The 140839-nt window shown below is 42.7% G+C and overlaps 2 protein-coding genes across 2 annotated transcripts; both read right to left on the reverse strand.

Annotated features, from left to right (window-relative positions):
- Positions 1-14692: 14692 nt before the first annotated feature.
- Positions 14693-27992, reverse strand: gabrg1 (gamma-aminobutyric acid type A receptor subunit gamma1). The gene is made up of 9 exons (XM_036516487.1): positions 27513-27992; positions 22573-22733; positions 21966-22033; positions 19908-20128; positions 19469-19551; positions 18766-18903; positions 18430-18582; positions 17218-17417; positions 14693-16814 (listed from the first exon to the last, which is right to left on the reverse strand). The coding sequence occupies exons 1-9, from the start codon at positions 27611-27613 to the stop codon at positions 16539-16541; spliced, it is 1401 nt and encodes a 466-aa protein (XP_036372380.1). The 5' UTR covers positions 27614-27992; the 3' UTR covers positions 14693-16538.
- An 18509-nt stretch (positions 27993-46501) lies between these two features.
- On the reverse strand, positions 46502-121380 carry gabra2a (gamma-aminobutyric acid type A receptor subunit alpha2a). Its single transcript, XM_036516485.1, has 10 exons — positions 121122-121380; positions 120475-120560; positions 117895-118010; positions 93937-94004; positions 85192-85412; positions 81774-81856; positions 75345-75488; positions 67670-67822; positions 53507-53709; positions 46502-46917 (listed from the first exon to the last, which is right to left on the reverse strand). Exons 2-10 carry the CDS (start codon positions 120543-120545, stop codon positions 46612-46614), a joined length of 1365 nt encoding a protein of 454 aa, XP_036372378.1. The 5' UTR covers positions 120546-120560; positions 121122-121380; the 3' UTR covers positions 46502-46611.
- Positions 121381-140839: the final 19459 nt, after the last annotated feature.

Genomic DNA, 140839 nt, shown 5'->3' on the forward strand with positions numbered 1-140839 from the left:
TGTCACTCCACTACTCACTGCACTTCGCTGGCTTCCGGTAGCAGCCCGCATCCAGTTTAAGACACTGGCTTACCAGGCTACAAGAGGGTCTGCCCCATCCTACCTTCAGTCTCTGATCACTCCATACACTCCAATCAGTTCCAACCACTCCAACTCCTCTCAACCACCTCTGGGCAGCTGGCAGTCCCCTCACTTCGGGAACCTGGCAGCTGTTCCACTCGGCCACGTCTTTTTTCTGCCCTTGTTCTGCGGTGGTGGAATGACCTTCCTCACCCAATCAGAACTGCGGAATCACTCACCATCTTCCGCAGGAGCCTGAAAACCCACCTTTTCAGAATCCACCTGTCCCCTATTGTGTAACCTTCCTGTTATGTTATGTTTTTATATTTTATTGTATAAAATGTAAAAAAAAAAGTCTTCTGTTCTAACCTTGTATCTGTGTTGCAGGTTTTGTTTGCAGATTTCTTTTTATTGTTGCAGGAAATACATGAGCATGGAGCATGATACTGTAAATAATTAATTTGAATTCCTACTGCGATCTTTTGCCTATGAGGTAGTAAGCTAACCTGATTGATGCACTAATTGTAAGTCGCTTTGGTTTAAAAGCGTCTGCAAAATACCAAATTGTAAATTGTAAATTGAGTCTTCCATAGTCTTTGATACACTGAAGCATGTATTATTGCAACCTGCTCTTACTAACTAATGGGCCGTGTAAAAAAACACTATTATGATATTAAGTATTGATTATCTATACTTTTAATAAGAGCTGGGTGTTGCTGATGCAACACTGGGCAATAAAACTGGATTCTTTTTAAAATTGTGGCTGCACTCCACGGTAATAGATTTTTGGAAAATGCTGAAACGTTTACATTGTTGGTCATCTGCTAACACTGCACTCATCGTCGGTTCCCACCTCTTAAGCCAGGATGGGCAAACACCGAGCACAGAGCAAAGCTGTGGCCATGTTCCCAGAACCTCCAAAAGGCAATAAAAGGCCAGGCAATCAAAATGCCATCTGGACATTATGGCTAATAAAATAAAATAAACAGTGTCACTTGAATATCATCTGCAATATCTCGCTCTTCAAAAAAATCACTCTCTTCAAAAAACCAAAAAAAAATCTAACACGACAGAGGTCCTGCATTGTACGTGAGCTCTTCAAAATGCTGGTAATATATTCTGAAGTGACAAAAAATGATAATGTATGGGATGAACAAATACTATTTTGAGTTTTCTCTCGCATGTATTGCATGTAGGGAGTGCCAATTCTGAGAGACAGCTCAAAGTCAAACTATTAATGTACTGGCCTGGATTCTGTGGGGCTTCATGGGGAGACTGCCAATTTGGAGAGGAGCTGTTTTCTATCATCAGTAGCTTTTCACAAACTCGGGGAGGACAGTTTCAGACTGATTTTCTGTCTGATGAGCTGCTCCTGGAGCGTCCTCATACCCGCAGGGTGACAAGGCACCCCCAGCCGAGGGTAGAAATGAAAGGCGGTGTTACACGATCTCAGAGTATAAATCTGCAGTGGGAGGGCCCTCCGGAGCACCTCTGGGTGCACCTACGCTTCCTGATTGTCTTTGCTTTCTTATCGCCCCACAGGGACATTTCCCAGCCCCAGTGTTCGGAGGTGCGCAAGAGCGGAGTCATCACCCCTGAGGCATGGAGTCATTAAGCTCCAGAGAAAAATGGGAGGGACACAACAAGAGCCAGCAAGCGTGTTCAGGAGCTGCAAGACCGCGGAGCAGGGGCGACCCTGTCGGATTAATGCGGCATGCCAGGTGGAGAATCTCATGTGGTGCTGTCTCTCTCTCTCTCTCTCTCTCTCTATTTCTATCTCTCTCTCTCTTTCTCCCTCTTTCTCTCTGTCTCTATCTCTCTCTGTCTCTTTGCCTTTGCCAAGACCTTTTTTTAACCACGCAGCATGTTTGAATCTCTCTGCCACATTTCCTAATGAGAGAGGCGAGTGCTTGGACAAGAACACAAAGTGGTGATTGTTTACAGGGTCACCCGTGCTGATGGAGCAAAGCCACTGGGTCATATTCACAGAAGAGATCTTGGCTCAAGATATATCTGTCAAAAACTGTAGGTGTGCTGTTTAACTACCTGCTCCAAACTGGGACACAAGAAGCCATTTCGATGGCAGTTGAAATATATTTAGGGGACACTTGAAATAAAGTATATAAATGTGGATGTAGTCAGTATTTTCTTTTTTAGAGTATACACTTCTGGAATTATGCACATCCTTATGAGACATATCAACTACAGACAGTTTATGTACAAACAATGCACCCCAATATGCTCCAAGAGCACACAGTAATTTAAACCTTTTGTGCGCAATCACTAATACAACATAACACTGAACGCTCACTCCGAGGGTCTGATTGCATTCACACTATAATTGTGTCTGCTGGTGGGGGGGATTGCAAAAAGCCACATGATCCAGTGAACTTATCTCTCAAGCTGAATCTGCTCTTTTCTCATGTGTGCATGACAATTACATGGGAAATTGAGAAGTGAATGTTCTTGGAAGAAGGTAATAGTTCAACATGATAGTGTATTGGGGCTATTAACCTTTTCATTGAGCCATATGTCATCTTTACATTGCTAATGTAATCATGGGAAATTTTCTTTTTTATTTTATTTTATTTTATTTTATTTTTTATTAACTTTATTTTTTCTATTTCCTCAATCATCCTGGGCCAGAACCGGTGCATGTGCAGGAGAGTGACAGGAATATAGGCTGTCTTAAAAGTAAGGGACAAAAAAATAAATGGTGGGGTTTTGGCAGAGAGGCTCCTTAATTACTGCTCGCACACTAGACCGGCCGGGACTGTCTGAGATTTAATGTTCCCAGTCTCCCAGTCAGCGGAGTCGTGCGCCAGACTCTGTTTGTGCCAGCTGGCCAGAAAGGCAATCCAGGGAAGTCCAGCTTCTTCACTGAGCTCCTGGATTCCCACATGGGCTCACCCCCTCGAAATGAAACGAGTAAGAGGGTTGCATTATGGGTAAAAGGGACAGATCCATAAGGTGCTCCTGTTCTTAATTAATCTGTTGCTATTGGTTTACTGCATATCTTTATCAAGGCATAATTCTTCACCAAAGTGCATGCAAGCGCTGTAATTAGTTACATTTTCATAGAGTTACCCCAACGGCCTCTGCAATACTGCCAACGTCACTTATTATCGTTGCCTTGCCTGTGTTGCACGTTGCTTGGCTGCGCTCTTAATTAACCTTCCACCATTTTTGGGTGCTGACAAATTTGTCACAGCGAGGTCCACTGTAACAAGAACATGTCTTTTATTGACTTGATTGATGTGCCAATGTTATTGATTGATTTTGTCATCATTTTCATGGAGGGTCATACATTATTCAAGGTTTGCATTGTCATTGACTTAATTTGTGACGAAATGTGAGACTTATTTTGTCTCTTTGAGATCCATCTTTCTGAAAGTGATTATCATCAGGTGAGCTCTGGTGTACATGTACTGCTTCAGTCTGTAAAGGCAGAGTTTACATATCTAGTATCTGACACCCTGAAATTACAAGCCAAACTTAATTTGCTTATTTACATATGCTTACCTCACTGATCCTGCAGATGTCACATTAGATGGCTCCCCTTGGCCTAAATGTTATTTTAGCAACTGCATCTGTTCAGAATGAAACCCGCAGAGGAGTCTCAGAGTCTTCACAGAGTGTTTACTCACCAGATAAAGCCCAAGCTCCAGTTATCCCAACAAAGACAGATGCAGACAGATTGCCTCAGTGATGCGGTCTTGCTTTGGTTGGGGTTTGGGACTGGATTTCAGATCAAAAAGAATATAAGAATATGTATTCATATTACACAGACAGGGCATGTTGCATCCAGTTGTGCTTTAGCGTAGTGCTAACATTACTGTGGTTTAATGCTGTGCTAACCTTACAGTACTTTTGCATTGTGCTAAAACCATTATGCTTCAGCCTTGTGCTAACTTCATTATGCTTTAGCATTGTGCTACTATTGTTCTGTATCATTTTGCTAACATCATTGTGCTTTAGTGCTGCCCTAACTCCACTGTGTTTTAGCATTATGCTAATACCTTGCATCTCCGGTGTTGATTGCTCCTCTGTGGGGTCAGTTTGTGTTTCCTGTGCAGTTCTAACATCAGACTCATGCACAAATCATGCGGGGCCTTGGTGGCACACTCCTTTAATGCCACTCAGGTGCACCGAGCCTCTAATCTCCTGCTGTCCTGCTGCGTGTGTTGCTTTTAAGGCCCCTGCTGTCACAGCAGGTGGGGCGTAAATGATCACCTGCTGGACTTGCTAAACATCGACCAGGCCACTGAGAACACCTGCTTTAACATTACTGACCATTAGATCAGCCTGAAAGCTACACCTGTGCTTAAGGGTAATGAGACTGTCCAGATTTCCACAAGGGACTCTTTCTGAATTGACTTGCAATTTGTTTGAATGGACTGAGCAGCCCTTCCTGCAAACAGAGTGGCTGGAATTTGGATTTGAACTGAATTCAAAAGCAAACGAGTCACATCATACATAACGGCAAACATGCATTTATTTTTTGTTGGACTTTTATGACACAATTGAATGTTGAAATGTTATAGCTACCCACATAAGATGCCGTCTCTGCGTTCACCTCTGTGACCTAAAATCCAGTCTGAACAGTGGACTCCACATGCACTACTTTTTGTTTTTTTTTTCCTGTATTGATCCAGTGTCCACAGCCAATCCTACAACATCCTACAGAGCATCACCGCCATGAATATTTCATTCTGGGTGCAGATAAAAAACACTCTTAGGGGCTCTTTCAAGAAAGCCAGCTTCTGCTTCAAACAAAGTGCCACTTCATTTCCACAGCAATACTCTTTAAAAGGGATTCATAGTACATTGTGTCTGGGTCACATACTTGACCCCTTTTTATAAATAAATATTTCAGAGGTATTGCATGAACAGAAAGTGGAAGGACTATGGTGTTGCTCCTGTGCGTGTTCCGCTTCAAGTGACCATCTCTACAGAAGAGTGGTGGCTGTCCTTTTTTAACCAGCTATTGGCTATAAATGAGCTCGCAGGGAAGTGCTCTCACGGTAGCAGTGAAATTCCTGTGCTCGACCATGTCCACAAGCATGCAATTCCAATCGAATCAAACTGGCTCCGAGTCAGTCGTATTACCAGACAGCACTGACTACTCTTTTGTTGCATGTGCCATATATTGTTAGTTTAGGTTTTTGAATGAGGTCTAGACTGCCTGCATTTGACCTGAGCAGGCTTAACCATCGTCCAATTTACTGTGATTGACAAGTTCAGTGATCCTCTATGGTCACTGAATGTTCGACCGCAGACTGCCTTTGTGTGGCTTAATCCACAAATATTGCATGGCTTACTGGGTCCGCAGTTGCCTTACTTGCATTGGAACCTAATGTATACAGGTATGTCACTTTGCTAACTGTTTGTGCAAAGACACATAACAGTAAAAAACTACAATGGAAAGACCACAATGGAAGTGAGAAAAAGGAGTGTAAAAATGAATAATGAACAAAATCATGTCAAAAATAATTATAAATTTGTGGATTTTAAATTTGCACGTTGTTTATAATGATGATTCATACTGATCTTTGTGTATATACAAATTACTTAATTCATGAGAAAATTGTATAATTAAGAATCTCCTAACCATAGATATTGTCCTGCAATAAAAAATGGTTTATGCAGACTGTTCAAAAGTGTGTAAGGTGGGGCAAGCAAAATGTAACTCTTCACATTCCTGGCAGCAGTGAAATGGGAAGGAATTAAATTTTCAGGAGGTTTTCCAGGTGAATACATTTCTCTAGTCTCATGTACACATATAATGTCAAAATTAAGGTAAGACAATCATGATTTCACTGAACAATTATCTTCTGTCAGTAAAAAGAAAACTTCTTTCTACCATATACAATAGTTTTTTCTGTTTTAGTGAGCAAACTTGCAGTCTGGTGCAGTTTTTAAATCCACCCTCTTGTTTCCTCCTGAACATCTCTGGGGTAATGTTCAGAATATAGATGTAGACTAGAGGCCCTAGTGGCCTTAAGCCACTCTGAACAGGAAAAAAATCATGTCACATCTCTGATGGGCTGTTCCTGCTGTACCACCAGCTTTCCTGTCCTGTACCTCTCAGGAATAAGACAGCACAATTACTCATTCTTGAAAATTATGACATTGGTCATTTTAGGATTTTTCTATTCCTTGACAAATTAATTAATCAAACTTGTGTTGATCATTTCAAACAAAAAAAAAGCTTTGTGCTGTCTTTTACTGAAACATGGTTTAAATATTTAGTCTATTAGTTTTGATTAGCCAATTTAATGCCGGTTCTTCGGAGCTCAGAGGAGATTGTGGTTTTTGAAAATACTGGTGTAAATCTAGGCATGGCAGTCATTGTGAACATGGGTATAAGTGTCTTGGACATGTGTGTGATTCTTACTGTTTGGGTATATCTACAGGACACAGCTGTGATTGTGAATGTTGGGGGAAGTCTACAGGACATACATGTAGTTGTGATTGTGATTGTGGGGATGAATCTACAGGACACTGCTGTGATTGGAAATGCAGTGGTAAAAACAGTGTATCTCGCAGCTGGGGCTACAGAACAGAACCAGCAAGGCAGAGGGGAGACAGCTTTCAGTTCAGAGTATGGCAAACTGAGCAGGTAGACAGCTCCTCTTCAGCTAGAAGACAACAAAAAGACCCTGTGAGCCTCTGGCAGTTCAGGGAATCCCCCAGGACACAGTCTGATTGGCTAATTGGCACTGTAGTGAGATAGAGGGCCACCTTCCGCCACGTCTCACAGGGGAAACTAGCAATCACACCTTACAGATATGGCAGTTTGATGGCAGCACAAGGAAAATAAAAGCAGCATAAAATAGATCCATTAGTAGACATTTAGGTTTTGAAATACTTTTTGTAGGAAAACTGGTATGACCATGAACAAACAGGCAGGTGTGGTACACTGCATGACACACTGCTCATCAAAGATAGTTTCACCCCATACCCAAGCGGCGTTGAAAGAAACCATCATGTTGTACACAGTGCTCTGCAAAAAGGGAAGAATGATTAGCTGCATGCTTTCATCTTGATTTGTAAACAGCAGTCCACAGCCAGTCTCACTGAACACGTGCCCAGCGTTCCAGCCACAGACGAGCTCTGATTGATGTTCAGAATCCCGCTGCATCGGGTATCTCAGTGCTTGGCTGCCTCATCGTGAAACTTCCATGGCCTCATTCTGAACCGAGGCGGGCTTGTGGTGCTGAACCAGGATCCTGCCACAAACAGCAACGGTGGGGGGTTGGACTCCGTCGAGATTGGCCTCGCTGACCTCAGACCAGCGTGGCTGCTCTGGTCCGTGTTACGGGCAACATCTACATCAAGCGTCCCCTTCCCCTTGTCAGATGTTTTTTCCGTGTTTATCCATGTGAAAACAGGCATGTGTGCGGTCAGCCGTGCGCCCTCAGGGGTCCTGTGGCTACCAATTTGTTTTCCATTCTGAAAAGACATAATAATAACCCCTTTTTTGCCTCAATAACTGTATGTATCAAAATTGTGAACCGAATAACATTGATCATCTCCAAACAAGTGCACATGTCAAGGTCTGGGTAGATTAGATGGTAAGCGAGCAATCAGTTCTCGTAGTCGACGTGTTGGATGCAGGAGAAATGGGCAGGAGTAAAGACCTGAGCGACTTTGACAAGGGCCAAATTGTTATGGTCAGAGGACTGGGTCAGAGCATCTCTGAAACGGCAAGGCTTGTGGGGTGCTCCCGGTCAACAGTAGTGAGTACCCGACAGTGGTCCAAGGAGGGACAAACCACAAAGCAGTGACAGGGTGTTGGGCGCCCAAGGCTCATCGATGAGCGATGCTTTCCCGTCTGGTCCAAACTGACAGAAGGTCTACTGTGGCACAAAATTTTAATGATGGTTACAGGAGGAATGTTTCACAGTGCATTGCACCCCGCTGCGTATGGGGCTGCGTAGCCACAGACCGGTCAGAATTCCCATGATGACCCCTGTCCACCGTCAAAAGCACCTACAATGGGTAAGTGAGCATCGGAACTGGAACTTGGAGCAGTGGAAGAAGGCCACCTGGTCCGATGAGTCCCATTTTCTTTTAGATCATGTGGATGGCTGTGTACGTGTGCGCCATTTACCTAGGGAATTGATGGCACCAGGATGCACTGTAGGAAGACGTCAAGCCAGTGGAGGGAGTGTGATGCTCTGGGCAAGGTTCTGCTGGGAAACCCTGGGTCCGGCCATTCATGTGGACGTCAATTTGACACGTGCCAGCGACCTAAACATCGTTGCAGACTAGGTACACCCCTTCATGGCAATGGCATTCCCTGATGGCAATGGCTTCTTTCAGCAGGATAATGCACCCTGCCACACTGCACACATTGTTTGGGAATGGTTTGAGGAACATGATGAAGTGTTCAAGGTGTTGCCCTGGCTTCCAAATTCTCCAAATCTCAATCCGATTGAGCATCTGTGGGATGTGTTGGACCAACAAGTCCGATCCATGGCGGCTCTACCTCGCAACTTACAGGACTTGAAGGATCTGCTGTTAATGTTTTGGTGCCAGATACCACAGGACACCTTCAGGGGTCTTGTAGAGTCCATGCCTCGGCAGGTCGGTACTGTTTTGGCAGCACACGGAGGACCAACAGCACATTAGGCAGGTGGTCATAATGTTTTGGCTCATCAGTGTATATAATACATAATGAATCAGTATCATAAAATCCTTCCAACAATGTGAACCATAACACACTATGCCACATCCCTGGACTTTGAGTACTTGTAACTGAAGTGAAATCAACGAGGCAGAGGTGTGCTAACATCCTGAGACAGCTTCTTCTGTCCACCACAGGGAACCCACGGTTGCGGGGCAACAGCGGGACGACACATCTCTGCCCCCACCGGGGGGCGCGGCTTTGTCTCCGGAAGCACCGAGCACATTCAGGGAAACAGGGCTCCTTCTACTAATGCTGGAAAAGTGCCTGGAACCCCGGCTCTTGAAGACAAAGTGCACTGAGGCTAACATGCAATTAAGGGGTGCAGTCTGCTGAAGACAGGGCGGTTTCAGTCGGGACCCCACACACTGCAGCCGAACAGAGGCGAGCCTGGCCTGCATTTCCTCCATCACAGCAGAATGACAGCTGCTGTCTGTCTGGGGGCTTTGCACAGATCACTTCCTCAGCATGGATAAATGTCCATGTCTTATTGAGACTTACCTTAACAACTACAGACCAAAAACCCAGTCACTGCAGATCTCATTGCACTAAATCAGAGTTGGGATCAATTCCAGTGCAATTAAAAAAACAGAAAAAATTACCACACTCTCAGAATGAAATTCCAATTCTGTTACTGAAAGCAGTAAATTCAAATGAATTGATCCTAACTCTGACTGTGCCATTGTCATTGTGCTTGTGGCTGTTTAAAGGAAAACATCATGCTACAAGTTGCTCTCCTGTTGTATTATGAGGTCATGCTCTTGGTCATTTGCCAACTGCTTTCTTGAGTGTGAACCACAAATATTTACTTGTATTGAGGTCTGGTGGTTCAGGTGATTAATTGAGAACATTCATTTTGGGCTCAGTTAATGTCATTTTCAGACACATTTGAATTTCTTGCAGAGGAAACTGGATTTTTGGCCAAAATGTCTTGATATCACCGTATATGACAGAGGGCGTGGGTTCATTACCAATATATGCTTAACCTGTATATCCCAAACACAGCTGATGAACATGTCCATATACAACAATTTTCATTCCGTCTGACCATGAGACAATTTCGATTGTTATTCAGATATAGTTTGTTGAATTGAACTTGCCCCTTTTTGTAGCTTGCCTTCTCTCTAGAGAAAGAGCCCATGTCCACTGTAAAATATGGTGGGGAGTTTAAAATACTTGAGAATTGTTGTCCATTTATCAGTCCTGGGACCCCTAAAAAGGCAAACAAGATGCTTATATGTGTGTGTGTGTGTGTGTGTGTGTGTGTGTGTATGTGTTGGTTTGGCAGAAGCAACAATGAATCAGAAGAATGAATGAAGCAGAAGACTGAATCTGTTTTGCTTTTGACAGAAAAAGAAGATAACAGCCTGGTGGCACCTGACTGACACTTACAATTCATGATGTATTGGTGTGGCTACTTGCCTCTGAACACACTTTTTATACCATGCTCTGGATAAGAGCATCAGCGAATGAATAAATGTAAATGTAGATGCAACCGCTGCTGAGTTGTGTCATCTAATCTGTCTTCATCAATTTAGCGATTGATGCAGGCAAATTAGCAATCAGGCATTGGTTGTCAGGTTCCACATGCTTTCCTTTGCCAAGGCCAGGTGTGCTTTGTTATTTTTGGGCATATGCGTGTCTTGGTGGAGGAAAAGGGAGCTTGTTCTTAAAGCTTGACTGGCTCGTTCGCCCATTCTTCTAGTTATCCAGCCCCCGATAATAAACAAAATTTCCTCACAATTTATTCCACCCCACAATTTCAGCCCACTTGCAACCTTGTCTTCACTTTCTGTTCTGTGGAATCAACAGACCCTCTGACCTGAATGATTCCAGGAGACACAGTGCAGGGCAAAAAGTGATGCTGCTTCGGAACAGCAGCGAATTCCACCACCTGGGTCTATTGCTGACAGTTCCGTTACCCATTTTGTGATGAGGAGGGAAATGGCTGCCAAAGCAGATGGTAATGGAAGTGATGGGATCTCATCACTGATGCTTCTCAAGTAAGCGTCCTTTCCCAGGCTCAATCTAAAAAGCTCGAAAGGCTTGAGTCACCCCGTGACCAGAGACCATTTTCCACCAGCCTATTTCCTTTTCCATTACAGAATCCCCTGGATGCTGTTAAATAATTCTGTGTTCGCTTTGGTTGAGACAACAATTCTGTGACATTCAGCAAGTGTTTCCATGCCTCTTTTTTATGGAGACTCTTATACTAGCTCTGCCTGGTTGTGGCGTATAAACAGGCTGCCATTATAATGACAATTACAACTTGGTATATATTTGCAGGTGGAAAGAGGAACGGCCGGCCAAGAAGAAAAGGCTCATGAGAAGTGATTGCATTTTCAGGCACTGTTTTATTTGTTCACAGTGTATTGAGTTACTTTGCACAAAAACAACACAGATATAGAAACGCTTTGAGCAGAAAGACACAGAAAGCACTAACAGAAAGTGGGACATGATAACATGGAGTGAATTTGGATATGGCTCAGATCTGTGATTATAACTAATCACTCCATTGTGGATACATTTGGACAAAGAAAACACTGAACCATTAGCAAAGGCCAAAGTCTGAACTCAGAAATTGTCTGTCATCTGGAGATGTGAGCTGCACACAGTGAACCAACCACAGTATGAATTTTTGTAATAACAGTTTTGAGCATAAATAAGGACACAGGGAAGGAAAAATATATCATCACTAAGATATATTTGGTGTGACACATCTGTATTCTAGATCTTGTTTACAAAAAAAGCAATCACTATCAAGCAGGAGTAGGTCACACAATACATCATTTCAACTGTACATATTAGTGCATTTAAATAAAATGTAAATTACACACAATTAAAATGAAATAAAAAATGAAACATGGGACAAAAGCTTAGAACAGCAAATGCAATTAGGCAAAGGAATGGCCAGATAAGGGACGACAGTATGTAGACTCGTAGCATAGCAAGAGAGCACGTTACATTAAAAGTACCATTAGTACAATACTCTTATCATATATGCAAATATGGAGTACATGCACCTTTGATGCAGAAAATGCACACAGTTCCCATGTTATTAATATCATGGTTTGTTTGCTGGTTGAGTTTAATAGTCTTACCAGAATATTAATGACACTGGATGTACATACATACATACACAGACATAATAAAATCCAAGAAGAAACATGTTTTGTCTGACAAAATCAGACCGATTAGCCTGATGTACCAATTCCTGACTCCAACCAAAAGCTTTACATTCCTCAGCACACTTAAACATGGAAACAGACATGACAGACAAAGATATTGCATCTCAGTCCGAGAGACGTCAGCACATCCTTTTGTATGTGCAATCCCGTTTTTTTGAAGATAACCGTGAACCAGCTGCCTGTTAAAAAGTGATTACACTGCACAGCAGAAGGCGTTTGTAGGTTTTAGTCCCATGTGACTTTGGGCAGAACTGAAATGTGTCATGAAAGTGGCTGTCCAAGCACTGGAGGCCCAGTTCGTCCCTGCATGTCATAGGTTCCCTTGGGCCACACATTTGATGGCGTAAGAATTGCTTTACTCTTGCTGTACTGCCACACAGAGTGTTATGCCCCTAAGTCTTTAGAGCAGGGATAGGCAACTACATTCCTAGATATCTAGAGATGTTCCAGGTGTTTGTTCCAAATGAGCTTCTAATCACACCATTGGATTCACTGTTCTGCAAATTCACACCAGTGACTATGTCTTCTGTTGACCATGTTGACTGAATTGCCCGCATTGACTTAGCATTATAACTAGTCCAGTTATGTCATTAAGAGTCCATATAAAACAAAAGCCAGAAACGTCTCTGAATCCAGGGTTACCTACCCCTGCTTTAGACTGTGTTCTTTGTATTAGATTGAACAGCATGTCATACTGTGGTCCATATCCATATTTTAAAGCAAGAAAAATCAATCCACTTGATGGTATAAGCACTGATCTCATTGTAGCCTTTGATCTACTCCAATTAATTGGAACAAACAGTGTACCCTTCTGAAAGAAGATACCATTCCGATATTGAAGGTAGCACTATCCTGGAAATGCTGTTAGAAAGCAATGCAGTGGTGCTCAGTGTAGCAGTTTCAATGGAACACATCGAAACACAATCAGCAAATTGGTACAAAAAGACCTAGGCCTGGTTTCCCCATGCTTACATTACAGCCCTCCTTCTAATCAGACATTGTATCTAAAATCAGACACAACGAGGAGTGTGCTAACAGACGGCAACTGGAGCCACCTCCGTACTGGCAATAGTGCTGGACTGTAGTTAATAATTAGCAGAAATATTACTGGATTGTATTATTGAATAACATGAATAGTACTGGGTTGTAATTACTGAATTGTGGCAATAGTACTACATTGTAATTACTTGTGAATGGGAATAGTACTAGATTGTAATAACATATTACAATATTAGGACATTGTTGTATTAACAGGGCAGTGGAATTAGATCGTAACTACTGAACTGTTAGCTTTACCACTGGATTGTAAATACAGATAAATGGGTAGGATTATTTTTTTAAACATTTTTAACTTTTGCAACCTGTCCCTTTGTCATATGGCTTTGAAAGTTCCTTTGTTTGTCATTGCACCAATGAGAGCAGCAACAGCACTAGTCATGTAACATGAAACTCATCTGCCTCTCCGACAGCGGTCGAAATAAACCCGCCTATAACCCAATGACTGCACGCTTCTGTGGAAAGGCTTCTCTGTAGCAGCCTGCAGTTTAAAGCACAATGAGGCAGAAAGTTTGAAGCACAATGTTAACTTGACTACCCCTATTTCTACTCTATTCTAAAATGCAATATATGCTGTCTTTATTCTGTTTTATTTTATTTACTTCTAACACATTTACATATATTTATACATACATATTTTTATTGTGTATTTTAAAATATGAATACATTGCTTTGCGTGCTGCATTTAAATTATTTTTAAAAGCCTGAGGGTTCCTCATCAAATTCTGTTATCTGAGCTTACTTTATTTATTATTATTTTTTTTTTCAATCTTATTTCTTGATAATCCAGAACAGCAGTCATTAATACAGAAAATACAAACATTTTGGGACAGTATCAAAGTTCTGTTTACCAAATTTCTAAGCCATAATACAAAAACATAAGGACAATGCTGACAGTTGTCTTGCTTCCCTCACAGATGATAAAAACACTTGGGACGGTATGTTTGTACTTCTGAATCCTGTCAAAGTGGGAGTGACAGGGACTGATCATTAAGGCAACCACTGAGTATAACCTGTGTTTTTGAGTCCTAAAACCTGTCTGTACAGCATACAGTATGAAACCTTAATGACTCTGTGTCCTGCTCTTTGGTTTAAAGTGACTTCCTTTCACGTCAGTCTGATTGATCTACTGATTAACTTTGTTTCAAAATTTGAAGAGTCGAACATTCTTTCTCTGTTGCAAGTAATCGACATCATTATAACAGAGTTCAGTTGAATAATCATGTACCAATTCTATTTTCTATATTGCCTCATGGATCTAGCTGTCCCTTTATTTTTTAAAAATATTCCACAGTGCTAAATTGTACCAGCACATACCAAAAATAAAATGAAAATTAAAATTAATTCCTCCATAATTTATGGTTGTGAATAAAGATTTATACTCATTCGAATTATTGCTGTACTCAACAACAAACAGATTCTCTTCAACAATTGTACACGTTTAATTTTTTTTCCCGCAATGAGTAAATATTTTCATAACAGGAAAAAATGATTTTGAGCAAAATTAGGGCATGCTCACCCAACCATTTTTGGATATTTAACGTCAATTTCTACATACCAAATGTTTCACAGCCAAAGGATCAAGAAATAACTACTGAATCACACACAGTGTTTGTGGTATTCATCACTGTAATGTTCTATGTGAACTTTTCTGTTGCAAGACCAATAATGGTCACAGTTTAACAACAAACCCCTCTCAGCATGTAAGTCCGGACTACAGAGTATAGCTGGAAAACTAAACAGATCTAGCATTTTATCTACCAGTATCATATCAGAGAGGTGCATTATCATTTTTTCTCACCTCTCACAAGACTACAGACCCAACAACAGCAAATATAGAATATGATATGCTAATATGCAGGCAAAATATTTTTTCCTTTCCCTTCCCAAAAATGTTATAGGTTAGAAATGTGGCATGTATTTCTCCATTCTTTACCTCAAAGCCATATGGGCCTTGATAGCTTTTTAATAGGTCCCCTGACAGCACAATTACTCTCAGAGCATATCTGTGAATTAATGAATATAAAAACTCTCTTCCTGTAAGCAAATGAAACTCTTTGTCAATTGCGTAGCTGCTTTCATGTTGTATTTAATGATTTGTCATGGATATGTGTAGGTAATCATACTTCCCATTTACATCAGTCTATTTCAGTAAGAATAATAGCAGAATAGCAGAAGTCCATTGCATTAACAGCAATTTAATGTGTTGAGATATGCATACCAAATATTAAAAGTGTGTGTGTGAGAGAGTCTGTGTTTGTGCATGTGTTGTAAATTCTGAAGTCTGACTGGGAATGCATGTCTGTTGGCCACACAGAATGACACCATGGAAATTACAACTTGTGTGAAATTACGGGCCAAAACAAAGCGTGAGGGGTCTAATTAATTGAGCTTATCACATGAGTTATCTCATCCCGCCGCAGGACTGTTCACTCCTGAAAAAAAAAAACAACTTCGAAGGAATTATTACCATCTCTCCAGGGATCACTTCAGAAATGAAGAAAGGAGCTTGTCCACGTTGACAAAATGTAGCAAAGCATTAACTCCATTATTGATTCAGTAGAAGTGCAATAACCTTGATTGAATAGACCTCCTGTGGGTGACTGCCACTACTCAAAGATGTTCTGCATATTCTAGATATTCTACTCAAAGTTATCCTCCTACGAGTATTGCATTTTACCCACGCAGTGACTATATATGTTCATCTAGCCAGTCTAACAGAGATATTTCCAAACTTTCTGGGTTCAGGACTGGCTTAACAAGTGAGTAGCTTTTCTGTGAATCACCCCATACGAAAACATTCCCTATATAAGATATACGTATATAACACCATACCGTATACAAGATATAGAACAAACATGGAACAAAAACATTTTTGAATATGCATGTCAGTATATTGTCATGTAAGCTAATTAAGTGCAGTATTTAGTCTGGTTAGTGAAAATGTCTTTGAAAGGGCTGTGTTTTTCCATATGTCTCTGTCAACCTTTTCAATCTCTCTCCTGACCCTGAAGTGTGTCCTGAGTCACAGCCTGAGAACCACTGGTCTAGACTGTTAAACTTAAAACCATGGCCAAACTCCAATCAATGACAAATTGTGGATCTTGTAACCCACAGTCTACATGTTATAGGTAGTTCAAAAACACAGTTTCAGCTTGGAGCAGAATCTTGACCTTTTATCTAAAATAGTAATTTTGCTGTCTGGCCTGTTACACATTTGTATACCCAATCCTGCATGGTATCGTTTACAAAAATGTAAAAAGTCTGCAGATACTCTCTTCCTAATACACATGCAGTTTTGTTTTCTACGTGTTTGAATATATTAGTCTAAAAAGCTATTCTACTCACTGCCTGCTAGCTACAGCGGCGAACGCTGGGCTCCCAAACGCAAATCCTCCTCCCCATTTACCTAAGATTAGCGGTGGAGGGGGAGAACATACGAGCGATTTTCAAAACTAAATATTAAATATCTTTATTAACTATATTTTTAAATATGTCTTTCTTAAACGCTACATTGTTTGTTTGTTTTGTTTGTTTTGCTTTTACAAGTACAGATAGCCCACCCAGTAGACAAGGTTGAAGAGGCCGAACGCCGTGGGGAAGAATATTCTGGAGTATGAGTCGATCTTGGACACGCGGACGTGCATGCGGTTCTCGCGCCACGCCCCCGAGCGGCAGTCATCGAAGCAGCAGAAGAAGCTGGCGCAGTCCTTCCCGTCCAGGCACTCGTAGGCGTAGTCGTCATCCTCGTGGTAGGGGGCGATGTTGTTCATCTGCAGCAGTGACGTTCCCGGCCGGATGTTCACCACGGCGGACTTCTGTCGGGGCAAAGGGAGGGAGGAGGACAAACATTACAGACCCGGGAAGGAAAGGAAAGCATGCATAACAGTTCCTCTACACCGACAAACCTCTCTATGGAAACACACATATGTTTATACGGGCACACACACACCGATGCCACTTATTCCACCATAAAAGATGACTATGACGTACACTGTACTACATTTATGATCCATAAGACACTTCACGGCAAGGATGCTAGATTCTTGCCAGAATGATAATGAACTCCTGTCTCCTTGTTCCTTCACCTAGAAGCATAAAGCAGTATTGGCAAATGAGCCATCGGCCATTTTGCCCCTGAGACTGCGAGTGAGAAAATGAAGGCTGATTTCAGCCCCTGTGCTTCAGGGCAGAGACACGACGGTATCGGGAGCTGCTCACCTGTGCGTTGTTGGGTTTTGTTTTCTTTGCTTGACGGTTGCTGGTGAAGTAGTGTAGCGTCCCGTACTCCATGAGCGCGGCGAAAGTGAAGATGAAACAGACAGAGACGAACAGGTCCATGGCTGTCACGTACGACACCTTTGGCAGGGACTTCCTGGATATGGTGCTGAGCGTCGTCATAGTGAGAACTGTGGTAATCCCTGTGTGCGAGATCCCATGGTCAAAGGTGGGTGTTTGGCCTCAGAATGCACTCTGATAGCAGCACCACACATCATGACCGCAGCATACACTTTGACCGCAGCACCGCACATCACGACCACAGCACAAACTTTGACCGCAGCACCACAAATCTTGACCTCAGAACACACTATGACCGCAGCACCACACATCCTGACGCAGCAAACACTGACCACCACACATCATGACCACAGCAAACACTTTGACCGCAGCACCACACATCCTGACCACAGCAAACACTTTGACCGCAGCACCACACATCATGACCACAGCAAACACTTTGACCGCAGCACCACACATCCTGACCACAGCAAACACTTTGACCACACACAACCATGTTAAGTGTATCATTGTGTGATTAATAGCATTATGTCATCTATACTGCAGTTGAAAAAGTGAATAGGAGAGAGACCTTTGTAAATTCCCAAAGGTAAGAATAGTATTTGTTTACATTTTTAATAGTATTTTCCTTTTTTCTCTTTCATTAGCCTTTTTTCAGTTTCAGCTCCTCTGTTGTCATTACCACTTTCATCCATTAACATCAAATTGTGTCTAATAAAGAACACAGCAACTGTTTAACACTTCCACAGAGACACTCTTTCAGAGTTAAATGCAGAAATTAAACAATTAAACTCTAATTATAAAGTTGTTAATGAACTTTTAATTGCCTTCTGGTGGGAAACTTAGTGAGCTTTCTGAAGACAGAGCTGGACTCTTATGATAGTTCAGCCACTTATTTTCAATGTGATCAAGCTATGTCTGATCAGCCAATCAGAAAATGAAAGCAGAGTGCATTTTCCGTTCCATTTTCCACCGCCCCATTCCATTTTGAAAACTCCAATTCCATTCCAGAACGGAAACGTTCCCTTTCCTAATGTCAACTCAGCGATTCAATGAAACAATAGGGGCCCTACATTTCGGTTAGAAGCTGTTTCTCAGCAGAGTGAAGAAGTGCTTCAAAAGGCTTGACAGTACCTAAGGATGTCCTTGCCGGCACGGCGTCTTTGTTGATCCAAAAGGAGACCCAGGAGAGGACCACTATCATGCTGCATGGAATGTAGGTCTGGATGGTGAAGTAGCCCATTCGCCGGCTCAGGTCAAAAAATATGGTCATGATGACATACTCGCCTGTGACGCAAACCAAAACAAGACACTGCTTAAAATGCTGATGGCCAAATAATCACTATGGGAAGCTCCAATATCATGTAGTTGTGTTTCACAAACACGGAAGCTATGCTGGCCACTGTTTAAAATTGAGCCCCATTGGGGCCACTGAGATCTCAGTGGCAATTGAGGCTGGATTATGGTTACCTGACTGGGTGTGCGCCACGTCCGACGTGTTCCGTAGCCCGACAAAAGCGAACTGGTACAGCCTCCAGTACCGCTGGTCCGCCACCTCCACGGACCGCCGCTGCCAGCGGTAGAGGATTTCATTTTTAGGGTAGCCGTCTGGGGGGGGGGGAAGAGTCAGACGACATGAACGTTAAAGACCCATGCCCAGCTGTTCCGCGGCACACGGTGGTCAGCATTTCACCACATGGACACGGTCTGCATTCAAACAGCTCATGACAGCAAATCACGGAAAGCAACACAAAGCAACAATGGAAGAGGAGATGCATCCATTCCCTAAGCGTGAAGACGCCCTGGCGCGCTGGTTCCGGACACTCGGCCGGGGCCGATGACATGGAGACGCACGGGGAACAGACACGAAATGCGGACTGCAACGTACGAGACCGGTGGAGCATGACACACACACAAAGGGCATGAATCATGTAGAAATGTATAATTCATGGTTTTCTGACATCAACGGAATCTTTTGCGACAAATGTGTCCCCACCCCCCCTCCACCCTCCCACCCACCCCATCTCTGCAGGCTCATTGGATGACAGATATGTTGTGCCTGGAGACACGCCCCCAAAGCAGATGGGAATCGCTCCTTTTGTAGCTCTCTAGGTTTCTACTGAACCTTGAGGTGGAGGTGTCAGAGGGGTGCGGGCGAGAATTTAACACCTACAGCTCGAAAACTCCAGCGGACACGAGTGCTCATCCATAGGAAAGTTATGCAGCTTAAGGTAGCATTCCGCATTAATTGTCAACCTGACGAAAACAAGAATTATAAAAAGAAAAAAAAAAATGTTAAGTCGCACATGTGTATTTGCAGAATTCTGAGACGTTGATTTGGCTTTGAACTGATTGCAATTCAACACAAAGATGTGAAGAGCTATACAAGGGTTGTTTTGTCACTGTTTTTGTTTTCTTTCCCATGTTTTAAACAAATCAGAAAAAACAATTTCATTTTCAAGTGAATAAATAAATAAATGTGACTGCCTTTACGAAAGAAAAGAAGAGGGCTACAAGACAAGGTACAAGATGTACGAGTTACAGCTGCACAGACAACAGGTACTAAAACAAAGCCAGTAGAATCGCCAGGTGGCTTAAGGAGCGACCCCCACCTCAGCGTGTACATCACTCGGCCGTTGCTCCACAGCCTCAGCAGCCGATTGGGCGTGGTGATCCAGTGGGCGTCGGACTTCCTGGAGTTGCGGAAGAAGGTGTCCGGGATCCAGATCTTCCCCACCATATTGCTGTTGAGCATCAGGAGCTTCATGGAGCTGTTGAACTTCAATCTGCTGTCGTACCATGTCTGGGCGAAGAATATGTCGATGGTGTACTCCTGGAATAAGAGTTTACTTGAATAAATGCATTAACCCTGGAGGTGTGAAATTTTTTGCTTAAAAATACAGCCTTCAACATGCTATATGGGATGGTCACTATCAATCGAGCAGGACTTGATATGCTTCCATACAAATTCACAGAATTGAGCACCAGAATGCAGTGAAAGCCATAATGTCATAAATAACTGTATAATTAACAGAGAATAATTAGGCAAAACTTTTATCAACAATAAGCTAGATATGCATTATTGTAGATGACAAAGTCAAACCAGAATGATCCACTTCTGTGTCATTGAGTTAAAACTAACTTAATAAATACATGAATACAAACAGTGGCACATTGTACATTTGAATAGATAGTATCATTTGTATTGATACATGCATTTTCATGCCAATTGAGATAGTATAATATAAAAATTCTAACCAAACATTTATATCGATACATTTTTGCTCCCTAAATATATTTTAAATCTATTTTTTTCTGTCTTTTGTTCTACAGCTTGAAGATATAAATAAAATTCTAGAGCTCTTCTGCAGTCTCCAAGCTGATGAATCCAAGCCCGAATGATGTTAATCTATCTTATTAAAACGCATGATGTGTAAACACCATAGGCTGTATTTAAATGTGAGGGGGCAGCTGGTTTACTTTGAGTGACAGGTTTATTAATATCAGTGAGTAAACCAGACCAATCAGTCTGCTTTCAGCAGCCATGTACAGGCACGTGTGGAAAGCGCTCAAGCGCCCCACGCTCTGACAGCCAATCAGAGCGCTGAAGACCATGACTGCATGTCTCAATGAAACGCACTTTACTCCGTCTCACTCCACTGCAGCTGAACTATCAAATCTGACCGTTTGACTGTCAGCATGTTTCTGCACCACGGTCCTCCCTGCCTCAGCTGATATGGATGTCTGCTGTCACTGGTGCAGTCCACTGGTTCCTCAAACAACCACTGTATGTAAGCTTGAGTGAAATAAGACAATACAGTGCAATGATTTTTTGCAGACCGAGCTAATGGTAGTACATGCACACCCTTACAATAATAATAATAATAATAATAATAATAATAATAATAATAATAATAAATTTAAAAAATTGTATTTGAAGTGGTGATAACAATTACTATTAGTATGAAGTGTTGCAGTAATAATAATGCACATATGAGAAGATGATGATGATTATGATTATTATTATTTTTTTTAAGTAAAATTCACATTATTATTACTTATTCATACTATTATCTATTATTATGCCACAAAGGAGCTCACAAAATAAAAGCTTCTTGAAAGATACTTGATATTTCATGAAGGTAACATGCCATCAATGTCAGTGTGAAATCATGTTCAATTTGCAAATCAAGGCATCTTCCAGTGGAAAAAGAAGGTGCACTCACTCATGAATCATCAACGGCCTGAGATCCATTCCCACAGCATAGCACAAATATTTACAAATTACTTAGCAAGTCGACTGCACCAGAGTGATCTGGATGCTGGGCTGATGATGATGCTCTTTGGGGACATGGGCACCCTTGTCATCTAACTGGATTTCTCACCAGAAGGTGTGATCCATTGGTTTAACATGGCCAAATGCCATCTCCTCTGGAGCTACAAGCTGACAACTAAGAACACCCCCCCAAAAGGAGTAATCTCATCACAGATTTCATTTGTTTTGTTTTGTTCTGGTGTTCTTTTGTAGCGCTTCCAGATGGGACCCCCTGTGTCTTGAGGGTTGTGTACACGTAGTAAAATTGGCTCCCTCTCTCAAGTTGGATCCCGCCATCTGTTTGCATGCATTAACCATAACCCAAAAAAAAGGGCTAAAGAGGCGATGTACTCACCATGTTAATGGGGTCAACTGGTCCGATGCTGTTGACATACACAGCGGTCTCGATCACGGTCGGCCTCACTGCAAGGGATTTCACAGCACAGTCAGAATGCCGTCCTGACAATTCCAACTCCGCCCCCCTCCCACAGAGTTATCTACCCAGGCCTCGCATCTAAAACTGCTTTAACCCAAACCTTAAAGAGAACGGTCGCGTGATGGAGGCGGCTCTCTTTGCCGCCGTTCATTTTCCCCACACCCTGTACTGTATGTAAGGAGCTAATGAACTTGAGTCCTCGCACGGCTCCGCTGCCGGTCGATCAATAATGATTTGGCTCTATTACAGTCTGGCGACTCGGCGTTCAATCTCTGTGAGAAACTCAGGACTGGACAAATCTCGGAGAGCTCCATGCTTCAAACTGAAACAGACCCACAGCATGCTGTAGACCCTTAAGTGTGGGCCTAGGGCGTGACATAACACACAAAAATGAAGACTGAAATCTGGCTATTCTGCTACAAATTCTCCATGTACTTTAAATGTATAAACCTGCTGTTTGACATTTCTTTAAGACATCCATTAATAGCGATAAATTCATGCATGAAAAGAAGCTGAATCTACTTGCCTCCGATGTCGGGTCGCAGCTTGTTGTCGTAACCCTGCAGTAATTTATTTAGGATCAAGGTGACATCGCTCTCGTAGACCTTGGGTGACAAAACCCACGTTTTATTTATGGGCACATCTTCATAATCTTCCTCTTCCAATTTGTTTGGGCCAAACGCCATGCTTCAAGGAGAAAAGAAGAGAGGCTTTCAGCGGAAGCGCCTGTTGGAACAATCGAGTCAGCCTGACCCCAGTGGAGTCAGCAGTAATCGGTCTGCATGCTGTTTTGGCAGTGCTCTGGAGGAGTATTTGGGAAGTAGGCGACATGGGTTCCAGTTACATTACATTACATTTCGTTGCTTAGCAGATGCTTTTATCCAGAGCAACTCACATAGGTTACCATTCCTACATGCTATTCATTTATACTGCTCGACATTTTCAGAGGTAATGTGGGCTAAGTAACTTGCCTAAGGGTAACAACAGCAGTGCCACAGCAGACAATTGAACCAGCAACCTTTAGGTCAGGAGTTCTGCTCCTTACCGCTACACCACACTGCTGCCATGCACATTAGCATTAGCATTTCCATTTGCACTTTGCTGAACATGCTCTGCCTGAACTACACCTTACACAGGACAAGGGTCCTCAAAGGTATGACAGCAGCAGCCGACCTCTGAATCGACCTGCCAACCTTTGGGATGTGAGCCCTGTTTCTTACCACTACCGATCATGCTGACATTAAACTGAAGCGTGACCAAGATGCAGGCGTAATGAGATTTTTTTTTTTTTGCAGGATGAAAGATGTGCTGGAACACAGTTGTGATGAGCCAGCCTTTGCTTGGAGAAGCTACAGCCAGGGACACGTGAGCAGGAATCCTGCAGAGGACGGGGGTTAAACGTCTGACGTTAGCCTCCCTTTCTGCAGGCTCAGCTTAACACACTGTGAGCCCACAGACCCGGGAGGGCGGCCGATTCGTGTGGGGGTGGCAACAGCGTTGCTTCTTGTTAATTACGCCGTGTAAAATACTGCCAAGGACCACCAAGGCTTGGGATCCTGCCAGTTTGTTCGGCGAATTCTCCTGGATTTGGCGGTGGTTTGTAACACTGTGTCCCCACAAATGACACAAATGGCACGTTTATGCCTGACCCTCCCAATGGTGAAGCGCAGGACACGTTTATGTATGACCGTCCCCACAGTGAAACGCTCGGCACATTTATGTATGACCATCCCCACAGAGACCCACATGACATATTCATGTCTTACTGTCCTACTAGATTGGTAGAATACTGTACTACACTATCATTTAAAGCAGACATTGCATAAAATTACACTAGTAAAACAGATTTAAACATATCACCCACTTTTAATACATACATTATAGATGTGGCATTATTACGAGATCTTCCTGTGGTACAGAGACTGTGACACATTATAATAACACATGACCTTGAGGTCAGGAATCTTGACATCTAGCTAGTAAAACCAGTGCCACAAATGTCATACATCGTGGTGGTCCTTAAAGAAGCCTTGGGTACATTCTGGAGGGCAGTGGCATGCTGGGAACTGCCATGGGACCAGCTGCCAGGGGACAATCACCCCACAGAATGAGTGACCCTGTGGTGGAGGCAGAGGGAACAGATGTGCCACTCAGGCACCATGTGAAAGAACCACTCCAAACACCCTAAAGAACTCCCTAAAAACACCCTGAAGACATCCGTTGAATTCACAGGGGTCAACCACCAGTGTGCAGTCACATGACCAGGCTGAGAGACCGTAGGGATGGATGGAATGTGAGGTCTTGCTCTGACATCACTCCAAGGGACAGCTCAGAGCATCCGTAGGGAAATGTCCTAAGGGTCTCACGAAGAACGCTCTGTGCCTGGCCCAGAGGGTGGAGAGACTGAACAATCGCATCCTCCATCGGCCATGCAGGGTGGTGCCCTTTCTGGACCGGAATACAGACAATTGGCCCATGCATTGCCCTACACGTGCATAAATTCACTATGCCATGTTGCGGACATGAGTTTGTGCTGAGGGGAGGGGGGGGGGGTGCAGCCCTGCCCCATTGACTGAAGGGGTGACACTAACCTGCCATTGGCAGTGAGGGGCCATCGCGATGTGTTCTCAGACTGCTGTAAAACAATTTTAAATTTTCAGCATCTGCACATTTGAGTCTCGTAATCCAGTGACTCAACAGAACTTGTCACCAACTGTGAAAACCTGTCATCTCTACAGACTGTCCTCAAAGATCAAGGTAACTTTTACCTTGATTAAGGGCATAGCCTTATAAATTGTCAAACTGAAAACTACTGTGTCTTCTAGACTATTGAGCATATTCTGGAGATATACAGGATTTTACATTGCCTTTCTCCTGCCTCCATTGTATTCAGTAATGTACACACTAATGTGCACAGCACAAGTACCATGTGACATGTGTATGTGTATGTGGTTAAGAACGCACAGATTGCCTGTAACTCTGCACATGCCATATTATGTTACTCTGCATGTGACAGGATAACCTCATCATTACAATTCTGCCTGACTTGACAGACATTACATCTTTTGTTGTTTATATGCACATGCGAGACAGATATTGACAGATATACTGTCATTTTAGGACAGAGGTCCTGATATTGGATATGGTCCACTTTCAAAAATGAACAGTCAGACAAAAAATTGGTTAAGACCAACATTTTGGAATTGAACCCTACAGTTTGAATGCAGCATTAGACACCTTAACCAGGTCCAGAGTAAGGGCTGGAGTTTGGTACTTTAACTCAGGATTAGAGCACATCAACGAACAAGCAAACAGCGCTCTCCCAAAACAACATCAAAAATGGATGTTGTGACAAAACAGCTGTGGTAGCTTGGCTGAATCCAAGAGGCCTGGTTAAACCATCACAGGAAGTGGTGTACAAAAATGACATACACAATGCCCAAAGGACAAAACACTCCTGAAGCTCACCTTTAAACCGCCCTTTCAGACTAGTTCCCTGGATAGCAGTTCCTCATGCATGAACAAGGGGACCTTGAGTGTGTGGAAGCTATTGTGTTTATGAAGAACTTTTGACCCATAACCCAGCCACCATGATTGGATGCATGACTCTCTTAGGCCCTGACTGAAATGTGAACACTTCCCAATGAGCACTCCCAAGTTGCTCCCTGGTTCCTTGGTTGAGCGGGGTTTGACTGTGGAGAGCCTTGTTGAACCCACTGTAGAGATCAGCAGCACAGGAGAGCAGTGCAGTGTGGTGATTAAGGAGCAGGGCTTGGAACCCAAACGTTGCTGGTTTTACTCCTGGTTAGGGCAATGCTGTTGCACCCTGCAACACATTCATCTCAGATTTTCTCAATAAATATCCAGCTGTAAAGATGGACAACATGTAAAAACTGTAAGGTATGTAAGTCACTCTGGATAAGAGTGGCTCCTTAAGCTTATGTGATGTAGAGATCAGAGTTAAACATTACTATTAACAGCATAACATACATGATTAAATATTAGCTATAAACTGGAAGGGGGGAAATTTTTGCATGTCAGGCTCAGCATGTGACAAAGGGACAACATTAATAGCCACATATATCCTCAGGGTCAAAGGTCACTTCATTGCCTGTAGCCTTGCCAACTACTTCCGATGTAATTGTTATCAAACTAGTTACATGCAACGAGATCTCAGGCACTTATTGCCCAGTTATGACTGGCAAAATACAGCCGTTTTTAATACACTCATGACCAGGAGGAGGTAGCCTAATGTTTTCATTTTGCGAGACATTACTGTGATCTTTCATTAAATTCGTTCAGGGTGGTATTTAAAAAATCAACTCAGGCATCTGTTCATACTGTTTGAGATCACTAGGTATTTCTGCTTTTTTACCCGAATTTATGGCACAGTAAAGGATTACTGAATAAAGTCTGAGTCGCTGGCGCGGGGACGTGACAGTTTACAGTAGCAAATTAAATAAATTAAACGTCTCACCCACAGCCATAAATCATTTGACTTATTTTTTTAAGGGGGGGGGGGGGCTGGGGGTGGTCGGCAGCTGGACATTGCCATGGAGACACATCCAGACTCTAACCCCCTTTGCCGCATTTCTAAAGCAACCAAGGATAACTCGTACACAGCCGGAGCATGCTGAAATGTTTCACGCGTGCTGAATACTCCCGACACACAGACACCATATCAATAATTACGACTCCTCAAAACCTACATTATCATGTGCACTATATAGATAACAGACACTCTTTTAAGTATATGTAAATAACGGATGCAAATTATGTACAGGAGTTCACAAATGCGAACGCGATGTTCGACTCGACCGCATAATTCGTATTCTAATCGCGCTGTACGTTCATCTTAAAGAACAGGGTAGCTTTGGCATCCCAAGGTTGTCTCTCTTCTTGAAGTGACATTGCCCGGTAACACAGAAACCGACTGAAACAGATTATATCCGCAATGAAGCAAGCACACACAGACACACAAACATACGGGCAACCAGTTTCTCAAAACGTGAACAGTAGGTTTCGATCATGATCATAAAGGCGACAGAAGCCAAGATTTGTTTCGAACAGTCAATTTACTTAATTGCTTGATGTAAGCTATGACAGGCGCAAGTGTCAGTAAGGATTTCACAATCGTTTCACAGACGTTAGAGTCTTTTTATGTTACGATGGGTGATGCCATTATTATTATTATTATTATTATTATTATTATTATTATTATTATTATTATTATTATTATTATTATTATAGAAGAGATGTGCTGTAAAACATAGGGTTAACCAGGAATCGTCCTACCCATCCAGAGGGTCTGCGTTCGTTTAAAGATGCACATGAATAATAAATATTTACTTAAAATCGTCCCTCTGTGCTGTCCGACAACGCATCCGTACTTAACCTGCACCACGAACAGCGCCCATTGTCGTATCCACATTCCGCTTTTCTCTTTTTTCTCCATCGCAAACTTACCAGACTCGCAGGCAAGCCAGAAACAGCCAAACAAGCAGCACTTTTCCTCCGACGCGATGCAGCCAAACCTCCGAAGCAAGCGCGAAATCCCCACAGTTCATGTTCTGTGTGATTATCGGAATTGCAGGTCTGGAAAAGAAAAAAAAAAACACAAATATTTCCTTTCTACTTCTTCAGAACTGTTTTAGTGAAATTCAGCAGGGAGCGGGCAAGCTCCGGTTCTGTGGATTGACGGTTGGTTCTACCAATCGGTGTATTTGAGTGTTGCATACATTATTTTTTATAGTATCGTGCTCCAGAAAGGTGGGGTGAAAGAGACAGGCTTCCTATATGATTTGACAGAGGCGGCTTGCTGTATCCCCGTATAACGAGCTTCAGCGCGTGAGCATCAGCGCCGTGCTGCACCATAGGTTCTTGATAATCCTCGCGCATCACTCGCATTCACGACGGGACGGCACGTTCCGACTGTAACTGATAAAGTTACTGGCTTGCGTTCTTCTTGATAAAGAGAGAAGTGCCCATCAATTCATACGCATGTGGTGATGAGGGGGAGGATTACTAATACTACAGCTATTTTGTTATTACTATTATTGTTATTACGATAAGCAATAGTTAACATTGGTATCATTGTTTTCATCATTATCTGTTGACTAGGAGACGAACACACGACATATTATTATTATTATTATTATTATTATTATTATTATAGCATTATTTGAACCTGTAGCTGTATGAATACCATGTTCATTTTCAGTACTGAGTCATGTAGAATATCCCACTCACAAAATGTATTAAAACGTATTTTATTTTATGTTAAAACAAAGAAACCCATTCAATAAAAGGAATTTCCACTTCATGGTTAATATCATTACCCAAGTGGTGTGAAAATGTGTGTCAAAAACTGAACAGATCCCAGCATTAGTCAGGTCAATATTAGCAGATTAAGTGAAGGTGTATAGGGGATAGTTGGTATGCAGAGACATATTGAGATGTGTTCTGGAGGAAATAATGTGAACAGTGGCAATGAGATGTTACCATGGCGATCTCTTCCATTTGCATTCCAAACTGGTGCAGTCTGTCAGCAGTAGTTCGAAGCAGATTCTTCTTTTAAACATAAGAAAAAAAGACATCTGCCATTTTCACACTGGACTTTTATCTGTCAGCACAAGAAATATACTCATTCATATAACATTTTGCATTTGCATTTGCATTTGCTTTTGGACAAGGCAGATTGTGGTAAAAATGAAAGTGCTGTGTGTCAGTTGAAGTTATGGCTGAAATTCAGCACTAATGTTAATCATTAAGTGGTCCTTTTGATACATCAGTCCAAAACAACAAGGCAAAGGATTCTCAGGATTTAGACCGAAAATCTTTACTTCTGACTGATGGAGACCAAGACCACCCTATGAGAAGAAGCACAGAAAATTTCCACCTTCTCACATTTCACATGGAGGGAATTGCTAGGCAAGGCTAAATTGTTGCAGTTATGGATCCTGTGACCAAATGATTAACTGAAATGCATTGGCCGATTCCACGCTGAGGTAGATTTGTCTGATGGGGCGAGAGATCAGATCAGGAGCTGACCTAAACTGAGGTGTACTGGCACCTATTAGACCCCTGATTCTGAGACCTGCTGGGAGTATTATTGTTTACTGTGTAAGGTCCTTGTCCATTGTCTGTCCAAAGCTATGTACATATAGACACACAGGTGCATTGGACTGCCTTCTCTTACCCTTGTGTGCCATGGCTGGTATGAGCTGGAACATGGCCTGGCTTCCTCAGGAATCTCAGATCACCTGCCATTCAAGGCTGGGAATCACTATCGCCTTGGTGGATTGGGTAATTGTGATAATGAATAGTTCTAATTTGTAGTCCCTGGCTGTGAAGGAATAAAAAAATAATTTATTATTCAAATTCACAAAATGCAAAAATATGAATAGAGGTTTTACTGAAACTCTAATGCTGCAGTGCCATGCAAACGTCCAGGTGAGTGTTTTCATTAAGGTAATGGAATACAAACATGAAGGTCAAAGGAGCAGTGTCAACTGTTTGAATGTTGTTAGAAGTGATTCATTAAACAGTTCTGAAATAGATTTCACAACTCGCAGACAACAGCAAGATAGTCTGGAGCATTCTTTGCATATCAATTTACTCCTAGGGGTTGTTACTTTATTGTTATGCCACAAAACAGCCAGAGGTTACTAAACCCATGTATACAAATAAGTCAGCTAAACTTGCACAGTGATTGTATTAAGGGGCAGTGCCCTCCATATTTATCAATACTCCTGACTAAATAGGAGCAAAAAAACATAAAAGAGAAAATATGCAGATGTGAAATGTCCAAATCTATTAAAGTGGACATGAAACATTAGATGTAGTTAGCATAATTTACAAGATGGATTCCCATTCTAAAAATCCTTATAGGTTTAACACTGTCAGTGAAACTGGATTAAAAATAATAAGTAATCTAAGCGACATTTTTGAAACAAGTGTAGCACCATCTTGTCTTAGCGTAGAATGTGACGTCATGAGGTTGGTTGTCTTGGAAATCCTGCATTAGTTCACATTAGCTAACTAGTGACAGCACTGACAATCAATGACTCAGTGGAAAATAAGAAAAGCTAAACTAAAAAGCAATGCAAGGGGGTCACTTTTGCATTGCCCCTGGATGCAGGAATGAATTTTATTGATTGTCCACTTTCATACTTTGCCTCTTAAGCGGCAAGCGGTTCTTTATCGTTCGCTAAGTGCACTGAAACAAAAGAATCCTCCAGTTAGCCGTGATGCTAGGGTTTGTAGCGAGCACCTTGTAAATGAGGACTATGTGGATGAGAAGGTTTTTGAGTCAGGCTCCCTCTGTGTTTGACTTTTCCTTGGGTTTCCTTGGGTTTACAGACCGTCCAACCCAGTCTAATAGCAAAGAAGTAGCTGTGCACCGTGAGGAAAGGGCCTAACGGCACACCCATCTGGCAGAGCAGAGAGAGGTACAACCAGGGTTATGTTACGCCTTTTCCCGTCAAAGCACAGCCATCTAGTTCACAAGATAATGACTTGATAATATGTAAGGGATAATGTACAGCGAGCGGGTCTTTATTGCAAAATAAACCCCGACAGGGTGATGCAGGACCCCAATGCGAAGTGGAGGCTCGCTGTACATTATCCCGCTTATTACACGGCTACTTACTAAAGAAATCAATAATTTGACACAAAATATTGATTTAGAAATGATTTTATTGATTTAAAAATGATTTTATTGATTTAAAAATGATTTTATTGATTTAAAAATGATTTTCTTGCTCTCAAAATTCTACGTACCAACCCATCTACCTGGGTTGACTTTCCAACTAACCAACTTCATGACGTAGTCAACGGCAATATGGCTGCGAGCCAGAGCGAAAGCATAGGTTAGTACCAAACATAAATTTATTATAATTTAACGTATAATCGTGTTATATCAAAATAAATATCAACGCACTTAATTCTGTAAAAAACTGTCAAAATTGGGCTGTTTCATGTCCACTTTAATTTTACATTAAGTAGAAAACAGGAGCTGCTAAATTTTCCTGCTTTTATAGCATGTTTCTTGTTCTTATTCAGTTAGGAGTATGAATAAATATGAGGGTTGCTATATTTCCCAGAACACTGTCTTGAGGTGCACGTATTTAGCTGTTGAAAGGGTCCAGTCGGACAGGACCAATTGGCCTAACCAGAGTGATTGTTGAGCAGATGTGATAACGAATGGGGAGAAATTCGTTTTGTTTTTTTTTTTCGGCCATGCTCTCCCCTGACCTCTTGTCAAGACAAGCAGTCCTCACTCTGCAAGCTGCTGAGTGAGCTCAGACACGGAGTCCTGCCACAGCAAGGGTACATCAAGCAGCAGGGGCGCGATGTCTCCCTCTAAACGCACCCATTACAGCTCTGGGAGCCCAGACCTGGAGGATAGCCTGAGGCGTTTTAAAAGCGCTGTCTGCTGCTGACTGCCTCTTCATAACCGTAGTGCTGAGGCCGTCTCTCTCAGTGAAGAGTCAAAGCTGAGAGCAGATGTCATCTGTTCATAAATCTGACGAAAATGCTATCTTATCAGGAGTGCTACTATTATTGCTAGTCTCTGGATTTATGTAGTAGCTCAATTTGTTCTTTTTTCTTTTTTTTTGGTTCTTTATGCCTCTCACTCCCGGGGCCATCAGGATCATTTTCCTCCTTTTCGCCCATGGCTCTGCACTTTCTGGCTTCTTCATTCCCTCTTGAAGGTGTGCTCTCTGCAGTGTTTTGACACTGTGATTGCAGAAACACACTTAAACAGAGACATTTTACACAATCAAATAAATGGCTTTTTAGTTGTGGGAGCTGCCCGGTGCACAGACTGCTACTATTGATCTAAAGGTTTATAAGCAAAGGGGTGAAAAATACCCCCAAAGGACCTCCAGCAGCAGTGAGGGCCATCTCAGGTGTGGGTGAAGATGACTAATTGTCACTTCACAGGGCTGGAAAAGTCTCCCTCAGGCAGAGGGCCTGGAGATCCAGGATGAAAAGGCCCCCAATGCGCCACATGGCATTTCGCACTCAATTACATGGCAGCAATTTCATCAAAATAATCACCATTCTAATGAAAAAAAGGAGCATAATGGAATTTCTATTTGAGCAGGAACTGCTAGGCTCTGAGGCTCTCAGCTCCTTTTATGTCAGAGCCTTCATCGCGCGTTCCCGGTTGCTAGGCAACTGTATCAACACCTCCGTCATGCTCGACTGGCGAAAGTCTTTGCGTGTCACACTGTTACTCTTCTTTCAACTCTTTGTTCTTAACAGAGGCCTCGCCTGTGCCTCTTTTCAAACCCTGCATTGCTGCTGGGGGCCATTGTGTATCTGATAGACCTTACCTGCTATGTATTCAGCTGCCATGTCATTCAATGAATGTTTAAGATGTTTCAAGCCGTCTCATGTGTTTCACAGCAATAACTGCATCTGTGGAATCAGCTGACGCTAGCACACTGCATCATAGTGCCATGGCATATGCATTACAAATATGTATTATGAAAAAGCTAAAATGAAAATGCTGTAATTTTCATATACAACACTAAACATGCTATAATTTAATCTAAACAGGTCTTGTTGCACAAGTCATATAGACAAACAAATGAAACATTTGAATGTCACACAAGCATGAGATTTATTAAATCACAAGTAAATTGTATTTTTTTACATTGCCAAGATGCTTCCTGTTGTGTTTTATTTGGATCTGATACTAAAAAGGCGGTGGGGGGGGGGGGGGGGGGGTTCTGACAATTCAAGATCCTTTAGATATTTTAGCTTTTGGTTGTGAACTGTTTTATGTGAACTGATGTTTGGTAATTTTACAGACCACCCCAGGGTTGGATTACAGATTGCTACAGGGTAGAATTACTGATCACTCCAGGGTAGCATTACAGATCACTACAGGATAAGACTACTGACCGCTCCAGGGTAGCATTACCAACATTCCCATGGTAACATTACAGACCACCCCAGGGTAGGATTACAGATTAGTACAGGGTTGGATTACAAACCACTACAGGGTAAGATTACTAGCTGCACCAGGGTAGCATTACAGACCACTACAGGGTAGGACTACAGACGACTACAGGCACATAACTACTGTCTGTGATCTGCCCAAGCTGTGGTAAAGGTATTTGTTCCATTAGATAAATCCATAGTTTAGAACCATGATCTATGAACCATAGAGGCATACTCGCAGACAAGGGCATTGCTCCACGATGGCACTTGAACTCCTGTGAGATTTGGGCCACAAGCTCAGATTTATCATTTCAAACATGTTGTAATGCCACATAAACAGCACAAACAAGTAAGGTATCTTAATTCATTTGGGTGTCATGGATGTGGCTCCAAAGCTTGATTCTTAAAGAGACATATAAATTCATGTAATTGAAACAACAACAACAATCCATAGCTGCGATAAAGACAATACATGGACCCCACAAATACCCATTCATTAAGGAGTGTGAAATTGAAATCCATTGAAATCTATTTGTAATACGGGTCTGCTCAATTCCCACCAACACACCCTGTTTATTCACTCATTAAGTTTCATTATCAGCAGGCAGACCTAGCTGTTAAGAGTCTGGTGACTCCCAGGAGTGATTGAACAGTTTAAAAGTCAGACAGAATATTGCTTTATGTAAATGCTGTTCTTTGATTGAGAAGGAAATAATTCCAATATATATTCATAAATTTAAGAAAACAATAACACAGTGCATTCAGAAACATATGAAAGAAATACCAATTGCGCGAATAAACACTACCACTGTGCATTCATAAAGATATGAAAGTGATTATGATAGTTATGTCTACTCATAAAAAAGTAGTGTCATTGTGAATTCAGAAATGGCTAAAAATTATGCAACATATGAACATGATAAAACTCAGTATTCATAAATATGTGAAAAAGAAGGGTGGGTATTCATAAACCTATGTAAATAATACATCTGTGTTCATACCCATGTGATCGTGAAAAGACAGGCTATTCATAATAATGTCACTGTATTCATAAACCAATGGAAATACTAATACTGTGTTCACACCTCACACGGCATTGGTTTCCAATGAGAGCAGAGTGATGAAATGGCTCAATGATATACTATCATTTCCATTAGTCTCCCCATATTTTTAAGCAGTAGGGATGAAAAAATAGCCACATGATTTTTAGTAATGTAATAGTTCAAGACTCCACTCTAATCGATGGATAGTGACTCCCATGATGCCAATAAAGTGACATACTGTTGTTCTTAGTGAACTTTAACTGGTCTTTTAATCAGAGACTTATATGGGTGGCACATAAGTGATGGACCTTGGAGCTTGAGGCATTGAACCTGCATTACCTCCATTAACATCCAGCTGTAACTCACTCCAGATCAGGGCATCCCCAAAAAATGAAAAAAAAAAAACCTATAGCTTATAAGACTGGAGGTAGACTAGTTTCCCTGTTGCAGTATGTTATAGATACCATTCTCAGAAGACATTGCATATTACATCATGCATTACTATAATAATATGCTGCAGTACCTTAAGTTTCTTCTGCATATCCTTCTGGGTTGTTTTCCAGCCTGCGGTTCCTCTGGCTTTTCACAACCAATCAGCATCTCCAGGGAGAGATGGCAAGTGCCCTTGACATTTCCATAGGCCACAGGGCCAGGTCACCTGGCATTGGTGGGGGGGGGGGTTGTGGGTGGGTGTGGAAGCGGGGACACAGGGACGGAGATGAGAACTGCAGTGACACCTGGCGTGAGCCGGCCTGCTGCCACTGCCTGCCCTGCAGCATAAACAAGGGCCCCCCTCCGCGGAACGAAACTGCGCTCTGTGGTCCCCCCCCCCAACACACACACACACACAGCCTCGCAGTCAGGAATTTGGCTTCTTCAGGTGCGGCAACGGAAAACCTGTTCCTCAAAACAAAGGGGACTTTGTGAGCCTCTGCATCAGTGTAGATAGATGGATGGAAATAGTAAGGGCTGCTGCTTAATGACATACCTAAGGTGGTGGGCGTGTGGAAATATGTCCAAATAATTAATTGTGATATACGTTATATTTGATATACTGATGTGCTTGCGGATGTCGAAAAATCTCTAAATACAGCAAAACAAGCAGATGACACTGAACTCCAATCAGACCCCAGCTTTTTCTGTTCTTCTTATTTAATACAAGCTGATCCTACTGAGGTCATTCTTCCATACCTGTAAATGACCATTAATGACTTCAAACCATGGGTCTGATCTGTTTTAAAATCCATCATTTTATTCAGCAAAGGATGCTCTTGGTAGAAGCATCTGTCTGCATTGGCTTAGAATGCAAGATGGAAAGAAATCTCATTCTATCCAGAGTGTTGTCATTTATAATCATTACATGCCTACCCAGTCTCATGCATTAACGTAAAAATGTCTCATGTACCTTTGCACTTTTATTATGGTATGCAACTGTACTATAGTGACCATGCATGCAAAATGCATCTTTCACATCAAGTAGTTACAGAAAAATTTGTGTGGGGATCTCACAGGGCCATATCTCTTCAATAGACTGAGCAAGGAACACTCTAACACTCCTGAATGCAGTTATATGAGTTCCATTATAGAAATTCAAGGTTCAGTCACGTGATTGCCGATCCATTAGGCCCGTTCAGATCTCTGTCCTTAGAGACCCAGACTTTACCGTCTGCTCTAAAAGGAGGTGTAAGACTTTCTGCATTCTGGATGAATATGCGGAGCAGGAGGAGAAGCAGGAGCAGCAGGAGCAGCAGGAGCAGCAGGGTGCACTAAATGGAGAGTGGTGCATGGAACAGTATGTACTTGGTTGGGAAGAGCGTGTGGCTCCCCCCCTCTCTCCGCAGACCTCGCTCAGCGCTATCAATTGTGGTTTTTCCACTGTGTTGTGCAAAAGGCAGGCTTTGAGTTTTACACACACACACACACACACACACACACACACACACAGCTGGCTGTGTCATTTGCTGCTTCAGGAGAGTGCTGAAGCTGTGCTTTGATTTGTGCTTACATAGGCTGTGTGCCTGTGCAGTCTGTCAGCGCACATTATATTGTGCTTTTAACCTATCCAGTATCATTCATGAGACTATCAAGACTATGCCTTTGTATTTTTGGTTGTGCAAATATGTTACACAGGAACAGTTTGACCATCCAATAGTAATAAAAATGAACATTAAGCACTAATTCACTCCCAAAATTGAGTTTGTTTCATTCCTCACCCTTGTATTTGGGTGATCTGTGGGCTCTGTTAATGTGAAGTTCTTTCCATACCTTTCTATAGCATCAACTTCAGCACAACTATATTACAGCAAATCCCATTAAGATCTAAATTAACTTCATCTGCTTTCACAGACTATGCTGACAAAAAAGAGCTAAGATCAGGAACCTTTATCCGAAAAGGGGTCGAAGCAGGTAAGCCCTCGAGACAGACCCAAAGGCATTTTTTTTGCTGGAGTCAGGCAGCTATATTTATACCTGTCTCAACTGTGCTCCAGGGAAGATTTCACTTCACAGGTGATTTGAATGTGCATTTTTTCCCCATCTGTTATGCGCCCATCTCGGCCCCCCTGTGGGTTCCAGCGTGGGTGGGTGCTTTGTGAGCGGGGCTCGGTGTGTTCATTACTGCACCTTATCTCAGAAAGCCATTGTTGTGTAGGGAGAAGTAGTGGGTGAGCTGGATTCATCCTTTCTTTCTTTTTTCCTTTATTCCCGTCAATCTTGTTTCCTGTCTCGGTTGCTTGCTTGGGATAGAATGTTGGGTTCTTAACTGTGCAAGTGATCCCAGATTAACAAGCACGGCCTGCTTCCTGCTCTCATTTCTTTCCAATCAAAATCCTGCTGCTCTTGAAATCAGACAATGTGCTGGTGTTTGAGGATTCTGGCTACTTCGTCACAACTGCACGTTAGTACAAAGACATCAAAAAGGAGGCGCATGTCTGAGGGACGGATGAGAGCCAACAATCGTCTGGACGGACGCCCGCGCCTCATCCCATGGACGAGTCTCCACCTGACATTTATGTCCTTGCGTCAGATCATATGGGAGATTCACCAGGGGTGCAGTTTGGACTGCTTTCTCAACCCCACTTCTGCTTGGTGATGAGGGACTGTGGAGCGGGTGGGAACTGCGAACTGCCAGGACCTTGGCAGCATGCAGACCTGGTGCCTCAACAGGTCTGCATGCAGCCAAGAGCATGAGGGAGAAAAAAAAACAAAAATGTCTGCTCAGTTAGGGGAGTAGTGACACACCAATCCTGGTTCCCTCAGACACTCTGAGACAGTCAGGAGGAGCACATAAAGATATGAGGCTCAATGGTTGGATGGCAGACAATCAAACAATTATAATAATAAAATCTTTTTTTCAACATCAAAATATTCATGAGTAAAATTAAGTAAAATCCTTTTCCCTCAACAAAATAAATACCATAATAGAAAAAATTAAGTGCTGCAGTGTGATACAGCACACATGTAAGATGACTCAGACTGCAAAGTGCAAAAGTGTTTTAAAGGTTAATGTCAATAAATAAAACAACGAATAACCAACCAATAACAAAAGACCAAACCCTTTGTACAGACGGTTTGTAACATTTTGTAAGTGTTTTAGCTGGCAATGTAAACAAAATAAATAGACAAAAGAAAAATCTCAACTGTGGTCAGTATCTTCTGTACAAGTTTTGTGTCTTTTCGTTTTTTTGGTCGTAAGGCACGGTGCTGGAAAATGCTGATACTATCATTTGCTGCTGGGTAGTCGCACTGGGTACTGGCCTGGTACTTGTCGAGGGACCACTAACAACACTCGTTTGGGACTTTCTTACCTTCTGCGTGTTCTAACGGGTGATATTGTTCCAAGTGATGAAACAGGTTTGTGGTGTTGCCTGTCTTTGATGGCACGTGTCTTCAGCACAGTTTGCAGAGCATGCTGCTCTGTTTTTGTTGGATTGTAAATAGCCAAAATATCTCCAAACTACTGAAGTTGAGTGACCTTTCTTGTCGACGATGTCTTCGTCCTTGGAGCTGGTCATGGGCACTGCTTTTTCTTCGGTGTCGCTCATTTCGCTTATTTTGCTTATTCTGCTCCAACTACAAGCCTGTCAGCCACTGCGTCTGTGAACAATGCCACGTGCTGGCTAGCACCGGGGTGATGCTGCGGGCAACCCAGAAAATAGGCTATGCAGTTATTGTTATTTGTGGGCTTTTTTTGGTAATGTTTAGAAATAATAGTATTAAAATGTATTAGTAAAAAATTGTAAAAGTTAAAAAATTTGAATTTTTTTTCTTCCCTCAATTGGGGCACCCCTCTGGATGGACGGCGCCCCTAGCATTCGCCTATACCGCCTATGCCACGGGCCGGCTTTGGCCACCATTCAAAGACAGAACCCCGCTTCAGTATTCATGTTCCCCAAGTGTCTCCAAGGCCACTGAAGCAGAGCCAGCTGCCCTGCATGGCCCAAATCAGACTTCAGCTACAGCCTGAGTGTTGTACAACATGCTGTCCCCACAAGCTCCGTGCTAATTGTAGTCATCCACAAAAAACAGTTCTGATACCTCTATTACATAGTTTCACATACACTGAGGTCCAAAATGATTGGGACACTCACTTTTTTTTCTGAAAACCCACAATATTTTTGCTGCATATTCCATCAGACATTGGGAAAGTCATATTTATGTCAATGTCAATTTCAGCTTCATCTTCTGTGACCACGTTCCAACCTTGTTAGGTTTATATAGGCTTCAGTATGAGTGCTCAATTAGGCGGCAGGGCAACGTTTAAGCAGGCCTAATTGAAGTGATGGTCATTTTTCTTCACTTGTCTGCACTCAATAAGTATGTAGGTACCTTTTAAAATTAAGTTAATGTCATGGAATTGTCAGTTTGTTTGGCAGAATTAATGTCATACATATTATTAAAATGTTGGATATAAGGGTAGTCATCAGGCAATCGTGTTCCAACCACATAAAGAGATGTTTTGAAAATGTTAATAGTTGCCAAAACATGTAACTGTTTTCGCCACACCATAAATTAGGTTCGAGTGATAAAACTAATAGCTACATGGACACATCCACATTTAACCATAAAATGCCCAGGTATCCCGATAATTTTGGACCCTAGTGTATGTTCAAAATACCATGAACAATGGTAAAGTTTTATAGCTTGAAAAGTCCAGAAATTTAACAAACACTAGATATAACACTATAATAACACACAACAATGAAACAATCCTAAAAATGCAGCATAATGAAGCAAATTATTAAAAACATTGCACATACCTGCAGATATGAATTACAGTAAGTCTTTGAGTGCCATTCTCTGTTTTAAGCACCGGCAATAAACTCCCTGAAACCTCAATCTATTGAGTCTCCCATAAATATTCACCTTCACATCCTCCTTATCTTATGTGTGGATGTAATGGCATTACGCTGTCCTTCACCAGCAATATAAAACTAATCTTCTCCAAATGACAAAATTTACAGTGGGGCGTTTAAATGAAGTTAAACACATACCAGGAATGTAACAGTAATGTCGCTGCGCATCTGCCAAAGCAATTTCATTTCATCTCCTGTTGTAGAAAGACAGTCTTTATCGTGCATAATGCAATTCAAACCTCATTGGTTTACACTGGTAATTCCAGAAAGCCTTTGGGGAGTGTTGTTAGGCCATCACTTTATCAACAGGTTTTTTCCCCCGCATGCATCAAAGATGTTTGAAGCTGCCTCGCACCTGGGACATTACACTGGCTCACTGCATCTCACCTCCTATTCAGGCCTATTATTCGATATGCTCAAAAAACTTTTTTTTTTTTTTGCAAACCTCCACATTAAAGTGATGGGCTGCCACCTCAGTACCATTTGTGCTCAGCACTGGCTGGGAACAGCATTATCAGACCACAGCACCGGGACAGCAGAGAACCTGGCTGATTGTGAAATCTTTTTCTTGGGTCTTTTTTGCTTTTTGTCTCTCTGGCTATGAGAGCTGAAAGGGCTAACATTACATTATTACATTATATAATTCTCATTTACCAGATACTCTTCTTCAGAGCAACTTAGATAGATTACAGTTTTTACATATTATCTTTGTATACAGCTGGATATTTACTGAGGCAATTCTGCATTGGTTACTTTGCCCAATGGTATTGCAGCAGTGGCCCAGCGGGGAATCAAACCAGCAACTCTTCGGTTACGAGCCCTGCTCATTACAGCTCCTTACCACCATGCTACCACTGCTACACTCTGTGATGAGTTAAATGCAAGTTCGTTTCCTAAATGTAAAAGTGATGTAGACTCGAAAATTCCAAAATGGCACAAAGGGCTGGAGCAAACCTGGGAGAATAAAGCAGAGCTTGTAACCAAATGGTTAAAGTCAATTCAACTATAGGCCATTGCTGTTGTACCCTTGGGCAAGGCACTGAATCTCCTCGGTAAATATCTAGCTTTATAAAGGGATAATGTGTAACAAATTTAAAATGCCAACTGAATTGAAAGCACTCTGCTAACCTGATACAAAGCGAAACAAGTTGTTTGCACCTCTCTTAGTCTCATCCTTCAATGCCTTCAATGCAGTTTGCTGTTTTAATTTTGTATTGACTACTTGCTGCTGTCAGCCCTTCATACACGCAATGGTTTTTCCCCTTGTTTTATAGGTTGTATGTCTTTGCAGAGGTTTCCAGAATAATAGTCCATAACAGTATAGTAATGCATAAATCAACCACAGCAACTGAGCTACTAGAGTGACACTGCAAACTGCAAAACGAAAGTAAATGCATGAGGGAGGGGTAGCCAGCTAAAGGTGCTTCAGTTAAATCTGAAGGTTTTGGTTGAAGATCTTGCTAAGATTCATGAGTCCTGCAACCTCACAGCTGATGAACTGGGAAAACACTGAGAAAAAACTCTGGAGCCTTTTGAGGATGTCACTCGAGATGGTCCAGGATGATCAAGTGATAACTGTTGGCTGTGTCATCATGCATAGCAGAGGCCTTAGCTTTGCTCAAATCTGAGCCTCCTAATGACGAAAAGGCGGCAGAAATGAAGCCATCTCTGAACAAACGGCTCTCAGAATTGGATGGATGGATGAGAATGGAGAGGTTTCAGCTGGCTGGCAGCCTGCCTGGATCCACATTTCAAATAAGAGGCGAAGGAGTGAAAGGCTTGAGGTAACGGCTTTTCAGGAAAAATCATAGAACTGTCATAAAGATCTGCGGAAAACCCCCCAACCTCTCCACTCTGCTGAAGGTCTACGCTTTCCTTCTAGATGACTGACGCTGCAGTAATGACTTTAGCAGCATTGTCACCACTGATGCACCTGTTGAACTGTGAAGATTCTTGAGTGCAGCTCATATTCCAGAAGACTCTATGCTCTTCCAATTTTACAGAGAGAAACAGTTAGAGTTGCCCTACTTGTCAAAATTAGCTATGCATCTCTGCAAGTAGAAAGGCTATTTCATGTGGAGCAAAATATTTTCAGGTCTGAGTGATGTAACCTGTCTGATGCCATGTTTGAAGAACTAATTCTCATCAGCTGGCACCAGCACTGAAAAGTAATGTTTGTGTGCCTTCACATAGATTTCTGTAAACCAGACAAGCAGGAAAGCAAAAAATATCTGACTAACTTGTTTCATTTGGTTCAAATGGGTATAATGATCTCTCTAGCGTAAGTCCAGGTTTGGCTTATTAATTCAGCTGAACTGAAAAAACTGATACAGAGGAGAGTACAAGTAATAAGGCTTGGAGCAGATGTGGTAGTATCTGCAGTGATTTAAGCAGCGTGTTGCTGCTTTAAACTGATATATGAAATACTGTTCCACATTCAAAGACAACAGAATACTGTGTGTGACTGCAAGTGTTGCAATACTTTTTTTTCTGGAATAGTGCCTGTGTTCCTCAGTAATTCCTTGTAATAAATTATGTAACAAATGTTACCGCAACATAATTTAAAAAAATTTTGAATACTCACAACTGTTGTTTTAATTATAATTATTCTGTTCAATGAATAATTGTCCATAATTTAATTATAAAATGACTTAGCCAATTAAAATAACTGCTAGAAACAAATCATGAACAATATTAATATGTGAATATCATTGTTACACTACTGATTACAGGCAGGTTTAATTTGTCTTGATTTATGTGTAATAAGAACAAACTAATTTGTTTGAATTAGAGACACCTCAGAATTCAGGGGATGGAGTTAGGGGAATTGGTCTCAAGGAACTGAAATGAGAGAACTTCCATAAGTAGGATGGAGGGAAATGACTCTGAACTGAAGTAACATTTCACAAAGCCTGTCACAGAACTTCAGCCGACTGTGATGGCATTGTTTAAACCTTGGCCTTGATTCATTCTAACCATAATGCAAGCACCGTGTCCTTAGGACTGGAAACAAAATTTGAGCCACTGTGTTGTCTTCTTCCATTTCTTGAACAACATTTTCCATTGATCTCAGGGACCGCTGACTTTCTGTTGTGTAACTCAAGATGAGGAATAGGAGGACACACTGAAATTTGTCACTGAAAGTTGAGGACAGACTGAAAGTAAGGACAGCTCCCTGCTACTGAATTTAATAGAGGCCCTTGACTTTGTACTATTTGAGAGAACTACAATGCACTCTTTACAATAGGAACAGTGGGGTAAAGACATTTCCTTGCATCAGACCAATTTGGTGCCCTAGGCAAGATTTTAGCTGGTGCCTCTTGCATCGCAGCCAATTCCACCACCACGGTTAATTGTGGTTTTAAACTATTCTTTATGGTCAGAACATGAAAAACACTTTCCAAACAGTGTTCACAAATCTGAGGTAGAACATTCAAAACAATTATAATGATAAAATCTTTTTTCAACATCAAAATATTTTACTTATGTAAAATTAAGTAAAATCCATTTTCAGTCATTTTTCCTCAACAAAATATCTTAATAGATATTTTGTTGTAATGCCATTACATCCACATGTAAGATGGCTCAGACTGAAAAGTTTAAAAGTGTTTTAAAGGATAATGTCAATAAATAAAACAATAAACAGACAAATAAATCTTAATTCTGGTCAGCATGCCAAACCCTTTGTACAGATGGGTTGAAACATTTTGTAAGTGTTTTAGCTTTGTAAGTGTTTTTGGCAATGTAAACAAAATAAATAGACAAAAGAAAAATCTCAACTGTGGTCAGTATCTTCTGTACAGGTTTTAAACAAGCAAAGCCATTACCCTACAAGTTACGGACAAGAAAGACAAGTCTGTCTACAGTCTCAGATTTTAAAGCTGCCCTGTGACAGGCGATAAACTTCTCGAATCCCTCATTTTCGACAGTGCTAATGAGAAGCATGTCTTTTGCAATGCAATATGTAATTGCATTTTTGATGTCTTTGTGTCTTTCATTTTTTTTGTTGTAAGGCACGGTGCTGGAAAATGCTGCTACGATCGTTTGCTGCTGGGTAATCACACTGGGTACTGGCCTAGTGCTTGCCGAGGGTCCACTAACAACACTCGTTTGGGACTGTAATTTCTTACTTTCTGCGTGTTCTAACGGGTGATATTGTTTCAAATGTTGAAACAGGTTTGTGGTGTTGCCTGTCTTTGATGGCACGTGTCTTTGGCAAAGTCTGCAGTGCACGCTGCTCTGTTTTTTGTTGGACTGGAAATAGCCAAAATATCTCTAAACTATTGAAGCTGAGTTACCTTTCTTGTCTGCGATGTCTTTGTCCTTCGAGCTGGTCATGGGCACTGCTTTTTCTTTGGTGTCGCTCATTTTGCTTATTCTTCTCCAACTACAAGCCTGTCAGCCACTGTGTCTGTAAACAATACCACGTGCTGGCCTGAATTTATACCTCTCACCCGTGCAACTTAACTTGCGCAATGCAGACCTCCATTCCTGCGACATGATTGGGAGTTCGTGATTCATTTCTGTGCATGCTATCTAAGCATGGAAATTAATTATATCGCACATTTGTTATATTTCCATCAAGGAAAATTATATCGCGATAATTACTGTTATCGTTTTATCGCCCAGCCCTACGTTTTAATTACAACGTACTATTACTATTATAACTATTAATTACAAAAGGAGATGGAAAAGGAAAAGCTTTTTGACTATTACAAGCAGGGCTAACGTTGGCCAACTAGACTTAGATGTCAATAAAAATGTAGCCTATGTCTGGTTTCTTGAGGCAGACAGTGGATGGTTCCTGCATCACAAAAAGTGTATTTCTCAAAATTATGAATAGTCTTTCCAACTTTCCCTAATTTAAGGTAATTTAAGGTGGGAATAACTGACATTAACTCTAGCTATTTATTAAATTAGGGAACGTTACTATCGTCCAAAGTAAGCTAGTAACACTCTGCTCCAACGATAACTACTATGCAATGGATAAACTATTCATTCATTACATTACCTCTGTCTGCTTCCTTTTTCTTCCCTGGGCACCAGAGGGCTTTGAGGGCTTTGGTCTTTTTGACTATATATATATATATATATATATATATATATATATATATATATATATATATATATATATATATATGAATTAGGCTACTGATGTTAATTGTATGACGTTTCACGGTCAGAGTCACTCACTAGTTCGGATAACTCGCCCATCCCCCACAATCAGGTAAATCTAACTAAGGGGGGGTGATGCTGCGGGCAGCACTATAACCTCAAGGCAAAAATCACAAACCACAGCCTCTAGAACCTCAATGAACCCGCTGAGAAATGCATTCACTTTAAATTGGTAGCCGAATCAATATACATATATGTAGTGTCCAAAATTTTATTTTGTTTAAACTATATTATTTGTGTTTTTTACAGCAATGTCACCATGCAAACCGCTCAAAAGAGTTACATCAAAATGAATTTACTTCCAATACAAAACATCAAAAGAAACAGTTCCGATTCACAGAGGACTCATTTTTGTTTCACAATCATAAAATAGTATTTTGTGTGATTGTGTAAGGTACGTAAACTGCGTACAGCATTACAGTGCTGTGCACTTCACCTTACAGTAAACAAGTGCACGCTACGTTAACAATTCTCACTATACTACATATTTTCTTACCATAGAAACGCTAGTAACAAAGTTCCTTTTTTCCTCCATGTTAATCAACAACTGCTAAAATACGTAAAATCAAACAAATACATAAAAAGGAAGGCAACCATGTTTGAATGCTTTAATTTCAAAACATTTCCCACTGTATTTAACTTCTCACTTCTTAATAGCTTGCTATTAAGATACAGCATATAAAATAAATCAATTAAAAACAAAAAAAGAATAAAGAAATAACGTAGAAAATTATAGGAATTCTTTCTCAAAGCAAGTCTTGATAAAAATAGTCACTTGAACAACATAAATAAATAAATAATACTTAAAAAAATAAATATTAAGAAAAAGTATTTCCCTGCAATGTTATTCTGGCTACGTTCATGTAGCAAAACAGCTGGCAAAATTTTTATCCCCATGTTTACCATGAGTTACCAGACTGGGCATAATTATATAAATACTTAAATTATTGTGAATAGAACATATGCACAAAATTACACTACACATCTTCCATGGGATTGTTTGCAAGAGACAAAAGAATGAATGCAATAACATGTATAAAACTGTATATCATCCAACTGTATAGAAAAGGGACAATACGGGAGTTAAATAAATCTTTATAACTGATCTAAATGTTTAAGTAAAGTTACATAAACCCTGCAAAGAGTGCAAATGAAAGCTATGTGTTTCACCAGCTTCCACATGTCTGATGAGATTGAGGCTCGCATCTAAAACATGGTGTGTAAACCCATGAAAATGAAGCGTTTGTAGGTGTTTCATGCGCAATAATACTGCTTACTGAACTAAAGACAGACCTTGACACCTGCTGCCTAGCAGATATTTGAACAAGAATAAGGAATGAGATAATGAATGTAATCAAAATGTAAATGCATACAATACAGTACTGCAATTTTCACCCAGGTCTATTATAGCAAACATTTAATGCTGGGATTCTCAATAAGACTAAAATTATAAATGCAACCCACATGATATTTGGTAACACTTTACATGAAGTAGCTGTAATACTTATGTAATTACACTGTAATTGCAAAATGTAAGAATTATATATCCAGCTGTACACCTTTGTTACCTTATTCTATGTATGTACAAATGCTACCTCAGCACCTCTTATTCTACACCTAACCATATCCTATCTTTCATGTATTTACACATTTTTTAACAAAGTGTACTTACATAACAGTTACAGACAACGTTCATATTGTTTGCAGGGTAAAGGGATCCCTACCGAATAGTGTGACAAAAGATTTTTTTTTTCTGTCACCCAAACGCTCTGCAGTATGCATCAGAGCAAGACTGACATATTCAGTTAATAATGAAATCAATATTTAATAATCAATATTTACAGTGAAGAATGTCATCTGAAAAGCAGGGCAGAGATAGAAATGGATTACAAAAGCATTTTCATTTAACTTGGGTACTTTATCGCCTTCCGCCAACTCACCAAAGCACATATATTAGCAGTTATTGGTTTGTATTTGGCACATTTCCATTCACCCTTATTTAGGAACACACATACGTTGTATCTGGGGGGCAGCCCCCTACTTCGAAGGCACCATGTCCTTGATGACGGGTTCCCTGTTTAGGTACGTGGCCCAGTAAACCAGGTTGAACGTGCCGAACAGGACCGGGAACATGATCCGGGACATGCGGTCGATTTTACTGACGCTGTTAAAGGTCTTCTTGCTTTCGGCGGGCTTGGCGTCGGGCTTGGCCTTGTTGGGCTCGGAGCTGGCGCTCTTGGCAATGGTGGGCAAGGCTGAGTCCTTTGTGATGTTGGGAGCGTAGTTGGCCACGGCCACAGCGTACGCGTTGTTCTTCTTCATGACCGAGGCCTTCTCCTTTTTCTGTATGGGGAGGAGGGGGAGAGAACAGAGGGTTAGCTCGCCCCAACCTGTCCTTTCTAGAGGGCTTACATCAAAGTCTGAATGATTGATGTGGACAGATCCTCACTCCAAACAGTCATTGGAGGGGTTACCAAAAGGCTAAGGAGTCTATACAGATGCTTAACCATTAGGGTTAAGGTCCTCCTGACTGTGGCTGCAAAGTGCCACAACACCTAGTCTTTGTTTCACGTCAAACTTTGGAAAGTTTTTCTTTGGTTTCATAATTCATGCTAACTTACTAATGGCAATCTAAAGAAGTTTGTTTGACCTATAGATGATTAAGGCAGCTTATAGTCCCTATTTGGACTTATTTGGTATTAAAAATATGTGTGCCATGTCAGAAAACTTACTCAGTGTAAGTTTGCTCATCTCTGTGTAATTCTGTTTTGCCAAGTCAGTAAGAGTCACGCAATTTCTGAGAAACAGGTACATAGAGCTTATAAAAAGCAAGACAACTTAAACTGACTATCTCTGAGAAAGCATTTACCTTGTAAAAATAGCTAGGGTAATTTTTCTGGCTTTCATCTGACAAAAATAATGACTTTGTTTTTCTGTTTGTTTTATAACAGGACGATCCATGCACAGGAAAGATTATGAGAGAAATGAAACCAAGGTTTTACTGAGACTATCTGTGTGACTGAGGCAGACATCTGTCAGTTACGCTTAAACAGACAGCCTGTATCCACTGAGGAGCTTAAATTACTGGCCAGTGGCAAAGGCAGAGAGACATGAAGCTCCAGTTCTGTGCTTCATACAAGCCAGCCAGGAAATGCAAATCTTTGATCGGCTGATTGTTTCAATTATTGACATTTCGCATGTTAGAATTCAATTAGCTCCTGCAAGAAGACCATAACTATTGGTAGGTAATTTCCCAGGGAAAATAAACTAAAGGTTAAGGAGCACTCAGGATTTTGCAGATGTTTTTTAATGGTGATATACTTCTCCTTCTACCCAAAATCCAGTAAAATTTCTTTTGGAAATATTTTCTTCAGTAGACATATTACACAACTATACTAATCCCACAGTATGAGATTACAGTCATTGGACATAGTCCCACATAACTATCTGTACAGAAAACAACGCCACTGGCTTTGGCACTGCTGATTATTAAACGAAATGTAATTAATCAACAAAATGTGAATGCAAGGGATTTGCTTAATTGTCATAAGTCAGTGTTGCCATGATCGTTTAAGACTTATGAGACTTCCTGCCCACTGGTTATGTTACATAGGGTATTTGACAGATTCTTTAGAGCACCACTAGCTATGTTCCATGGGGTATTTTACAGATCCTTTAGTGCACTACTGACCATGTTACATAGGATATTTTACAGATTTTTTAGTACACTACTAGCTCTCAGATGACAGACATGGCAGCTACAGACAACACCAGAAGGGAGAACTTCAACTAAAAAAGGTGGCAAAGCATATTCAGAACATTATCTATCACAAAACCATAGGTGCTCCTCTTCATTAAATATTAAGTAAACTCTATAAGTATGCTTCTCATAATCATGGCATTCTCTGGCTGAGAGCAGCATGGATGCCAGACAGAAATGGGAATGGAGTTGCAGGCTATGCAAAGGAAAAGACCAGAGATGAATAATCTGTACCCAACTCTGTGGGTTGGCCCTGAGCTCCAGATCCAACTTCTTGCTCATGCTGACCTTATTTCCCCATCAGAAAGGAAGCAAACATTCTTGGATTAGTGATTAAACTGAAACGGAAGAGGCAGAGAGCTGCTCTGCTTTGGGCAGGGCAGGCTGCTTCGGCACTTTATTAGGAGGTCACTTTAGGATGCTGGCACTTTCGATCGACCTGCTGACACTTTTTCGATATTTCCTCGGTTTGACCGTGATGCCTGCATGGATTAGCAACGCGTTGATTTTACGGCAGCCGTGTTTCCTTTCCATGAAAACAAAGTCAACGAGAAAGCTGTCCAGCTCCTGGAGATGACTCAGATTTGATTAGTGCATCGGAACAACTCCCTGGTTAATTACACTCGAATGATTCAGTAGACACAAGTCTACAGAATGAACAGCGCTTTTTAAAAATCATGTCTGGGTTGCTGCGCTGCCAAGACAACCTTCAAAGTTCTGTAAATAGGGTTCACATTTTACATAGCTGCCTCACACAAGTTATGCTGAGCCATCTGATGCATGTCTGTCCAAATTCCAGTTGTAGGCTATGTATTGTTATAGTAATTGATACTGAATGTATCAGGAGCTTTGCAGAGGTGTATTGTGGGAATGTTCCTGACTCATTTCCTGTGTGCAACATGGCAAAAGGTGAGTGACTCTGGCCTCATTCAGGTGCCATTAAAGTGCTGTTAACCATCAACATAGTGTTCTCTCTATCCCGTTCTCTCGCCCTCTCTCTCTCATCAGACGCTCTCTGGTCTCTGTCACCATTGGAAACGGAACACTCCATTTCATTCACTAATGACAACGTCTCATCCTAATGGAAGCCTTCTAAAAGTGCAGACAGGGACCGGAAGCCCCCCTTAAGGAGACATGGGGGTGGTCCTTTCAGCCAGGTCCAATGGGAGGCCTTCTTCCTCCTGGAAACAGTCAGATTGTAAATCTGTAATCTGTAAATCTGAAAGGATTTTCAGAGAGTTTTCACAATGAACTGAAGACTTACTTTCTAGCTTCATCTTGGACTTAGCATTTCTTTCTCATATCTGATTAGGACAATTTGGTTGTGTCTCTGTCGCTTACAAATGCCAGCATATGAAACACTCAAAATTTTCTTGTACAATAAAAATTGATCTATTACAAAATTGGAGCCATTTAAAGACAATAGTAAAAAAAAAAAAAGATATTTATGAATGCACAAATCCTTATTATTAGGACTCAGCCAAAATGGGCTTTGTTGCTGTTTGAAGTGCATTTCCTTGCCATGTCTGAGAGTTAGGCAGTGCTCCTATTGCTGGATCAGCAGAATCACACAGAGTAACTGCTTGGTTGCCTATTACTCTGCTTCCTTTTCAAGACCAGATAATTCTGCGCTGCTTAGAGCTCATATTGCTTTCCTTCAATCACTCTCTTTCACTGTGAAATATTGTCACAGTGGGATTCTAAGCCTTTTTTGCAAATTTTCCCGTTCCCATGGCACAATTCTCACATTGCTACAACTAGTAAAACACAAACAAGAAAGTGAACAGAACTAATACTTACATTTACAGTTTACTTATTTCATATATCCTGCTTTTTACATTTGGTAAATAATCCCACACCCCACAAATATAAGTAGAACACGGGTCAACAATTGAATCATAATTCTAGCAAAATTGTGCTGTAGCATTGCAGATGCAGCCCCAGGCAAGCTACAAGCTAAACAATTTCAGTTGTTAACAGCGTCATTTGGAGACCTCAACTTTAATTGATTTCTAAATAGGGTATCAGTGCTTTGGCAGACTCACCAGCCATGATTACTGGAATGGCCCATTTCCTGTGAAAAAGAATGGTTAAATCCACTTCATGGCAAGTGAGCTCACTTTCTGCTTTAACTCGGACCGCAGAGGCCCGTCAAACCCTTTCCTTGTGGGAAGCAGGAAGACAGCAGCTGGACATCATGGTTGACGTTATGTTTTGAATGTTACTACACAGGCTCCATTTTCCCATTAGCAAATAAAAAAAACACTATTCAAACTCCTCTAACTGACTGAAGTGACTGTGGAAATTAAATGGTCAAGAAAGGATAATTAATCATTGCACAGGCTCCTTATTGCTATATGTATAAGGAGAAAAAAAGTTATGACTAACACTTTATCAATTAATAATAACAACAAATAATAAACATTGCAATAATGTTTCTGGGAACAAGTAACAGAGATATGGCAAAAACAATCACTCAGGAACAAATCAGACATTAGATTTGTATATCACTATGTAGCAAAGGGCGAGAGTAGTCACCCCACCCAGCCTTGAACCTGGGTCTACGGGGTACCAACCATATGACTTTGACCTCGATGCCAAAGAGCCAGGCGCGTTGGTATGGTAGTCAGAGCGCATACTCAACTGTAGTGACGGCACTCCATCACACTGCCCTCCCCTTCGGGAAGCGTGCCCATGCGCTTCACGCACCAAGGCATCCCTCACACATTCCCTTGCCATACTTCTCCCATGTCTGGGGTCCCTCACACTGTCCTTCACCCATCTCTGGGGTCCCTCACACACCAGGGTCAACTGAACCTGGGGGTCCCTCATACAGCTCACACACTGGGCACACCTCCAATGGCCTTGCAGCAAGCCATCCCACTTCTGACACCATTTGCAGCAAAGGGCAAGAGCAGTCACCCCACCCGGCATCGAACCTGGATCTACGGGGTACCAACCATGCGACTTTGACCGCAACGCCAAAGAGCCAGGCTCGTTGGTATGGCAGTCAGAGCGCATACTCAACTGTAGTGACGGCACTCCGTCACACACTAATTAAATGATTGCCAAATATCTTTATCCTGGATGCTTTAAACCGCCAGGACCTACATTTTTACACTACCTGACACCACACTGCTAACTTTTTCCAACAGCAACTGATCACACAGTCAACAACTGGAGTATACTACCTCAATCCCCTGGTTCAGAGGCCTTTAACCACTACAAATAACGGTGTTGGTATAGACAAATGTCTCTAGAACTCAGCTGGACAGACAAAATAGGACAGTGTGTCATATTTCAGTGGTAAACTGGGAAAGGAGACACAGTAAATCAAATCACGAGAAACAGTACTGATTTGTGTGTGGAACAAGAGTGGGGGAAGCTGGCAATCAATCTGACTTTCTCTGAAGGGGAGCTGAAATTATTCAGGGATACTTAAATGGCTGGCCAGATAAAGCTTCCTGGAAATGGAGCTTTTTTTTCCCTTTGTTCTTGGCTTCAGCATCTCCATCCTTGACTTTTATTAGAAGAGGGTCTCTCATTTTCTATCCCAGAATGCATCGGGATACAAGTGGCATGACTACATTTTTATTTGAGGATCAGTTTTTAGGTGGAAATAATAATGCTATGGAAGAGGTGAGCAATTAATTAAAAAAATTAGACTTCAATCTAAGAGGGAAAAGCAGTGAATTAAATGATTTATTATTTATGGGGTCAGAATTCAAATTTGGCATACAGAGAAGCAACATGGAAATAGTATATAGTATACAATTTTTAGTTAATAAACAGTTCACATGGCTTTGAAATTTAATGGGGAAAAATCAAATTTAGATAACAGAAACAACATTATTTTTAAAACACCTAATTTATACTTAATTCTCACTCTGCAACTCATTGACCCAATATGCTTGAATACTCACACCCTGCTAATGCCTCACAAATGAAGTGTATCTTCTTCAAAAAACGAAAGACTCAAAGGAGTTTCAGAGATGGAGTCAAATGTGAAAAATAAATATATAAAAATCAAATTTAAAAGAAGAATGAAAGAAAAGGCAGACAAAGGGGAAAGTCACACAACATTTCTCTCCTTCCCCGTGTGAATGAATCCAGGCTTATCTTCTTGGAATGATTAAGTTATTTCTACCTTGTGGTTTTTTTGATTTACTCTCCTCTCATCTCATCTTTGTCATTTTTTTTATCTCCTTCCTGTTACCCCTGCCAGAAGGTAGTTTCAACTTCTGCTACAAAACACAAAGCCAAAGCTGGAGATGGAGCACAGATCTCTGAATATTACAAAGCCGGTTTCATAATTCATGCATAGAGTAATGTTACACAAGCAGATTCATTAGTCATGCATAGAGTAATATTACAAAGGAGGTTTCATTAGCCATGCATAGACAATTTCAAAGCTACTTACCTTATCCATGTGTGGAGTAATATTACAAAGCTGCTTAATTTTTTGTGTATAGTAATATTACAAAGTATAAACATGACATGTCTAAATCTAATTTGGCTCTTGACATGTTCACGAATGAAAATGAAATGAACTAAAATTAAAAAAAGAACACAAGAAACAAAAACCCTGATGGAATAATCTTTTTGCCTTCGTAGACCTTTTATTCTTGTGCTCCAGGCTTTCTGGTGTCATAAGTCCAGATTTAGTGTCACAAAAAAAAAAATATGGCAGGTTTTTTATGGATAACATAAATTTGTATTATTGTAAACTGGATTCTTGTAAGGGCTGGAGTGTCTGCAAGTAGAAATCTGTTACATCAATTCTGTACAATAACAGAAATCTATATACATGTCTGATTTGCTGGCCTTTTATCTGTCTGTGGTGGGGTTTCCTGCTCTGTTACTTTAACCTGTGATATCATACAATGTTAGACGAATGTAGCTCTGAAGTGCTCTGCAGAAGCTAAAGCTAAAGCTAAAAGGTAAAGGCAGCAGTGTGTGCTTACTGGGTCCCACCCACTCTTATCAGCTCTTCATGACTCCAGAACCAGTGCCCTTTGTACCTATGGTTCAAATTCATGACTTGACAAAAATATCTGGGTAAACTGTTTGGGAAGATGTCACAGCAGGACAGGGAAGGTGAGGGGGGCAAAGCTGATAGAGTTGGGTACTATCGGTGCCTCCAGCGACCTGCCGTGCTCTGGCGGTCATTACCTTGTCATTCACCACACTCTTGCCGTCCCACGCCCACCCGCGTTTGGTGAAGTAGTTGACGGTGGCAAACTCGATGAGGGCGGAGAAGACGAATGCATAGCAGACGGCGATGAACCAGTCCATGGCGGTGGCGTATGCGACCTTGGGTAGCGAGTTGCGGGCACTGATGCTCAGCGTGGTCATGGTCAGCACCGTCGTAACCCCTGCATGACCGCAAACAAACACGACCTTCAGTCGCACAAAACACAGTGAAGCCCCTTCCTCAAACACCACAACAAATCTCACAATGTTTTGTATGATGCATAAGTCATAAAAAGGCACGGTCACATTTCTATCTGCTCTGTGAAAATTACAGTTGAGTTTTTAAGTGAAATATGTGGCACTGGGTTGAATGTCATTAACGTTACATGAAGCACTCTCTGATCCTGACACTGTTTCTCCCAATATATAATCATAATATCCTGCTTTCCACAGTGTGTTTGAATCAGTGAGCACTATGTAGGGGAGCTGTGCCATTGTATCTCCACTTTCTGTCAGAAAATGCTCACATGACAAAGAAACAAAACGTAAAAAGGAGTTTCACACTCGAGGGCGCAGCAACCTGACACATGAGCAGGCAGCCACAGCTGCGATTTTCATCTGCAGAGGGAGACGACGACTTGTCTCTAGCATGAAGACATGGGTGGAATGTGAAAGCAACACCTATGATATCTGACAGGGCCGAGCGATGACGATGCGTCACTGTGACCGGCGCTACGGTACACTCCTGGAGTGTCTTTTTCACACAGCTGAGATGTGCAAGATCCACCCCTGCAGTCAGCAGCCAGAACTGTCTGCAGTCAGCATAGATGACCATCTGTGTTTGGCACAGAGGACCATCTGTGGTCGGCACAGAGGACCGTCTATGGTCGACACAGAGAACAATCTGTGGTCAGTATAGCAAACCATTTGTGGTCAACACAGAGCACCATCTGAAACCAGTATGGAGGACAGAATTGTGTCACTTTTTTGCATTTACACTTTTATGACCATGGGGCCGTAACTTCATAACCAGACTTTCTAATGACATGGGAAAGATTCCTTTCAATAATCATTTGATGTCATATACACAACATGCAGTCCTCAACTCAGCATAACCACAGTGTGTTTGTCCTCAGCCTTGAGGAAGGCATTTTAGTAAAGTTTAGTAAATATTATTACTTTGTTCCCAACCTTCCAGAACTGTTACAGTATGTCACAAACAATACTGAAATTCATGCTTGGATGTGATCGTCAAAGTTAAGGACATTGTGCATTGTGCTTGACCGAAAAAGAATTTTCAGTCAGTCAATTTCCAGACATTTATGTTTGGTTTCTCTGTTATAATATATGTATTCAACTTCCAATTATCTATGTTATAATAAGAATGTTGATGGGTAATACAGTATTCATAATATTTGTTTTATAGGCAATGGTCTTGTAATTTGGAATTCACAGAATCAAGATCACTAGAACAAAAGAATAATATTAGTTACAGAGACATACAAGTATAGATTTATATAGGTATGCATATGTGCATGTATATATATATATATATATATATATATATATATTATACTTATGTGATATGTGATAAACAGCAACAAGAATAAGTGCATCTTTTTTGTCACAATGCTCCGAGGAACTAAGATATTCAGATAAACATATATATGTGTATGTGTATGTATATGTGTGTGTGTGTTTCCAGGTGTGTGCATGTGTTAATGTGGGGTTATAATCTAAACACAAAGTCATCATCATGACTAAAACCAGAATGAGGCAGAACAGCTTTCTGATGCGGCATTGCTTGCTCCTCTATGTTTTACAGTAAATCAAACAAGCATTATCCTGTTAGCACATCCAGTCTCTCATCACGGTGGAAAGAAGTACCCACAAATCAGGGATTTTAAAGAGGGGCGCATGCATGGCGGTGGCTTGGCCTCACGTCCCCAGCGCCTGCGAGCTGTCCTCAACACAAAGCCCGGCTCCTGCTGTGCTCCCACAAAAGTGTCGATGGGCTCCGTGAAATTTCATGAGAATGTGCGGACACCGGCAGGGCGAGAAAGGGCCGTGCAAGCACTTCCAAAAATAATCACGCCCCTCTTTGTTTGCACTTTGAAAGATGGAGACGTCTGCAATAACAAATTCCTGTATTAAGCTGCTCGAGATGGGTCGCTTTTCAGATGAGCCCTCTTTCAGGAAGGGATCGCGGTTGCCTTTGTCCGCCTTCTTAAATATGAGGTGGAAAGCAGGCCATGTGAGTGAGCCACTGTGAACGAGTGAGCTCGGGGGCTCTGAGCAGCAATCCTTCTGAAGCCACGTTCGCTTCAATCAATCAATCAATCAATCAATTAATCTGAACAGCAACAGTGTGGCGCATTGCACTTCCCCAGCCTGCCAAACATATTTGAAAATACCTACTGACTCACGATGTTTGTAATTATTCCGGAAGCAGGGTAGCAGCGTGGCATAGTGGTAATGAGCATGGCTTGTAATCGAAATTTTACTGTTTGGAATCCCTGCTGGGGCGCTGCTGCTGCACCCTTAGGCAATGTACCTAACCCACAACTGCCTGAGTAAATATATCCAGCTGCATAAATGGATAAAGCTGTAACCACTATCAGCTCTGGAGAGTGTCTGCAAAATGACAATAATGTAATATTTGCTTCCACGGTGAGTATTCTGTATATACCACACATATACGGAAGAGAGGAAAGGCCAACACTCATCTCATAAAAACACATTCAGGGGCCTCTCGAGTGGCTCAGTCGGTAAAAGCACTCGTTCCGAGTGTACACTGAACACTACGGCCTGGGTTCGATCCCAGCTGTGTCACTAGCCGACAGTGACCGGGATCTCACAGGCAGAACACATTGGCTTCATTCCGCCGGGGATAGGGGTGGGTAGGTCAGCAGGGGCTTCGGTCCCATTAGCAACAGCGACCCTTGCTGGTCGATCGGGTGCCTGTGGTCCACGTGCACCTGCATACGAAATGTCCTCCTCTGACTCATCTCTGTGCTAGCTTAGTTTGTGGACCGCAGTGCGAAAAGAAGCAGCGGCTGACATCACGTGTCTCAGAGGAGGGCGTGCTGTCCACGCTCTCCCGGATTGACAGTGGGGGTTGTGCAATGGGACTGAACATCGACGACAAATTGGGCTTTCCAAAAATCCGGGGCATTGGCCATTCCAAATCAGGGAAAAAATGGAAAAATGACAAAAAAAGCACATGCAGGTCACCAATAACCCTCAGAAATAATATGTTTATGGGACCTGAGAGTTGGGACCTGTTATTCTTATTGTTACATTATGCTAGGAGTACCTCATGTGAGAACTACACTAATATTTCATTAGGTAAGGAAGAGGACTAGGTATGACACATTGAGTACAACATCCTCTTAAACCCCATGGTTTGTGGTTTTGTCCTTTTAAAACAGAATGAAAAAGCATGTGTATAGTGACATAAAAAGACATTATGAATTTATTTTAACATATGAAACTGAAGTAGGGTACCCTTTGATTATCATCTCTCTAGTTACAACATGAACTAAACTTTTTTTTCAGGAAGTCAGAAATTTCAAAATATCAAAATATCACCCCAGAGTGAGAGCCTCAAAAGAAAGATTTGTAAATTCTTGGTTTGTCCAAACATTTACCTTGGGTTTTACGAGCAGCACAGTATCTCTGCTAATTCAGTCATGAAACCTCCCAAATGCATTGTGTGGGAAAAATTCATCATAAATATACAAATGAGAAGAAGATGCTTTTAATTGGGGACATGCTTCATACCACAGGACGAGTCTCAAGCAGCTTGAAACCTCACTAGTAGACATTAATATAATGAGCTTACCCCTCTGGCTACTAAACATCCTCAAATGGAATTTAAAATGTCTCTTTGCTTTCCTTCAAAGCAGGTCAAATGAGGTCTCACTTGAAGTATTCAAGCTGAAACATTGCAAACACTTGGGTCTAAGAGTATAAAGTCAAGATGTAATAATGGCCAAGACGTATTAATATAAAAAAGAACCAATCAATTGTGACAATTCCATTGTGAGAGTACTGATGCCTCCACCAAAAAACAAAGCTGCCAAAAGCCTGACTACGCCAGACTAGAAAGATCTTTCACCCTGCACTCTGAATAAAATGACTGCATACCTAATTATCAACCTATGAATAGCCACTGTTATTCTGAAGAACTATTAAAATGACTGAATTTGAAATAGCAAGCATCATAAAGCACTTCACAGAGGGGGTGATGGGAGATGAAGTCCACAGCTGTGAGGTTTATAACTAATGTAAGTAGCTCTGGACCTCATCTCCCATCAGCCCCTGTGCAAACGATTCTGAACAAATTCAGTAACCCAGTTCAACAGGGTCACAATGTTTGATTTTGACACACTCCTCCACACCAAATTTATACTTAAATGATAGAAAGTGCTTGTCCACCATGCTTTCAATTACAAAGGTGCACAGGTCGGCTAAGGTAGATAAACGCTTTGAGACTGTGGAAGCTGAGGGGATTCGCCTCAGGCCAAGTGGACAAAAAATCTTGGCACATCTATAAGCTGTCTGGTTTGTACCCTGTGGCTGGGAACTCAGCCAGTCCGGTTAGAGGAACAAAGGTTTATGTCCCCTGTTTCCCAGTCAGGGTTGCTCTAAGCGAGACATTCCCCACCCCCACCCCCAACCCAATGCACTAACTTCAGGAAAAAAGGTTAGAGCTGAGCCCCGTTTAAATGGTGGTTAATCCTTGTGAAATGGCCAGGTCTTTCCTCATGGGATCGATATGTCATTATGTGTTATATTCCACGCATGGGGGTGGCCGGGGACACAGTCGGAGAGCTTGGTCACAGCTAAGGCTTTTGCCCGGTGGCTCACTTTAAATCAAAGTTAAATCGGGCATGTTTGAGGGAGGCTGAGAAACCTGGAGGGTAGTCCCTGCTACAGTAGCTGAACAACAGATCAATAGGGTGTGGGCAGAGCCTGTAGCATCACTCTGGTTTCATGTGGGGTTGAATCCCTTGTTTCAGTGTGTTGTTCATTAATATTGTGATAGATGGTGTGCATGGCACATGCAAACCCTATATTCAGTTCTGTTTACGCATGAGTTCCATGCATCAATTTGAGCATGTGCACAGAGGGGACGAGAGATGATTAATGTAATGATTAATGCAATTAACGTAATGATCTGTGATTGTCTAGATCCTCTGACGAGAGGGAACTGAAGCTCAAATGCATTTTTAATCTGTTCCCAGTGACACCAAGCATGTCACATCTAGTCTACTACTTCACTTGGGGTAGGAGTTCATATAAAAATACAAAACATTACATTACACTAATTTAGCAGACGTTCTTATCCAGAGCGACTTCTAGCACAATAGAACTTAAGTGTATTCATTCAATTTGAATGAGCAACAGTTTCAGACCAGGCTAACAACACTCCCAGAGCAGTGAGTGTAAGTGTAACACTATTCAAGCCTTACCCTAAGTTAACTTGCGTATCCTGACCAGACAAAGGAAGCCAGTATACTACCATATATCATTACCTAGATCACAGAATCCAAAACACATCACAGCACTACACATAAACAGCAAGTACTACAAGTAGCAGGTGTTAGGGGGCAACAATAAAAACACATACAAACATAAGTGATCGTGACAGTGGTGTATCTCCCAAGCCTGAAAATATCTCCCCAGGTGAGTTCATCAAGCTTTACTGGCTGTTTCAAAGACTGGTGTTGACAGTAGTTTGGGCAGGGCTAGAGTGGAGGATGGATTATAGGTGGGGTGTTGACATGACTCACAGCACATCTGGATGTCTTATGGATGGTGCTGGAAATGGTTTATGGTTGGTGTTGGCAGGGCTGGCCAGACGCATAAGTAAAGTAAGCGGCTGCTTAGGGCCCCCGTGGCCACCAGGGAGCCCCCAAGAGCACTTGAGATTTCAAGAGAGCTTGAAATGTCTCACAAGAAAGCTTGATTGTTTTTTTTGTAATATAAAAAAACAACACAACACACACACAATAACGCATTAATTTCTATTAATTGATTATAGAAAAAATAACATGTCAAAAAATGAACGTAGATTAATCGCACTCTATGATGCCCCTTGACCCCATATGTCACTGTGCATTTAAGCAATATCATACTTGAGGTTGTGCTGTTATACTGAATATCAGCATGGCTGTGATTTGGTCATAGGTACGAGGTTGCAAGCTGAGTGCCGAAGATAGTCACAGCCTTGCCGATATTCAGTATAACAGCACGACCTCAAGTGTGATATTGCTTTTACGCAACAGTTCTACAAACAAGGCTGTTTATCAAGTAACGATAATTTGAGACAAGAAATTATGTTTTTTTGTTGTTTATTTGGCTCCGCGGACAAAAATAGTTCCTTCAGGATTACATTTTCACGTGTTGTCAAGCAACACATAAACAGTTTCTTGACTGCAGGTTAGTTAGCTAGCTAGTTTGCTTCCTGCTTTTTATCATATACGAAAAGGCTAGCTTGCTACTTTCTTTCATACCCGACAGCAGGCTCGCCAGCTACTTTATATCATACACGTAAAGCGTAGCTATATGGCAGGCAAGCAAGCCACTTTTAATCATAGCCCACAACAGGCTAGCGAGCTACTTTTTAGCATACATGGACGGGCTAGATATACGATAGGCTTGCTAGCTAGGTTCTTTTATATCATACACGGAAATATATCCACATTATATACTATATATATCCACCATATATTACTGTTGATCTATGTTGCCTAACCAATTTTAGTTTAGTTTTTGGCATCTAAAATATGACATTGACAATCAATGCAATGTCAAGAATAAAATGAGAAACTTATGGACTTATTTCCATCATTGTTCTTGCTGAAACATTTTTTGATTTCCTCAATTCATTAGGTCATATTTTTGATTGTTATGGCCATTATTGCATATGAACAGTGAAAAATTGTTCTGAATGTATGGGAAATAAAAGAGATGTTGACCTTTAAAATTTATAATGTCTATTATCATTGATGCAGTCATGTACCAAAATCCATTTGAATTGAAATATTTTTTCATGCTTCTCACGGCAAATATTGATATATGCGATTAATTTAGATTATATAATCACAAAGCATGCAATTAATTAGATTATTTTTTAAATTGCTTGACAGCCATAATTGTATTATGTCAATGGTAATCATACAAAAACACAATAGATGTTAACATTAGTCAATAGTATTGGCGGCGCTGAGGCGGTGTGGGGCCCCCAAATGAAATTCTGCTTAGGGCCCCGTAAAGGCTTGGGCCGGCCCTGGGTGTTGGGGCACTGCAAGTGTTTTTGTGGTGTTGGAGATGGCTCATGGATGGTGCTGGGAGCAGTGACAGTGTTAGGGTGGAGCTGGGGGCAGTCAAATTGTTTTGAGTGGTGTTGAATATTGTGTTGAGGTAGCGCTGGGGACAGGGAGGACTTGCGAGTTGTGTTAGGGAACACGATGGCATTCAAATTGGCGTTGCAAGTGGCAGTGGTGATTGGAGGACAGGGAAACAGCGAAGACTAAATGCCCAGCATGCGTGTGATCTGTTTACGGGATTAAATGTATGGCTAATCACCACATTCGTTTCCTCCCAGTGGTCTATTAACAGAATGTGTCTGCTAGCCCCCAGGAAGAGTCAGAAACAAGCAATGTGACCAATTACCTAAGCCCCCTACTCCCCTCCAGTCTTTCACACAGGGTACCCATAAATCAATTCTGCCAAAGAGCAGCCATCTGTCGCTCTGGATGCAATTGAATTTGCCTCAATTTAACTTTTTTATTAATGTCTTATTTAAGGATTTTTCTTATTTTTCATATTTAGTGTCACTTGAAGGAACAGTCCTCCCTCCAGCAGGCTAGCATCTGTGCTGCACAGTGACATGATGTAACCTTTCCTCCCAGGATTTTCAGTCATGACCAAAGTGCTTTGCATTGCTGGCCTGGTATGAATGGGAGTGGATGTGTGCACCTATACTATTCATCAGGTGCAGTTCCTTTCACAGACACTTGCTACAACAGACATCGAGCTCTTTCATCTGGTCGGTTTCTGCTGTGACTGCTCAAAATCTGGTTAAAAATCAAGGCCATGGTCTTATGAGAAGGTAATGCAAACAGGAATAGTACTTTCTTGACTATGTTAAATGATATTTTGTTACAGTAAATTGCAGTTTAAATTGTAGTTAATTTTGTTACTAAATTGTAGAGCTATAGGTACAGTACCAGTCAAAAGTTTGGACACAGCTTTCATTCTTTATTTTTACTATTTTCCACATTTTAGAATAATTGATGTCGAAACTAAAATAATACAAATGGAATTATGCAGTGACCAAAAAAGTGTTAAATCAAAACAAAGTTTTTGAAAAGTTTTTTTTTGGAAATAAACTCATACATAGGCATCTACTTTACTATTTATGTGTCCAAGAAACAAATTACAAGAAATCTAAGCATAAGTCTTTAGATCATTATATCTTTAAATACAGGTTTCCAACAGCTTTTCAATGGTACTGTACATCCAATGAGACATACATTTTTACTTAAGTCTTCAGGGTTGAAAATCTAATTTGTCTTAATATCTCACAAACTCACATAGCAAAGCGAGGAATGTTATAACAAAATACAGTAATGACAGCTGTTACACCATCTAGTTTTGGTCTAGAACCATAAACGTATACCTTGATGATGAATACTACTTGTGATATCACATCTGCAAACTGGATATGGAGAAGATGTGTTCAATATTACCTTTTTTTTTAGTTTCTCTGTTTTCCCCATTAAACTCCCATTATGTTATTTGTGCATAATCACGCTCAACTGTGCAGCATAATTATTCACTGCTCTATCTAGTCATACACAACTATGTGCTACCTACTCATACACAACTATACTGTCTAATCACAGACTTTTCTATGCATATACAAATATATTGTCTAATCACAGATTGTCCTATGCATACATAACTATACTGTCTAATCACAGACTGTGCTACCTACTCATACACATTTTAGATTGCATTACAAGCATTTAGCAGATGCTCTTATCCAGAGAGGCTTCCATCACAATAGAACATAAGTGTATCCATTCAATTTAAACAAGCAACATTATCAGACCAGGCTCACAACACTCCCAGACCAGTGAGTGTGAACATAACACTATTCAAGCCCTACCACAAGTTAACATGTGCACTCTGACAAAAGGCAAGTATACTACGATACAACAGCCCCTAGAACACAAATTCATACCTATTCATACACACTATACTGTCTATTCACAGACTGTGCTAGATACACTTATACTGGCTGACCATGCACACTTGTGCTGTCTATAAGCTCTCGGTTGTTCTGGCTAATCACACTCCTGTCCTGCATAATCAAACTCAACCACGCTTTTGCTGAAGGAAGGAACAAGGTTTGCAATCTTATCCAGGTTTAACCATGCAGATAATTGGGAGAAGCTGTTCTTACAACAGCGTTCTTTTAAATCTCCACTCTGATCATTTAAGGCACGTCTGAGGGCCATTTCCTTGACATCTTCCCATTTTTCTTCTCTTGTTGCTGTAATGTTTATCAATCAGGTCTAGACATTACTTTGGAGGCTGGGAAATTGTTTGGGCTTCAACTTCTCAGCAAACAACCCTCACGCCTTTTAAGTGGCTTCTATTAGTTTAAGTCACAACCAGGGCCAAAAACAATCATAAATAATAGAACAATGAAAGACACTCTTGAAAGAAACAATGGAATAATGAAAGAAATGGCAGGGGTGTGACAGATTAGTAGATAACATATTTCTAAATGTTAGAGAAATGGGATGGTGTTTTTAATAATGAGAACCACTGCACTGAAGGGTTGAATTCCCTGAAGACCTGTTATCATTAGAGATGTATCTGCTATCACTTGACATGGTTACTCACTGTTGCTAACTGGCTGTCTAATCACCATCTTCCTGCTCTGCCCCAAAGATGAACTCAGATATTAAATGATCATAGGAGCACATCTTTGCATTTTAACTTCAAAGTGGCAGACTCTCTGAAGGTGAATGAACTGCTAAGCTGCTAGCTCAGATGTATCTGCGCATATGCAAAGACAGTGTTGCTGTAAATATGTGCAGGTCAGTGAGCATCCACACGTCAGACGTGCTTCAGTTGTCTCTGCGGGCCTGTGTTTGGTGAGAAGGAGTTGTGCACTGCATTGTGGGAACTCTGGGTAACGTTTCAACAAAGCCAGTTTTAATAAGATGCGAGGCAGTTTAAGCAACGCGGGCTCACTGCATCTTTTACCATTGTGGAACTGTGAATATGGAGTGGTGCAAATTCAAACAAATTATTCTCAATACACAGTGCAAGTTCATCCTGAAATGAAGGGGAATATGAAGTGGGTAAGCAGTCTCTGCAGCAGGTTGACTAAGCCATTATGGGAGAACCTAAGAAAGATTAAAAAATACAAAATATATAAAAGAGACAGCTGTTATTAGAAAGAAAAATAGTGTCCAAAAGGCCCCTTGAAAATAAAATTGCTGAAGATGTAAAAATTAAAACCAAGAACTTTTTTTCTCAATATTGTAGAAGAAAAAGGAAAATTAGAGCAGATAGGAAAGAGGATTTGTTTTACGGTGGAAGCAGAGACCTGTAGAGACCCAGTTTGACACATTGCTAAATACACACCAGACTACAGGCAGAACGACAAGCCTAGCTGGACTTAATGGCCTGTGCTTATCATTACATTTCAAAATGTCTTAAGAGCTCCCTCCTTCACCTAGGCTAGCTCTGTTGGCCATTGATTCTGTCCATTTCAAACCTGAGTAGGATCCTCCATGCTTACATTCTTTTCAACTATTCTTAAACTTTCTCTTCATTTCATTTAATTTCATTCCATTTCTTCTCTTAAGGAAAAGAGATGTCTCATCTTGCTTTCTGTATAAAGCTAATTATATGATTGACTGTACAGTTGAAAATCACAACTGGTTTCAGGAGCATGTTTCATGTGAACTCACCTGAAGGCCTACATAATGTGACCGTACTGAAAGAGTGATGAAGAACTGAGTTGGGTTATTTCATCCAAGTTCTATAGGTTGTTTTAGGTTTTTATGTGTTTAAAGTTAAATCTGTAATACAATAGTTTTATCTGGTCACTGTAAATGTATCTCTGTGCAAAGCAGCTGACTTCCACACTTCTCAGGTCCCTGTTAGAAGTTCTTATGCAGAGGTCTGCATATACTGCAGGGAGATGGCCACAGAGGGCGCTCTGCAGCAAGTTAGCATGCAACTGAATGATCAGCACTTTACAGGGGGGGGGCTGGTGGATTTGTGTTTGGCTGGACAGGGGGGTAGGGTGGAAACCCAAGGTGCCTGGCCGTCCTGCTGTTGAAGCAGGTGGGCAGGGAGGGGTTACCTGTGTTGCTGCCAAAGCTTTTGGCTCAGTCCTGAGTTCACCATACGGGCACATAGTATAGACACACAGACACAACACAGGGACACAGCAGACACACAGTCCAGATACTCAGCTCAAGGACACAACACAGGGACACAGCACGGAAACACCGCACAGTTGCAGGGCCCTGATGAACTGTCTTTTGTCCCAAAGCCCATTTTTCAATAACTCCCCATAAACTCTCTCTCTCTTTTTACATCCCTCCCTCTCACTTTTTGCCTTGCCTTTTTTGTCGTCGTCCCGCCCCCCCCCCCCCCGACTCTGACTTGCTATCTATTAAAGGCACAAGTGAAGTAGACCGTGCAGTAAAGCCTGTGAGAGCAGGTGGATCTGTCTGGGGTAAATGCTACGAGCTCCGTATGCGCACGTACGGACTGCCAAATGCTGAAAGTAAGCCTTCTGTTCCCAGTGGTATGAATGAAGCCCAAGGAAGCTTTTGTACAGACCCAACATCCTCTGAAAAAAACCTGTCATTTCCCAGCTTTCATCAATGGTGGGATGTCAACAGGAAGCATTACTCATATTTGCTCTCATAACCAGTGTGAGAAAACACTGTCCTTCTGCAGAGACTTCAAATACAAGTAGGCTGTTGACATACTTGTATTTTTAACTATATCTGCAGCCAGCAAGGTGATATTTGGTCCTGTTGTTTTAAGTGGATACGTCATACGAGAGACAGGAAAGACAAACAGGAAGTGTCTATGAAGCACATTCTACCATGGAGTAGCTGTCATTCAACGAGAACACGGACAAGATGTTAAAACAAGCAAAATCATTAGGATGCCTACAGTGAGAGCGGTTTCTCATCTTTTAATACTTTAACCCACTAATTAATACGCTACACATGTGCACACATTGACTTGACTCTTTATTGTGCTGTTCAAATGAAAGATTGTAATTAGTGTAAGATAGGTACATTTAGGTACATTTCTTCCTACATTATGGAAATGCCTGGTCATAGGGAATTTCTGGAAATATGTTGTGGAGGTTCTTTCTGAATGGCTGGATGTTGACTTACTGTTACAAAGAGATCTACTAACCACCTAAATTTAGAATTTAGGCTTTTTATGGTGGGCTTGATGACCTCCATGATTCTTGAAAGGCTGCTTCCAACCTGCTGTCCATCTAAAGTCTGTGTGGCCACAATACTTATTTTTAGAAAGACTCACGGCTGAACTACATAACTGCAGTTGTAAAATCTGGGGTACCTGGTCAAAGGCTTTAACTATTGATTGTATATATCAAATTGTATGTCTATGTTTATTTATTTTATTTTTCAGTTGTCTTTTATTTTTATTTTAGAATTTTGTCCAAATGGATTCTTTTAATCATGCCCCAGGCCCACAAAATGTAGTACAGTTTCTATATTTTCATTTTTTTTTTTCATCAATAGGAGTTGATGGTGTACTGTTTGAATGCTCCATATTTTTATATGAGTAAATCATTATTTTAAAGCCTGAAAAAGTTCTGCACAAAAATGGGAACTCACAAACGGCAATCATAAGCACACCAGTTAAAGCATGATATGATTGGTTGTTGTTCTGTGAAAAGGTTTAACAAGCTGCAGTCATAAAACGGTTTGAGGAATTTTAATACATTTTAATTAAATGATAATCACATGATTACTATGAAAAAAACTGCTGCTTCTGTCTCATAGTAAGATTGTGCACAGGTAATTCAATCTATAGGAATTACCAGAGGACATTTATTATTATAACAGAGTAAACAAACTATTCATACTGACTGGTACATACTTATCTGACATTGAATTGTTTTGTTCCAATTAGGCCAAGATGTCTCAATGACTTCACTCTGTAGCATTTTACTGACATGGGAGAACTCTGAAATGTAAGTTGTACATTTGTAAATCTCACTGCATGGAGGAAAATGAGGCTGAAAATGTTTTTCAGTTAGCATTATTCCAGTGGAAGAAAATACACTTAATATATGTTTACTGCTGTCAGGAAAAAATAGCTATTCTTTTCCCTGCCAGAACAAAGAAAAAGCTGTGGTTTGTGTGTACAATATTAATTTCTGGAAGGTTCCACCAAACGACCACCTCCCACCCACCCCACCCCCCATTTCTCATTTAGTAAACAGACTCAGCGAGGACTGAATATATTTTTCTCTTGTGTATAATTGATCCTGACTACAACTGTCAGGAATATGAATCATGAGCTTGATAGAAAATGCAGCACACTGCAGATCCAGTCAGAGGCGCCTGACATTTCCTAAATGAGAAATCTGAGGGTTGTTTTTCTTTCCTTTCAAATGTTTTTTATTCTGTCCTGACAAAACTGTGACTTCAGCAGGGGCTGCAGATCAGTATGACGGTGCCCTCTCAGCCTGGCCCTATGTTTCTAATCCCTGCCTGTGACACGAAGATAATGGCTCTCTGAAATGTACAGCCAGGGGGAAAATACCTTCTTGGACCTCCATCCTAAGGCAGCGGCTCTGTATGGAGGTGCTGTCACGCACATTTGGTCTTATGTTCAGTGAGTATAACCTGAACATACCTTTGACTGGTACATGGTCGCTATTAATAGCTCGTAATTCCCTCGACCGCTCTGCGGTGCTTTTACTTCTGAAGAGTATCCCCGAACATCACAAACAGCCTGTGGGACTATCTGCTCCCAAAGCAGCTGGATGACGCTCAAGTGAAGCACAATGGCTGTGAATGCTGATTTGAACGTACTTACCAAAGACGGTCCTGGCTGGAACGGATTCTCTGTTCAGCCAGAAGGACACCTGGGACAGGATGACCGTCATGATGCAAGGCAGGTAGGTCTGGATGACGAAGTATCCGATCTTCCGCTTCAGGTGGAAGTGAGCTGTCATGACGGTGTACTCGCCTGGAGGAAAAGGAGCTTATCAGGAAGGGCTCATGGGAAAAAAAAAAGCACCCAGTGCAAACTTGGAGGCGAGGTGACACGGAGTGACTCAACTCTTAGGCATGAGTTTATGGCACCTCCCTTCGCATTAACCTCTCTCTGTTACGTTATCAATACTTAGTAACATGTCTTATCAGGACTGTCTATCAGATTCTATGGTCTATGACACATTCTTTATGGGATATGCCACGTCTTTGCAACTGATGTGATGTGTTACTCATTCTCTGCTGCTCATGCATGGTGGGGAATTGCATTTTTGGTTGTTGACAGTGACAGAAGAGGAAATTTTATTCCAACTCATCTTCCTGTACTGCCTGTGTTACTATGGCCCTGGCAATCTGATTGGTGGAGGGGATCAGAGACATAACCATCTCTGACAGCCAGGACATTAATAGGCCAGCTGGTGTCCCAGCTCATGGACAAAGGTTTTACACGGAGGGGAAATATTAATATCCTTTCTGCAACAATTTCATTGTGGAGTACGGCTGGCTGAGTCACAACAAACCTATCTTTGTCATTTTTATTTCTCAGTTCCCAGATAAGGTGACAAATAAACTTTGATATTTGATCAATTGTTGGCTTCAAAAAAATTGGACTGCTCTCTTTTTCCAGCAAGAGGATGGCCGGAGAGCTCCAACTGCACTACTGAACTGCAACCCAAGGGTTAATGTTCTTACAACTGCAGCTGTCTGAATGACCATGGTGGTGTCATTGTTCCTGTCACAGATAACCCCAAGCAGATCCTTAATCGATGCTTCTCACAGGTCTGCTGCACTTAGGTAATTACTAACACATTCAGTAAAATGTGTATTTAGCAGCTACTGTATGTTTGACTTATTACGTATACATTATAAATAGTTATATACTGTAGTTTGCTAAATAGTCTGCTAAACAGTCTGCTAAATGCCAATAATGTAAATAGTAAGTTAATGGGGTTTTATTTAGTAATAACTGCCTATTTTTCAACACTGAGATGTTGTGAAGTTAAAAAGGTTTTAGTGGTTTCAGCCAAAAGTCATCTAGAGTATAGTGCTCAGACCCGCTGAAGAGAACATGAAGCATTAGTCATTGAGAACATTCCATTTTGTGTCACAGATGGACAGAAATGCACATAGCGGAAACCCATTACTGATGTATTCATTTCCTGCCCCTTCCCCAATGGAAGCCATAATCCTGCCAACTGGCAGAGAGGATCCAGTCTTCAGAAGGTGGGCTGAAGGATTTCCCGCCAAATCCAGATTTGGCAATCCTGCCATTTGTTGTTGACCTGCATTTTAATGTGTGTATTTCAGTTTAGCAGCCAACCTGGTAGTGAAGGAATTCAGATCAGATCCCATGGTTCACTTGGCCTGCAGAACGTGATTCTGTGTTGTCGCTGGGTGATGGGAGGCTAACCGAGCAGCTCAGTGTCTCACTTGGATAAAGCTCGACAGGAGTGCAAAAAAGTGACAGCCACTGCACTGTCTCTTACTTCTGTGAGGACAGAGGTCACCTGTGGCACCTGCAGGACAGGCATGCCTGTGAGTGCCACCGACCGCCGGCCAAACTGTCGCTCCTGAATGCTAGCTCACACACCAGGCTCCTCAGAGGGAGAGGTGACTTCTCTCAGGGTGTCTCGAATTGTGCCTCACTTTGTAAGTCTCTCTTCAGCGCAGTGCATCTTAACAGCTATTTGTCATGCACAGGGGGGCTGGAGTGATCAAAGGATAATGTTCCCTCTTTTTGGTGTGGACCTGTTTACTTGTCTAATTCTCTTTTTGTGATGTTACTTCTGAGGTCCTGTCCTCAGCTCAGTGCTCAGTGCTTCAGGCAGTCACGTTTCCTCTCACTTCATTTTGAAGAAAGAGACAGGAAACAAACCTAATTCCTTTGGTGTTGTCCCTTGGTTTGTCAGTACATGCACTGAATTGGGAGTGTGCTTGCGCAATTAAAAAACAAGACTTGATAACAGACACAACTCCCGGAGTGGGATGAAAAATTAAACTGCTCAAATGTTCTGAATATCATTTTTTAGCTTTGCACATCATTCACTGTCACTGTTGTGCTTGCCTCATTACTCGACACACTTAATCTCCCTCCGTATCAGACTGGTTGTTGTGACTCTAACCTGTAGGGCTGCTGAAACAGGAACCGATCTCTTTGATTTCTGTGATCCAGAGGGCGTCCCTGCAGCCAGCCCTGGCTTCATTCTGTAGCTGCCTCAGAATAAGAGGCAAGAGGCCAATCCCTTGTTATGGTGGCAGGATTGAGGAGAACGCGGCTGTCAAGGACTCTTTGTTATCATTACAAATAGCACTGGCTCTTGAAGCACCCAATCTTAAAATCCATATAATAAACTTGAAAAGGAAAGAGAGATATTGCTTTTATGGACTCTAGATGAAAAGACCCTTTCGTCCAGGTATTGTGCTCCTCACAGTTAGCTTGGAGAGAAACCATTCAATTGGACAAGTTCCTTTATACAGGGCAGAATTACTGTTTATAATTGGAGGTGCAAAGGGTACGTGGAACGCATTCCATTTACCTGGGTATTTTGACATGGAGGAGGGCAAAGGTCTGTCGGTTGCAAGCATAATCCAGTGTTTAGAAAGTATGAGACATACAAGTTGTGTTGATTTCTCTCTTGAATGAAGAGAACCACGCCATAATGAATAAAAAAATATCCTATTGATCTGGTCTGCCCGTATAACCAAAATAAGTAAGGGATTAAATGGAGCACCTACCCTGGATATTTTGCAGTGAGAAAGGCTTTGCAAAGGATTAACAGTTCAATACAAAATAATGGCAAAAGGGCTCTGGCAAATCACAGTTTTGCAGATTTCTTTAGCGTAGCAAGCAATGGGGAATTGCTCATGTCTATAAATAAACCACATAACCACACGTGAAGCAGCAAAGTGTTTTCATCTATGACAGCAACTATTTAGAAGGGTAAAACAGAAACATAAAATGGGGTGCTCCGAATGCTGTTTGAAATGCATTGAAATTTGTCCCCACCTTGCTGCCAGTGCAACCCAGAATGCGACCTTGGAGGACGACCCGTTGTTGAATGAGTTACTTAAAAGACATTCAGACTGGCTGGACAGCGTGAATCATGGAGCCAAAGGGGGTTTGGTGTTATTGGAGGCAACGTGGGACCATGAGGGAGGCTGCTGTGTGACCTACATTTCACTGTTACACACAGTGATGCTTGACTACCTGTGAATGCATGCATCGATTATTCTTGCCAGTGACGTCTTCATCTTAAATTAGGCCCAGGTTCCTTCCTCTGCACTGTAGAAAACCTATTCACTTTCATTTATTATGCCGCATGCACCTGCAGTTATTATGAATTGTTCGTCAGTACAATCCATGACTGCTTTTCAAGTCATTTAATTTGACAAATCACCAGTGTGTGATTTGATCTCCTTTATATGACATCATATTTATTATCTAGGCATTTATACCTCTGAATCCAATAAATCCTTTGTCCTTTGTTCTAAAGTTGGCTGTTACATCTTAGTAAAAGTGCTAGTGCTAATAACGAGACATCTGCTAATGGTGAGAAATTCTGTTGTTAAAAACAGCTGTTACAGTGACGTGTTAAAACTTCATTTGCATCAGATCCATGTGTTTTTTTTATTATTATTAGCAGATTAAACTGCTACAAATCAATCAAGTATACAGTTACAAAAACATTTCCACAAGAAAATACCTCAGTTTGTGTGTTCTTGGGTGAGTATATTTACCATGTTTACCATGGTACTTTCTCAGCATGAATTGGACCGTAATGTCATTATTACAGCAGAGAGCTCAGATGAATTGTTTAAAGATAAAAGTAAGTGACACATCTCTTTGCTCCCACTGGCTTAGGGAGTTGCGGTTAATTTAATATTAAATCCTTAACGAGCAGTATGTTCCGGGCTGTCACATCGGGTTAGTGTCACGTCTCAGGGCTTTCCTTGGAACGGCTCTCCTCAGGGACCGCCCCCTGCATCCTCCTTAATGTATGTGGGAAATCTGCCAGCTACACACAAGATGAGCCGCTTCACACTTCATATCTCCAACCCGTTCACTACGATCATCAATATGAACATTGTGGCAGAAGAGCTCTTCCCCCGCAAATTAGAGCTGATCATTTCTGCAAGATCGGACCTAACAAGGAAAGATAACCGCTTTCTTTGGTTTCAGCCGTCTCACAGAATAGCATTGAGTCACTTAAAAATATCACAGCTAAAGTCACTTTATCCAAGCTAATAACAAATACCCAATAAGCACTGGAAGTATGGAGGACAAAAAATGACATAAGAATAAATAAATAAATAAATAAATAAATACATAAATAAATGAAAAACAAATACATTTTGGTAATGAAAAAGGTTATTTCTGTATTTTTACATTTATTTATTCATGCATCTCTACATTTATTTATTTATTTATACATTTATTCATTTATGCATTTCTACATTTATTTATTTATGTTTTTCTACATTTCTACAGTTATTTATTTCAGTATTTCTGTGTCTGTATGTTAATTGAGTGGGTGGTCCTATACCTCAGTCTAAAGCCAGATTGGTTATAGCGGTGCGATTGGATCTACTGCTACCGCCTTGACTGGGGTTATGCACGTGACGCCACAGTATGCGGAGTCACTGCGGCTTCCACCCACTGAGTGGCAGAAAGACTGAGTGGCGGCATTACCGTTCAGCTTGAATGCCACGAAAACACAAAAAATACATCTAAAATGGGAAAGTTATGCTGTTGTGCGATTGACTGTACAAACAGATTCAACAAGAAATCGGAGCTATCTTTTTACAGACTGCCGAAAGCTAAAGAAAAGAGAAGCAAATGGATCGCTGCAATTCGCAGAAACAACTGGAATCCAGGCACCGAGTTTTTCAAATAAAAGTTGTATTTGTGGTTTGTACAAATATTTTGTATAAAAATATTTGTACAAACCACATACAACCAGAATATCCATTGGTGTCCTTATCACTTTAAATTCGCCAACAAATCCCGCCTTGAAGTAGGCTAGCCTACGACCAAGCATCAAGGCTTTTGCGGACATTCTAAAATGCTTAGGCCTACATGAAACGCCTTAACGTGGCTTAATGTTCCAACCCAGCGATCAATGATCACCAAATTTCTCTCAGAAATCTCTTGTCATAGGCTTAAACACTTCCACCTGTCAAAAAATTAAAACCGAAATCCTATGAGTATGGACGTTATCTTAAGCATTTTGCTCTCCATTGATGCCCATTATAAGGTAAAAGCTTAACAGGCTTAATGTCTCAAAACAGCGATCAATGATCACCAAATCTGTCTGACTTCTCACGTCATAAACACCATCTCCTATCAAAAAAGCAAAACTAAAATCCAATGAATATGGTAGTTAGGCTGACGTTACGTTAAGCGCTGTCCTCTCAGTTTTGCTTTTTTGTTGATCACCATTTGGAAAATTAAGCCACAAAGTGTTTTCCTTATAATGTGCGTCAATGGAGAGTTTTGCTTTTTTGACAGGAGGCAGTGTTTATGACCGGGAGGTTTGCCTTTAGCTCGCTACTAGTCGCTTAGCTAAACTGAATTGTTGGCAGTTAATTTTAATGTAGCCCTGTGTCATTGATGGAAAGTTTTGTATGAGCCATTGCGTGGAGTTAGTACCAAGGTTAGCTAACCAGCTTGTGTAATATAGATTTGATAGGAATCGTTTGCTTATGTCTGGTTCGCCCAGCTGACCACTCTGGCTTTAGACTGAGGTATAGGACCACCCACTCAATTAACATACGGACACAGAAATACAGAAATAAATAAATGTGGAAATGTAGAAATACAGAAATAAATAAATGTAGAAATGTAGAAAAACAGAAATAAATAAATTAATTAATTAATTAATTAATGTAGAAATGCATAAATAAATAAATAACTAAATGTAGAAATGCATAAATAAATAAATGTGAAAATACAGAAATAGCATTTTTCATTACCAAAATGTATTTATTTTTCATTTATTTACGTATTTATTTATTTATTTATTTATTTATTTATGCTTATGTCATTTTTTGTCCTCCATATGGAAGGTCTCTGTGGCAGAAGCGTGATCCCTACTCAGTTTATCAAAAGTAACTGAAAAGGAAATGCTGGTGTAGGATCAGAGGCTGAGCTGAGCAGAAACGCTCTGTGTGCGAGGAGTCTCCCTCTCTGAAGAGGAAACCTGTATTTGGGTACCTGTGTTCTTTTGCAGCAGCTGCCTCTTCGGTATGCCGTGCACCATAGGCTCATGAATGACTTATAATTCCAGTTTGTGCCAATGCCAACGGAGCGGAAAGGCTTGACCTTGTGCCGCTTCTGTGGTTATCAGTTATCAGTGGGTTTAGCCCTGTCTCAGGAATCTGCACATGTGCCACCACGTTGCTCAGTAGACACTCTGAATCCAGTCTTCTTCCAGCAATGTGATGCCATTTAAAGTGTGGCTTTGTGACCTGCCTGAATGTAATACAAAATTCTAAGAGATCTAATCGTCCAAGACAGCTCACTGATCCACACCACGTGGATTGGATTTCATGTAAGGACAGGTGGCCATCCTTTCTGTTTTACACCACATTACCTTATTGTTATTTAGTAGATGCTCTTATCCAGAGTCACTTACATAGGTTACAATTTTATCCATTGTTACAGCTGGACAGTTACTGAAGCAACTGTGAATTAAGTACCTTGCCCATGCGCACAACGGCAGTCCCCAAACAGGGTAATCGAACCAGCAACCTTTCAGTAACAAGTCCTGCTCCTTACCACTATACTGCAGTGCCCACCCAAGTTGTTCTACACAGCACTTCCAGTACAAAATAGAAAGGCTCTATTAAAGCACATGAAGAAACAGAAAACAACTGAAACAGAACAGAAAACTACCCAAAAGCCTCTTGTTGCAGTCTCTGAGTAAATTCACACTTCTCTGTGGTTGGACTGGGACTTGCAGGTTCAGGATCGGGCTAAGGAATGCATGCAATCTTTGCATTGCAGAGCAACCCTCATGACTGCACACTGCTTCTCATGCTGCAAGGCCTTAGTGCTGGGCACATGCATGTTCTGAATGCTGTTAGCCAGGAACCCTTCAAGGAGAGCCCGAGATGAAAGGGAGCATGGCTGGCACTCGTCTCAGTCTACTTCAAGTTTATAGGAGCCCGATGACAAATGATTGCAAGACACAAGGAAATACATTTTTAATTGTATTTTTGTTGTCTTCAAATACATTCATACACTATAACATACATGCCCCATGTAACATTAATAAAAATGCTTTGCATAGTGAAAAAAATTCTCCCGATATAGATTTATCCAGGTCTAAATGTGCCCTTTGCACAATGATTTCCCACAATGCCCCAGTGCTTCTCTTATACACAAGCTTTTGCTCACACGGGAATGGATGCTGCTACCATTCCAAAGATCCTCAGTGAATTCTCATCACACACCACTTTTGCTTTGCCTGTGTAGAGAGGGGCACAGGGGGACTCACCTGTGCTGGACTTGATGGTTTCCTCCCCAACGGTCTGCCCAAGCAGATCATACTGGTTCAGCCGCGAACCATCCTCAGCGACATCCACGGACTGTGAGGCATTCCGGCTCCAAATGTAGGTGACCTCGGTTACCGTGTAGGCATCTATGGAGGGGGAAGACTTCAGTGAGCTTCAGAAGATAGATCAAGAGGCTCAAATAGGAGAAGCAAACATCGACCCTGTCAGAGTGAACAGGAGGCTTTTTGGGGATCAACGTACCAAGAGAAAATCCTCAAACCTATCAGGTTATTACCAATATGTAACTTACCAACGGAAAATCAGGAAACATCCATAAAGTTGTTCACCCAATCAGGGTTTGAGTGATATCCAAATTGCGGTACAGTCAGTAAACATATCACAAGATACTGTTGAATAAGATATGTCCCTGATGCAAAATGAATCCTAAACTTGCTCATTATTTAGCTCTAACTAACTCATTATCTGTATTTAGATGGTGCTGATGCAAGCACAAAACCCTATTTTCTATGTATACTGTATCACGAGGAGGAGTCAATGTTTATTGTTTAAGGCCCTCTGAGTGAATGTTTTTTGTCTGTTACACTGAATGGGAGTTTTTCTTTTGAGGTAGCGGGGAACTCTTTCCATTGTTTACTGGTGGCTTGCTTCCACAACAAAAGCACTTGGCATCCGGAACATTCCGCCGCCCACTCAGAGCAGTCTATTTCAATGTGTCAAAAGCACCACGCCGCTTCAAATATGAATCAACATCTCTCAAAATCGCTGGAGCTGGAAGCGCAGCACGCGCCTGCAAAGATTTATGGGCGCAATGCCCCGGGATCATGCCCGTCAGATGAAACAACCTCACCAAAAAATAAATAAGTAAAAATAAATGAAGGGTTTGGATTCCATCTGTTCTCCTTCAGAGGTCATGTTAGGAAAAACTTTACACTGTGTGAGGAGTGAAGTGGTACACAATGAATCACAGTTTAAAGGGGATACTTTCATTTAAGGGCCATGATACATATAAAAACATGCTTCCTCTTATTAAGGATGCAGCCCTTTTAACAGTTAATAAACATTTGGTAAGTGCTTAATAAACTACTGATGAGACTTCCCACTTGGCTTGATGTCAGGATGCTTTTGTCAAGAAGCAACTACATTGTATTCACTGCAGATAAAGTCAGTGTTATAACCTGCTACTAATACAAGACATCTGAAAATATGAGCATTATATTTTAAGAAATATTATTGATTCAAATAATTCCATACTCTATAATGGGACATTTATTACCCAAGCATTAACTTCTCAGTGTCTGCTTGCTAATTACTGTAGAAAAGAAGAAAAGATTAATGGGTAGCAACATTTTTCATAAGCATTTTCTATCAGCATGACCAAATTAAAATCAGATGTATAACTCTAGATAAGGTGCCCTTGTCAAAATGGTATTATGACGTGCTTTTATTTATAGGATTTAGGTCATGATATATTAACAAAAGCATATCCTATACTGTAATTACTATACTCCTGTAACAAATTATTTGGTATCATCTCATATAGTGGTATTAATACTCACTTGGCTACTTTGAAGAAGGATAGTAAAATGATTCATGTTATCAAAGGAATGACACTGCTGCCTCACTCATTAATTGAGTCCCTCAAGGCACTGTCCACGGACCTATCGCACATTAAGGCTGCATTCCAAAGTCCACCCTTAAAGCCCTTAAGCCCTCATTTTGGGAGCAGGGAAAGACATGTGCATGTTCCACTCTGCAGTTACTGATGCCATGCCCAAACCTGACCCATAAATAAACCCTTGATGAACGCAACACCAACAAAGGGGGCATGGTCCCTACACCCTCTTTGAACCAAGGGGGTGTAGGGATGATGCACCAGAAATCACCCTGAACGACCATGAAAGACTGGGTTGCCAAAAAGGTGGCAGCAACATTGCTCATTCCAAGATAAAGCAACAGAAATAAGCATCCCAAGATAAGACATCAACCCCATCCCCATGAGAACAGAAGAGAAAAAGAAAAAAAAAAAGTTGCTTAAAAATAAAATGGCTGTCCGTCTGCATTAAATCATTCCTTAGGATTTCTCTTTAGGATTATTCAATATCCAATATTGTTGAGTGTGGTTTTGATTAACAATGCTGTTGAGTATAACAAAAGAAAAAAAAATGCACTTTCAGTTAATGATGCTTACTGTGTACATAAGTAACATATTCATACCTAGGTTCAGGACGTGCAAACATTTTATTTATCTTACTAATTATAGCGAAATGAGCCAAAGTAATACCTTATTGAGCATTAGGAATGTGCGAATTGTAGTAAAATAATAATTTGTAGCACTGGGAGAGGAATCAAAAGGGTTTAGGGGCTGGGATTTTTTTCTCATTGTGCTGGAGAGATGACCAAAGTTATGACTTTCCTTTTGAAAAGGAACCAAATCGTCTTTTTCTTCTTGCTCTTCAGCAGGAGATGCTGGCAAAGGTTACAAATCTATTTACTGTGGAGCTGCACTCTAACTCTGGCCTATTTTCAGCAGAGAAAAATTCATTGATTTTCGAGATGCATTCAGCCAACATTGGTACAGAATGCCTTTGGAGTGCAGGTGAGCAGAAGGTGGCTGATGATCCACTGAAGGGACAGCTGTGACTTTCAGACTCCTATTTGTTGTCCAATTTTTCCGTAACAGCTTAGCCCCAAATAAGGTGTTACTATATGTTTCCATTTTGACTTTGTGCATGTCCAAATTACACCTCCGAAACTACAATTCCCAAACTTGTGATGAGACATCTCCCGTGGTTGGGCTGTCCACTGGTGAAGGTAAGGGTAACTGTGTAAGACTAATGATGATTTTAAGATTTGTTCCAAAGTGGTGTTTTTTTATGACTCCCTCACCCCTTATTGCCTCATGCTCTGACCTAATTGGTTCATGATGTCATGTCACATGACAAAGCAAACACCCTCACTGAGGGCTTGAGGGTTTACTTTGTCACACAGCTGAAGGATCTTCTCTGGCTAATCAGAAGACCTCTTTCCTGTTCGAGATCTGACACGTGATTGGCAGGATCAAGGTTGTGATGCAATCGTGATCTTGTCTGCATATCCTTTCCACAGATCTGGGTCATCCACTAAGGATCCCTTTACCTCCTTGAAGCTGTTCTCAACCTGCTGAATACCCAGTGCTTCACTGTGGATCAGACTAGGGTGATTGCCTGGGATCTGGGCAGCTAGGCTATAATAGAGGTATATTAACTGCTAGCCATTTGCCATTAGCACCTGTGCAGCCTGCAGTGTGATCTCCAAGCTGAGCCAATGAATGGAGAAAAAACACACAGTGCTGTGCAAACAGAAACATGATTTTACACCCTTTTGTTAAAAATATTAATACTATTAATACTACTTGTGGCACTTGTAGTAATACAAATAGTATAGTTGTAGTAGTAATAGTAGAAGTAGTTGAGATAGGAGTAGTAAAGCAGTTGTAGTGTTAGTAGTAGCAGTTGTAGTTACGGCATTCCTCGTACTGATAGCAGTAGCAGTAACAGTGTTAGTAGTAATTGTAATAGCAGTAGGACAGTAGCTGCAGTGATAGTAATGCAGTCATTTCAGTTGTAATAGTGTATTACTGTTTAGTGTGTCCTTTTTCCATCCCTAAATTCCTGCTTGCAGACAGACAGTTCTAGACCCACCTCTGCCTGCAGTTAGGCCGAACAAACAGTGTGGGTGGCTGATTATTTCCACTTGACTGAGTTAAGGACAGGGGGCATTCTCTCACAGCAAGAAATGTCAAAATCTGCCTGCCATGTTTCTCAGCATCACCAGACAAGGAAATATGAAAGATTACTGTAGCAAAGGGCGAGAGCAGTCACCCCACCCGGCCTCGAACCTGGGTCTACGGGGTACTAACCATGCGACTTTGACCGCAATGCCAAAGAGCCAGGCTTGTTGGTATGGCAGTCAGAGCGCATACTCAACCATAGTGACAGCACTCCGTCATACTGCCCTCCCCTTCAGGAAGCAACCATGCGCTTCACGCACCATGGTATCCCATACACATTCCCTTGCCATACTTCTCCCATCCCAGGGTGCCCCACTCACCAGTGCTTCACCCATCTCTGGGGTCCCTCACACTGTGCTTCACCCATCTATGGGGTCCCTCACAGCGGGGTCAACCTAACCTGGTGGTCCCTCATACGGCTCACACACTGGGCACGCCTCCGATGGCCTCACGGCAAGCCATCCCACTTCTGGCACCGTTTGTAGCAAAGGGCGAGAGCAGTCACCCCACCCGGCCTCAAACCCGGGTCTATGGGGTACCGACCATGCGACTTTGCCCGCGACACCAAAGAGCCAGGCTTGTTGGTATGGCAGTCAGAGCGCATACTCAACCGTAGTGATGGCACTCCGTCACAATTACATGTTCATTTCCAGTTTCCTTCCTCAAGAAGATAAGGTCAGAAGCCAGAATGTGTGTGGACAAGTCTGCCACAAGCAGTCCACAGTCCATGTGTGGAAATGATTTCTTCCATCCATTCACTGACTCAGCTCGGGGACAGCAGTCTTTGGCATCAGACGGCGTTTGGAAACCTTTTCGGCCTGATTAGAAGCGCCGTCACAAAAACCACAGCTTGAAGGTGTATGGCACAGCATGGATCCAATACAGCAGCAAAGTGCACTGTGCAATCAGTGATGTAAAAAAGAACCTTAAGAGTGGTGGGCGCTGATGGTAATCACAGCTCATGGGCACATTTGCCTTCTCACAGACAGGGACAAGGTAGAGGCTGCCTAAATGGTGTTAACTTGCTGTGAGTCAAATATGTAAAACCTGCAAAAAATCCCTCTGATCGCTTTGGTGGAGCCCCATCAAAGCTATTTTAGTTTTTAGCTGTTTTTTTTTTACCTGCAGCCAGACCTAGGTGCTGTCAAGGTCTGTGTGCGTGCATGTGTGTGTGTGTGTGTGTGTGTGTGTGTGCGTGTGTGTGCATGTGTGTGTGTGTGTGTGTGTGTGTAAGTGGGTGTGCATGGCTGCATGTGTGTGTGTGTGCCTCAGGGGGAGGCTGGAAGAACATGGAAGAAGGGGTTTGGAAACAGAGGAATGGAGGCATGGAGGGATGTGAGAATCGAGGGATAGAGGGAGAAAGGAATGGAGGGATACAGGAAGGTGAGAGTGGAAGGATGGAGAAATGGATGGGGACAGAACACACCGAGAGATGGTGGGGTATGTGTAGCTGTGATAACTCTGTGCGTTGACATGAAGGCCAACCTTGCCGCTGACCAAATTGTGAGACAAATGGAAGCGGGCTGCTGGAAGTGAGGAGAGGGAAAATCACCTTCGTCCAGCGCAGCTTTGAGAAACATGGTAACAGAGTCATGAGTGACGGGAGCGCAGAGGTGAACACGTAGGTAATTAGTGAGCCTCGCTTAAGCTAATGATTTAAATACATGCAATCTGTTGAGTTCCGCTATTTGTCAGAAGCAAGCAAGAGGCTTGCAGCAGGGCCTAAGAGACAGGCCTTGAATGCTAATGAGCAGGAGGCCATTATCACCGCTTTGTTAATGCAAGATGCACTGCTGTACAGTCTATATCCACCACAGATATAGTGCTGACAATGCTGAGGGATTATCATCACTGATCATGCATGTACCCACTTTGAATTGCATTTAAAAGTGACTTGCACAGCTTGGTGGTATTCAAGATAGATAACACAAAATTGAACTGCACAACGCCCAAGGATTTTGTGTGATGTGTTTTGAAACCTAAGTGACGTTAGGTGGGGAATTTCATCATATCCTACAGTTGCAAATGGTTTCATGAAAGGAAAATCTGTGTTAAACTATGTTAAAAGTTTGAAACACACTCAAAATAGACATCGATGTTAAATATCTAACCTGTGTTCAAAGGGCTTTGGAAATAGTCATGTAGGGGTGAAATTTATTAAAGGAAAAATCAGCTGGAAACCCTTCAGAGCCGAGGCTGTAATTTCCTAGCACTAACTGTCCATTCATGAACAAAATGTATAGTGGCTGTTTATGCAAATACATGCGGTGCCACAGTCCTGTTCTAGCACTTAGCCAATCCCTCCTCATTTATGCTCTGGTAAATGCATGACCTTGTTGGGAATGTATGTCAGGCATAAGACCTTGGGTACACATTTTAATTAGGGGGTGTGGTACAAAGCACTAGGCAATTATTCTGATGGCTGAGATTCTGAACACTCCACACTGTACCTGCTTACAGCCGCCAAACTCCTCCCATTTTTCCTGCAACGTACCTCTCAATCCAATAATATTGTACAGCTGTCAAACTTCTCCCATTCCTCTCCCTTGTCAATTCACTCTCCAACCACACTGCACGTAAAGCTGCCAGACTCCACTGATTGCCCCACCTCCCTCCATCCAATCACACTGTACGTACTTACAGCTGCCAAACTTCAGTGGACATGAGTGAGAGTCCATGGGAAAGTCTTCCAGATGCATAGGACACTCTGCCTGGACTGTCAGCCTAGGAAAAACACAGACACAGACATATACACACACACACACACACACACACACACACATACAAGGATTTACCTCTCTCTATTTATCTATTTAGTGCTCCATACAATTAATTGCATTAAAGCTAACAAGCATTTCTATAAATACTAAAATAGAGCTATGTACCATTATTTTTGGTGTATGGAGCAACAATTAGCATATTGTGATACATAGTAATGTCATGCTTATCAAATTAAGCAGATTGCAAAAGAAAAAAAAAATACACACATTCTCACTTACCTTTAGGTTCCTGAAAATAATATCACACTGTCATTTATTGGTCATAGGACATGACAGCAGGAAAACAATCATTAGCCAATAGGAGAGTAAAGGCGGGAGTATATTTCCAGAAACAGAATGAACAGGCTTTAGCTGAACAGGTGTTCATTACTGTCATAGATTCATAAGCAGAGCCTTTGGAACATTTAATTCTTAGCTTAGATATGGTATTTCATGTCATTTTTCTTTTTTCCTGCAGTGCAGTTTCTTCTAAATATTCTGCTATCTCTTCTTTTTCACAGCTACTTACTTTAAATACCAGCACACAATGACATACAATGGGTAAGAACTCCTTTGGGGCTGTTGTCACTGAATCACAAATTGTGACTTCCCAAAAAAGGCTAAAAACAAAGGAATCTAGCAAACAGCTGCAGTCGAGCTGCAGGCCAAATTACAATGAGATTCCAACCAAGCTGCTAACTAATAAAACAAGAAATACCCAGCTCATTTGGTGGCTTACATTCCAGGTACAGGAAAGCGCCATCTAATAAGCAAACATGGAACTCGCCGTACCAGGGTCAGAATGAACTATCAACAGGCGACCCATTTTTTTAAAGCCACTATCCATTTATCATGAAGCTTTATGCGTCTCTAGCCAGTTAGTCTGGCTAATCAGTGCAGTGGATCAGTGTGACACAGGGCACCGGTGCCTGGGCTCTGATGGAACTGCGAATCTAGCATGCCCGGCCACTTTTAGATTCATTTCCACTGTGTGACCGGCCAGTGGCCCCGTCTGTGGGACTTCGTTGCCCACTGCAGAGGCCTCCGCTGAAAGGGGTCGGGACACCATCCCACTATAAATCACGGCATTAACTGGGAGATGGGCGACCTCACCCGCGGGGGCAGATCGACAGTGGCGGCTGGTGAGCTGGAAACAGGGGAAGCTGAAACATTACCTTTAAATCTATCATTACTTTCAACCTGTTTTTGACCTTTTCAAGGTGCCATATGTTCAGTTCAGGACACTCTCAAAATTGTATGCATAATAGCATTGATTTAGATATGACGTGGTGAAGTAGCAGCTAGATCTCTGTGAGGATTACCGAAGGCCTGATGTATGGCCTCGGTCATGGCTGCCAATGATGAACGTGGGACCTGGGATCAGGATGGCTCCCACTGCTCCCTCACCCCGCACCCGCTATCGATCCGCAGTGGCTGCGGGTGAGCTGGAAACAGGGGAAGCTGAAACATTACCTTTAAATCACTTTCAACCTGTTCCCCTTTATCTTCCTTGATTAACAATAAAACAAATAATTCACAGAATAATTGACACCAATGCGTAAATAGAGTAAATGATTATGCTCACGAAACAGTGCAGATTGTCTGTAGTTTGTGTGCTATTGCAAAAGCTACAACATGAGGTTGTTTAATTAACAAGGATGGCAATTTGAACAATTAAGTGGCAAGTAATCCCAAAGCTTTCTCTTAAATGTTTCACATTATAGCTTTCTTGTGTTACAAAATTCAAATTACAAAACGGAGCTAAATTTAGTTAGATCGATTTAAGTTACTGAGAATAAACTTTTAGGTTAGGTTACGTTCAATGAACAACAACGTTTAGTAACACAGACCTCACAAAAGCTGTGATGTGTCATGAGCATTTACTGTAATTTAAATCGATAAATGCCATCCTTGTTAATTAAACAACTTCACGTTGTAGCTTTCGCAAGCACACAAACTACAGACAATCTATGCTGTTTAGCGAGCATAATCATTTACTCCATTTATGCGATTGGTGTCAATTATTCTGTGAATTATTTTTTATTGTTAATCAAGGAAGATAAAGGGGAACAGGTTGAAAGTAATGATAGATTTAAAGGTAATGTTTCAGCTTCCCCTGTTTCTAGCTCACCAGCCGCCACTGCGGATCGATAGCGGGTGCGGGGTGAGGGAGCAGTGGGAGCCATCCTGATCCCAGGTCCCACGTTCATCATTGGCAGTCATGACCGAGGCCATACATCAGGCCTTCGGTAATCCTCACAGAGATCTAGCTGCTACTTCACCACGTCATATCTAAATCAATGCTATTATGCATACAATTTTGAGAGTGTCCTGAACTGAACATACGGCACCTTGAAAAGGTCAAAAAAGGATAGTATTATACTATTATTTGTAGTAGTTGTAAGTGTCAGTGTTATTATTTTGGCAGAGAGTCTTAACCAGGAAAAATGACTATTTACAGATTTTACCCATTCCGGCTACACAGACAGACATGGGGTAATTTTGATATATTGCCCTAGGAGACAACAGCGAATCAAATCTTCAAGCCAGACTTCATCTTTTTAATGAGGTGGGACTGCCTTTCAAGAAAAGAGCTTCTGTTAAATTGAAAGTGTGCAAATAAAAAATAATTTGCACGTACACAGAGCCACCAGTACACCTTCCAAATAATTCCCAGCACAAGCAGAAATGAGCAATTATGCACTGAAGAGTTTCAAGCCACTGGACGAGTTTGAAGTCCCTGTCAAAACAGCAAGGGATAATTGTGACCTAAAGTGGCATTGTGCAACACTAATAACCATGTTTGTGACTTCATTTCTCACACTGATTTGGAAACAAATAAATGTTTCAGTATAGCGAATGTGCCACACACTAAACACACAATATAGAGAGAGAATATAGGAAAAAAGCTGATTAGGCTTTTTGCAGTACAAATCAAAGGGGGAAGTGAAGGGATAGTTCAAAGTTCAAAGACTATGAATTTCAGTAGACATGTTTTCATTATATTAGTGGATGCATTTAGTAGACCCTGTTAACCTTTACATAGGTTACAGTTTTACCCATTTATACAGCTGGATATTTAATGAGGCAATGCTGAGTTAGCACCTTGTCCAAGAGTACAACAGCAGTGCCCCAACACAACTGAACCAGTTCTGGTAGGAGCCCTGCACCTTACCACTACACCACACTTTTTGTGCCTAACATGCTTGGCGCCTCCTGTTGTAACCAGACGTGTACAAAACTGCAACGTGCGAAATTCCATGAGCGGCTCTTTGGGGGGGCGGGTCGGTGCAGCCATACCTCATGGTGTACAGCAGTGTCCCATCCTCCATTATCCTCAGCAGCTTGTTGGGCATGGTCATGTTGTGGGCCACCGACTTCTTGCCGTTGTGGAAGAAGGTGTCCGGGGTCCAGATCTTGCTGGCCATCAGATTATTCAGCCGCAGGATGTTCATGGGCCCGTGGAACTTCAGTCTCTCGTCCTTCCAGCTTTGGCGGAAGAAGACGTCTATCGTGTACTCCTGAGGGGAAGATAGGAGACAGCACTGCATCTGCACACCTGCTCCACACACCCATAGAGTCAGCCTTCATAAACAAGACATGGATGATGACAACTGCCATACTGCACAGCGACACACTTTCTCAGTGATTGCAATCACTGTCCTGCACAGCTACAATTATGATCACTGTCCTGCACAGATACACACTTCTTTAGTGACTACAATCACTATCCAACAGAGATACACACTTTCTCAGCAACTGAATACTCCTGCATAGTTAGACACTTTCTCTAATTCCTATCACAGCCCTGTACAAGTTCCCACAACATATTCACGTTTACACCCAGTGTAATTAACAGTTGGTCTGGAAGGCATCTTACACAAAATCTGTAAACCAAACATCCAATTTGCATTACCAAAAGGGACTGGAGAATTGTTGAGTAAATTTTAACCATTTTAACTGCTTGAATTACTTTGAAATGAAGACAACTCTTTGCTGTTATGATCATAAGGGAGAGGGGAAATAGAGTTCACAGTGACATCATCAAAGACGCAGAGGGTTAAACAAAATCTGATTCTGTAAAATTTAAAAAGACTAAGCTGATCTCTCCTGTTATACACAACTGATTTGAGATTAAGAGCCAGTGGGAGACTTCTGCACTTTTAATGGAGGCTGGAAGGCAGACCAGAGAAAATGGGAGCAAACACACACAATCCAAATATCAGCAAGATATTACAGAGCAGCAAGATATTACAGAGTAAAAGAAAATTACTATCCTTTGCCTGCTCCCTGTGAAGTTGCATGCAGTTTGAGAAAGGATGTTTTCGTTTTAAAACTTTGCGATTGATGTTCTGGTCTGACGCTTATCTGTTGATAGAGGCTGTGTAAGGAACGCAGATACGCTGCTGAGTGAGGTGGGGGGGATGGGGGCTTGGGTGCATCTCACAACACAGGCCACCTGATAGCACATTTTTAAGGACTTGGGGGCACCTGCGAGGATGTTGTTCTTTGCCGTCTCTCACACGGTTCTCACCCCTTCGGCGGGTGTCAGGTCGGATCTGCGCCGCGACCTATCCCACAAGCCACAGGGGTGCCGTGTCATGCAGCAATACGGCCTCCCTTCCGGACAAAAGATATTAGCAGAGACATAAGCAGCGCAGACCGGTTTTGGTCTGTCGCTCTCCCCCTCCGCTCTACCCACATGGCGCTCAGCTCAGTCTGAAAAGTGAATCCTGGATGCTACCGTTTCATACATTTCATGTTTCATTCTACCCTGTATATTTTGAAGGAATGTACAATACAAAGCACACAATTTGAAAAATCCAATCTGTGGAGTCAGGAGTTGCATTACTGCGGCGTGTTCTGCTGCAAACAAAATCAAATCAGCATGAAAAAAAGCTCAGCTGTTGAAAGCCCTGATTAAAAATACACACGTCGACCAGAGACATCTGCATCAAGAGAAGAGTGGGGTATATAGAGTGGTGTACAAAAACGTATTGCCGTCAGAGAGATGGCCCAACAATAATGCTGTTCAAGATGAACACGAGAGAAACCATACAAAAGGAATACATTATGCATGTGGCTTATCTCATTTCTTTTATTTCCCTGAGTCAGCCTCATCAAGAATGTTCCCTCTTCCCTTTTTTCAACATACTACCCAAAACTAACAGAGAACATGGGATTTTAGAGCACTTCTTATAAACAATCAGGGAATAAAAAGCTTATGGCTTGTTTCATAAACCAACCTGGCTTTAAAGTACGTATTATTAGCAATCAGGCAATGCAGAAGTTCCAAAGTACCTGTTACAAACTAACAAGAAACACAGGGCTTCAAAGAACCTGTTCTTAACCATCAGGGAACACCTTCCAAAGTATCTGCTATAAACTAACAGAAAATACAGGGCTGTAAAGTGCCTGCTTATTATCATGGAACACAGAGCCCCAAAGTAAAATAACAAAAAACACTGGTTTACCTTGTTATATGTTACCTGCCGTCCACCGGAACGGCTGAGGGGGTTTTAAATCAGTGATCAGGTATGCAGTTGGAGAACAGGGGCAGTGACTACTAGTGGGGGAGGCCTCTTGGTCGGGATTGAAGAAGAGGCCCTGCGGGTTTAACTGGCGCTTTTCTATCTATGGCAATCAGTGCTATATAGCTGTACAATGCCTCAGAGCTCCATCTTCTTACGAATAAATGACAAACCACAGTGGAAATGCTCCCACTTATACTATGTATATGCCCACTCCAGTAACATTCAGCCTCCTCTCTCATTCAGAGGTCAACCTATGAGATGCATGCTGTAAAACATAAAGACAAAATAAACATGATACATAATGGTATAATATGACAGCTGCTCTGTAGCAGCCATGAATGACACTCAAAATGCTTGTTTTTGTGCTGACTCCAAGGCTGGAAATTAAGCTATATCTATACATTTAGAGAAAGCAATAACTAATTTCAACTAAATTAAATTACTGCTCCTTGCTTTTAATGAAACAATGGACCTTTTCCACTTTCTGTCAGAAAAAGAGAGCAGCTGACAACAGACTTAGATTCTCAAGGACTGCAGTCCAGCCAGGATCATGTCTCCATTTCAAACATTTCAAGAGAGAAAATGCACTTCATATAACAAAGTGAGAAATTACTTTAATATGAACTACAATACCCTTTTCAACAAGAAATAAAGAGACTGGTCAAAGTCAGGGACTAAGGGAAGCTCTCTCCACCTCCCTGAGCCATGCATAATTAATTTTATGGTGGGGGAGTGCCTGAAAGTTTAAGATCCAAACATCTGGAAATACCTGATATATTTTCAAGATCATCATTTTTACATCCAGCTCTTCATGAGCATCGCAATGACACCAAACATTAATAGGCATGGGTTGGGAGGAGAGAGTTGGCTGCAGGAACTGGTAAAATGGTGGTTTTGCTGCTATACTGAGAAATACAAGTTATCACACGACATTGGGTTTTCCAACTTTTTTCCCATGACATGAGGGTACAATTAACTGTGGGGTATAAAAGGGTAAGTGATCCAAACATGTAGATACACACAAAGAAACACATTGTCAGTACATCTACTGGACCCCATACACACACACACACGCTGATTGCGTTCAGGAAGGAGAGAGGGGGGAGAAGGCAACCCCCTGCAGTTGTGGTCTACCTGGATGTTACTTTTTTTTTCTTTAAAATGTAACTTTAAGATTGGCTGAAAAGGCAGAGTTCTTCAATATTATGTTAGAAGTATTTGGCACCTGAACGTCTTTCAGATTAAACCAAACATGACTGTGGCCACCGTTTAGCCAAGGATTCTACATTTGAGGGGCAGATTAATGCTTACCAATACACAAAGCAGGCGTACCGTGCCCTACTTCCGCTTTTATCGGGAAAATCAAATGTGAATCCAAACTGTCAATCATTGGTTTGAGGTTTTAAGTATTTGACTGGGTTTTTGGTAACTTCTTGCAATCTTAAAGCAATGGCTGCTTATTTTCAGTAGGTATATGACATGTGGTCACTGATTCAGAGGTATTTATGGTGGTAGGCCATTTGCCCTCTTGCTTGCTGTGTGCGTGTATTTGTTGACTTATCTGCTCTTGGTCTGGTCCTGAGTAATGAAAGGAATCTCTCCCAACAGGTATTACCGTAAGGAACGCAAAGTGGGAATTCAGGGAGACAGAAGACACCTCATGGCGCTAATCCTCTCCCAGTGTTGCCAAGGAGGAACACACCTCAAGGCATTTAACCTTGTCCTTACTGTTCCCTCAATGTGACTCAGAGGCCAGTGCCTGACCATGTATTTAAAGTCCAGAGTTCAATAAGCAGTGGTTGATCAGAGCACAGTCTTACCTCACGCTGAAAATACTTATTATCTCAAATACCTCACTACAGAGGTGTCACCAATAAATAGCAATTCAGTAAGTAAGAACTGTAATATAATAATTGCCATTGCTGTCAATGAGAGTATTTATGTCAAAACTGAGGGGTCAACAGCTTTGCCTCATGGCAAGGTGCAACCCCTTCCTTGGACTCCAAACTAAAGAACTGTGTACCTATACTCTCATCAAAAGCAATGCTTCTTATGTATTAAAATTCATATCTACTAAAATGACAATAAAGTTGTTTTTAAACATTTTCAATCCAGTATTTTCAGTTCAGGAACTGAATTCCACTTCATCTCTTGAATTGCCTGAATTGAACTGGAATTGACCCCAGCTCCGCATCTCAAGTTATTTTTCAGTGATTTTGATATTCAGACGCAGTTTCAACAAAACTCTAAATCTGTCCTTTGCGAAAACGAGTTGGGCTGCATCTTTAAAGAAACTCTCAGAAGTAAAACGCTAAACTGCAGGCAGCATGCTGTAAATGAAACTCGGATGTTTCATACTGTCTCTTCCACTGTTCTCCAGGACATGGCCGTCTGCCCAGCTGGAACAACTCCCAGCGGGGGAAACTGCCACACATTTTTAAAGATCAGGGTATATTATTTTGTGGGGTTATTATTTTCTGCAATGTTGCTTTGACACAAAACAGTTTGTCCTAAAAGTTCTTGCTAGTAGGACAGCACGGTCTTTCCCAGCATGCTGGTCCAGGCCACAGGGTCTGAAAACTGTGTTGAAACCCAGAGCTCAGTGACACAGTGCAAGGTGTTTTACAGTGTTATTGTAAGGTGTCTTTTAAAGCCTGCAGTGCAATAGGCTTCACCTTGAAATCAAAGATTGTCTTTCTGTTTTCTGCAGACACTCAAACTGAAACCTAAAAGGCAGCTGTTACACCAACATTTTATATAAAAAATTTATTTTCCTGATAGTGACTGAAACCAGATTACCGATGAATTTGACCTTCCTACACACACAGACACAAACACACACACACACACGTACACACACACATACACACATGTACACCCACACATACACACATACAGACGCACACATGCACGCATGTGCACACACACACCCACACGCCGCACGTATGCACACACACACGCACACACACACGCATGCACACACACACACACTTGCAACAAGCCCATGCAATAACGATACACCCACACATACACACATACAGACGCACACATGCACGCATGTGCACACACACACCCACACGCCACACGCATGCACACACACACGCACGCACACACGCACGCACACACACACACACACACACACTTGCAACAAGCCCATGCAATAACGATAGAGAAGCTTTTTTTCTACTGCTGTGTCTGTCTAGACAAGTATTGTGTGAGCTGAAACATAATGCACATTCTCTCCACCAGAGGAAAGGAAAACTCAAATGGATTTTACAGGTGCTATGATAAATGTCACTTTTCTCTTCAGGTAGCAGGACCATGAAGCTCTAAAGACAGTGTTGTTGCAAACACCTTTACCAGCCAACAGGTCATTACTGCACTTTAAACACATGAAAGGTTTCATATTTTTAACATTAAAATGGAAGTGCATTAATCATTATATTGGTATGTGTATTCCACTGTTTAATCATACAGACAGTTTTGACTCATACCCGGCTCTGAAGAAAAATGCTTTTCCCCCTTTTTTTCCCAATTGGGAATGCCCAGTTGTGTCACAGAGACACTGTCCCATCTGTCAGTCCAGGAGAGCTTAGGCAAACAAGGGCTCTCCTCCAAAGAACTTGGTGTTGGTTACTTCTTTCTCTGCCACAGATTCCATCACAGTCATCGTGGGCTACTGGCATAGCCAGGATTGAACCTGTGACATAGGGCTTATCAAGTGCTTGAAACAGAGTGTTTTTACCATCTGAAGCTCTGGAGCCCTTTGATTCCGCTTTTAAAGAGTCATACTCTGACTGATGTCTGAGTTCAGTACCATTCCATTTTATTCTCTGTATGCAGCTAGTTAAGTGTGTCCAACACTCAATATAAAAATTATGTCAGTGAAGGGCAATTTGTTCTTATAAGTGGTTAGTTCTTAAAAGCAGAGTACTGAACAAAGGAGTAAAAAGGATGTTTGTTTTAAATAACGTTTTTCTCTGAAATAATTCATAAATGTCCATAGCTGAGCTTTTCAAACATGGGGCGGAAGATATCTGAAGTTCAGCACTTCTATAGAATCCTCCAGAGTAATAACAATAACTGGACTTATGTTAATTATTAGAATGTCACCATGGAAATTGTTCATGCATGTTCATGTGCAAGTTCTGTAAAGCAATCAATGTCCCTAACTAATGTAAAATGCAAAATAATAAATTGACACATTATTTTTGATAATCTCCATGATAATAAATGCTGTGGTACCTTGCCTGTTCATGTTCATGATGTGACGTCTCTTCATAATCTTAGACAGTGTAGGCTGTGGAATGCCCTGTTTCTCAGCTGCAGCTCTTTCATTGGTCTTCAGGCTATCTTGAGACATAAAGGCAGTGTTTTTCTGTAGAAAGTGTCGTTCTTACTCTAGCCACTTTGACTGTCTGTTTTAGTCTAGTGTAGGCATTCAGCTAAACTGCCTGCCTTTTTACTCAAAATATTTAATGTCCAATGTGCTCTATGTATTTAGGTAATTAGTGTGTTATAATTTGAATACATACAATTCAAATGAATTTTTCTCATTAATTATTCACCATTGCTCTCCGCTGCATGAAATACTACCTGTTGTAAGTGATCCTAAATTGATTATTATATGTGAATTGTAACATGCATTGTGTGAGTGTTTTAACTGAAATGAGAGTAAATGATGAAATATAATAATGGAAGTGAATCTGGCATATGGAAAAGTATTGACCTTCCTTCAGGGAACTTGTTCCTTTAACTGTGCAAGTATGGTTGTGGCTCAGGGTGTGCCCCGCCCATGAGTAATATTTTGTATTGTATCATCTCTGGAGACAGTTTGGACAGCTAGCCAGTATTGTTGAACAGGCTGAGGGATTGCAGGCCTTCACTGGCAGCAGGATTTTAAAAAACTACTTTAGTGTGCACAAGGGGAAGTCATTTTAAGTCCCTTTTTCTGAGCTCATTTCAGTGCTTTGGATTACCTTTTTTGGGATTTCCTAGCACGTTTTGGCTTTTTTTTTTCATTCTCATTGGATTTCACCATCATGAAGGACATAAGCCAAAGAAGTACGGTATGACTATGGGTTTGACTGTAGATTTTGTTTGCTTCTGTGAACTGCATTGGTATGGTTGAATGACTTCAATTTATAACCTGGATTTGTGAACATTTCATATGATGTATAACCCTATATTCATATTATATTTACTATATTCATGTATTTTTGTGTACTCATTTATTTGCGTGTTCTAAATTTGTACATTTTGTCTCTATATTCAGTACACTTGCACACATAAATGTATTCTTATCTTGGTTTCCGGCAAAAGGGGACCCATAAGGTACAATTTTTACACCTTGATTCTTAAGAATAGGATTCAAAACATCGCTAGTATTGGATTGATTAAGAGGTATAAGAGACAATACAGTTGCTCTACATTTGCTTTCTCCATCTGGTAGGCCACAGGGAAGCTATGGGCTAAGCTGTACATGCACGACATGGGAGAGAACATGTGCCACTCTTGTGTGTGGATGGACACATGAGAAATAAAAACCTTTCTTTTTCCACTTTTCCGCTATTTGCTCTACTGATAATGTTTACAGTGCTTTCCAGGGATGAATAGTGCTGATGGTTGGGTGAGCATGACATTTGATTTCTCAGTAAGGCGCCAAGGCATTAATGGCATTATTCGTGATAACAGTGCCAAAAAGGTGCTAGCGTGGTCTTGCAGCTCAGGAATGGGGCTTGTAACCCGATGGTGTTTACAGGTTCAGCTCCCACACATGGCACATGTGGCCCTATGCTGCACCTTGGAAGAAGGTGCAGTACTCAGACTGAATACGATCTTGACTGAAAATCTAGCTGCACGGACTACACCTGGTTTGTCTGGGCACCCATGCTAAATGCAACTAAATGCACATCATAACCCTTTACCTGGAGAGACGTCTGATACTATGCTAGAGACTAACGTTAGGCACTATCTGCATTCTAGAGTGATGTAAGTTAAGATAGTGTTTATGGTTCGTTGGCATGTCCTGTCCATATACTATGAGATTAGGAAAGGGTTTTTTGTGATCATTTAAACCCTGGTGTCAGATATGTCTTATACATATCTTTTTCATCTTGGTGTTCTGCCCATAAGCTATTGCTCTTGCAGTTTTAGCAATATGTATTACATGTCCTCTTGGCCTAGAATGTCACTCCAAATAAGGGCATCAGCCAAACAAGTTGATGTAAAGCAGTAATGAAAGGCTCCAGTAAATGTCCAGCTGTATAAATGGATAATACTGTCAGCTGGACAAATAAGTAATGACTATTAGTTTGGATCCTACCCTCTCAGGTTTTCAAAGTCACATAATTCTTCCATGTAAAGTGCATCCATTTTCTTGTGCAAGAGTAATATTGTACTCATTTGGAATAAAGTCTTGGACTGACTTTGGCACTCCTATTAGAGGTTTGAGCACATCATGACTGCCCGCTGACCGCACACATTACAGGCTGTGGACTTTAAAACTCACCATGTCTGTGTCCGAAACGGGACCAAAACTTGTAACGTAAATGTCAGTCTTCACTTCCGTGACACGATCTGTAAAATACAAAAAAAAAGTCAAGATCAATAATAAGGAGAAGAAAAAGAAAAAGAGAAGTCAATAATAATAATAATAATAATAATAACAACTCATGAAAGTCAATTTTGGCAACCACTTAGAACACTGAGGCCCAATCAGTCTTACTGCACATAATGATTTTATCCCAACGCTAAACTTAGATGACACTGCTGCCATGGCAACCTCTCTTATAATACGCTGTTTTAATTCACTCTCTCCGTCTCTCTCCCTATGGCGTGGAAAGCAGGCCTGTTATGTGCATTCTAGCCTTTCATAAGGAGAGTCGAACAAACACTCAAGCCCTTTCAGGGGCTCCTGTTTTTGTCGCTTTTACCCGGCGTTCTTATTATCCTGCTTGATTCCTTCATGTGGGTGTTTTATACGTGGGGCTCTAATGAGACATGACTCTCTGCGTGTCTGGCTAATTCACCGAGCCCTCCCTCTGCCCCGTTTTTTCCTCTCGTCTGCCACATAATGTCCCGGTCACTCAGCCAGCCGACCCACATTTTGAAACGTGCATCTTTTCTAGGTAAACAAAACTCTCAAACTAGACACCCCCCTCCCCAGTGCCCGGTGCTCCTCAGAACAAGAGCTCAAGCTCTGGAAAGTTGGTGTGTAATCGTTCCAGATTTAATGAAACGGTAGCTGTGCTGGTGTTCACATGGCACTGCCATAGGACTGGGATGGGCGGGGGCTAAATCTTTGATGAGGAGTTTCCTGTGAGGTGGTGGTTTTTGACAGAAGACGCATGGTCCTGGGGAGCTCATTCATTGCTCCCTGTTGCACACATTACACGTCTGAGAGACAGCCTCCCCTGTGGAGCATCACTTCGCATTTAATGAGGACCAGCCACTTCTTCTCTAGTTGCTCTTTTTATGCAGAAAGGAGAATATAAAGAAAACACAAATGATGATACATTAAAATGACAGTATAAAAATAACAACCATAATTCAAAAATATAAATTGGACTACAAAAATAGCATGGGTCTTTGACACCTCCCCTGGAGACTCGGATGCAAATTTTTGCAACGAGTATCGGCACCATTAGAATATTATTCAAGCACTATTTGTGGGTGTGGATGCAATGCTTGCCCTCCCTTTGCTTACCTGCCTAGTCCAAAGGAAGATGGATTTGTGACCTTAATCTATACGTGTGCCAAGAATGCCATCAACCTTCCCAAACACTGTAATGTCCAACACAATTTCACCTTTTCTGTTTGAATGCCAGTATCTTTGTTAGTGTTCTTTTAACATACCGACAGAAACATTTCCATTGTTTCACACCAGAACATTTCTAGTTCAGAAGCAACACTGAATAATTTAGAATTTGTTACTACAGACGCGACAGGACCAATACAAGCTCATTCAGGTGAATGTACTTACAGTTTATTTATGCAGTAAATAAAGAGGCAAAGGAGTATGTTTTGCAATGTAGCGATTCAAACTGTCAAAAAGGCAGCGCAAAGAGTCCAAAGAGTCCCAAAGAGCAGGGAAACACCCATATTCACCACAAGGCACAGGAAATGGAAACTTCAGCTATACAGCAAGTTATAACCACGAAAGGTTAACCTCTTTCAGTTCTGAGACCAGTTCAGTTTTGAGACCCAGTCACATTCCCAGATACAAGCGGAGTGACTCAAACTGAATACTGATGGCGCAAAACTCATTTATCACTGAGGGAGCTGCGGGAGATGACCTTTGACACCCCTTGTTCCCCGGGGGGGGACAGAGGGGTCAGGAAGGGGGCGCGTCTGAAGGGAATCGCTAGAGGTAATTGGAAAGCGTGTTTGTGTCATTCTCAGTGCCGTCTGTCACCTGTCACTGGCACTGGAGATAAAGCAGTAAGACAGTGTAAAGCAAGGACTCAAGGTGTTTTTCCGCTACAGGGGACGCCCCTGCAATCAGGACAAACTGGCCTGATAGGAGTAATGAATGCTCCCCTCTCTTTCGGCAAAGAAAACGCGAACACCCCATTAGTCCTTTGTTGAACTGCACAACCCCCTCTGTTGTGAAGCACCATCACAACTATAAGGTTAGAAATTGCACCCCATCTTGTGAAATCATTAGTCTATTCTGTGTGTGCACGTTTGCATGTGTGGACATGTGTGAAACTCATGGACATTCATTACACGCCTTGCATTTTGGAAACTATATCATAATCATCCACTTTACCTGTAAGTGTTAAAATTTCATTTACACCCAAGTCAATCCCTCGGGAAAGCTTTAAGATGGATATCTGAGGCTCCATGCACTTCACTTTTTGAATGATCATTACAATCTATTCCTTGCAGTTATGAATGCCTTTCCAAATATTCATGGGCAGCTCAATTTATGACCCCTTGTGGGAATCGTTGCGTGGATATCACACTGTCAGACTGAGTTTGGATCATTCTCCTTGTCACAATTTTAGATGCACTGTGGTAATAACTGTTTTAGAAGTGATTATAATCCCTACCCATTTTTAATAAATACACTGCAATTAAAATATAATTATATATATATATATATATATATATATATATATATATATATATATATATATATATATATATATATATATATATTTTTTTTTTTTTTTCCAGAGCTACTTCAGCTACTTCAGCTACATTCAGACTTGTTCTGTAGTAGGATCCACAGCTGCTAAAGTGATGGCCACGCTCCAACATAGATATAAAGTCCTTCCGGTGATCTAGCTTAATGGCTGTCTTGTAGTTTTCATAAATAGAAATTGTGACGTTTCACTCCTGACGAGATCACCATCAAAGCAGCATTTGATTGGTTGGCTCTGGTTGGCTCTGGTTGAATGGCTCTGAACTCAAAATAAAAGAAATAAGGCCAAAACGAGAATTGCTACGGTGAGTCACACTTCAAGAACACAACGTTGCTGTACTGCATATACATTAATAGCGCAACATATGCCCATCTTTATGATTAATAGTAATAATTGGCCTCAGATGCAACCTGGAGGCTGATTGCTATAAAAGCTCTCTGACTCGTGTTTCCTCTTTTGCTGTGTTTACTGGGCTTGTCTCATTTCTAACGCTGTAGGAATTGAGGTCAGAATGCAGGAAGAACAGACTGTACTTAAACACAGTTAAATAAACTTGTCCACAATCGTCGGTACAGATACATCACAGCAGCTGCAGAAATAAGCAAATACCATGCGTTCACACACACACACACACACACACACACACACACACGTGCACGCACTGACATACACAAACACATCCACACACACACACACACAAACATAACCACACACAAACACATACTTACAAGCTTAAAGGCACACACATGTGCACACACTCACATACACAAACACATCCACACACACACACGCACACACACACACACACACACACACACACACACCAATATATAACCACACACCCACACAAACACATTCTACGCTACGACAAGAAACTTACATATCCATTATGCTTGTATAAACCTAACCCTAGCATGTCTTGTTTGATTTCACTCAGAAAGAACCACGTGTAGATGATTTGATCTGTAATGAACTTCTTCCTCATTGTATATTCATCAATGATGTATGCTTCTTAAAGATCCATACATTAGCGCTTGATCATGAATCATTCAACGCCCCATAATTCGCAATCCCATTAACAAAGCAACGCAATGTAGATCTGCCTTTTTGCCCTGTCTGTCGATGTGTTGTCATTGTGCTTTGCGCTGGGAGGCAGGGACGCAGGGACGCACGCTGCCTGTGTGATTCCGCAGCGGGGCCCTCGCACTGCTAATGGGACACGTCAGCGGGGACCCCTGGGGTGGAACGCACTGCCATCGGATCCAGAATGTACCCACTGTAGCCAGACTCCACTCCCACACTGTGATTCCGGTCATCAAAACCTGTTCAGCCTGATGCAGACTTGTGCCTTTGCCAAAATCTGCGGAGAAAGCCGGATCTTAAAATATCACATTTTCTCCCTCTCTCCCCATGGGGAATGCTCGAAAGGCACTGTTCATGGGAAACAATGACACCTGATTAAAATTGTACAGCATTCAGACATGACTAATGCTCTTTATAATATCATGTACCGTAAATAAAGAGAACACAGGGGAAATTGCATGGGTGTGACTCAAAAAATACTGTGATGCCAGGGGAGGAAATGAGAACTAATCTCTCCATTCACTCATTCCCTCAGCAACATGCACACTCTCCCATGAGCCATCTGTGTCTTATACAACCTTGAGTCTTACAGGATATCTCCCTTTGTGTCTTACAGGATGTCTGCCCTTGTGTTTTACTGGATATGTAATACTGTGTCTTCCAGGATATGTGATATTATGTTTTATAGCATTTCTGCCCCTGAAAAACAGCATGTCTACCCTGTAGTATTTTAGTATGTATATTTTAGTGTCTTACAGGATGTGTCCTTGTGTCTTACAGGAAATCCTACCCTGAGTATTTTGGGACACTGGGCAGTGTTTTACTAGAAAATCATGCTGTGTCCCTGTTTCATAGGTCCCTTGGCAACCATGTTACCCATTGGCACAACCACCATGCACCAAACTCCTCCTAAGCAGAGAAGAATATTCATTACCCTGCTGAGACACCTGCATGAAAGATGCGGGTCATGGCTGATGGCTGATGGCTCATTTGACTTTCATGTGGCCCCAATTCCCAAGGGGCTGCAGAGACCTTGGGGTGACAGGGATCATGGAGGTGGACCAGGAGGACGAGGTGAAGATGTAAGTTCACGTTGTCGAGGATGATGCACTTCCAGCTGAGCCCTGTGTTGGTGAGTCCTCTGTGGAAGGCTGAACACAGCCAGAATGCATCCAAAAGGCAGCCAGAAGGCAGCCAAAACGCAGCCACAGTGCAGCCAAAACACAGCCAGAATGCAGCCAAAACACAGCCAGAATGCAGCCAAAACGCAGCCAGAATGCAGCCAAAACGCAGCCAGAATGCAGCCAAAACACAGCCACAATGCAGCCAAAACGCAGCCAGAATGCAGCCAAAACGCAGCCAGAATGCAGCCAAAACGCAGCCAGAAAGTCAGGACTGCGGCTCCCTAGCCGGGTTTGTTTTTGTTTTTGTTGTTGTTTTCCCTGTCCATGTGCTTTTGTTTTTCCCTGTGTTCCAGCCCTGCCCTGCTCTCCGCCCTGTCTCCGCCCACCTGGTCATCTGACTGGCTCCACCCGCCTACCTGCACACCTGAACCCCATCTTGTCATCTGCCTTGCCCTATATATTCCTTGTTTGTTTCTTGTCTCATCGCGAGTTCGTCTCAGCTCGTCTGTGTCGCTACAAGCCGTTTGTTCCTCTTCTGCCTGCCTGCCTGCCTGCCTGCCTGCCTGCCTGCCTGCTTGCCTGCTTGCTGTTTATCTGAACTCTTGCCTGTTTTCTTGACTACGTTTTTGGATCCGATTTTTGGTATTGTTAGCCGTGTTTCTCTGGTTTTCCGACGCCTGTTTTTGACTACGTTTTCTGGATTCCCCGTGTTGGCTTTATTAAACATCGCTTTGTGCACCCCATTCCGCTGTCTGCACTTGAGTCCCTGCCTGAGCCCTGACAGTACGAACTCGCCAGTATGGACTCAGCGGACAGTGACCAGCTGCGATCGGTGCTGGACCGACAGGGAGCTCTCCTCGGCCGACATCAGAACCAGCTCGAGTCGGTTGGCAAGACCCTGGAGAGCTTTGCGGTTAGCCTGCACAACCTCTCCGCTCTACTGCAGCAGCTCCAGCTCGCACAAGACGCCCCAGCAGATTCCCCTGCACCTCCTCCACAGCCTCTTGCCCTCCTGCCTGGACGGGAGCCCCGTCTGCCGCCTCCTGAGCCGTATGCCGGTGAGCCTGGAACCTGCCGCTCCTTTTTGTCCCAGTGTTCGTTGGTGTTCGAGCTCCAGCCGTCGACCTTCCCCACTGATCAGGCAAGAATCGCCTACATTATCACCCTGTTGACCGGACGTGCCAGGGAGTGGGGAACGGCAATTTGGGATGCCCGCTCACCTGTGTGTTCCTCCTACGCCACCTTCTGTGAGGAGATGAGGCGGGTGTTCGACCGTTCCAAACACGGTCGTGAGGCTGCTCGGGAGATGTTACAGATCCGTCAGAGAGGGGACTCGGTCTCCGATTACGCCATAGACTTTCGGACCCTCGCTGCGACCTGTAGCTGGAATCAGGAAGCTCTGTACAACACGTTCCTCCATGGATTGTCTGAGGAGATCAAAGACGAGCTTGTCACCCGGGAGCTGCCTGCTGATTTCGATGCCTTAGTTGACCTCGCCATCCGTGTAGACTACCGCCTGTCTGCACGTCGAAGGGCGCGAGCAGAGTCCCGGAGATCAGCGGAGGAGTTCCGGAGAACCCCTGCGCCCTCAGCAGCAACACCCTCAGTCCCTGCTGCCCAAGGTCTGTCAACAGAACCGATTTCGATCGACCGCACGCACCTGTCTCCAGCTGAGCGCCAGAGACGGATCCGGACCCGATCCTGCCTGTACTGTGGCAACCCCGGGCACTTCGTCGCCAACTGCCTGATTAAGAGCCAGCGCTCACCCGTAGTCGGGGAGATACAGGTGAGCGTAACCCCTCTGTCTGACTCCCCGGTTACTCGCCCACTGTTGTCTGCCTCTCTCCTTGTGAACGGTCAGCCTCAGGTGGTAGCAGTTCTTATCGACTCCGGAGCAGACGGCAACTTCATTGATGCTGACCTTGTCCAGCAGCTCGGGTTGCCTCAGGTCCCGCTCCAGACTCCCCTTGAAGCCGTTGCCATCACCGGGAGGCCCCTTGTCAGGATCACCCACATCACTTCCCCGCTGAGTCTACTGCTGTCCGGCAACCACCGTGAGGACATCGTACTTCATATCATTGATACGCCGCAAGCACCGCTGGTACTGGGACACCCCTGGCTCTGCAAGCACAACCCCTGGATAAACTGGGTTGAGAATAAGGTGCTGGAGTGGAGCTCCTTCTGCGCATCTCACTGCCTCAAAGATGCCCCGGTTCCTGTTTCTTCTGTTCCCTTCACTGCAGAGGAGTTCCCCGACCTGTCTGGGGTGCCCCCCGAGTACCTGGATCTGAAGGGGGTGTTTAGCAAATCCCGCGCCACCTCCTTGCCTCCTCACAGACCCTATGACTGCACCATCGATCTCTTGCCCAGCACCACTCCACCCTGGGGCCGCCTGTATTCCCTGTCGCCAAAGGAGACGGAGGCCACGAATAAGTATATCCGGGAGTCCCTGGCTGCCGGCATTATTCGCCCTTCGTCCTCTCCAGCGGGAGCGGGTTTCTTCTTCGTGGGAAAGAAGGACGGCTCACTCCGCCCCTGCATTGACTACCGAGGGCTAAACAGCATCACGTGAAGAACCACCTGGTCCGCATCAGAGAGGGGGATGAATGGAAGACCGCATTCAACACTCCGACGGGGCACTACGAATATCTGGTCATGCCCTTCGGTCTAACTAATGCCCCATCTGTCTTTCAGGCCCTGGTTAACGATGTTCTTCGGGACATGCTTAGGCGGTTCGTGTTTGTTTACTTGGACGACATTCTAATCTTCTCCCGGTCGCCTGCCGAACACTCACGCCATGTCCGCCAAGTCCTGCAGAGACTATTGGAGAACCACCTGTTCGTTAAGGCTGAGAAGTGTGAGTTTCACCGGAACTCCGTTTCTTTCTTAGGGTGTGTCGTCTCTGAGGAAGGGGTCCTGATGGACCGTCGCAAGGTTCAGGCAGTTGAGGAGTGGCCACCGCCGACCTCCCGTTGTGAGCTCCAGAAGTTCCTGGGGTTTGCAAATTTTTATCGGCGGTTCATTCGCAATTACAGCTCCGTCGCCGCTCCTCTCACCTCCCTGACTTCACCCGCCAGACGCTTCTCCTGGACTCCGGATGTTGCTGAAGCATTCCAGGAGCTCAAGAAGCGTTTCACCACTGCGCCTGTGCTCATCCAGCCTGATCCTGCCCGACAATTCGTGGTGGGGGTGGACGCCTCTGAGTTGGGAGTGGGGGCTGTACTCTCTCAGGTGTCGGCGCAGGATAACAAGCTTCATCCCTGCGCCTTCTTTTCCCGTCGGCTTTCCGCGTCCGAGCGCAACTATGACATCGGCGATCGAGAGCTGCTGGCGGTCAAGCTGGCGTTGGAGGAGTGGAGGCACTGGCTGGAGGGCGCTAGTACCCCGTTTCTGGTGTGGACGGATCATAAGAACCTGGAGTATCTCCGTACTGCTAAGTGTCTTAACCCCCGTCAGGCTTGCTGGTCTCTGTTCTTCGCCAGGTTTGACTTCGTCCTTTCCTACCGCCCAGGTTCTAAGAACGGCAAGCCCGATGCTCTCTCTCGCCAGTCCTCTTCACCTGACGAGCCACCTGAACCCAGCACCATATTGCCTGCTCGTTGCTTGCTAGCCGCGGCAACATGGGAAATCGAGTCCCTGGTGCGCTCAGCCCAGCGGGGTGAGGCCGGTCCCAGTGCATGTCCTGATAACCGCCTGTTTGTTCCCGAGTCTGTTCGTTCGCAGGTTCTGCAGTGGGGACACTCCTCCAGGCTGGCCTGTCACCCAGGGGTCAGACGCACCGCTGCCCTTTTCGAGCAACGCTTCTGGTGGCCGACTATGGTGGAGGATGTACGCAGCTTTGTCTCCGCCTGCTCGGTCTGTGCCCAGAACAAGCCCTCCAATCACCCTCCTGCAGGATTGCTGCGTCCACTGCCGGTGCCCAAGAGACCCTGGTCCCACATCGCCTTGGACTTCGTTACTGGTCTGCCCCCATCAGACGGTAACACCGTCATACTCACGGTTGTTGATCGATTCTCTAAGTCCGTGCACTTCGTAGCACTGCCGAAGCTGCCCACAGCCAAAGAGACTGCCGAGCTCATGATCACCCATGTGTTCAGGCTGCACGGGCTGCCAAGTGATGTGGTGTCAGACCGGGGGTCCCAGTTCACTTCGCACTTTTGGAGGGCTCCATGCACTTCACTTTTTGAATGATCATTACAATCTATTCCTTGCAGTTATGAATGCCTTTCCAAATATTCATGGGCAGCTCAATTTATGACCCCTTGTGGGAATCGTTGCGTGGATATCACACTGTCAGACTGAGTTTGGATCATTCTCCTTGTCACAATTTTAGATGCACTGTGGTAATAACTGTTTTAGAAGTGATTATAATCCCTACCCATTTTTAATAAATACACTGCAATTAAAATATAATTATATATATATATATATATATATATATATATTTTTTTTTTTTTTTTTCCAGAGCTACTTCAGCTACTTCAGCTACATTCAGACTTGTTCTGTAGTAGGATCCACAGCTGCTAAAGTGATGGCCACGCTCCAACATAGATATAAAGTCCTTCCGGTGATCTAGCTTAATGGCTGTCTTGTAGTTTTCATAAATAGAAATTGTGACGTTTCACTCCTGACGAGATCACCATCAAAGCAGCATTTGATTGGTTGGCTCTGGTTGGCTCTGGTTGAATGGCTCTGAACTCAAAATAAAAGAAATAAGGCCAAAACGAGAATTGCTACGGTGAGTCACACTTCAAGAACACAACGTTGCTGTACTGCATATACATTAATAGCGCAACATATGCCCATCTTTATGATTAATAGTAATAATTGGCCTCAGATGCAACCTGAGGCTGATTGCTATAAAAGCTCTCTGACTCGTGTTTCCTCTTTTGCTGTGTTTACTGGGCTTGTCTCATTTCTAACGCTGTAGGAATTGAGGTCAGAATGCAGGAAGAACAGACTGTACTTAAACACAGTTAAATAAACTTGTCCACAATCGTCGGTACAGATACATCACAGCAGCTGCAGAAATAAGCAAATACCATGCGTTCACACACACACACACACACACACACACACACACACACGTGCATGCACTGACATACACAAACACATCCACACACACACACACAAACATAACCACACACAAACACATACTTACAAGCTTAAAGGCCCACACGTGCACACACTCACATACACAAACACATCCACACACACACACGCACACACACACACACACACACACACCAATATATAACCACACACCCACACAAACACATTCTACGCTACGACAAGAAACTTACATATCCATTATGCTTGTATAAACCTAACCCTAGCATGTCTTGTTTGATTTCACTCAGAAAGAACCACGTGTAGATGATTTGATCTGTAATGAACTTCTTCCTCATTGTATATTCATCAATGATGTATGCTTCTTAAAGATCCATACATTAGCGCTTGATCATGAATCATTCAACGCCCCATAATTCGCAATCCCATTAACAAAGCAACGCAATGTAGATCTGCCTTTTTGCCCTGTCTGTCGATGTGTTGTCATTGTGCTTTGCGCTGGGAGGCAGGGACGCAGGGACGCACGCTGCCTGTGTGATTCCGCAGCGGGGCCCTCGCACTGCTAATGGGACACGTCAGCGGGGACCCCTGGGGTGGAACGCACTGCCATCGGATCCAGAATGTACCCACTGTAGCCAGACTCCACTCCCACACTGTGATTCCGGTCATCAAAACCTGTTCAGCCTGATGCAGACTTGTGCCTTTGCCAAAATCTGCGGAGAAAGCCGGATCTTAAAATATCACATTTTCTCCCTCTCTCCCCATGGGGAATGCTCGAAAGGCACTGTTCATGGGAAACAATGACACCTGATTAAAATTGTACAGCATTCAGACATGACTAATGCTCTTTATAATATCATGTACCGTAAATAAAGAGAACACAGGGGAAATTGCATGGGTGTGACTCAAAAAATACTGTGATGCCAGGGGAGGAAATGAGAACTAATCTCTCCATTCACTCATTCCCTCAGCAACATGCACACTCTCCCATGAGCCATCTGTGTCTTATACAACCTTGAGTCTTACAGGATATCTCCCTTTGTGTCTTACAGGATGTCTGCCCTTGTGTTTTACTGGATATGTAATACTGTGTCTTCCAGGATATGTGATATTATGTTTTATAGCATTTCTGCCCCTGAAAAACAGCATGTCTACCCTGTAGTATTTTAGTATGTATATTTTAGTGTCTTACAGGATGTGTCCTTGTGTCTTACAGGAAATCCTACCCTGAGTATTTTGGGACACTGGGCAGTGTTTTACTAGAAAATCATGCTGTGTCCCTGTTTCATAGGTCCCTTGGCAACCATGTTACCCATTGGCACAACCACCATGCACCAAACTCCTCCTAAGCAGAGAAGAATATTCATTACCCTGCTGAGACACCTGCATGAAAGATGCGGGTCATGGCTGATGGCTGATGGCTCATTTGACTTTCATGTGGCCCCAATTCCCAAGGGGCTGCAGAGACCTTGGGGTGACAGGGATCATGGAGGTGGACCAGGAGGACGAGGTGAAGATGTAAGTTCACGTTGTCGAGGATGATGCACTTCCAGCTGAGCCCTGTGTTGGTGAGTCCTCTGTGGAAGGCTGAACACAGCCAGAATGCATCCAAAAGGCAGCCAGAAGGCAGCCAAAACGCAGCCACAGTGCAGCCAAAACACAGCCAGAATGCAGCCAAAACACAGCCACAATGCAGCCAAAACGCAGCCAGAATGCAGCCAAAACGCAGCCAGAATGCAGCCAAAACACAGCCACAATGCAGCCAAAACGCAGCCAGAATGCAGCCAAAACGCAGCCAGAATGCAGCCAAAACGCAGCCAGAAAGCAGCCAAAACTGTCAGGACTGCGGCTCCCTAGCCGGGTTTGTTTTTGTTTTCGTTGTTGTTTTCCCTGTCCATGTGCTTTTGTTTTTCCCTGTGTTCCAGCCCTGCCCTGCTCTCCGCCCTGTCTCCGCCCACCTGGTCATCTGACTGGCTCCACCCGCCTACCTGCACACCTGAACCCCATCTTGTCATCTGCCTTGCCCTATATATTCCTTGTTTGTTTCTTGTCTCATCGCGAGTTCGTCTCAGTTCGTCTGTGTCGCTACAAGCCGTTTGTTCCTCTTCTGCCTGCCTGCCTGCCTGCCTGCTTGCTGTTTATCTGAACTCTTGCCTGTTTTCTTGACTACGTTTTTGGATCCGATTTTTGGTATTGTTAGCTGTGTTTCTCTGGTTTTCCGACTTCGCCTGTTTTTGACTACGTTTTCTGGATTCCCCGTGTTGGCTTTATTAAACATCGCTTTGTGCACCCCATTCTGCTGTCTGCACTTGAGTCCCTGCCTGAGCCCTGACAGTACGAACTCACCAGTATGGACTCAGCGGACAGTGACCAGCTGCGATCGGTGCTGGACCGACAGGGAGCTCTCCTCGGCCGACATCAGAACCAGCTCGAGTCGGTTGGCAAGACCCTGGAGAGCTTTGCGGTTAGCCTGCACAACCTCTCCGCTCTACTGCAGCAGCTCCAGCTCGCACAAGACGCCCCAGCAGATTCCCCTGCACCTCCTCCACAGCCTCTTGCCCTCCTGCCTGGACGGGAGCCCCGTCTGCCGCCTCCTGAGCCGTATGCCGGTGAGCCTGGAACCTGCCGCTCCTTTTTGTCCCAGTGTTCGTTGGTGTTCGAGCTCCAGCTGTCGACCTTCCCCACTGATCAGGCAAGGATCGCCTACATTATCACCCTGTTGACCGGACGTGCCAGGGAGTGGGGAACGGCAATTTGGGATGCCCGCTCACCTGTGTGTTCCTCCTACGCCACCTTCTGTGAGGAGATGAGGCGGGTGTTCGACCGTTCCAAACACGGTCGTGAGGCTGCTCGGGAGATGTTACAGATCCGTCAGAGAGGGGACTCGGTCTCCGATTACGCCATAGACTTTCGGACCCTCGCTGCGACCTGTAGCTGGAATCAGGAAGCTCTGTACAACACGTTCCTCCATGGATTGTCTGAGGAGATCAAAGACGAGCTTGTCACCCGGGAGCTGCCTGCTGATTTCGATGCCTTAGTTGACCTCGCCATCCGTGTAGACCACCGCCTGTCTGCACGTCGAAGGGAGCGAGCAGAGTCCCGGAGATCAGCGGAGGAGTTCCGGAGAACCCCTGCGCCCTCAGCAGCAACACCCTCAGTCCCTGCTGCCCAAGGTCTGTCAACAGAACCGATTTCGATCGACCGCACGCACCTGTCTCCAGCTGAGCGCCAGAGACGGATCCGGACCCGATCCTGCCTGTACTGTGGCAACCCCGGGCACTTCGTCGCCAACTGCCTGATTAAGAGCCAGCGCTCACCCGTAGTCGGGGAGATACAGGTGAGCGTAACCCCTCTGTCTGACTCCCCGGTTACTCGCCCACTGTTGTCTGCCTCTCTCCTTGTGAACGGTCAGCCTCAGGTGGTAGCAGTTCTTATCGACTCCGGAGCAGACGGCAACTTCATTGATGCTGACCTTGTCCAGCAGCTCGGGTTGCCTCAGGTCCCGCTCCAGACTCCCCTTGAAGCCGTTGCCATCACCGGGAGGCCCCTTGTCAGGATCACCCACATCACTTCCCCGCTGAGTCTACTGCTGTCCGGCAACCACCGTGAGGACATCGTACTTCATATCATTGATACGCCGCAAGCACCGCTGGTACTGGGACACCCCTGGCTCTGCAAGCACAACCCCTGGATAAACTGGGTTGAGAATAAGGTGCTGGAGTGGAGCTCCTTCTGCGCATCTCACTGCCTCAAAGATGCCCCGGTTCCTGTTTCTTCTGTTCCCTTCACTGCAGAGGAGTTCCCCGACCTGTCTGGGGTGCCCCCCGAGTACCTGGATCTGAAGGGGGTGTTTAGCAAATCCCGCGCCACCTCCTTGCCTCCTCACAGACCCTATGACTGCACCATCGATCTCTTGCCCAGCACCACTCCACCCTGGGGCCGCCTGTATTCCCTGTCGCCAAAGGAGACGGAGGCCACGAATAAGTATATCCGGGAGTCCCTGGCTGCCGGCATTATTCGCCCTTCGTCCTCTCCAGCGGGAGCGGGTTTCTTCTTCGTGGGAAAGAAGGACGGCTCACTCCGCCCCTGCATTGACTACCGAGGGCTAAACAGCATCACGTGAAGAACCACCTGGTCCGCATCAGAGAGGGGGATGAATGGAAGACCGCATTCAACACTCCGACGGGGCACTACGAATATCTGGTCATGCCCTTCGGTCTAACTAATGCCCCATCTGTCTTTCAGGCCCTGGTTAACGATGTTCTTCGGGACATGCTTAGGCGGTTCGTGTTTGTTTACTTGGACGACATTCTAATCTTCTCCCGGTCGCCTGCCGAACACTCACGCCATGTCCGCCAAGTCCTGCAGAGACTATTGGAGAACCACCTGTTCGTTAAGGCTGAGAAGTGTGAGTTTCACCGGAACTCCGTTTCTTTCTTAGGGTGTGTCGTCTCTGAGGAAGGGGTCCTGATGGACCGTCGCAAGGTTCAGGCAGTTGAGGAGTGGCCACCGCCGACCTCCCGTTGTGAGCTCCAGAAGTTCCTGGGGTTTGCAAATTTTTATCGGCGGTTCATTCGCAATTACAGCTCCGTCGCTGCTCCTCTCACCTCCCTGACTTCACCCGCCAGACGCTTCTCCTGGACTCCGGATGTTGCTGAAGCATTCCAGGAGCTCAAGAAGCGTTTCACCACTGCGCCTGTGCTCATCCAGCCTGATCCTGCCCGACAATTCGTGGTGGGGGTGGACGCCTCTGAGTTGGGAGTGGGGGCTGTACTCTCTCAGGTGTCGGCGCAGGATAACAAGCTTCATCCCTGCGCCTTCTTTTCCCGTCGGCTTTCCGCGTCCGAGCGCAACTATGACATCGGCGATCGAGAGCTGCTGGCGGTCAAGCTGGCGTTGGAGGAGTGGAGGCACTGGCTGGAGGGCGCTAGTACCCCGTTTCTGGTGTGGACGGATCATAAGAACCTGGAGTATCTCCGTACTGCTAAGTGTCTTAACCCCCGTCAGGCTTGCTGGTCTCTGTTCTTCGCCAGGTTTGACTTCGTCCTTTCCTACCGCCCAGGTTCTAAGAACGGCAAGCCCGATGCTCTCTCTCGCCAGTCCTCTTCACCTGACGAGCCACCTGAACCCAGCACCATATTGCCTGCTCGTTGCTTGCTAGCCACGGCAACATGGGAAATCGAGTCCCTGGTGCGCTCAGCCCAGCGGGGTGAGGCCGGTCCCAGTGCATGTCCTGATAACCGCCTGTTTGTTCCCGAGTCTGTTCGTTCGCAGGTTCTGCAGTGGGGACACTCCTCCAGGCTGGCCTGTCACCCAGGGGTCAGACGCACCGCTGCCCTTTTCGAGCAACGCTTCTGGTGGCCGACTATGGTGGAGGATGTACGCAGCTTTGTCTCCGCCTGCTCGGTCTGTGCCCAGAACAAGCCCTCCAATCACCCTCCTGCAGGATTGCTGCGTCCACTGCCGGTGCCCAAGAGACCCTGGTCCCACATCGCCTTGGACTTCGTCACTGGTCTGCCCCCATCAGACGGTAACACCGTCATACTCACGGTTGTTGATCGATTCTCTAAGTCCGTGCACTTCGTAGCACTGCCGAAGCTGCCCACAGCCAAAGAGACTGCCGAGCTCATGATCACCCATGTGTTCAGGCTGCACGGGCTGCCAAGTGATGTGGTGTCAGACCGGGGGTCCCAGTTCACTTCGCACTTTTGGAGGGCGTTCTGTAAACTGTTAGGGGCATCTGTGAGTCTGTCCTCAGGCTTCCACCCACAGACCAACGGCCAGACCAAGCGGGCTAACCAGCAATTGGAGACGGTGTTGCGTTGCCTGGCCTCGCAAGACCCCAGCTCCTGGAGTCGGCTGCTGTCCTGGGTGGAATACTCCATCAACTCCCTGCCATCTTCTTCCACCGGCATGTCCCCTTTCCAGTGCTGCCTTGGCTATCAGCCCCCCCTGTTCCCGGCTCAGGAGGAAGAGGTTGGCGTGCCTTCAGCGGAGGTATTCGTTAGCCGATGTCGGCGGACCTGGAAGCGCGCCCGGACCACGCTTCTGCGTGCTACTGCCCGAATCAAGCAGGCAGCTGATCGGCATCGGTCCACGTCCAGGGGCAGCGGGTGTGGCTTTCCACACGAGACCTTCCTCTCCGAGTGGAGTCTCGCAAGCTGGCTCCGCGTTTTATCGGTCCCTTCCCCATCGCCAAGATCATCAGCCCCGCCGCAGTCCGGCTCAAACTGCCGCTCTCTCTCCGCCGCATCCACCCAACCTTCCACGTCTCCAGGGTCAAGCCTGTCGTCCGCAGCCCTCTTTGCCCGGCTCCGCGGGCTCCTCCGCCTCCCCGCCTGATCGATGGATCCGAGGCGTACACGGTACGTCGCCTGCTGGGAGTTCGGCGTCGGGGCCGCGGACTGCAATACCTGGTGGACTGGGAGGGTTACGGCCCAGAGGAACGGTGCTGGGTCCCGGCCCGTGACATCCTCGACCCTTCCCTCATCGCGGACTTCCGTCGGCGTCATCCTGGACTGCCTGCTGGGACGCCTGGTGGCGTCCGTAGGGGGGGGGGGGGGGGGGGGGGGGGTACTGTCAGGACTGCGGCTCCCTAGCCGGGTTTGTTTTTGTTTTTGTTGTTGTTTTCCCTGTCCATGTGCTTTTGTTTTTCCCTGTGTTCCAGCCCTGCCCTGCTCTCCACCCTGTCTCCGCCCACCTGGTCATCTGACTGGCTCCACCCGCCTACCTGCACACCTGAACCCCATCTTGTCATCTGCCTTGCCCTATATATTCCTTGTTTCTTGTCTCATCGCGAGTTCGTCTCAGTTCGTCTGTGTCGCTACAAGCCGTTTGTTCCTCTTCTGTCTGCCTGCCTGCCTGCCTGCCTGCCTGCTTGCTGTTTATCTGAACTCTTGCCTGTTTTCTTGACTACGTTTTTGGATCCGATTTTTGGTATTGTTAGCCGTGTTTCTCTGGTTTTCCGACTTTGCCTGTTTTTGACTACGTTTTCTGGATTCCCCGTGTTGGCTTTATTAAACATCGCTTTGTGCACCCCATTCCGCTGTCTGCGCTTGAGTCCCTGCCTGAGCCCTGACAAAAACGCAGCCAGAATGCAGCTAAAATGCAGCCAGAATGCAGCTAAAATGCAGCCAGAATGCAGCCAAAACGCAGCCAGAATGCAGCCAAAACACAGCCAGAGTGCAGCCAAAACGCAGCCAGAATGCAGCCAAAACACAGCCAGAATGCAGCCAAAACACAGCCAGAGTGCAGCCAAAACGCAGCCAGAATGCAGCCAAAACACAGCCAGAATGCAGCCAAAACACAGCCACAATGCAGCCAAAACGCAGCCAGAATGCAGCCAGAATGCAGCCAAAACGCAGCCAGAATGCAGCCAAAACGCAGCCAGAATGCAGCCAGAACGCAGGTAGAATGCAGCCAGAACGCAGCCAGAATGCAGCCAAAACGCAGCCAGAATGCAGCCAAAACGCAGCCAGAATGCAGCCACAGTGCAGCCAAAACGCAGCCAGAATGCAGCCAAAACGCAGCCAGAATGCAGCCAAAACGCAGCCAGAATGCAGCCAAAACGCAGCCAGAATGCAGCCAGAACACAGCCAGAATGCAGCTAAAATGCAGCCAGAACACAGCCAGAATGAACTGTTTAGCCTCTTCTTTCCAAAACATTCCATTAGCAGTAGTTCTGGGGGTCACCTACTGTTGAATTGTGTTTCATGTATCTGAGTTATACCTTAGCCTTCATCCTATACACCTATCCACAATACACATAAATCGAGTTAGTTGCTAGTTCCATAAGGTCCTTTCTCACATTTACACATATCACATCATGTTTCCCACAACTCACAATAAAACATCAACGTATTCAATTTAACCAAACTTCAACAGCTAAAAAGGTGCTGTTATTGCACACAATGGCAGCAATGCTGAGAAATACCTAAAGGATCCCCCAAGCCCCAGTGCGTGATGAATAAAACAAACAGCAAGGTCTTTACAGGTTGTCTGAATGGCAGTGAGCTGTGAATGTGTCACAGAACTGGGACACATGGAAGTTCTTCACATGAGGGCAGAGGGCACCATGGATTTCTGGGAAGTGTAGTCAGGTGGTGATTCCCCATGTTTTAGTGTGGTTGACTAACTGACACATGCACACAAACACAAGCATGCGCGCACACACACACACGCACACACACACGCACACACACACACATGCACACACACACACAAACACACACACACACAGAAGAATATATATGATAAGATATAAAAAACCTAAAACTCAACATGTATGTAGCTTTAATTCTGAGAGAGAGACATATGTCGGTCACTTAATTTTATATCAACTGTTGCTTCATTCAGTATGCAACATTGTATTGTATATGTTGTTTTCTTTAATCCATACATTGTTTTAATCATGAATCATATGCCCATAATTTACCAAGTAATACAACATAAGCACATGCACAAGGTTAAGTATTGAGAATCAGGCAACTGGAGATAAGCCAGGCACAAAAGAAAAAAAAAAAAAAGTTGGGGTTTTGGAAGGCGGCGGAGGCAATGCTGACAATGCTGGCTATTTCCTGGCTTCCAGAGGGATAACTGACAAAATTTCTGGACACCACTGAAGAGGCTAACAAACACGCCCCTTTAATGACTGCGATGCAGATAGTCCAACTGGGACTTATTGAACACACCACTTAACACTGAGAGGGAGGGAGACAGTGAGAAGAGAGAAACAGAGAAGGAGCTTTAACTGCTTGTGAAAACCAGCATTATGCACACCTCCAAGTACTACACTGCTATACGGCTATGAGTATGTGCTAGTTTTCTGCTCATGTTTCATTGAACATGTCCCTACTGTGTAATTAATACTATCAATGACCTATTTTGTTTACAAACTGGAGTCATTTTCCATGTATGGGTAATCATCAACATGCATCTTTAAAACAGCAGCTTTTTATGTCCTTTCTAAATAGCTCATGCTTTAATTCCTTCCATGTTTGTGACTCACGGAAACGCTCCAAGCACTCAGGGTTGTTGTTCTCTACCAAAAAAATCAGCCTTTCACCTCACGGTTATAATTTAACATGTAAATCTAACTGGAGCTTGAAATTAATTTGATGTTTCCCAGAGAAAGTCAATGAGTACTTAAAAGGAACCCCAGGGAAAGTGCTCGGTTGGACGTGCGAGGCGCAATTCGATTGCCCTTAGGATGTTGGGAGGTGTTTGAAATTCATTGAGTCAGCTTCTCACCAATTCAAAACCCACATACAAATTGGAGCGAAACATCATTGTGATCATTAATCATTGTTAATGACAAATTAATGACAAAAAAAACATTGCTTCTGTGATTCTTATTGCAACTTGCTCTAGCTGCACACAGTCCTATTCATGTGTAGTTTGTTTGCTAAAATAGAATGCTGCAATGACAAATACAGAGCAAACTTTTTTTCACTAAGCTAACATGGCCTCATATCTAAAACAATAGCAATTTTGGTATCAGAACTTCTCCAAAATTAAGGAAATAAGACTGTCCATAAAAATGCATTTAATATCTTAATATTTACTCAGTCTAGTATTCACCTAATGATTACACTGTTCTGCATTTTAGTAAACTGATTATTTTCTCACCATTTTAATACCTGCAGAGCTCTGGCCTTGACAAAAATGTAACCTTGGGGCCCAGCGGCGGTTTTTCAGGAGGACAAAGCAGTAAATTAAAAGCTGGTTTCATGCGCACAGGTTGTACCCGCTTGTTTATTGCCACTTATGTGCTCCACATTCGCCCTTAAACAAGGTGACTTGTACAGTTTACATTTACTCTACACGTCACCCATTTATACAGCCACAGTATTTACTGAAGCAGCTCATTTCGCTTGAGGGTTCAACAACAGCAGGCCTTGTCTGGGCATGGAACCCCGTGACCTTCTCCTGGGATCGCCAGATACCAGGCTGATGCTGGTGGGGAAAAGTTTGGAAAACTTTGGGTGGAATAATATTTATAGAAGACAGGAGTAGCATCTACAGAAGCCAGGCTGAATGAACTGTTTCTCAAGCTTCAATAGTGATTGGTTCCATTATTGTGTGTGTGTGTGTGTGTGTGTGTGTGTGTGTGTGTGTGTTCCAGTAGGTGTACTGACACACAAGGCACAGATGGGGAAAATGCAGGCCAAAGTGAGCATGTTCTGCAGACTCTGTGGTTCCGCTCACAGAACGACAGAGCACCCGTCCGTGTGGCCGCTGCTGCGGCTGGGTTCTGCGTCGCCGCCCTCCAGCTGAAAACCAAAAGGAGGACAAACACGGATAAATAACGCTTTTGGAAGCGTGCTGTGTGTATGCCCCTTTTACGCTTGAGTCCCTGTTTATCTGAAAACATGGCATTTATCTGGGGCCAATAACCAAGGCTGCATTGTACGCCGGGTACAATTTTGGAACCAATTTCAACAGATTGGGTTTGAAATAGAGCAATTTAGGACAGCGGGCCCGTCCCACTTCAGATTTGTGCCTATAAACCTCAATGTGCAAGAGTTATTCATTCTTCCTGTCTGACACAATTAAGTGGACAGGAAAACAAGGAGGAGCAGTACCCCAAGACTAGCTCAAAAAGGTGACAATGGAACCAAAACTAAAGTACTCTGATGGCTCAGGAAAGCTGGCAGTAAACATTTTGTGTGTTCTAATAGGAAACGACAACTTGTTCTTATTCAACTGGGTAGCATAGACCCCATCCTTCAAAGACCACTGCCTTCTGACAGCTCAATCTGACATGCTATCAGACCAATGATGGGTTTCCAATCACAGGAAGCATTCTCTCTCTGGGCTCCCGAAGGACTTGTTCTAAACACAAGCTGAGCTTCACAGCCAAGACATCTCTGTTTCTAGTCTGCGCTGTGTCATTAGCGAACTATGACCAGAAGTCTGCAGCAGCTAGTTGTAACAGGCTTCCTCCCACCAAGGTAGAGTGGAGTGACATCTGCCAGGGTTCCTCAGCTTTCCGACTAGTACATCAGCACCGCCTAGCGATCCATCAGTCACTTAGCTCTCTTCAGTGAGGGATGCAGTGCATTGCCCCTTGTCATTGCCACTCCTGAGGCGCACCTGTTTGGAACAGCCACAGGCTGCAGGTGAGCGTGTCGGAGGAGGTCCCAGTCTCCTTTTTAGCTGGGGCTGGGACTAGATTCAGCATTTGAGCACTAAGCTGGACTCAGTGTGACCCCCTCCCACATCCACATGGGAAGCAGTGAGGTGAGCTTAGAGCTCAGGTGCCAGTTTCGGTCCCTCTCCCCTTAAAAGAAGGGAAAATCCAAATGCTAGATACCCTGGTTATCAAAGCAGGTAACGATGTGTTGCTCTTTCAGAAATACTAATACTCAACCTCATTAATATCAGTTAACCAATCCGGTTTATACATTACATTTACATTTATTCATTTGGCAGACGCTTTTATCCAAAGCGACATACAAGTGAGGTACAATACAACACAAGCGAAAAACCATACGGAGTCAACAATATTAGAAAGACTGCATGACAAAGTTCCAAAGTATGGCCAGGCGAGGTACCAACTAGCAGGTAAAGCAAGCGCGTGCGTTAAACCATTATAACCAAATCATGACAACCAAACCATTACATTAAACCATTTCAACCAAACTATTACAGCCAAATTGTTAGTTTTTATTTATTTATTTTCTTTTTAATATAGTTTAGTAGGAGATGGGGGGAAGTGTTTCAGGTGCTCAGGTAAAAGCAGAAGAGCTGTGTCTTCAGACGTTTCTTGAAGACAGAGAGGGGCTCAGCAGAACGGATGAGGTGTGGAAGTTCGTTCCACCACCGGGGGACAATGGCAGAGAAAGTCCTATCAATACTGTCAACAACCTGAGGCTCTGTGAAAAAAGACTGCAGGAAAATGAAAATGGAGATATTAAGCACACACTAACGAGCCAACCCTAATACTGGTTTTGAATAGGTGCCCAGCCATACACTTCCTCAGTAATTTTCATATTTCAGACAGTCTCTAAGTCTCTTGTCCACCTCAGGTTTTTCCATGAAGAGCGCTTGAGTCCAATCAAAGTTCTAATGGACCCTGTTTTCAATAACACGCCATCTATGTCTTGTTCTGAACTAAGGACTGAACTTGCTAAGCAAAATCCACTCAGCCATTCGGTCTAGCACTGTTTGTCACCCTAATGATTTCAACCAAATAACAAGTTCATCCTTAAAACTTGCTTATGCTGAGATCGCCATGCTCATCCTATGAGCCATGCTGTGTCAACCACCCTGCTGCTCACGCTTCCAGTCTCTTCCTCTTCAGCTTTCCAAGTCTCCACCCCATTCATTTCACCCAGTCTCCACCCCCTTCATTTCACCCAGTCCCCCCGCCCCCCTCATTTCACCCAGTCTCCACCCCATTCATTTCACCCAGTCTCCACCCCATTCATTTCACCCAGTCCCCCCGCTCCCCTCATTTCACCCAGTCTCCACCCCATTCATTTCACCCAGTCTCCACCCCCTTCATTTCACCCAGTCCCCCCGCCCCCCTCATTTCACCCAGTCTCCACCACATTCATTTCACCCAGTCTCCACCCCATTCATTTCACCCAGTCCCCCCGCTCCCCTCATTTCACCCAGTCTCCACTCCCTTCATTTCACCCAGTCTCTGTCACTTTCGTCTCCACCCCTTCTTTTCACCCAGTCTCCAATCCCTTCTTTTCATCCAGCTGCTTCCTACAAATTCTACAGATCATCTAAGACCACAGAAGGGTAGGGCTTAAAGGATGAAGATGTAAAACACATACGATTTAACACAGCCCCATTCTCTATCCTCACCAACAATAAAGGAAATGTTTTAGGAGCAAACAGACAATTAGACTATTCATGATGATGTGTGCAGACAGAAACCTACATAAAACATAATAGAGGCTATTAAAATCACTGTATGAGGTATTTCCCAGACCCAGAATGTACCTTTGAAGATCATGATATAAGGCAGGACACCTTGGCAAGTCCTAAAAGTGATAAAGTGATACACAATGGATTTTGGGAAAAAATAACACATTAAATGCTCTCTGTTCATTGCTAAGTGATCCTAGCGTTAAAACAAACAACAACTTTCAATTGCACAAAGTCACACCTCCGCAATTCCAAAGCAAGGTGGTTTGTGTTAACAAGGTGTCAGGGATGGCCTGGGGACGTGCTGCTGCCAGCCACACTGGGTGAATGGCCCCATTAGGAGCTTCGGTGCTCCTGACAGCTGAGGCAGAGAGCGTCTGGCGCATGCCGCGGAAATGCTGCGGAAACACTGTGGAAATGCTGTCTATTAAGACATGGCCCGAAGGACTCCGCGTTTGCAGCCCCTGCTGGGCATGGAGCCATTGTGTGTTCACTGGCCTGGCTCAAAAGCTATCACGATCGGCACACATCTGCACGCTCGGATGGAGGCCAAAACAGACCAAGGAGTTAAATATCTTGAGGGCTTGTAACATGGAGGGAGTGGGGGTGGGCTTGCAGTTTGGGTGGCAAGAGGAGCTCCGATTAACATCTCTCAGGCTGTAACTACATTTGCTGTCCTCCAGTCAGAGCACTGTACTCTAACACCCACAGCTTCCCAAACCAATATGTGAGACCCGACCAGCCACAGTGCATCTAGTGGTGAACACAGTGAAGGGAGTCACAAAGTCAGGCGTCATGCAGAAGCGGACATCCCAAAACACAAGGCATGACAAATATTCTACAAGAAAATATGCACTATATTCTATGCATGAAGAAGTATGGGGGTGCTATGTTATGAGAATTTCCATGTAACACAACTCTACCAGAAGCTTGCCAGAAGTGCCTCTTAATTCCTCTTAAACACAGTATTATGTATTTTGAAAAAAATATATTCAATTTCTATAGGAATTACCATGACAATTCATGACAGGTCCAACCCTACCTGTAAATATTCATAACATCAGCACTGCCATTAATGTCAACGCTGCATTAGCAATGTTAGCATCAGTAGAAGAGCAGTAGTGGCAGAGGCCATAGTTAGCGGTAGCCTTCACTTACCTCCAAGGCCAGGCCTAAGCCGGTTATCATAGCCATCCAGGAGTCTGTCGAGGATTCTGGTGAACAGGGTGATGTTGTTTTTGACAGCGTCTGTTCCTGAGTCGTCTGCCATCGACCTGCATGGGTGAAGAACGCACAGGTTGGAACGCGCGTAAGTGCTCCCGAGGTGAGCAGCGGGCTACAGCTGCCCTTTCTCTTTTGGCCACCTCTGAGAAGTGGCACCTCCCGTGCGGCTACCAAGCTTGGGTATCCACAAAAACCAGAGAACTGCTTACTATGGGATGAGAGGGGGGTGACGGTTTATGATGACAGATATACTGTGACTGTCTCCATAGCCGATTGCCCTCTCATTCCTGATAGTTCATAGTCCTTCTATTTTACAGGGAAGCAGGCTGGAACATTTGGCACAGTATCACTTTCCTTGGAGAGTGACAGTGGAATATTCAGCACAGTATCTACCCCCTTCCCAGGAGAGATACAGAGTGGAACATTCAGCACAGTATCTATCCCCTTCCCATGAGAGATACAGAGTGGAACATTCAGCACAGTATCTACCCCCTTCCCAGGAGAGATACAGAGTGGAACATTCAGCACAATATCTATCCCCTTCTCAGGAGAGACACGGAGTGGAACATTCAGCACAACATCTATCCCCTTCTCAGGAGAGATACAGAGTAGAACATTCAGCACAGCATCTATCCCCTTCCCATGAGAGATACAGAGTGGAACATTCAGCACAGTATCCCCTTCTCAGGAGAGACACGGAGTGGAACATTCAGCAGAGCATCTATCCCCTTCCCAGGAGAGATACAGAGTGGAACATTCAACACAGTATCTATCCCCTTCCCATGAGAGATACAGAGTGGAACATTCAGCACAGTATCCTCTTCCCAGGAGAGACACAGAGTGGAACATTCAGCACAATATCTATTACCCTTCTCAGGAGAGACACGGAGTGGAACATCAAGGGCTCTGTGCTTATCCTGCATGCACACATGCACACTGGCACAGGACACAGACTCACATAAACAAAAATATTCCAGAGTCACCTGCAGCTTTAGCCCTCTTTCATGTGGCACTTGTATGTATTTTTTTCTGTTATTACAATGCCTGCTGTCTCTGTGGGGCACTGTTGTTGCACCCTTGGACAAGGTGCTTAGCCCAAATTGCAACAATAAATATCCAGTTGTATGAATGGATGGGATATTAAAACTGTGATTTGTGTAAGTTGGCTGGATAAGTGTGCCTGCTACATAGGTACAATGCAAACAAAAAGGAGTGCTCCCATTGTAGAGTATTATTGGCATATTTGTAATTGGCTCTTGTTTAAAGGGCACAGAATGTCTTGAAACAGCTACCCACTTCTTGTCTGCCATTCATTATGCTTCTACAGGATCATTTATTTGTGGTGACTTTTTTCAGGTATGAAATGCTGCCATAATTTGTTCTGTAGCATGCTGATTCACAGTGTTAATTTATGGAGAGGCTTTTGGACTTCACAGCCTGGTGTAACTGATCGTGTCAGAAGAAAGCACATATCCCTAAATTTAACACAGCTGGTAGACAGACTGGCTTTGTTTTCCAAAAGACTGAGTTGGCGGGGGTCTTTAAGATTGCTTATAGCAGGGCACTTTTCACCATGTAATCAATCAATTAAACAAGCATATCAAATGTTGCCTGTTCTTCATGTGCACAGGTACCAACATCATGTTCTCGCCAATGAACAAATGAATACTTCTAGAAGTGCCCAAGGATTCAACTTTAATTCTTGAGTCAAATCAGTTTCAACACTCAAACAAATGCATATGCCTTTGTAAGGTTGAACTATTTCTATAATAAATGAATTGGAAGGTTGTTGAGCCTACCTGTCATTACTATTTGGAGATGTTAATTACAACAATGAGGCAGTCTAAGCTAATATAAATAAACTTTTGGAGTCATAAACGGTATCTCCAAATTAAAGGAGGCACTGGACCAATTATGCTGATAACTAATAATTAAGGATTTGTTTCAGGACACACTAAAACCAGCACTGGTTACTTAATTATCACAAGAATGTGATTCCTCATGACCAAATTCATTTTTATCACACGAAGACGGTAAGAGCATAATCGCCCCAAGCATTAATCAGTGGTGACGAATAAGTGGTGAGGCCTGCGTTTGTAGTATCTAGCTCGTGTTCAGCTTTTCGTAAAAGGCACAGAGAAATCTTTCTTCCGAAATAAAATGCTTATCAACATTTCAAAGTCCCTCGTGTCAACTTCGTGAAGTTGTGCGCTATCTCCACCTAGAGGAGTCGAGATCAAATATCATCAGAGTTGCTCTCCATTCGATTGACCACATCCTGCACTCGCGTGCGTCTCCGTCGTCCAGCCGGTTGTTTTTCAGTTGGTTTCTCCGCCGTGCGTAAAGAGAGGACCGACCACATCCGAGATGCACGATTTTGTGTGGCGGTGTCGCGAATGGAAAGACCCGGGAGTGAATTTGCAACGCAGACAGCCGGGTTAGTCCAGCCCCCGCGTGCTTTCCGTTGGTTATACTTCAGATTAACATGAGTGGTAACATAGAGATGCAACTCACCGTGCCTGCCAGAAGATCATCATCGTAAAGCCGATAAACAAGTAGTGGTGGAGATTCACCCGCTCCCTCATTGCTGGTATTTACACCTAAACAAATAGGACGCATAGAAAACACTAAAATTATTGTGTGATTAAGGAATATTTTAATACAATTCCCTTCATATCACACATACTACCAGTGAACCCTTGTGATATTCTGCATATGTGCTAAACAGCCAGAACAACTGTATATATGGTTAACTTCATACTCCACCAAGACGGTGAAAAATCAACAGTAATATTCAAGAAGCACGTTTTCATGCAATAAGCGTACACGGCTAGGATAGACTATTGAAACACTACTACCCTACTATGTATATATGTGACAACGAACTGCTCAGTTGATCCGCAAAAACTGTATGCATCATTTGATAACTTTATGTGTCCCACTCACCAACTATATAAAATATACACTCGCACACATGCAAACACATGGAAAACACTACTGGTGTTAACACTGTTGCACTTGTGCCTCTTCTCTCCCCCGCTTGTTGAGTGGGAAATTCTCAGATGTGTTGATTACTGAACAGTTAGCCAAGACCTGCAAAGACTGCACAGATTATAGTCGAGAGCGCCAGGATGTGAAACGATCGTCAGTGAGATGCTTACCTGAAAGGGGAGACGTCTCCCCGTAGCGTGCTCCTGATGAAGATGAAGATTAGGTGAAAGTTGTTCCGAAGAGCACACTGCAGCAACTACACTGGTTGTGCACTGTGAGGTTTAGGTGAGACCCGGGGAGCGCGCGAAGAAAACGAGAGCGAGCATGAATAAATTCCAGATAACAGAAAATCACTTGAAGCGAAACGGTTGGTGTGGCCCGCGTGTCCCGATTCCTCGCTTGTGTTTTCCTTGTATTTTAGTTCCTCTCACCTGCTCATATTATGTTTCTAAATCGGTAGCACGAGCCAGTGAAACAAAAGTATAAAGAAAAAAATGAGAGGCAACACCGGGTCCTAAAGCCAGCTATGTTCTACAGCAACCTCCCCCACAAACCACAAACCACTTGAGAATTCTACTAGTTGGAATCTCCTTGTTTTGTGCCCCCATAAAGATATTGACAGATATTAGGGAATACATTGGATGGATCTGTTGATTTACTTCCCCCCTGCGACCAGCAATAGTCCCTAAAGCGTAAATCATCTTCAAGAATTTGAAAACGAACCGCACAAATAAGTGTATGCTGCTGCTGAGGCTGGGAAGGATTCACTTGCCTATCTTGAACAATTTTGTCTCTGTTTCGAGATGGGTTCAGAGGAAGACGCATTGGAGGTATTGAGCATGTTTTGCGCAAGAAACAGTAAGCTAAATGGGGTCTTGCTTTGAAATGCAACCATTTATGTCTTTTTTTCGGTCAATGATATAAAGGGGACAGTTCATCGCTTATTCTGAAATATCATCGATGTACCTGGTATTCTTTCCCTTTACTAGCCCCTATTTAAAGCCAATTGTCCAATTAGAGTTGATATGAAATATCTTTTACAAGCTCAGCGTCTTATATTTGGACAGAACATAGCATTTCTCGTTTTCTATAGTGATAGTTCTGTCAACCATGGGAAAGGCAAAACAGTTTGAAATATGAAGAAGCAAGGCTTACCACACCAATGAATGAGTTGCAATTACCATTGGCATAGTTCACACTATTTACCGAATAGCACGTCATCAACATGGTTGAGAACGAAATATATTGCCTTCAACAGTATGTGCTGTGAATTGATATATTGCCATTGACTTTCCTGGCTGTATGTGCGTGCGGGATGTGCCTGCCTGCGTGCGTGCGCGCGTTTGTGTGCGTAAGGGCGAGTGTATTGGACTGTAATATGAACTCATGACAATGAATAATGGGGACAACAACGATTCATCACTCATTGGGATACACTGACGTGTACTTAATAGTCTAGCGTGCATTCTGGATAATGTGACAAGTAAAGCTATTGTTTGCAACAAAATTATGAATAATAATAATAATAATAATATACTGCTTTCGTGAGCGATTATATTCACAATGCTGCTTGGAATTCACACTCGTGTTGAAGGTGTCGAGACCAAGCACGGAAATCTGATTTTTTCCGACAAAGGAACTGTCTACCCAGTGCCAAAGGAGCTCTCCGTTCAGCACCACGTGTAGACAAAGGGCCAGGCAAGAGCTAATTGCAAATTACACATCTGACGCAAAAGGTTCTCTCCTCCTCTGAAAAACCAGTTATGACGAGTGGGGAAAGGCAAAATAAATAAAAAACATATACCAATGCCCCACTTGGCACTCGTATGTTGTAGATTTCAAAAAAGGAAACAAGAATGCCTGCTAAGATCATCCATCTCATATTACATTTATCTCAAGGAAAGGTTGTTCTGCCACAGCTGCACCCTGGAGGACAATTTTTGTCTCTGGAGGATTTAAAAGGTAAAAGGTCACCATGTCAATGCAGCTCAAGCAGCAAAACTGTCATTCCTCCATTTGGATGTAAACAGACTTTCCTTCTCTGCTGGGAAATAAACTGTATGCCTGATTTCATCTAATCCCACACACCACTCATAGATGTAGAATGATTACACTGTCTACACTCAATGAAGACAACATTAAAACTATTTGAGTCATACTACACACAGATATAAATGGTATTTTAATTGATTAAACATTCTAAGGCCAAGCATGATGCCATATTTGACAGGGATTGAGAGTGAGAATACTGTGCCTTATCTAGTAATTCTGTCTCTATATCTACCTCTACTACTGTGTAATGATATGGTGCTGCTGGTGGGTTGGCTCCAGTGTCTGTTGCTCTGGCGACCATAGCGATGACATCATTTGTGTGATTACAGTCTACATTTCTACATTTCTATGGCAGTAAACGGTGTGCTCACCCTCTCCCAAGAATCCTGCCTTTTCACAGGAAGTGCATTTTCTAAGTCTTATTCAAAACAATTCCTGTCTTTAATGGTCTCAGGTGATGGAACATTCTTCCTGATGATCTTCTCCCCAATATTGTCATCAGTATTAGCAATGACATGTTAGCATTAGCCTCATTATAGGACTCCTTTGTTTCGAACTATTCTTGACCAGTGATAACATTTTATCATAGGGAAGACAAAAAGATCTATTAACAGCAAATGCAGTTGGTGTCCATAAACATATGTCAGGGTCCAATGAAAATCAAGGATGCACAATGATGAGAATTTACTGTCATATAATTGCCTCCAGAGTCAGGCCTGACTGAAATTGATGAGACCGTGAAGGTCTGTGACGAATCCTTTCTGGCCGGGCGATTTTCATACCCATAAATCAGGCATGCATTGTGACACTGGTGTCATACAACTCATATTCCGAAATCAGATCAGAGAAGAAAACCATCATCTCCATGGTTGCCCATAGTAAGCGATCGACTCTTTAAAAGAATATAAGATTGCATTTTCTGCAAACAAAAGAGGAACAGAATAAATAATCAGAACTCCTTTATTTTTGGTAATATATGTTTTCATGTTCATCTCTGAAAACAATTTGCATAATATCAGGGATATTCTTTGTTCATCAGTGAATATTGGTCTGGAAAAAAAGCTTCATGTCACTGAGGCCAATGGGACATCCTTGCTTACTGTGGTGAATGTAATTTTAGATGTCAGATGGAGAATTAAGCCAAATGTGTAATTATTTTTGAGGGAAGATCAGTAATTTTGCCCTGCAGTTAAAATGCAGAGCAATAAGCCTTGATTATTGCCATGTCATATCCATTGGCATCTCAGCTAAATAAGAAAATATTAAAAACATCAAGGTAACACTTCAAAGACAATTCTAGTTTGTTATTGAGGCATTTCTTTCTTTTGTTTAATAGTGTTCTTCGTGTCTTGTTGAAGTTCTGATAGACTAAGTAATGTAATGCAATAAGAAGAGAACTCCTCCAGATTCGATAATATCAGCCTAAAAAAATGGTATACAACTAAAGAAACATAATTTAACCTTTTTTTGCCTGGGACCATGTGTCTGAAGCACAAATCTGAAAATGGCATATGGATTAAAAGAGATATACAGCTTTACACATAGGTCATGTGATGCAGTGCACAGCTCCTCTGGAAAACTGTGTTTGACATTTCAAATGAGGTCTCTAGAACACAACATGAATATGTTGCCTAAACTCAGCATCATTTGCCATTACCTTTGAACCAAGAATCTAAGCGAGACACACTTTTGTCCTCATTCACATAACATTTTTATAATTTCAAGGACAGCAGATCTCATGTTTTGTATGTGTCAAAAAACAAAGGCATTAGTCAAAGTTAGCCAAACCACATAGCTGTTAGATTAAATCCAGGCCTGTGAGTCCTTATTCCAACTGTCATTATAATGGACATATTAGCCACAAATGAGCCCCATCAATCATGATAAATTATCATAGTGCACCATGGGGTACAGTAAAGAGCTAATTCAGTTTGTTCTGTGCAGGACTTGCTGGGGGACTGCTGTATCTATCAAAATGCGTTGGCATGGTGATGAAACAACACTCCAGAGACAAACATTAGCATACCCATTTAATTACAAGGAGTAGGCTCCTTCCCCCATACATATATTAACGAGACTGTGCTCTAATTGGGTAAAGCACAGCCATTCATGATTGGTGATTGGCTACAGTCTAAAAAGGATAGAGTTGAATAGTAGTCAGGGTGTTGCTAAAGCACGAGCGTATGGAGTGGGGAGTGGTTATGAGGAAATAGATTGCAGTCACTTTTAATACAATGGTAACACAGGTAATATATACACAGTGGATTTACAAAATCTGCACATCAGATTGTCTTGTTTTTGGTGCCTTAAAGGCAGAAATGAAGACAAGTGAAGTCAGACCTTTTTTTTTTTTGAAGATCTGTTTACACATCAGAACCAATAATATCTAAGTGAAAAGCAAATGGCTCAGACTTTCAAAAAAATTATTAAAAATGAAAAACTTGTCTTGGTTTCATAAGTCTGCACGTCCTTAAATCACTATTTGGTGGAACCACCTTTTGCACTGATAAGTCTCTACCAGCTTCTCATGTCTAGATTTTGCAATTCTTCTTCGCAGTAGAGTTTGAGTTTACTTAAATTGCAGGGGGACCATTTATGAAGACCTCTCTTCAGGTCGGTCCAAAGATTTTCAATGGGGCTGAGGTCAGGGCTCTGATTGGCCCATTCCAGGACAATGATCTTCCTTCTTTTCAACCATTCCACTGTGGATTTGAACTATGTGCTTTAGATCATTTTCATGGTGAAAGGTGAAATTCTTCCCTATCTTCATCTTTTTTTTTGCAGAGGATTGCAGGTTTTTCTCTAAAACTTAAATGCTAAATGAATGTAATGTAATGCAATTTCCTTTGCACTATTCATTTTCCCCTCTATCCTTACCAGAGCTCTTGTCCCTGCAGAAGAAAGCATGATGCTGCTGCCCCCATGCTTGAAAGGAGGGCCTGTGCTCTTAGTCTGATGGATTGTGCCAAACATATTGTTTGGAATATAGTTTGGAAGGCCAAAAAGTTCTATCTTAGTCTTGTCATACCACTACACCTTTGTCCACATGGCAACAGGAGATCCTTCCTTCCACCAGAGGAATGTCTTCTTGCATAATTCAGACAAGACTGGATGTTCTTCTTTGCCTCTGTCTTGCCACCCTACCCCACAGCTCAGAATTGTGGAGAACATATGAAATTGTTGCTATATGCATATGAAGTCCTGAAGCTCTTTTAATGTTGCCGTTAGCCTCTTGGTGGCCTCCCTGATGAGTTTCCTCCTTGCATAGTCATCCGTCTTGGAGGGATGGACTAATCTAGGCAAGGTCCTGGTGGTGCCATAAGTTATCCATTTCCTAATTATGATTTTTACAGCTTCCATGATATATCTAAGGCTTTCGATATCTTTTTATAACCCTTTCCTCTCCTGTACATTTCAAAAATTCAATTCCGGAGATGTTCTGGTAGCTCCTTGTTGCCCATAGTTGTTTCTTTACACTGGCATGAAGTAAGAAACAAGAAAACCTGCTAAGAAAACCTACAGGAGCAGCTGATTTTATCCTGATCTAATCAGAATCACTTCAGTTGGTCACAGGTGCAGTCAGTTAGCATTGGGCGTATGTGTGAGTGTTTGTGTGTGTATCATTCAATACATATATAATTGCTCTTATGATTAAGTTCTTTGAGGCAAAAGCATATTTCTCTGTGTTCCCAGCCCTGTCTCTGTCCTCCTCAAATCAATTCCTGAAGTTTTCTCCTGTTGGAGGGTGATTGAGACTTTCTTTACCTTTGTCATTGACAATTTTGAAATTCATGCCTGTCTACTTGAGAAATGAAGATGTAACTATTTGCAAACACAAATCCTTCATGCTATATTGACCTGATGTTTGTTGTGGCACTGGTGTCCTCATACTTCCTCAAATTTGCAAAGAGTCATCCCTCCAGATATCAAAAACTTTAGTAACTGCTCAGACTAAATAAACTAATTTATTTCAAAGTAGAGAGCCATCATACTTTAGCTTCAAATACAATGCATATTCTTTGCAAGTAAGTTTTGTATTCATGAAAAGGAAATTACCTTGCTGGTAAAGAGAATCTCGACAGCCTAATTTTAAATCATCAAATATTTATTCATTATTTTCTTTATTTGTTTATACTATGTCTTCAGTCCTTTTATGCTTACATTTATGCCCTGAATGGCTAATTTTACCATAAATATTTGAAAGGTAAGCTGAAAGTTTCAGAAAGAGGCCATATTGAAATATAGAAGTGATTTGTGTAACCAATGTGCTGCTGAGGAAGAGAAGCAAATGAAGTTGAAATTAGAACAGTGGAAACATTAAAAGTCTTATTGATCTAACTACATCTTTAACAATTTGACAAATCTTTATTTATGTAGATCCCAGAGTCTTTAAAATGAGACAGAGCCTTGTAATTAGAAATTTGCCATGGCTTCCGGGCAAATTTGAATATCCAGTAAAAGTTCCCCTTGCATAATTAATAACTTTCATCATCATTCAGCAACATTTTGATTCCAATAGCAAACAGTCTGAAATTAGACATCTCTTATTCTATTACACAGACACCACAAACTGGGTGTTTGGCTAATATTTGCTAAATTAATGGTTTTGGAGACACACACCCTCTGATGGCTAGAAATGTAATATATCATTCAAACAACAAAGGAGAAAAAAATGAAATGCCCTAAGCTCACATTTAGCCTTTTTACAATGTGGCTGCCTCTGCATATCCAAAGAGGTAGCAACAACAGACTCTCCAGTATTGCTCCACAGTTGCATAACCATAACATGGAATCAATCAACATTTGCCCTGAACTTTTTTTTTTTTTAATTAAATGTAAGCATTCCTCTTCATCAGTTCACACAAAAAATCAGTTTGGTGATTTCTGATCAAAATTACCAGAACATTTAAAAAAGATATCAATTACATTTAGTTGTCAATTAAAGGTATTGAATGTTGTTTGAATACAGGGGGTTAGTCTTCATGAAGCAAGTGTGATCAGGAACACAATGAAGCCAATATTCGTGAGATCATAGCTTTTAAAATTTCACGAGTAGGCCACTGGGCGAGCAATACCGCTAAGGTGTTGTTTTACCTTAGTCTCCCACAATGCAAAGGAATCCAGCAGCACAAATATGATGTTGCGCAAAACCGGGCCTGGCACTCATAAATCAGGAGACACGGCCAATTTTGCACGCGATGATCCACTCCGTTATTCCCATCTGAAATAAAGACATTGCCGGGCCGCTCTTCACAGGCTGAAGCAGCAGCGCCGATGATCGTTTTATGGAGCTCCCTGAAGCTCAGAGGCCTCTGTATCTCATTGATTTATGATCAAGAGCAATTGATTCTTATCTGCAGACTATTGACCCACCATCTGTGAGAATAAGATTGTGACACACGGCGCCCTGTACTGTCACGGAGCCCCAGCGCTGTACTTCAGAAAAACAATGCAAAGTCTGGCCTTTGTGTATTATCATTACTTCATTATTCATGGCCCCAACCAGGAGACTCACACTGAGCAACTCTTTATCATGCACAGTCTCTTCTTTCAGCATTTTTTTCAACCAGCCAAGCCTGCCTAACTCCAGACACCAATGGCATTGCCCTGCTTCTGATTTGAACCTTTGACCTTCCAAATAAAGTATCAGGTGTATCTACCATGTGCTGCCTTAGGTGTGTTTGCTCTGACTGAAATATGTCCATGTTAATTAATTCACTGGATAAAACATTTTTCATTTAAAGAGTATTCCTTTTCAGTGTTCTTCCTTGCGGCTGCCTTTGACCCAGAGTGATAAATCTTCACTGACTGTCAATCAAACATTCAAATCCACTCAACCTACTACCCCTACCCTCAGAGTCCTCATCCTGTGATTGTTTCAGCATTCCACTTTCTTTACTGACATGCTTCAGGGAGCAGAATTCAACAACTTTGGGTGTCTGTTGCTGCCGACACAGATTCCACACACCATCATTTCATTTCCACATTCAGTTGGATGCCATCAGCTACCAAAATGGATACCCAAATGGACAATTCTGTCATTCCCTCATTTATATTCCTATTTACTAAATGGTAATGGACTGAAATGGGTCTCAAACAAACTGTCATCATACCTTTCCCTTCTTTTTGCAATGTTTTCCAAGCTCTTGTCCATGGAATTTGAAATTAGAGTGCCTGAACAGGTGGCAAGGCATTACTAGGCGTGCATTTTCCATGCATTTCAATCTGAAAAATACAGTAATTCAAGTTGCTCTAGCGGGTATGCACTTCTGTCATTAAGAACATACTGATCAGCAAAAAAATGTTTCTCTCATCTCTCTAGAGTGAAATATGGGGTCCCACATGGGCCTATGTTTTTGTTCCTATTCATGATACTGCTTTGAGAGAATTTAGAAACATTGTCATATACCACAGCTATGCAGCTGATATGCAACTTAACATGTTAAGGAGAGAAAGGGGAATGTCCTTTTGGTGCTCTTATGCCCTTTTGATCCCAGGTGATTTTGTGGATGGATGACACAGTTCATCCTAAATGAAGATGGCTCTCCTTTGACCTTTAACGAAAGTTTAGATGTCTTTATAGGATTTCGTAATCTAAGAATTGGGTAGTAATAAAACAATCCATATTCCTTTGATTCTTTTGGGGCCTGACTGTGTCTGGTTATATACATGATTATTCATACTCTTTTTGGATTTCCAGCTTAGATAGAAAATATGCTTGAAGGCTTTTGCGTTTTCTCACTGAGAACTCACAAGACAGCTCAAGGTCGCATTGTCTCAATATTGTTCTGTTTGAAGACCGGATGTGTTGGGTTCAGTCTTTTGTTGTTGTTCTTTCAACCACAAACAGAAACAGACAAACAGAAATCCAACACCTAAAAACGTCTTTGTTTTTCCATCGAAGAAACATTGTCAGACTGAGACACTTCCTATCACTATAATGTAGAAAAACACAGCTATGCCTCTCTCTCCTCAAGGCTTGATTTTTGTAAAACCATATTGCCTGACAACTCAAAGAATATTTTTTCCACTCCCCAATTAGTCCAGATTGGACGCAACATATTGCATGTCATCTGTCTTACCCCCTCTTTACTGGCTCCATATCAGATGTCAGACTTCTGGTCTAAACCTGCTTTGACCACAATATTCTCACTCTAGGCAACATTCTTTGTTCCCACATTATTTAGTGACTGTTTTTTGTGTAGTGTCAGAGACAGTGAACTGTGAGTCTTTGGGAGTGGGGTGGTGGGGGGCACCTGGTTTCCAAGGCATTATGACTGCATGTTCGTACAAAGTGCTTCTGTTTACACCAGCGGGGAAAGGGTGACATTGGTTTTCCCTTATATTTTTAAAAGAGCGCTGTCGTGTAATTTAGCAAATGTGATACCTGCAATGAACCTGCAAATGCAAATCTGCAAGGATGAACCCGGGGGGTGACGTAGTTTTATGTAGGTTCACACAAGAATGAGCATGTTAAATATCACCCCAGCATTGTAAAGTGCTGTGGCTGTGAAGGGCGAGTTCTTTTTTGGCAGTCACCCCTGGACTCTACATTTTCATAGCGTATAAACAGGTCCAACACGCAGTACCATCGCTCACCATTTATTTAATAGGTGACATTGGTTTTTATCACATTATTTCCTTTTACTGCAAAAATGCAAGGCTCTTCTTGGACCCTGTTATACATTATATTGTTTTAATAAGATTTGCACACACAACTGCTACTACCAGCGATGTGCACTTCATTGATAACATTCTTTATTTTACTCTAATTGCATTTCTATACCATGTACCCACCTACTTTTATAGAACTTGAAAGGCACTGCTGTGAAACACAATGCAGTCTGCATAACACCAGCATAATGTCTATTTAATGTTTAATGTTCTCAGACACAAGCGCCCATAAAGAAACTTTTGAGAACCACAATGACAAAGGTCATGTTGTCTTAACTTGAAGGCACTATTAGGTATGGTGGCTGTTGTCTCAGGCTACTTTGACATTCTCAAATAATTTCATACAGTATTCCGGGTCATAAAGAATGCGTTTTTCTTCAGTTTTCTTGTGCAATTTTATGGACCTCTTATATAGATACTTACTTCATATAGATACATTTCATGTGACCAGCATTTACATGACTATCTGTTCATTGTATCAGAACTGGAATGCTTCAAATGGAATTTTATATGAGAAATACGCAAAGCATTCCACTAGTAAGAATCATATCTGCAGAAGATTATTTAATTCTTATAAGCAATTTATTGTTAAATGCAGATTTTCAGATGAGGGGGTGTATTTATCTGGCTGAGAAACTTCCCCAGTTCATTATTTTTGTACAAATTGTATTAATTAAAATGAGTAACAAGTGTCTTCATAATTGTGTTGTAGTGCCTTGGCCTTTTGCATTCATGTTCATGATGTGAGTCCTCCTTTGTGATCCACTCAAAAAGTGGGCATACCAGGATTCTCTGGGTGCTTGGAACATTCCAGCATGATCTGGCATCAAATCCAAGCAGAAAAAGGGAAGGAAGAGGTTTACACATCTTGTTCTTAGACCTAGCCAATGCGTTTGGATCTGTTCCAAACTCCCTCCTACGGACAGCCTTCGAGTTCTTCCAAGTGTCAATGACCATCATCAACCTGGTTAATAATTACTTTCAAGACCTACAGTTTTGTGTTACAACACCTGAGTTTACAACATCATGGCAAACGGTGGAGATAGGAATGATGGCTGGGTGTACAATCTCCCCGCTGGCTTTTACTCTGGCAATGGAACTGATCATCAGAGGGTCCCGATGGGTAGTGGGAGGAGAGCGCTTAGGATCTGGTCAACGTCTACCCCCAATCTGTGGTTATATGCTTATATATACATGACCACCACCAATGCCTTACCCCCCATCAGGCATCCCAAATACACACTGTGGCATTCATATCAGCTGGGTAATGTACCAACAGCCCACCAACAACAAGGGTGGGCCCATCAATGAAACATCAAGGAAAGAGGGTGCCCACCTGATGACCCCAATGACATTTTTACCCCTGATCCCCCCACTCAACACCTCAAGACTGCCGATTATTCAGGGATTTTATCATCTAGTCCTGTCTGCTTGACTGAAATTCTGATGACTTTTTTCCTTAATTGTCCATCGTTGTGCTCCATATTACATATTGTGAGAGAAATCAAATTGATTTTTATAAACTGACTGCTTGATTCTTAAAAGTGTTTTTAAACAGCACTGGGACAGGAATAATGATTCTGTCCCGGTCTTTTTGATCATTGTGTGCAATTGATTCTTATATTGGTATGTTCTTATAAACGGTATGCACTGTAAATAAACAGTAGATGATGCACTGTATGATGTTAAGGGGGTGTGTATGTAACTGGAGTGTGGCATTTACCCAGGCTTCATAATACAGGGCAAAAACAAACATACAAAAATAAGACTATTGAAATGATACCAGATGGATAGGTAAAAATGTTCTTATGAAAATAAGATCTTGTTACCCATTGAGAAACAATAATGGATAGCATAACAACCCATCAAGCACATGGTCTATTGTAATGGCCTGATTTGATCGGTTCATGACAGGTCTGACATACATCATTATATGTTTCTAACACCTCTTACCAGGAGAGAAAAATGCCATACACCTGCCGTGAAGCAGGCCAAACCCTGCGCTGTTTGAACATGACATTGAAATGATGGGATATTAGGCTGACCATTAATCAAGCTGTTTCTTGTTGCGGTTTCCATTATTACATTACAATTGGCTAGCAGACCCTCTTATACATTTAAACAGCTGGATATTCATTAGGCAATTCAGTTTAGGTGCCTTGCCCAAGGGTATAACAGCAGTGCCCCACTTGGGAATCAAACTGTCAACAGTTGGGTTACACACATGGCACACACATTTACATGTTTTCCAGAAGCATGGCTGCCATTGGTGCAGTTTGTGGTTCCCTTTGAAACCCTTGAGTCAATGCAATTCAAGATGAACAAGTCCTGAGACTGCATGATTTATGGTAAATGTCTTTCAGTGGGTTTGATGCCAGACAGTCAAACCTGCAGAGGGACTTTTACCCACATTTAGAAAACAAGACATTTGCACAAAAAAGGAAGCAAATTTACCACATACATGTACATGGCAAACGTGGAAAGAAGCGATAAGAAGAGAATATATAAAATCACTCTCAGACTGACATGTAGTTATCAAAAAAAATTTTATTTTCAGTGGGCAAACACCACTGTGTCGACCACAGTCTAACCTTCACCAGATCCACATTGTAGCTGATACGGTAGTCTGCAAGTCAGATTTTAGTTTGACCTTTAACATAAAAGCCACAAAGCTTTTGAGACAAGGAGTAGAATTATCCAAGAGAAACATTATAATGTAAATTGGAGTATTGATAATGAATTAATCTAATGAAACACATATTTTTAATGCAATGAAAAATGCAATGTTTTTTTTTAATGGCTCAAAGTTGCTGTCCTGTACATGGCCACATGTTTGCCACATAAGACACTGTCTGCATTTTAGTGGCAGCTTAATGTATGGGTTGCTGTTTAAAGTGTTGTATCTTTTATTCTGTTCAATGTTTAACAGCTACTCAGATACACAGTCGCCCAAGATCCCATAAAGCCAGCTTAAACGATCAAAACAGACTTGGCAGCCCTCTTGCTGATGCCCCGGTTGAAACACTCTTCCCTTTAAAGCAGTGGACCGACACCCTCTCTTAAATGTGCTTTTCCGGTAGTGCAGCTCGTTTTCGGCATCGCGGACACGGCTGTCAGCTTCTGTCATTCGAGATGGCAGGAGGAAATGTACCAACTGCCGGCTTCGTTCCAGCGAATGAAGCTCACCGTCTTGCAAGTTAACCTCGTCAGAGGATCCCCGCTTCTTATCGGTCTCTCTCCCTCTCGCTCTCTCTCTCTCTCTGTCTCTCTCTCTCTCTCTCTCTCTCTCTCTCTCTCTCTCTCTCCCTCTCTCTCTCTCTCCCTCGCTCTCTCTCTGCACGGAAAGATTGAGACCGAAGAGTGCTAACACATGCAAGGAGATTGACATGAGGAGATCGAGACCGCCGAGCACTAGTGGAGAGATCGATAGCGTGTTAACCACCAAGGGGGGCTTCTTTCCGCTCCCAGTCTGTGCTGGTCTGATAGTTGAAGGAGGCTGGGGGATGGTGGTGGGGGCTGGGGGATGGGGGGGGGGGGGGGGGCGGTAAGCATGGTTGATGACTGCTCTCTCATCCTCAGCCCTGTCCATCCAATGTGTGTCACTCAGGCAGCCACCCCCACCTGCAAAAGAATGATCTCTAACACCCCCCCCCCCACCACCACTACCACCACCCCACTGTGTGCACACACACACACACACACAGACCTATGCACCACTATCATACAACTTGGCCCTCTAGAATCTCATCAATTCACTCTGGTATTGATTTTCAGGGCCTGAATTCCTGGTGCCCCCCTTGGACTCTCTCTAATCAGCTCTGGGCAGATTGAGGTGCACAGGTGGCCACAGCTCCAGCCCCCTGCTGCCATTTTGCCCCTGGCTGTCGCTTTGCCTGATTGACATGGCCAGCAAAAAGTGCTGACTGTGGTTCAGGGCATAGATTTTAAACTGCCTAAATGAGGCAGAGATGGACATTGATGGTTAACTGATTACTTAACCCTAGGCTGAAAAGAGAAAAATCAGGGAAAAAAATCAAAAGGTCAAAATGAAGAGGTCATGTTTGGCTAATTCTCATCTCACCCCCTGGCACTATGAAAAAAACATGTGGCGGCAGTGTAGCATAGTGGTTAAGGAGCAGGACTCGTGTCTGAAAGGTTGCTGGTTTGATCCCCGCTGGGACACTGCTGCTGTACCCTTGGGCAAGGTACTTAACCCACAGTTGCCTCAGTAAATATCCAGCTGTATAAATGGATGACATTGTAAAGAACTGTAACCTATGTTGCTTTGGATAAAAGCGTCTGCTAAATGAATAAATGTAAAATTGTATGGAGCTCATGAAGCGCAAGGCTGTCTTCTTTAAAGCATTATAATTCAGTTAATAATATTGTTACAATTATAATAAAGGGTGCATTGTTTTACACACAACTTAACAGAAACGATCTTGTGAATATTATTCCTTGATCCTGAAAAAATAGCTCATGTTTGTGTGTGTGTTTATGCATGCCTGTGTGTGTGTTGTGTGTGTGTGTGTTTGTGTGTGAGTAGCAGGGTAGGGGCAGGGGTTGGATATGAGTGTGTGTGGGTGAGTGTATGTGTTTGTGTGTGTGGGTCTTTCTATGTATGTGGTATATGTTGATAAAATAGGCCATTTAATTTAGATCCCTCAGATGGCATAAGTGATAAAGGATACGTTCACTGTTACAAACACTCGGTAGTGTTTTTCACAGTGTAGAGATCTGCAGGCAGTCAAGTGGAAAAACAGGACTGTGTCCCTTTCCCATGGGTTATATTCAGCTCATAGGTAATATGCCACAGTGAATGCCCTCCTTTCACAAAATATGTGGTCCTCAATGGTCAATAAACAGACATGACTAATTAAAAACGTGGTGAATGTCTACATGAGTAAATCGGATTTGACTGTTTCTTTAGAAAATCTGACAATTTACTTGTAATGGGTAATTGTCCAAGCTGTAGAGTATCTACCTTTGGAGTTTTCACTCCCTGCATTGTGTAACATTTCAGATCTAAAATTATCCCCACAGAACATTTGAACATGGAGCAGTAACACGCAACCCTTTTCAAATATGAGGGGCTTCCTACTGAACTGAAAAGATTCTGCACGTAGAAGTACTCAAGAAGTCTAAATATTGAAAAGCCAACACAGTGTGTGAGTAGTGTTTTTAAGGGGATTCTTTAGTTCATTCATTTGGAAGTGCCTGAGTGGGAAGTGTGGGTAGAGTGCCCTCTGCTGGTCACAAGTGAAAACACAGGGCCATGGAAACGAGTAAATCGCTTCTCGCTCTCACACTCATGTAGTTCATGTTGATTTTCCATATGTACGGCAGATAAATCATTCAGCTTAACATCATCACCAGGTCACACAAAAACCTAATAAATCACAGCAAAATGAAGCTTCACAGTTAGATGGACATATTTTTACATGCTGGTATTTTCCCCCATAAAGTAAATAACATTATGCAAATATCAAATATAATTCATTAAATAACAAATCCCAGTTTTCTAATGAACACATACCAGCAACTTTGCTCATTCCCAGGGCTAGAGAGAAAGGAATACACATGTGTCATATGATTTGTACATCATGTTATTGATTTATTGTCTCTGTGTGGGCACCAGTTTGGCATAGGGGTGAAGAGCCGGGCTCATAATCGAAATGGTGTTGGTTCAGTTCCCACTGGGCCACGGCTGCTGTATCCTTGAGTACGATGCTTTACAGCACAATAGCATCAGTAAAATTGTAAACTATGCAAGTCGCTCTGGATAAGGGAGTCTGATAAATAACAATAATGTCTGTAGTGCACTCATATTAGCGCTAAGATGTGGTATATGTGCAACGCAAAGTGCACAGTGAGGCACGCCAAGGTTTATAGAAAGATCGATTTTCTGGTCTTATAAAAAAAAAGAAAAATATAAATTACAGGTGACCTCTAGGGAGTCTGACTTTATACCGAAAGTCAAGATTGTGCTTTTTTGTCAATTCCTTGAACGTTATCCAAGGAGGCATTCACGAAAGAAACGTGGCAGTTGGGGATTAAACAGCAGGCATTCGAGCTTTTTCAACTCATGTCACCTTGGTTCCTCAGAGCAGACGGGATAGATTGTTTGAAGAGCACGACTCCCTTCCCCTGAATGAAGCCCGAGCGGAGAGAGTTGAAAATTGGCCTTCTGTGGATGTTAAAATACATTTCAAGAGGAGAGAAGCGCTCTGCCATTCCGCAGACGTTGTGCCATCAATATAAACAGGCAGCTAAGCGGAAAATGGCAGCAATGCTGATCGCAAATTCAATTTAAATTACTTATTATTTTAATCTTCACCTGATCTAACCCTGTAACCCTTCTAGATTTATTTGACAACAGAGTGTTTTAAATGTGTTCAGTCAAAAATTACTATGACATGATGAGAATTACATTAGCAATGACAATGAAGTAGCATTGAGATGAAGTGTTTTTTTTTTCCTGTTAATTTTCAACCAATGACGACTATGGAATGGCAAAAAGGTTCTGGCAATACTAATGATGAAGATATTTCTTACACTACAGTTGATGAAAATTACATTTCAACAAAAAAGCACAACACCAAAAGGACCAAAGCATGTGCCTCATTCTTTTCACAGTCTCTTTCCTCCTTATCTTTTGAAGGGGTGTGCCCTCTTGTCACCATGTCACCCACTACCGCTCTGGCAGTTAATTTGGTTCAGGACCTCTCTCTGACACCCGTCATGAAGTGACTCACAAGTTACAAGGCCAGTGTCAGGCTGGTTGCCCATGGTGATGGGCCACACACTGGATTTGAGTGTAACTCTACAGCCTGTGCTCTGTTTCACCATACAATGTGGAAATCTACTAGTCTCTGTTCCACAGAAATAACATGGACCTTTAGCGTTTCTGTTCCATAAATTCAGTTTGGGCTTGTAGTATCTCTGTGCTATTAAACAGTGTGACTTTAGCATCTTTGTTCCATACAGAACTTGTGCATCTGCTCCACAAATACAGAAAAATGCTAGTGACACTGTTCCATTAATAAAGAGGAACTGCTGCATCTCTGTTTAATAAATGTAGTGTGGTAATCTAACATCTTTTTTTTTCCATTCATACGATGGAACTTCATGGGTCTCTCCATAGGGCACAAGATACCAGCTTGAGAACTCAACAGTGATCAGAGCTGACATTCTCCGTGTGTATGGGAGACAAGGTAGATCTCTCTCTCTCTCTCTCTCTCTCTCTCTCTCTCTCTTTCTCTCTCTCTCTCTATGTTTCTGTCTCTTTCTCTCTCTGGCCTTCTCAATTTCATTCAATTCACTTTACTGGCATACACTGTCATTGTCAAAATATAATAATTACAAAAATTACAATCATTATTTACAATGATAAGATATATTTTTAAAATGCAATAAAAAGAAATTGTAAAATAGAGTAAAAGGAGAATGAATAAAATATGAAATATAATGACCAAATGACCAACGTGACAAAGTGAAATCTTGTGTTTGTGGCTGAAAGTGTGTAAAGTGTGAGAGGGGTGCTTTCTTATGTCACTTTGCTGTCCCCCAGGCTGTGACAGACCGAAATAAATTTAGGCCTCAAGTCCCTCACACCCTCTTTCCTCCCCTTGGAGAGTGGGTAATTTATCCATGTCCTGCGAGACAGAGAACTCACAATAGACAAGTGTTATTTTTGGGGTGTACTCACAGTTTGTGATAAGGTGCAGCTCTGCCTCAAACTCATGTAGCTTGTGCACAGCATTTTCTCTCTGCTTAGTGTTATATCTTTTCATAAAACCTGTCAGCACAGACAGACTGTTGTGATTGTAAAGCCCCCTCCCTCCATCACACGTCCTGTATCTTATTTCACTTCGTCATTCAGGAGAAAGACTGACATATTACGGTAAAGTTATCTACATAATAATATCAAGAGTCTTGAAGCAAAGTATAGTGAAGTGTTGTTCAAATATGCATACAGGTTAGTTCCCTCAGCACTTAGGATTTCAATTTCAGTCAGACCAATCATTCTTGTGGGAATTGCCCATTTTTGACAGGGAGCATCTGTTAAAAAATGCCTCCTACACAGTGATATGTAGCGTAGCATGTGCGTCATAAGTAAACATATGGAATGAAACAAATGACAGTCCAAATCTGCATCAGATCACAGGTATAATTCCATGTTATTTCTCACAATTAAGTGACAGCATCTCTGAAGGGAGCACTCTAATTAACTTGCTGCATTGCTGGCTAATTAGCATAATAATTGAGAAATGGATCGTTCCTGTCGTCTCTTATCGGTCTAGTCAGAAGACAAAGGAGAGGAGCGGTTACCACGGCAGCCGAAGTGGGTCTCACACCCAGGGCCGCAGACAGGAACGCAGCGGAGTGAGGAAGGCCGAGAGGGATTAGTAAACTGTAATCTCGCCGACGTCCACCCTGGGAGCCTCGCGACTGCTCCTTTCTTCCTTTCTTCCCTCCATGGTGTATCTGACCAGCCACTGATGCCCAGTATCTCCCCCCACCCTTCACTTCCTGACTGCAGACTCCACGGGTCATCCAGACTTGCCACCCACAGGAGGGAGGTTTGGAGTTCAGCCTCGTTGGCAGAAATCGTGCGAAACAAGATGAGCCTCTAAAGCGCTAGCTATAGCAGAGTGCCATGTCACTGCTTCATCTTTACATCGCTGTATGTTACTTGTCACCGACTGAGCCTATCTGACTGTAAATTACAGCCACGCACCCTTGCAACATCACCATTCCATCATAAATCACTGACAGAGCTGGCCTGCTTATAAGAGTCAAGCTCCATCTTCTCATTATCATGCATGACACATCACTGTCAGTACAGGCCTGCTCATGTCATAGAGCTGAGCAATTCCTACTGCTAGGCCCTTACAGGATCATGTGTAACACATTGCTGTCAGATCTCTGCTCATAAGGCAGAGACAAGCACCCATATGACATCAATGTTACATTAACACTGACATGATTAGCTGTAATTTCTATTGAAGCAGGTTGCCGATGGATATTGTAATATACTCACAATAATAATAATAATATTATTGTTATTGTTGTTGCTGTTATTATTATTGCTATTTCTAAAGCACTTCTGATTAAAAAAAATCAAGGTGCTGTACATACAAAAATGCAAAGTAAAAAACAACAGACAACAAAATACATAAGACAGAAATCATTATAAAATTAGGCAATTGATAGGGAGATAGAAGAGCTATGATTAAATGAAATAAAACGTGACCAATGTGTGGTTGTGGAAGCGGTAGGTTTTTATGTTTATTTTAAAAGAATTGAGTTTCTGGGGAAGTTTTAGTTGATTTGGTAGAGCAGACAGGGTGTGACAGCACAAAATGCACAGCCTTCCATTGGGGGCTGCCTGGTCTTGGGAATGGACAATTAGTTAGTTACTCTGGACCTAATATTATGGGAGGGGACATGGAGTTGGACTAGGTGTTTCAGGTACCTGCGGGCATCACCATGTATACAGTTTAAAGTGAGCTGGAGGATCTTGAAATGGATTCCCTTCTGATGTGGAAGCCAGTGAAGAGCAGCCAGAATGGGGATGATGTGGTCATACTCACAGATTTCTGGTGGCACAGTTTTGTACATATTGCAGGCTCTTTGGTGGAATGTCTGTAAACAGGCCACTGCAGCAGTCATGTCTTGAGGATACAAAGGCATGAATGAGCTTTTCTGCATCTGAATGGCTAAGAGCTGGGCAGAGTTTTATAATATTCCAGAGATGGTGGATTTTCAGATGTTGTTGACGTTGTCAAAATTCAAAGAACCACCAAAAGTGACCTGAGGTATACCAGAGAGTAGGGTCTGGTGAGGAGTATCAATACTGGGGGGAGAGAGGGGGGGAGAGAGGGGGTGTCCAAATTAATGCCTCGTTTTCGAATCCTAACTGATGTTTTTGTCAGAAAACTGCATTGCATAAATCTGACCTATTTTCCACATTAACTCTTCCTCTGAGAAGGTATTATGTAGCAGTTGCATATTAGTCAGAATGCAGATTAATTGCTAAAAGAGCTCCCTTGAAGACTGGCAACTGAACACAAATAAACACTTCCCACGGTGATAAAGCACAAAAGCAGAATGCACTCAATCACAATGGATCTTCCCATTAAAACTCCCCAATCACCCA

This window comes from Megalops cyprinoides, chromosome 22 (genome assembly GCF_013368585.1).
Source record: "Megalops cyprinoides isolate fMegCyp1 chromosome 22, fMegCyp1.pri, whole genome shotgun sequence".
In the NCBI taxonomy this organism is placed as follows: Eukaryota; Metazoa; Chordata; class Actinopteri; order Elopiformes; family Megalopidae; genus Megalops; species Megalops cyprinoides.

Bases quoted from the DNA above. Each gene is read 5' to 3' on its own strand.
- gabra2a (XM_036516485.1), bottom strand. From the start codon at position 120,545: ATGAGGGAGCGGGTGAATCTCCACCACTACTTGTTTATCGGCTTTACG. The intron at 81,857-85,191 runs GTATGGCTGCAC...TGTTTTTCCTAG, and splicing joins ACACTGCTGTACACCATGAG to GCTGACAGTCCAGGCAGAGT. The intron at 67,823-75,344 runs GTGAGTCCCCCT...CTTTTCCTCCAG, and splicing joins AACCATCAAGTCCAGCACAG to GCGAGTACACCGTCATGACA.
- gabrg1 (XM_036516487.1), bottom strand. From the start codon at position 27,613: ATGAACTGTGGGGATTTCGCGCTTGCTTCGGAGGTTTGGCTGCATCGC. The intron at 22,734-27,512 runs GTAAGTTTGCGA...TTCTCCTTGAAG, and splicing joins CTGGCTTGCCTGCGAGTCTG to CATGGCGTTTGGCCCAAACA. The intron at 16,815-17,217 runs GTGAGCAGCTCC...TTGCCCCGACAG, and splicing joins CAAAACCCAACAACGCACAG to AAGTCCGCCGTGGTGAACAT.